This window comes from Apostichopus japonicus, chromosome 2 (genome assembly GCF_037975245.1).
Source record: "Apostichopus japonicus isolate 1M-3 chromosome 2, ASM3797524v1, whole genome shotgun sequence".
Taxonomy (NCBI): domain Eukaryota; kingdom Metazoa; phylum Echinodermata; class Holothuroidea; order Aspidochirotida; family Stichopodidae; genus Apostichopus; species Apostichopus japonicus.
The window spans coordinates 18569468-18713646 of NC_092562.1; the positions used below are offsets into that span (position 1 = coordinate 18569468).

At 37.5% G+C, this 144179-nt stretch overlaps 8 protein-coding genes and 2 long non-coding RNA genes across 16 annotated transcripts in view; 1 reads left to right on the forward strand and 9 right to left on the reverse strand.

Moving 5' to 3' along the window:
• Window positions 1-1530: 1530 nt before the first annotated feature.
• On the reverse strand, window positions 1531-8831 carry LOC139980904 (uncharacterized). Its single transcript, XR_011797728.1, has 7 exons — window positions 7938-8831; window positions 7373-7571; window positions 6880-6935; window positions 5105-5303; window positions 4612-4667; window positions 2837-3035; window positions 1531-2399 (listed from the first exon to the last, which is right to left on the reverse strand). It is a non-coding gene; the product is annotated as an uncharacterized lncRNA (long non-coding RNA).
• A 2108-nt stretch (window positions 8832-10939) lies between these two features.
• LOC139980920 (uncharacterized) lies at window positions 10940-16175 on the reverse strand. Its single transcript, XM_071992967.1, has 5 exons — window positions 16022-16175; window positions 14499-14666; window positions 13961-14080; window positions 13536-13676; window positions 10940-12128 (listed from the first exon to the last, which is right to left on the reverse strand). The coding sequence occupies exons 1-5, from the start codon at window positions 16085-16087 to the stop codon at window positions 11877-11879; spliced, it is 747 nt and encodes a 248-aa protein (XP_071849068.1). The 5' UTR covers window positions 16088-16175; the 3' UTR covers window positions 10940-11876.
• Window positions 16176-22240: 6065 nt separating this feature from the next.
• On the reverse strand, window positions 22241-30561 carry LOC139980928 (uncharacterized). The gene is made up of 5 exons (XM_071992979.1): window positions 30334-30561; window positions 27618-27785; window positions 26653-26772; window positions 26016-26153; window positions 22241-23276 (listed from the first exon to the last, which is right to left on the reverse strand). The coding sequence occupies exons 1-5, from the start codon at window positions 30394-30396 to the stop codon at window positions 23061-23063; spliced, it is 705 nt and encodes a 234-aa protein (XP_071849080.1). The 5' UTR covers window positions 30397-30561; the 3' UTR covers window positions 22241-23060.
• A 2703-nt stretch (window positions 30562-33264) lies between these two features.
• Window positions 33265-42732, forward strand: LOC139972976 (uncharacterized). 3 transcript variants are annotated; one of them, XM_071979292.1, is made up of 5 exons: window positions 33265-33562; window positions 36469-36629; window positions 36953-37242; window positions 40912-40994; window positions 42170-42732. In XM_071979292.1, exons 3-5 carry the CDS (start codon window positions 37078-37080, stop codon window positions 42294-42296), a joined length of 375 nt encoding a protein of 124 aa, XP_071835393.1. In that variant the 5' UTR covers window positions 33265-33562; window positions 36469-36629; window positions 36953-37077; the 3' UTR covers window positions 42297-42732. The 3 variants fall into 3 exon arrangements, 1 of the variants encoding a protein (XP_071835393.1); XR_011795103.1 differs by lacking the exons at window positions 33265-33562; window positions 36469-36629; window positions 36953-37242 and adding exons at window positions 37953-38017; window positions 38126-38330 and having other exon boundaries at window positions 42170-42730; XR_011795102.1 differs by lacking the exons at window positions 33265-33562; window positions 36469-36629; window positions 36953-37242; window positions 40912-40994 and adding exons at window positions 37953-38017; window positions 38126-38330 and having other exon boundaries at window positions 42170-42726.
• Window positions 42733-59628: 16896 nt separating this feature from the next.
• LOC139980914 (uncharacterized) lies at window positions 59629-63600 on the reverse strand. Its single transcript, XR_011797736.1, has 2 exons — window positions 63078-63600; window positions 59629-61995 (listed from the first exon to the last, which is right to left on the reverse strand). It is a non-coding gene; the product is annotated as an uncharacterized lncRNA (long non-coding RNA).
• Window positions 63601-70771: 7171 nt separating this feature from the next.
• On the reverse strand, window positions 70772-74797 carry LOC139980934 (uncharacterized). Its single transcript, XM_071992991.1, has 5 exons — window positions 74640-74797; window positions 73468-73632; window positions 72943-73062; window positions 72514-72654; window positions 70772-71250 (listed from the first exon to the last, which is right to left on the reverse strand). Exons 1-5 carry the CDS (start codon window positions 74703-74705, stop codon window positions 70999-71001), a joined length of 744 nt encoding a protein of 247 aa, XP_071849092.1. The 5' UTR covers window positions 74706-74797; the 3' UTR covers window positions 70772-70998.
• Window positions 74798-80987: 6190 nt separating this feature from the next.
• On the reverse strand, window positions 80988-86302 carry LOC139980941 (uncharacterized). Its single transcript, XM_071993002.1, has 5 exons — window positions 86145-86302; window positions 83826-83993; window positions 82885-83004; window positions 82281-82418; window positions 80988-82039 (listed from the first exon to the last, which is right to left on the reverse strand). Exons 1-5 carry the CDS (start codon window positions 86205-86207, stop codon window positions 81830-81832), a joined length of 699 nt encoding a protein of 232 aa, XP_071849103.1. The 5' UTR covers window positions 86208-86302; the 3' UTR covers window positions 80988-81829.
• An 18941-nt stretch (window positions 86303-105243) lies between these two features.
• LOC139980955 (uncharacterized) lies at window positions 105244-109464 on the reverse strand. The gene is made up of 5 exons (XM_071993027.1): window positions 109332-109464; window positions 108161-108325; window positions 107639-107758; window positions 107212-107352; window positions 105244-105916 (listed from the first exon to the last, which is right to left on the reverse strand). The coding sequence occupies exons 1-5, from the start codon at window positions 109395-109397 to the stop codon at window positions 105665-105667; spliced, it is 744 nt and encodes a 247-aa protein (XP_071849128.1). The 5' UTR covers window positions 109398-109464; the 3' UTR covers window positions 105244-105664.
• A 10331-nt stretch (window positions 109465-119795) lies between these two features.
• Window positions 119796-124543, reverse strand: LOC139980946 (uncharacterized). The gene is made up of 5 exons (XM_071993016.1): window positions 124383-124543; window positions 122997-123164; window positions 122472-122591; window positions 122044-122184; window positions 119796-120693 (listed from the first exon to the last, which is right to left on the reverse strand). The coding sequence occupies exons 1-5, from the start codon at window positions 124446-124448 to the stop codon at window positions 120436-120438; spliced, it is 753 nt and encodes a 250-aa protein (XP_071849117.1). The 5' UTR covers window positions 124449-124543; the 3' UTR covers window positions 119796-120435.
• Window positions 124544-131418: 6875 nt separating this feature from the next.
• Window positions 131419-144179, reverse strand: part of LOC139980964 (uncharacterized) — a 20595-nt gene continuing 7834 nt past the window's right edge. For 4 of the 5 annotated variants that reach the window (XM_071993049.1, XM_071993041.1, XM_071993069.1 and 1 more), the window contains 8 exons: window positions 143545-143687; window positions 140724-140866; window positions 138975-139143; window positions 138193-138278; window positions 137259-137391; window positions 135811-135918; window positions 135111-135253; window positions 131419-133336 (listed from right to left, as the gene is read on the reverse strand). In XM_071993049.1, the coding sequence (XP_071849150.1) occupies window positions 132698-133336; window positions 135111-135253; window positions 135811-135918; window positions 137259-137391; window positions 138193-138278; window positions 138975-139143; window positions 140724-140866; window positions 143545-143687 (1564 nt within the window). In that variant the 3' untranslated portion in view covers window positions 131419-132697. The remainder of the gene's footprint in view (window positions 133337-135110; window positions 135254-135810; window positions 135919-137258; window positions 137392-138192; window positions 138279-138974; window positions 139144-140723; window positions 140867-143544; window positions 143688-144179) is intronic. The other variant, XM_071993064.1, reaches the window with a different exon arrangement.

The following is a 144179-nucleotide window of genomic DNA, read 5'->3' on the forward strand; positions in this document are numbered from 1 at the left end:
GGGCAAAACAATGAATCCAGCCGAGCAATTAATGTCAGACGCCCTCCACTTTATCCAACTTCTGATTCCTACATACAACATCTGACAACAAAAACAAAGAGAAAGTCAAATGTGTCAGAATACGGTGAAGTTTAACATCACAGATTCAGAAAATGATAGCTCGCAGACAAGACGTTTTAAACTACGATATCTCCTCAAGGTAATAATATGATTTCTAACTTCTTGGGGATTTTTTGTTCACAGAGATCTCTGTCAATTCGGACAAATTTAATTATTCCAATTAAGTAATAAGTCTGCTCACCTTGTTTTAGCTTGTTTTCCCAATTTTTTTATATTGTGGAAGGGGAATTTGTGAGAGGGGGGAGGTTGCAGGTGTTTGTCCCTGCTCTACCGCTCCAACCCACCCCCCCCCCCCACTGATTACGTCTCTGGCGGATGGTGGATGATAATTGCGTTGTTTGAATTGCGTTATACACCCCCAAAAGATGGAGTAATTCTTATTTTTGACAACAACAGAGAAAACAACTTCATGCTTAATTAATACGAGGTAACAATAAATGTCCAAAGTAGGTGCATATTTACTGGTACTACAGTTAGTAATCTGAGAAAACACGCGCGAATTTGTTTCTTTACTAATAGAAAGAAGATCAAGAGGGAAATTATAATCCCTGTCACAGACCATATACGAAAGAAACTAAACAAAGAAACTGCAAATCGGGCGGAATTCTAAAAATAACCCTCCAAAGCATTCGAAAAAGCTATGATAGGTCACTGCTGTTTTTTGGTTTTTTTGTTGTTGTTTTTTGCAGTAGAGCGAGAACACGGATAGTCCTGGTCAAGACGTTTGTAATGTTCGTTTCTCTTGCGTATTTTGATCTCTCACGAAGCTTCCACGATACCGTTACATGTTAGCAAGATCGGAGGCGCTCCTCCGCTCCATCGTATCAGCTTATTTCCATACAGAGCTAAAGTCTCTATGCATTGTATGGTGTTTCTACACAGCTCTGGGTTTACGTATGTTGCGAGGGCGCTTGTCCACTAAATTAAACTTGCCCGAGGATCTGTCCGTAACACACCAGTATCGAAAAGACTCCGAGGAAAATTGGGAGCGCACTTAAAGCATACACCACATAGCCAACGTAAAGGTGCTTTCGGCCTATACTGAAGTAGTTGCTTATAGTATACTAGGGTATTAACAAGACTAGAACACGCAGTATACACAAGGACTTAACGATTATCAATTTTTTGTGTACCAACTTCACGTGTTTGTGTTTAAGAAGTAAAGTGGTCATCCATTGTGCTATACAAAATCTTTGATTAGGCCATACAGACCAGTCCGCTGGCGCCAACAGATTTTTCACTATACCGAGGAAGTACCGGTGCGTCACGAGAAGAGATGTGTGACACCTTATATTGTTTCATTGTTTGGGCCCGTAGAATTCTCCATGGAACAGAGCCTAATGCTGCTCGACGGGAATATAGCTATCACGTTAGGCTACATGCACGGTTATTGCTAGGTAACGGGTGTCGTCTGCTGCCTTAAGCACGCAAACACATTTAAGGTAGCATACGCCCATTAAAAGCCCCATTGACTTACACACTAAATCACAAAAGTAATGTGGTCTCTAAGTCTAGATAGAAGTTTTCACTAGCTTAACGCTACCCATCACCGGATAGCTGACGAGTTGGCCTTTCATGGCACCATCAATTTTCCGTACCATGACCGTGAAAATTTTTTGCTATCCGAGCCGGAAGTTTTCGTCACTTGTAAACAAACCTCTTCACTCAGTGGTAAACAAATTTCCTACGCTGCTCCTGGGAAGCCTAAAGGGGTCTAAAATTGCCTCAATTGACCCAATGTTTTCACCACATGTACTTCCATTCATGCTCTTCAACATGAAAGCCACAAAAAACTAGATTATGATTGATAACAGGTCACAAAAGATGTTCTCCTGCTGCTTTTTGGCACTTTTCCTGAAGGAGAACAATCGAGCGGATTGATATAGACTCTAATAGGAGTATGCCACCTTAAGTGAGAGTTGAATTTTTTTTTTTTTTCCAAAATGATACTTTTCATAGTCGTCACAATATAAACCACAACAGAATTATATGCAATTATCATTTTAGGTCCATAAAGATGTATTTTCAGAGATTTCAGTATGCACGGTGCAGTGTGTAAATACACATATGAGCAATACTGTGTAAGCAGTAACCAGGTCTATGTCTGCAACAACACTTCCAGTCACCAATTTTGATAAGCTTGACCAATTTGGGTGCATCTATGATTCTTGCAGGTATTATTGGTATCCCTGATCACAATCCACTTGGTCTGGCTTGCCCTACCTGCAGAAACATCATCCATAGAAGGGTTAGCGGTGAGGGCTTTTTCGTCTCTGGCTCTGAAAAGTGATGAAAACTACTTTTGTTTAGCTCAGCAGATTCCTCACAAACTGACCCACAGGACATACCCCAATGTATTCCTGAACTGTTTGGAACATGTTAAACTGATATTGTATGTCACTCCAGTGCAACTGTTAAGTTACTAAGAATAAAAGAAGAGAATTGAAGGTGTTCTTTGCCAAAACTGGATCATCGGGATTTGTAAACAACAGCCTCACTGTAACAGTATTACAGCAGTCAAAAGGAAAGCTTACTGGAATGCTATCTAGATACACTGTTCACCTCAATAGCATATCCAGTCCATTTAAAGGTTTGTGCATAGGTTGTTACAATGTATTAAAGACAGTTATAAGAGAAGAGAGGTGGATAGGGGGGCATATTTCATGATAAAACATTCAAATTTGTTGCTCGGCAGAGAACAACGACGTCAAATTACCTTATTCTCCATTGGTGGCAAGCACTGGTTCCTATAGTTACTACAGTAGATCTCCCATGGAAGCATCAGGATATCTCTTTCTGCTGTCAGAGTTGTTTGGGATTTGTTGTTACCTCATCTAACCAGTTGAGTCCATTGATACCACACCCATTCAAAGTATATCGCTGTGCATGCTGAGGACTTAGCACATCAACTTTCTCTGAAATTGACAAAACAACAGAAAACTAATGAGGAGTGAATAGGCTCAAAAACCCCATGATGCACATTGGCAGAAGCAGAATATGCATACCTTTGTGGATTATTTGCTAAATAAGACTCAAAACATTCTCTGTGCAAGGTATTAGCCCTCAGCAGCCACTCCACTTAGGATACAGACCTCATACAACATTGTGCTACAGCTGGTGTAGACTTGGTCTAGGATACTAACGTAGCGCCATTATGAACCTGAGGCCTAGGCCTAAGCTAACAACATTAGGGGTATTTCATGCATTGAAACTGAGTTTTTGTCCTTAGTTAAACACCAGGTGCTTCCAGCTTTAGCAAAAATAACCTAAAGTATGATTACCATGTAATTTAGGTGCCCACAGATGTCAAATTTCACTGAACTTAGTCGTTCACGTCACACACACTGCAGGCTTTTTGGTCTGATTCTGAAGGATTTTGAATTTCGTGCATTTGGCACCTACTTAGCAGATTCAAGGTAGGAATCATACTACGGAAGCTTTGGTAGGTCAAGGCTTAATGACCCAATAGTTTATTGGGGAGGAAAACTGGTTAGAAATGCTCAGAAGGCTGTTCTAGTCTAATGTATGGACACGCACATGCTCTTTGTGGTACTTTAAGGCTGTAATACTAATTTATGCGTAAAAATCACCCAAGCGTGAAATTTTCTGACGTTTGCTTGAAAACCATTTTTACACACCATAGCAACTACTTTGATCCAAAATTGGGACTTCTAGCACTTAAAATGAAAAATTTGGCATTTTTGCTTAAGGTAGCATACGCCCATTAAAAGCCCCATTGACTTACACACTAAATCACAAAAGTAATGTGGTCTCTAAGTCTAGATAGAAGTTTTCACTAGCTTAACGCTACCCATCACCGGATAGCTGACGAGTTGGCCTTTCATGGCACCATCAATTTTCCGTACCATGACCGTGAAAATTTTTTGCTATCCGAGCCGGAAGTTTTCGTCACTTGTAAACAAACCTCTTCACTCAGTGGTAAACAAATTTCCTACGCTGCTCCTGGGAAGCCTAAAGGGGTCTAAAATTGCCTCAATTGACCCAATGTTTTCACCACATGTACTTCCATTCATGCTCTTCAACATGAAAGCCACAAAAAACTAGATTATGATTGATAACAGGTCACAAAAGATGTTCTCCTGCTGCTTTTTGGCACTTTTCCTGAAGGAGAACAATCGAGCGGATTGATATAGACTCTAATAGGAGTATGCCACCTTAAGTGAGAGTTGAATTTTTTTTTTTTTTCCAAAATGATACTTTTCATAGTCGTCACAATATAAACCACAACAGAATTATATGCAATTATCATTTTAGGTCCATAAAGATGTATTTTCAGAGATTTCAGTATGCACGGTGCAGTGTGTAAATACACATATGAGCAATACTGTGTAAGCAGTAACCAGGTCTATGTCTGCAACAACACTTCCAGTCACCAATTTTGATAAGCTTGACCAATTTGGGTGCATCTATGATTCTTGCAGGTATTATTGGTATCCCTGATCACAATCCACTTGGTCTGGCTTGCCCTACCTGCAGAAACATCATCCATAGAAGGGTTAGCGGTGAGGGCTTTTTCGTCTCTGGCTCTGAAAAGTGATGAAAACTACTTTTGTTTAGCTCAGCAGATTCCTCACAAACTGACCCACAGGACATACCCCAATGTATTCCTGAACTGTTTGGAACATGTTAAACTGATATTGTATGTCACTCCAGTGCAACTGTTAAGTTACTAAGAATAAAAGAAGAGAATTGAAGGTGTTCTTTGCCAAAACTGGATCATCGGGATTTGTAAACAACAGCCTCACTGTAACAGTATTACAGCAGTCAAAAGGAAAGCTTACTGGAATGCTATCTAGATACACTGTTCACCTCAATAGCATATCCAGTCCATTTAAAGGTTTGTGCATAGGTTGTTACAATGTATTAAAGACAGTTATAAGAGAAGAGAGGTGGATAGGGGGGCATATTTCATGATAAAACATTCAAATTTGTTGCTCGGCAGAGAACAACGACGTCAAATTACCTTATTCTCCATTGGTGGCAAGCACTGGTTCCTATAGTTACTACAGTAGATCTCCCATGGAAGCATCAGGATATCTCTTTCTGCTGTCAGAGTTGTTTGGGATTTGTTGTTACCTCATCTAACCAGTTGAGTCCATTGATACCACACCCATTCAAAGTATATCGCTGTGCATGCTGAGGACTTAGCACATCAACTTTCTCTGAAATTGACAAAACAACAGAAAACTAATGAGGAGTGAATAGGCTCAAAAACCCCATGATGCACATTGGCAGAAGCAGAATATGCATACCTTTGTGGATTATTTGCTAAATAAGACTCAAAACATTCTCTGTGCAAGGTATTAGCCCTCAGCAGCCACTCCACTTAGGATACAGACCTCATACAACATTGTGCTACAGCTGGTGTAGACTTGGTCTAGGATACTAACGTAGCGCCATTATGAACCTGAGGCCTAGGCCTAAGCTAACAACATTAGGGGTATTTCATGCATTGAAACTGAGTTTTTGTCCTTAGTTAAACACCAGGTGCTTCCAGCTTTAGCAAAAATAACCTAAAGTATGATTACCATGTAATTTAGGTGCCCACAGATGTCAAATTTCACTGAACTTAGTCGTTCACGTCACACACACTGCAGGCTTTTTGGTCTGATTCTGAAGGATTTTGAATTTCGTGCATTTGGCACCTACTTAGCAGATTCAAGGTAGGAATCATACTACGGAAGCTTTGGTAGGTCAAGGCTTAATGACCCAATAGTTTATTGGGGAGGAAAACTGGTTAGAAATGCTCAGAAGGCTGTTCTAGTCTAATGTATGGACACGCACATGCTCTTTGTGGTACTTTAAGGCTGTAATACTAATTTATGCGTAAAAATCACCCAAGCGTGAAATTTTCTGACGTTTGCTTGAAAACCATTTTTACACACCATAGCAACTACTTTGATCCAAAATTGGGACTTCTAGCACTTAAAATGAAAAATTTGGCATTTTTGCTTAAGGTAGCATACGCCCATTAAAAGCCCCATTGACTTACACACTAAATCACAAAAGTAATGTGGTCTCTAAGTCTAGATAGAAGTTTTCACTAGCTTAACGCTACCCATCACCGGATAGCTGACGAGTTGGCCTTTCATGGCACCATCAATTTTCCGTACCATGACCGTGAAAATTTTTTGCTATCCGAGCCGGAAGTTTTCGTCACTTGTAAACAAACCTCTTCACTCAGTGGTAAACAAATTTCCTACGCTGCTCCTGGGAAGCCTAAAGGGGTCTAAAATTGCCTCAATTGACCCAATGTTTTCACCACATGTACTTCCATTCATGCTCTTCAACATGAAAGCCACAAAAAACTAGATTATGATTGATAACAGGTCACAAAAGATGTTCTCCTGCTGCTTTTTGGCACTTTTCCTGAAGGAGAACAATCGAGCGGATTGATATAGACTCTAATAGGAGTATGCCACCTTAAGTGAGAGTTGAATTTTTTTTTTTTTTCCAAAATGATACTTTTCATAGTCGTCACAATATAAACCACAACAGAATTATATGCAATTATCATTTTAGGTCCATAAAGATGTATTTTCAGAGATTTCAGTATGCACGGTGCAGTGTGTAAATACACATATGAGCAATACTGTGTAAGCAGTAACCAGGTCTATGTCTGCAACAACACTTCCAGTCACCAATTTTGATAAGCTTGACCAATTTGGGTGCATCTATGATTCTTGCAGGTATTATTGGTATCCCTGATCACAATCCACTTGGTCTGGCTTGCCCTACCTGCAGAAACATCATCCATAGAAGGGTTAGCGGTGAGGGCTTTTTCGTCTCTGGCTCTGAAAAGTGATGAAAACTACTTTTGTTTAGCTCAGCAGATTCCTCACAAACTGACCCACAGGACATACCCCAATGTATTCCTGAACTGTTTGGAACATGTTAAACTGATATTGTATGTCACTCCAGTGCAACTGTTAAGTTACTAAGAATAAAAGAAGAGAATTGAAGGTGTTCTTTGCCAAAACTGGATCATCGGGATTTGTAAACAACAGCCTCACTGTAACAGTATTACAGCAGTCAAAAGGAAAGCTTACTGGAATGCTATCTAGATACACTGTTCACCTCAATAGCATATCCAGTCCATTTAAAGGTTTGTGCATAGGTTGTTACAATGTATTAAAGACAGTTATAAGAGAAGAGAGGTGGATAGGGGGGCATATTTCATGATAAAACATTCAAATTTGTTGCTCGGCAGAGAACAACGACGTCAAATTACCTTATTCTCCATTGGTGGCAAGCACTGGTTCCTATAGTTACTACAGTAGATCTCCCATGGAAGCATCAGGATATCTCTTTCTGCTGTCAGAGTTGTTTGGGATTTGTTGTTACCTCATCTAACCAGTTGAGTCCATTGATACCACACCCATTCAAAGTATATCGCTGTGCATGCTGAGGACTTAGCACATCAACTTTCTCTGAAATTGACAAAACAACAGAAAACTAATGAGGAGTGAATAGGCTCAAAAACCCCATGATGCACATTGGCAGAAGCAGAATATGCATACCTTTGTGGATTATTTGCTAAATAAGACTCAAAACATTCTCTGTGCAAGGTATTAGCCCTCAGCAGCCACTCCACTTAGGATACAGACCTCATACAACATTGTGCTACAGCTGGTGTAGACTTGGTCTAGGATACTAACGTAGCGCCATTATGAACCTGAGGCCTAGGCCTAAGCTAACAACATTAGGGGTATTTCATGCATTGAAACTGAGTTTTTGTCCTTAGTTAAACACCAGGTGCTTCCAGCTTTAGCAAAAATAACCTAAAGTATGATTACCATGTAATTTAGGTGCCCACAGATGTCAAATTTCACTGAACTTAGTCGTTCACGTCACACACACTGCAGGCTTTTTGGTCTGATTCTGAAGGATTTTGAATTTCGTGCATTTGGCACCTACTTAGCAGATTCAAGGTAGGAATCATACTACGGAAGCTTTGGTAGGTCAAGGCTTAATGACCCAATAGTTTATTGGGGAGGAAAACTGGTTAGAAATGCTCAGAAGGCTGTTCTAGTCTAATGTATGGACACGCACATGCTCTTTGTGGTACTTTAAGGCTGTAATACTAATTTATGCGTAAAAATCACCCAAGCGTGAAATTTTCTGACGTTTGCTTGAAAACCATTTTTACACACCATAGCAACTACTTTGATCCAAAATTGGGACTTCTAGCACTTAAAATGAAAAATTTGGCATTTTTGCTTAAGGTAGCATACGCCCATTAAAAGCCCCATTGACTTACACACTAAATCACAAAAGTAATGTGGTCTCTAAGTCTAGATAGAAGTTTTCACTAGCTTAACGCTACCCATCACCGGATAGCTGACGAGTTGGCCTTTCATGGCACCATCAATTTTCCGTACCATGACCGTGAAAATTTTTTGCTATCCGAGCCGGAAGTTTTCGTCACTTGTAAACAAACCTCTTCACTCAGTGGTAAACAAATTTCCTACGCTGCTCCTGGGAAGCCTAAAGGGGTCTAAAATTGCCTCAATTGACCCAATGTTTTCACCACATGTACTTCCATTCATGCTCTTCAACATGAAAGCCACAAAAAACTAGATTATGATTGATAACAGGTCACAAAAGATGTTCTCCTGCTGCTTTTTGGCACTTTTCCTGAAGGAGAACAATCGAGCGGATTGATATAGACTCTAATAGGAGTATGCCACCTTACGTACTAGTTGGGTGAAATCATCATGCGTAATAGGGAGAGTAGTATATTAGTACCACCCTGGAACACATCACATGACCCTCCATACATGGTACGCGCGTACGCGCTTATTTACTGTGTGATAGTTTCTCCAGATTCATTTACCTCGTTGAAACTTGCATTAAAGAGGAGCACCAAATTTAGATGTTCACCCTTCGAACCGTAATCATACACTGAAGTCGAGAGCCGCTCATACTTTCTCACGTTAGACCGTAGTGTAGTGGAATGGCGAGGTAGAATCGCCAAATTGAACGAATCCCTAGGATGAAGTTTGATTAAGATTCTACCGAGACATTACACAAACGGAGGGATTACGTGCCCTCCCACTTATTATTAAGATTACTCACATTATCTTACAGCCCTCCCTGATATAATGTGTTCTATAGCATGACAGCCTTTAAAAACTGAAGTCGAGAGCCGCTCATACTTTCTCACGTAATCCCTCCGTTTGTGTAATGTCTCGGTAGAATCTTAATCAAACTTCATCCTAGGGATTCGTTCAATTTGGCGATTTTCTTTTATACAACACGGATAGGATGGTGGCATACTCCTATTAGAGTCTATGTCAATCCGCCCGGATGTTCTCCTTCAGGAAAAGTGCGAAAATGAAATAGGAGAACATTTCTTTTGACATGATATCAATCGGGATTTTTGGTGGCTTGCATGTTGAAGTGCATGAATGGAAGTACATGTGGGTCAGTTGAAGCAATTTTAGACCCACTTAAGGCCTCCCATGAGCAGCGTATGAAAACTGTTTACTACTGAGTGAAGAGGTTTGTTTACAAGTGACGAAAACTTCAGGCTCTGATAGCAAACAATCTTCACGGTCATGATACGGAATATTGATGGTGCCATGAAAGGCCAACTTGTCAGCTATCCAGTGATGGGAATAGCGTTTAGCTAGTGAGAACTTCTGTCTAGACTTAGAGATGTACATTTAGTGTGAAAATCAATGGGGCTTTAAATGGTCGTATGCTACCAGATACATAACTGCAAATAAATTGGGATAATATTTGTAATTGAATTGTGACTCCCCGGGGATCTGGGAGATCGTGGAGGTGGGAAGTTCCGCCTTAAAGAAAGGTATGTATGTATACAGGTAACATACAGACTAAAGCTGTGAAATTGTTACCATCCAGAATGTGCCGTATTCATCCTTCAACAAGACTTCATGTAAGACAGTGGTGTAAGAGGTTTTTTTTACAACAATTAAGCGCTAAAATATACTACCTGGTGTCTACCCTCCTAACGCGTAATCTCAACATGAATCACTTGTTAGGCTAGTATTATGACCATTTTTTTTCTCTCAAAAGGTAAGCGAGCTACAGGGCCACCTAAAAGCTAGCTTAACGTAGGGATGGGTCAGAGGGGGTCTTCAGCCACCACGAGGACCGGGGTCAAGTAGGGGGCCCGGGAAATAAGGAGGGCCCTGAGAAATATCAAATGAAGAATAAGGTATTCTGAAATTCAAAATGTAAGTGTGGTTCAGGTGACACAACTGCCCACGTGGCCAAGGGCGGCGGAACCGGGGGGGCACAGGGGGCACGTGCCCCCCCACTTTTCCTCAGGGTTAAAAATGTGCCCTTTTTCTACATAAAAATTGAGGTGTCTCAAGTTAGCAAGAGGCCAGGGAACCGGAATGAACACTCGGGAAGGGCCGTTTCTGGCCATCTGAGGGGTTTGTAAAACCAAAAATTTTCTTGTACGCTCCGCGCCAACCGATGGTGGCGCTCGGCTCAGATAGTCGTGCATACAACTTTGGATATTGCAGAGCTAGTATGCATATTTTCTATGAAAGGGGTGGGGGGGGGGCGTTGATGGAGTGATGTGTATACGCAAGAAAGATAATATAATAAGAGTTATAAAGGGTACTAAATATAAGGCTACATCAGTCCAATCGAATTTCTGCAAAGTGCCCTTTGATGTCTGTGCCCCCCCAGATTAAAAGTGCTTCCGCCGCCCTTGCACGTGGCTCGATCTGGCTCACAAGTCCTTTGCCTATAAGTGTTAATAATGTAGCGCTACTACTGCACAAGGGGAATGAAAATAAATGCGTACACATGTGAGTTGAAAAATCTAAGGAAAATATATTCATTCAAACGGTAGTAAAATATTCATTGTGCATTGGTACATGAAAGTAAGTATGCACATTTATAAATCGAGAAAAAACCCACAACCCGTTAGACTCCATTATTAATGGCGATAATGATATGTAAAATACACTGAATATTCACTATTTTCCCCATAATGATAACCCACTAGTTATTCTTCATAAAGACTACATCATAGCAAATAAGTGTCAAGAGAACAAGAAATTAATCTTCAAACATACATAAATACATACACGCATACATACACACTGAGAGATGAATGAATTCTTAAAAAATATTATGCTTCCGTTAAGTTTTCAGTCAGTTCGAACAATTTCGCTATGCACTATATTACGTACTCTCAAATTACGCTTCAGAGCACTTGTACTGACAGCATTAACAGGTCCTATAACCTTTATCTGCTAGAAACCGGATTCATACTTATCATACGTCGATACAAGTGCTTTGAAGCATGACAAGAAAACTCACTATATAACAATTGTCTATAATTTCCTCCCTCATTACTGTGAGGAAGTGAAAAGAATTCTGAGAAAAGTAAATGTTATCAAAAGTCCCATTAGGGTGGCAACGACTGTGGTACTTCGTGGCATCAACTTAAAAATAATTTAACAGTTACAAGGGCTGGCAATATTTGTTATATGGAGATGTAACAGGTCAACACAGCAATAAGAATTCTGACTTTTAGTAACGTCACTATTTTAGTTTACGTATAGTACAGAAAGGAGTTATAAACAACCTGTAACTAAACTTTATTGTAAGAAGCCCCAATACACACCGATTCCTGTTAGTTGTAAGACAACACTATTATAAATTTTAAAAAGGGATTACAATGGTATTGTTTTAAAATAATTTTACATATGATTTCAACGAGCTTTTATTGTTAACTCCTCCGATTAACAAACAGTAATAAAGTATGTTTCGCAATCTGTTACTATCACCCAAAGTTCACATGGTACTACTGGTTCTACATTCGCTTGTTGTCTTACTGCCGCTCGCACAATCCGTGTATCTTGGTTGTTCATTGGCTCAATCCAGAAGGATAAACTATCAATACATTGATCAGCTGCATTGATTAACTTGAGGAAACCAGCTGGTATCGGTTCTAATTGTTCTGCATACATCCTTGCATTGGAATGATTCAGTACCTACATCGAAAACAATAATTCACTTTAAAGTTATATCGATTAAAGGCAGTCGCCTGTTCAAAGGTTTAGAAACCTAAGAAATAAAAACATGTAAATACTGTCCAAATTAACATTCCTATCAGAAAACAAGATGAACAATGTATTAACTTGAAATGATACATAGTAAAATTATTGCCTATGCAAGTTTCTAAAGTACAATTGACAATGATGAAATATTTCTGCTTTTAAGTTGACATCAACATATTGCGGTCATCTCACAAAAGTTTTGTTTTTCCTTCAGGGAGAGGGGTATTTATTGAGATAATTCATTATCGGACTATCAAGGCATAAAGAGAAGAAAATTTAAACAATGAGTTAAATTAGCAATTATTACAATAAATACAAATATCTTAAAGTAATCTTACGTGTTCAAATATTAATACATGACTGTAATTTATACATATCAGTTATTTAAAGGTGTTTTATTTTCTCTACTAACTTGACATTCGGGACAGTTAAAATCTGGAGATATTCGGTACTGAGATAACCCCAATCAATCTCTCTACATGTATGGGGTCTGACGGAAGATCATTAAGACATACCGTCCTCGGGAATTTCCCTAGTGGGATGTTTCAATCCACATCACCTATATATATATATATATATATATATATATATATATATATATATATATATCACCTATCACCTATATCACCTATATATATATATATATATATATATATATATATATATATATATATATATATATATATATAGGGTCAGTCAATATACATTATAGGTGAGATATTTCATCTTAACGCGTTTTGATTGGTCTCAAAGTTATTGTTTCGACAAACAAAGAAGATGAGCTTTATTAAAAATAGTTCTTTGGGGTCGCTGCATATGATGACGAATTATGACGACCAGCCTAGATCATTCGCATGAGCGAAGAGAGACCTGTGTGATAACATATATGCATATACCTATTTAGGAAAATGATTTTTAAAATGTTTTCCATCCTCATAATAGCAATGATCATATCATTCGAACAACCGAAAGACGAAACCAGTTACCTTCCCCCCTCCCTCCCTCCCTCCCTCTCCAACCAGCTTGGTGAGGGGAAATGCAAACACCTCCTGATGATGTTGGTTTGATTAGTCTCTGACCCAGTCTCTTGTTTTCGTAACAAAGAAATGGTGGCATATTTCTAATTTATCACTTTTTCGCGTCAGCAACAACTGGTTTAGTTTTACAAACAAACGAAGGTCGTCATCATGAATATATCAACATCCCACCCTCTCTCACCCTAAACCTCTCTCTACCTCCACCTCTCTCTCCACCTATCTCTCTCTCGCACTCTCTCTGTCTCTCCACCCACCACGCCCTCCTCCCTGATCCCCTCCTTAACGAAAAGGATATCTTTCTTACCTTATCGGAAGATGAATCAGCCTCTCGAAAGAAGAAGGGGAGAATATTGTCTAAATTATCCACAGACATATCTCCAGGGTAGTCTTCGAGTGGAGTGAAGTAGCAATTGTTGTTTTTCAGATCTTTAATCATGATGATGTTCTAAATCAAAAAGAGAAAGACAAAAGTAGAAATAAAGAATTCATAAAAGCTCTTGCGTTTCAGTCCTTAAAAGTAGCTGGATACCATGGAAACTCTACGCTCCCTATCCCTTCCCATGAAAAAACGCGAAATATCTGTAATAAATGCTTCAAGCTGATATTGATGCTTCAGTAGGTCTTATGGTTTGTTAAATTGTGTGGTAAGTTTGAGTCTTTAAATTTGATAATTTTGATAAAATGTTGCTACATGAAAAATTCATAATAAAAAAAAGCTATAAGTATTACCTTGTCATGGTCAAATGTGGCAGTATATCCGTCGTTCAAATTCTCTATGATCAGAATATTTCCCTCGACCATCATTTTTTCGTTTCTTGGAACGCCATCGAACATTTCAAAAGCCACTTCCTGTAAACAGAATAAGACAACATTCTTGTCAGTTTTCATTCATTAATTTACACCGACGATTAATTTACGCCGAGGTAACAACTGCATACATCGACACTTAATACATGTGCAAACAATGCACCCATTCTCCCTCACCACATCCAGTCCCACCATGAATCGTTGCCCACTCTTTTTCATCCTTCGTGCACCCTTGCCCACCCATATTCATCCTTCTTCACCCCAAGCCCCACCCTGTCACCGTAATATTTTGATAGTAAAACTCATATCGGTTTATGGTAATAATCAATCTTTCAATCAAAATTGTAGTCTTTCATCTGTGTGAAGTTTATTTTAATATCCGAAGTATATGCATAGCTTTCCTTTACCTTTCATATTGTTTTGAACTTAATTCTCGTTAGGTTCCTTTACTTTTACTTACCCTGATTATAACTACTTGATCTCCATCTCCCGTCGTCAAGTTGTTCACAACCTTTGGATTCTGCGCAGAAAACACTAGGTAGAACACTCCAAACGATAGCACCAACAGAGTGACAATTGTCACTGTTACGGCGATAACATAGAGTTTCGTCTTACTCGGCTGCTGATACTATATACAGTAAAAGGACATTTAAATTATTTAATGCATTCAATTGACCTTTTATATGTATATTATACTTGCGAAATAGGCAAATCAAATCAAGCCAAATCAAAAACATCATTTATGGGAAACTAGTGGGGTCAGGATGGCGAGTGGGTAAGGTATATATACTGTATTTACAACGTGTCCCATTTCTTCATATACTATTGTTCATGAAATATCGGTCAAACAGAAGGTATTAACATCCGTGTGTCTGTACGGTCCTAACCATGACGACCCGCCAACTTTCAAGTTCCATTTTCCAATGTCTGTAAGACTCAACGGGATTCCCTTGTTGTGGGAAGGGATCTTGATTTTGTCTTTATCTTAAATCCTAAATTATAGATGGTCAGGACAAGTACTTCGAGTTAATGCCAAGTTCATACTTAGAAGATATTTGACGAGAATTGAACCCCCAAATAAGGAGTCAAATATTTCCCAATTCATTGTAGGCTGATTTTTCTTTTCTCGAAGTTTTCTCTCACAATTTTTGGTAGGATTACCCGCAGGGTCACACATTTCTTCAATTAAATCTGATTAAGGAAGGGTTCTGGGTTGTTGTTTTTTATTGGTAGTTTAATAACTCCCTCCTTTTATTTATACTTTTTCGATTAAAAACTTTTATTGCGTCGTAAACAATCATTTTCGGTAGGATTACCCTCAGGGTCACGCACTTGTAAAATTAAATCTGATTAAAGAAGAGGTCTGGGGTTTTTTGTGGTAGTTTAATAAATCCCTCTTTTTATTTATACTTCTTCGATTAAAACTTGTATTGCGGAGTAATCTAATAGTATCAAGGATTTGAACCTGCCGCTTTTAGTGGGAATTCATAAAGCTTTCGATTCGTAAGGTTAAGAGCATCACATATGGTTCAGAAAAAGGCAAGTGCTAGTCGTTTACACACATGCATGGTATTTTACATCCATATATGACGTCAGATATATCAGACATCCAAAATAATTTCAAACTGTATGTAAACTAGTTTTACTTTCAAACCTAAACAACTGTCTTAACTTAATGAGTTACAATCAAGCTGTTTGATAACGTTGTGCCAGCCAAATGGTAGACATAAATCTCATAAGTTTTTAGTTAATTAGATTGAGACTATATACAAGTTTTAAATAAAATAATGGAGTAAAATACCGAACTTCAAGCTCTTGATTTTACAATACGTAGTTTATATATAAACGACTTTAATTATACAAAACCCTCATATGTTACAGACTATTCATTAAGTAAAATTGTTGATGATAAGGAAGAGTAACGTTGATCTAATACCGAGCAGCAGAAATAACGAAAAAGCTATTTGTTAAGCATTAACTTACCGTATATGCAGGAGGTGGGCTCATGGCCACTGGAATATCACCTTTAACTTGCATTTCTTGAGCCATCTTGATGAAACTTGCGGTCGAATTCTTGCAGAAGAACTGTAACTTTGGTGAGATGGAACGTCAGATGTCGTTTTCGAAATTGTCTTGAAGAGTCCATTTCGTGGCCCTTTTTATGCAAGTTTTCCCGGTCTGAACACAGTACCCTAAACCTCAAAAATGCTGCTGACGTAGGTAACGCTATCAAAGGGCTGGATCTTTTTATTTCTTAATAATATAACGCATAGTAGAAAGGCTTATTAAGAGTTTGGTTACCTGGGAATTTAGACGATGGTTATTGACGTAAACTACGATAATTACGATAATTTGCTATAGAAGAAGGTCATTTTTTGTGTGTTTTTATTATATTTTTGGCCTTGGTTTGTTGTATTTGCTTCATCCTTGAACCGTAACGAAATTACGGTACTCAGGCAACGCGTTTATGACTGTACGGAAGTGTAGAAAGGCCATCATTGTGATTAGTGTCACTGTCGTTTTAATGAGACAAAGATTCTTCAAGTTCAATTTCTTCATAACATTTATTGTATGAATAATGTCATGTTGAAGTTTGACCATTTGACCTTCGCCCCCCACCCACCCCACACCCACGTCTTTGTCAGCCTACTGCCTAGAATATGCCCCTTGAACATCCCTGAACCCAGGCAACTTACAGTGGTGGCCCAGGATGTTTGTGTTTAAGTCTGTTAGCGTCACTGCAGTAAAGTAAATCAAACCCCTCAATGTCCTAAACTCTTTGAAACAACCCTTACAGCAGGATTTTATCTTTGATTTTTTTTAAAGAGTTTGTCTCTGATTTACATAGAGCTAAGACAGCCAAGTAGAACCACTCAATTCCCTGTATACTAAATAATTATCCAAACAACATTTTGTTTGATTTCACAGGTTTAAGACGGCCAATTCAAAAAATATTACTCAACTCCCATTATTAGTTCATCGCTGCTATATGGGGAGGATGCTATACTAGTTGGTCAGTTGAGCCTACAATGGCATGTTAATTCCGTTGCCATGACAAATGTGGTCATGGTAATATTTAATGTCCCCAAGTAGCTAGTTTCAGGGATGCATCGGTGATAGGGTGACCAAGAGTGGTAGGGGTAAAACGTGTCAATGTGTGTGTGTCTGTTACATCTGCCATCTAAACGACTTTCTTCAAACTTGGTAGGTAGTAACCAATGAAGGGAACTTGTTTCAAAGGTCAAAGGATAAAGGCCAAATTAATTGAAGAGGATTTTGCCCTATATTTCCAAGGGGGAACATTGATTTTACTTGCAACCTTCACAACTAGGTGAGTCAATGTAAACGGTATAACCATTGCAACAATGTCCTGCAGACGGCTTTACCTTTCTATATTATTGTTGATTTAACCTTGTAAGGTGATTCAGTTGAAATGCTTGCTTCGTTATCAATGTTTTCTTCAATATATGCTACATGTTTGTAAAATTTATTATTTTCCTCATGCAGTGGATCAATAAATTGCTCAGTCATATAACTGACAGCGTATTATGCATGTATATATATATTTTTTCACTGTTCTTGATTTTCCAACTCATTACGATTTTCATTTATATATATATATATTCATTTGCCTTTGTCGTTTACCTCCATTTCATTAACATAAAGTATGTTCAAAGTAACTCTTTCGAGACCCGGCTTTAGGAATCACAAATGATTTTCGAGTTGATTAGCATCATGTTTGATCTCTAGAGTAAGGCAAAATATGTCACAAAAAACAGAACTAGTATTGTTCGATACAGGTGACAAAGGCCTACAGTGGAATTACGACCTTCCTTACCGGTTTAGAACTTCTGGACATACAATCAGCGTACATGGCCTAGTTGGTTAGGGTGTCCACGTACAAAGCGGGAGGCCCGGGTTCGAATCCCGGCGGAGGCTGGAAGTTTTTTCACTGTTCTTGATTTTCCAACTCATTACGATTTTCATATTCATATATATATATATATATATAATTTGGAGAAATGCTTCAGAAAGCCAGATTTACTACTGTGAATAATATTATATGATTAAAAAAATAAAAACCTATATTGGACGACGAATCATCTTAACCGAAATATCCCATTAACGTTTACAGCTAAATAACCTTCATGCGCTAGTGAGAAAATATTTAATTTTTTTTTTTAAATAATCGATTGCAACAAATCTTATTTTTGGTACTAATTCAGACAACTGGCAAGCATCCATTTATCCCCTACCCGCCCCCCCCCCACACATACATAAGAAATGTATAACCTTGTCGCTGACGTAAGTAAATGACAAAAGAACGGATCTCTTTTACCGTTTATTTTCAAAATTTTACAGGGGTAGTTAAACTTTTCGTGACGCAAGGTCAGTACCTGGGACCTAAAACAAAAAGTTATCGTAAATCTAATAATAGCCGAGTTAGTATAAAAAAAGATTAAATTTAATGCCTTACTGCTTTTAAGCAATTTATAACCTTGTCACTGACGTAGGTTATTGACAAAAGAACGGATCTCTTTTACCGTTTATTTTTAATATTTTACAGGGGTAGTTTAACTTTTCGTGACGCAAAGTTAGTACCTGGGACCCAAAACAAAAAGTTATCGAAAATCTAATAATAGCCGAGATGGTATTAAAAAAAAAAGTTAAAACAATTTCCTATACCGTTCAATGCTACGTATTCCATGCTAGAATACGAACGAGTATGGACTCACAATAAACACACGTCTGTTTAAAACATATATATCTCATTTATCCACAGTGGTACGAAATAAGCATGTTTAATGACATATGCATGTTATTGAAGCCTTGTAATCAAAGTACGAGTAACCAGATGGTTGTAACTTCAAGTACGCGTAACCATAAGCCGCCGCACACAATATAAGACAGAGCCCGACGCAACTCAATTCGACCCGGTCGTAAAATATTTAGTCGTGATGACTTATAGTATAGAATATTGGTGCCATACCACAATTATAGTAGTGTACGTCCGCCTGAATATAGTCCTAAATTGACATACTGTAGTTACTTCTTAAATTGAGGGCACTTTCTGATTCATCATCATTGTTTTTAATGCTTGGATGTTGAAGAGGATGAACAAACTACTGATGGTCTTAAAATCTGGAGGATTGAAGGTGATGTATCGCATTTTAGGAAATCCTGGGTGATAGAAGCGAGAGCTGTCAGATGGGTTGGGGCAACTTTGCTAACCGTTGACCTCTTCTGGCTCAAGATCTGAACGGTCATCATGGTTGCAAAAATTGTATGTGTTGTAAAAGCCGAAGCTATCAGCTATCATATGGTGAGTTGAAAACTCTGATCTATGCTCTAGCGGCCTAGTCGGAAAGTGATGAATTTGCGTCGGTTTGTGATCAGTCGTATAGTGTACGGTGGGCCGTTTAAGATGATAACACAAGTACTGTGACTTGCATTGACAGCAATATATCACGTTGCACCTTGTACAAATTATGATGCCAAAATGCCATATTAAACTGATGTCATAATTCTAATTTTAACTTTCGTCTCGATTGACTGAACATTAAAAGCTACCTCGGTACCGCATTCGTATTTTTTTCACTAACTTTTAAGTCATTGTGTGGCTAATACCACGGCTTGAAGTTTTTTTTATAGCGTTATTAACGATGATAAGTTCAGGTTGCTTAATTGTACACAGGCAAGAATACCTGTGGGATTCTTGGTTGGCGATGATATTTAAGATGTTGTGTAAAGTACAACTTGGGTGGATTTTGTAACCTATCGTGACCCCACTGCATCAGAAAAACATGACCTAAGCTAAAATCAAATATTAATAGAATAAAATAAACTTCGATAGGCTACAAATGAAAAAAGTGTCCAGTGTGGCTTTGAAGGAAGACAAAGCTCTTAAAAGTGTGTTGCCACATATTTGCAGAGGTAACATATTTATAATGGGAGTTGGATATTTTTGATTGACGTGGCTACTTTAACTTTTACCACAATCAGACAAAAATCCTGCTTTATGTGTAATTCTTGTAGAGTAAGATATTGAGTGTTTTCACTTGGTTACTTAAACAAAAGCATAAATCCTGAATCAAACATAAATGTTATTGCAGGATTCATGCTTCAATTCTTATACGAGAAGTGTGATTGTTTGATTTGGCTGAATTAATCTCTAAGAAAATCAAACACCAAATCCCGGTTTTACTGTGTTATTCTTTAAGTAGGATATTGAGTGGTATGAAAAGGCTGCGTTAACTCTATCAGAGATACAAAACGACTGCGAAGCGACTATTGATATTGTGAGAGCAGAACGAATATATCCCAAAAGACACAATAGGTTTTCACAGCCGATTCACACAGAGATTACAGTAACTACTGAAAATCTTAAAGATTTGTACCACAGTAAATACTGGATCGTGCTGACAAATATGTGTAATCCCAATAAATTCCAACAACTGGATTTGTTGGAACGACACATTTCCTCAGTTCTAACTGCAATCCTTGAGCACATGCTACAGAATTATAGCACGATCCAGTTTTTACTGTGGTACAAAACTGTAAGATTTACAGTAGTAACTGTGTAATTCTCTATGTGTATCGTGTGGTGTTCAACTTTTCAGACAGGTCTTTGAGTTTGTACGATGAGTCCCTCCTCAGTAAAGGTGTGAAGGCTGGTTTAACGGTCAAAGAACCAAACATAAGTCCTACTGCAGGTTTCCATTTTCAGTTCTAGGAGCGGGAGAGTATGGAAATCAACAAGAAAAAATCCTGCTTCGTGCGTATACTAAGAGCAGGATATTGAGTGGTTTATACTTTTACCCTGTTATGGCCTGGGTGAATGGGTATGCCAAGGGGGAGTAGGTGAAGGGCTTGTGGGTTACTCATGTTTAAACTTCAACATTCATACAAAAGACATTATTCCTCACAAAATTGAATTTAATAGAAGACTCATCAAGTGTCCGAAGAATTACTTGAAAGGTCAGAAACATGCACAATCGGGACCAATATTGGTGACCCGTAAAATGTATACGTCCCATTGAGACTGCAGCTGTGTACGCTATTATAGTGTTGACCATTTCCGATAAGCGGTGAATATGATGTCCCTTCTACACTTCCCTAAATACATGAACACGTTGGTTCAGCATTCGTTTGTTTCATTAATGGGCAAAATATGAATAAAAAAGTTGAGGAGAAGTTTGCTGGGAGACGAGAACAGCAGGACCTAACACTTTGACTACTTCTGAATTTGATATTTTGGAATTTCTCACCTTGTTACAAACTACATCAAAGCTGATTATTCAAGAATATTTATAATAATTTAACATAGTCATGACCGAATTTCCAAAACGTCAACAGCTGAAGTTATATTCGATGCAGAAGAAATTTAAAGACTTAAATTTCTGAGTGGTTTTGTCGTTTTATATATTCTTTTTGTTTTCTTTTTTATGATTATTGTTGTTGTTTCTTTGTCCTTAGTTTGCCTGCAAAACCGACACTTGCCTTGAATAGGCTATCACTAACTGAACTCATGCAGGCTGCAGACGGAAGAAACTAACGTATGCAACACAGATCGGGAGCCTTTTCTACGTCAGTGGCCTCTGTATGGGATCTTGTTCTGTCCTTGTAAATCAACCAGAGGTGGTTGTGTGTATTGGGGGAAGGGGGTGTTACCTGCAACTGTAAATGGACAGGGGTGGGGCAATCAAAGATAGGATCTTGACCCGAGTGACAACATCTGAAGATTAGAACGATACATTGCGACGGAGGTGAGGTATACTGCCATTGACCAGGAGTGCAAGAGCCGACAAGGGGCAAGCCTCTCTTGAGGACCCTAGGGATATTTATTGTTCTCTCCTAGTGATTTCCAAGCACAATTATATACATATATATATATGTGTTAAAAGGAGGTATTACTCTGAAATGACTTTTGTTCACCAATCAGAGCTGTGGTCATTCCTCAGGCTCAGGATCTGCTTGGAATTCTTTGATGGGGGCTTCTTCACTATCACAACATTTAGGAAATTGTGAAATGTGAAAAAAAAGTGTGGCTTGAGTATACACGGGAATTTTTAGCATATTTTATTACAAAGGGTGAATGGAATCGTGCGCAATGTGAACAGATAAAACTGTAGCTTAGATGCAAACTCAAGAAAGACATGTATAACAACAAATTTCAATGAAAATGTTTTTTTGGGGGGGAGGGGGAATGTATTACTTTAAGTAAAACCCACCACCTCTTACTATTATCAATTTCATGTTAGACCTAAACCCGCTCAATATTATCACTGATTAGGTCTTAAAGTTTCAAAATTGGGACAAACTATTTAAAATCAAAATAAAAGCATTTCGAAATGCGTAACTTACCATAAAACTGTGGTTAAAGGGTACACGAGTGCAAGACTTTGTGAGTCTTTTGTGATATTTGTGATTGATTGATGATCTAAAGTTAACTTGAGCGAACATTAATTTTTTGAAAATCCAAAACGCAAGAACTACAATAACTCATTGTTGAAGAACGTATAGTTCACAATGTGCTCCTTCTGAATATAAGATGTGCACGGTCGAAAATTTTATGTAAGAGATGGTAAAACTAAAAGATTCCCTTTACCAATTTTTATTGAGGCTTTTCTTCTTTACATTTCACAGCCTAACATAATAGTTTTAAGACTTAAAACAACACCTCTTTCATTGCTATACACTGTATATGCTAGGCGTAATAGAGTCACTCTAGCAGAGGACATGTTCATATATGTCCTCATATGAAAATAAAAACAGAAAGAGAATGAAGTAAATGTATCATATTCCATCTTATTAGTTACCACCGTTTCAAGATGTATGAATTATCATATGTGTTAATCTTATGTGAGTCGAAATTCAAGTTTTAGAAATGTTGGCTGGTTAGGTGACAAGAAATACAAAATGTTCCTTTAAAGTAGCTAATGTGAGTAATTTATCTTAACCACTCTTAAATGCTGATATAACTTATTTAATCGAAATATATCTGGATGTTTTAGTCGCGAGACTAACGACCGAACGAAATGCTAATACAGATTTTGATCCGTATTCTAAAGTGCATTTTTCGTTTCACCAATCCGCTCTCTTGTGGTGTCAACCAATACGAATCGCCGTTGGAACACTGGCTTGACACAGCAGGGCTGTTAGTCAACTTGATGTAACCCGCAGGGATGAGATCTGATTGGCTAAAGACGATGACGTCAACGGTTTCATCAACTGGCACCTACAGGAGACATAGAGAACACGTTAAATGTCGTTGAGAATTAATCATCAGAAAAATACATAAAAATCGAAGTACATCCCTGGTGGAAATTCCAGTTGAACTGGGTTCAACTGGAATTTTCTATACGGAAATTGACCCAAATTTGAACTAGGTTGAAATGGGTGAACTGGGGTTCCCAACTGGTTCAACTATGTTTTACTGGGTCCAACTGGTTCAACTATGTTTTACTGGGTCCAACTGGTTCAACTATGTTTTACTGGGTCCAACAGGTTCAAATATGTTTACTGGGTCCAGCTGGTTCAACTATGTTTTACTGGGTCCAACTGGTTGAACTATGTTTTACTGGGTCAACTATGTTTTGCTGGGTCCAACTGGGTCAACAATCTACACAATATAACACCACATTATAAGAAGTTTTCATTCTTTTACAGTAGACCTACTGTATGTAAGGGTGTTAGCCACTGAAAATAAATGTTTGTTCTTGATCAGAGAACTCTGGGTTTGGTGTGATGACCAAACACAGAGCAAGACACATCAAAAAAATGGAGAATTCAACTGGATTGGATCAAAAGAAATTATAATTATGAATAACAAACAATGTACAGCTGATCTGGGCCCAGTCAAAGAATTAAATGAAACAACTTACAGTCGTGAGGTGCGCACCCAAAATATAAAGAAATACGCTTAATTTAAAGTCTGTTCTGGTGAGTTGGCCTGCTGGTGACATCAAGTATTCTACGACCTCAGATCTTCCACGACATCATATATACTACGACATCAGTATAGTTGAACCCAATAAATGGTATTATGAATGTCCGATCCCAACAAAATAGTATCCTTTAATTTATATGAAATATTGTTCCAGGGTATCCTTACAGTAAAATATTGTCAATATCCTTTGTAGTAAAATAATGTCCTTTATACTGTAAGTGATGGTGTCATGGAATATCCTTTATTGTAAAGTAATATCCTTTATAGTAAATAATATCCTTTATAATAAATAGTGGTCCAGACTGTCAGTTGAATATCACAACTTCCATAAAAAGTAAGGTCTACAGTAACTTGAACTATGTAAATTAAGGTTTAAAACAAACTGTTCTGCTTTTAAACTATCTTTCTCTTCTTTTACAACTGCCTTGCTCAGATACTCATAGCCAACTGCCTAACTCCCTATGTTCAGTGTAGGGCATCTTCACATTTGTAGCATATATGTGTATGCTGTACACTTCACTAATGACTTTTGCAAAGCAAAATATGTTGTAATGCCAATAGGACACCTCATGTTTGGAACAACAGTCAAGGCAATTGCGTAAATTTTGAAATTGCTATTATGTTTGCTAAAATCATGCGGCTAAATATAGGTGTTAACTTGAGTATAACTAGGTTAGGCCCCTATAAGCTAGGCAACTATAACGTTAGGATATGTCTAACGTTAGTAAATGTAGCATGTGGTATACCTAGTAGGGAACCGGTTTGTTAGGCCTAGCCTATACTATAGTCCTAGGCCACTATATGTAAAGTTTCTGTTCAATTCAAATATTTATGATAAAGAGCACGTTTACAATCAATTATAATGTTACAAGTATGTGTCAATAATATAAAGATACTGCAAGATCACAAAGGAGGGAACTTAGCCGCGGTAATAATTTGAAATTGTTGGAAAAATCGGTTACAAATGCGATTATTCTGCGAAGCTTCTGTTGGCGTATGTGGTTTGCGGATTCGGAATTTATAAATTTAGCGCTAACGCAAGACAAATGTCGAAGTTCAAATTTAGTCGGATCATACTATTTTGCACTAGGAAGGCATTTTGCCTACCAATTATTCATATCAACGAACAAAGTATAACATAATTTTTTTCAAATTTATTATATAGTAAATATTTCATATTTTTAATCATTGCGGTACAAAAATGTAATCGTTTAATCATAACTGTGATAAATATGACAAAGATTTATTTTACACCCCTCATAAGTTGGCTAATTTAGCATTTTCAATATATTACGATACGGTTACTGCTTACGACTTACATTATAATATTCTCGATAATTACGCCTAAAATAAAAGCAGTCAACATAGTCCAAACCCAGTTGGGCCAGTGTGAAACCTAGTTCAACCCCAACAGGGCAAGTTCACCAGTAAACATAGTTCAAACCCAGTTGGGCTTGTGCAAACCAGTGAATAAAACCTAGTTAAACCCCAGCTGGGTCAGTTCATCAGCCAATAGTCCAAACCCAGTTGGGCCAGTGCAAAACCAATGAAACCTAGTTCAACCCCAACAGGGCAAGTTCACCAGTCAACATAGTTCAAACCCAGTTGGGCTAGTGCAAAAACCAGTGAAACCTAGTTGAAGCCCAACTGGATCAGTTCAAACATAGTTCAAACTCAGTTGGGCCTGAACAAACCCAGTTGAACATTGTGTAAACCCTGTTGAAACTAGCTTATGTACAGCATAGCCCAGTTGTAACCCAGTAAGACCCAGTTAAACACAGTTATAAACAAGTTAAACATAGTAGGCCCTAGTAGAACCTAGTTGGTTTTTTTAATGGGTTCTACTGGAATTTCTACCAGGGATTGTTTAAACACATTCTTAGATATACGCGTCACACTTGGCCGAAAGGAATTGTTTTTTTCATTTTGATGCGATTGGTTGAAGATATAAGCGTATTTTGTCGCAAATTTCTGATAACGTTATGCTTCTGTTCTTTTCTCTCTGCTTTGCTACGTTGTTTCACTCACCAGGTCTGATCCGGGTTGTATTTCTTGGAAGTAGAAGGGAGGAACGTTATCCATATCTTCCATTCCCATGTCAGGAATTTCTTGCAATCGGGTAAAGTAGCAGGTCGAAGAAGTCTGGTTTTTAATCATCACAATTTCCTGAAATATAAAATAATTCATAAAATGTCATTTAAAGTATGAAGCAGATGGGTGACGAGTAAATACAATAAAATGCACTTTCAATTGGTGCTGAGTAAATAGTATGATAGCCTGTTATCGCCGTACAGAAAATGGAACTTTCTTATTATATATGGCTGGTTTACCAAAATTCAATAACCATCCGCTTAGAAGAGGTTTGAGCATGTGCATCCGGTACGAAGAGTACAAGATTCAACACACTAAGAAGTACAATCATTATTTCTGTCAGCGTCCTCCCTGCCCCCCCCCCCAAAAAAAAATCATCCCACCCTATATACCCCTAAATAACGAAATTAACCATGTTCTGCTGTCAAATAATTCGCCTCTTCTGTTATAATATGTTGAAGTATGGCTTGTCCATTTCTCCCCATCCGAGCTTCAGTTATTGCTTTGGGGAGGTTGGAAGGGTAGAGTGTTGTTTTAAGACCAAGGTAAACTTGCTCTTCATAAATGGGCTTACCCTTCCATGATCAAAGATGGCCACAAAACCATCGCCGATACTTTTAATGGTGAGAACGTCACCCTCGGCCGTCATGACTTCGTGATGTTGCACGCCATCACCAATCTCGTAGGATACACTCTACAAAGAATTAAATTCACCATTTGACAACTATCTGTATAATGTTGCGTTGAAGTAGTTTTTAGGAATCAAATGACTAAAATCGAATCATCATAACTACTGTGACATTTACAACTAACAAAATTAGTCTTCCAGGGTAGAAATATCCAAGTTTAAAAGTTCCTTAAGCCATGTTTGTCCATTACGTGAATAAACTTTGTTTGTATTTCTGCGATAAAAACGCGAAAATAGTTTTAAACATGTTCTCAGTCGTGTGGTATGCAAATGTATTGAAGGATTAACACTTTTGCTTCTTAGTACTTTTACATTAGATCTGTTAATTACTTTAGAACGACTTATTGCACAAAAAGCAATGATAGTAACCTGTTATAACTCATTTAATTTCAGGTTTTATTTATTGAGCAACGAATCCTTAAAGATTTCAGATCCATTATGATATAAGTAGCTGAATAACTTGCAGCTTACATGAAGCGGCCGAATTTTCCAGGTCCGCATAACAATTCAAATATCAATGGGAAACTATTAGACTTGTGATCTTAAGTAACAGACAAACTCGTCTCATCTAAACTGCACTCATCTAAACTGCATCATTATATCGCCTGGAAGGGTAATTATCTTACGTAGCTAAACAGCCTCTTGTTCATATGGGAAAAGCCGAATTGCTTACAACTCACACTTCACGTCGAATGGCTATCCAATTTAAAGTGTAAGCTCGCGTTGGGTTTGTTCTCTTACAATTTCTGGTGTGTTCCTGGTATGAACTGGAAATAATTATTCAGTGCCCACTAAAACTATAAGATAACATCAACTATATGACAACCATTATCGCTTCAGCTTGTACTTACCCGAGTAATGACGATCGGATCTTTCGCTTCGACTTCGCTTGATAAGTTGTTTACAATCGTTGCTTCTGGGGCTGACAACAACATGAAAAGTACACCAAAGAATCCTACCAGGATGGTCACAACAATGACTGATATGGCCACCACGTACAGCGTGGTCTTATCCTTACCCTATCGGATCAAGAAATATTAGATCAAATTAACAGTTCAGATGGGAAAAAGTTAGTATTTGACAAAGTGACTAACGGAGATATGAAATATTGACAAGCCCTGCAGAAGATTTCTTGAGTATTGCAATATTGTAGTGCGAGTCACAAGTCATAGAAAGTTGCATAATGTATGACGTAATATCAGTTTACCCGTTTCCAACCCGGCAAAATGCAGGGAAAGACATCAAAGAAACATATTTTAAAAGCACATATAAAACTGCTAACTTCATTTCGTTAGCAAACCCACCACGATTAATTTCTCCACTGGCGTTTGCAACGTTTAAAATATAACATCTCCCAAATAAAGTACAGTTTTTTATAGCTGTTGGCGTCGTTGCTCAAGAATTATGGATCGCCAAAAGGGTAAATGCTGTCGAAGATGACAGCTATCTTGATTAAGATGACCACTTTCTTGATGATAGAGAGAACTATTTCGTGTGTGACGGCTATTACTCTCACGACTATGTCCATTTATTTGATGATGACGACAACCTTTTGGAAAATGTTGGCCACAGTGTCATCACTTAGATAATTGTTAACTTGAACTCAAATTTCCAGATAATAGTATGCAATTCGAATACTGTGCAAATGTAAGGTACATTCACGTTTGAAAATTTGGAAACTGAGTCTAATGTATTTTCGAATGAATATGAATTGATATAAATTAATAGTATCGATGTTAATTTACTTTCAAATCGCAGAATGCGAGTTGTGAAATATTGAGGCAATATCACTTGTATGCTTTAGGTATAAGGTTACGAGTAACTATATTCAATAATGTCTCAAAATCGAACGAAGAATTGAAGATGTTTCAATGAATGAAATATTGTTGGTAATAAACAATGTAATATTTCTGTCTGGTTAGAATTATGTTATATTTCATAAACAGACCGTTAAAAGTAAAAAGGTATCAATTGATCATGTTAATCATACGAATTTCAATTAATTCATGCATTTGTCCATTCACTGGGGTGCAGAACGTAGGACAAATAAAAAAGGATACATCTTCACAATTGATTAAATATAACACTAAGAGCACATGGCCACGATGCAGGATACACGATCATTTAAGACAAGTTCCGTCAAAATACTGGTTACTGAGCCGATGAATACCTTTGCACCAGAGAGTTTCGAGTTTGTATACACATGGTCGTAAAGATCAGTTTCAGAGCAGGGCGATGCGGGGGAAAGGGTCGGCAACGGTTATATAACATTCATGAATTAATTTCGGATATGTTACTGCTGATGAATTTCTTTAGAGGTGTTTTTGCAATGAAACAGTGCCGTGGATTGTTTTCATACATAGAATAGGATAGCAGTATTAATTAACTAAATTTTGAAGTGTTTTTCAACTTCTTCATTTACTTAGCAACCGGCTCTCCTTGCCTTCGCTATCCACTCTCCTCAACCTATTCGACCCCCTCCATGCCACCCAAGAAAAACTTCATAAAACACGACATGAAGAAAATGACATGATATTACGAAGAATACATTTGCGATTATATTATAGCTTTGTAATATATTTTTCGATGGGCAACAAAATATGAGAACTCAACATTCTATTTGTTATATATCCTATGTTGGCAACTTGCGGTAAAAGAGACAATATTGGGTACGATATACTGAAGTCAAAATTTTGAAACCTTTAGAGCGCGTTGTTTCAAAACACACTTTGTTCAATTTCGTAAAGACGCAAGAACGTGGAAGAATTATGGTATATCACCCATATTGTTGTTCTGTTTATTTAATAAGTTTGGTTTGGGTAACATTACTCTAAGATCTGTTTGTTGTATAATAAAGTACCCTATATTTATATATTTATTGATAAGAAAAAGTGCTGTTATTATCAACAGAACATGACTAAATGAAGGGGGAAATCGGTATCAGTTTAGGACCTGCAGCTCTGATGAACCGCATGCCTCTCAAATAACTAACGATGTTTTCAGATTACTACTCAATTAATTGCTTTAATCTAGTCTCCTGAAAAGACACAATCAGATGATATAATCTGATCTACTAATGACAACACAATGAGGTACAATTATGCAAAAGCAAAGTACTAACACTTTGTCTTAACGAATATTAATCATTCAAACGGCATAGCAAATACCGACTTTAGGTTGCCGTGAGTTTAAAAACATTTCCATGACGGGAATGAAGGATTAGACAAACTGACCTGACATGGAAATCCCTAATAATTGCAATTCATTAACTTACTTGTCAAGTTTTATGTAACATATCGAGTAAACTTGTAAATATTCCACATTTGACTTTGCAAGTGTTGATTATGACACTGATAAAATGTCTGGACGACGAAAACGTTTCTTAATCGAAAAAGTATACATTCATTACTCGTTATATTTAACGATCATCCAAGTGGTGAAAGAAACCTACAAAAGGCTGTGAGTTGGCTTGATCAATTGAAATAAAATTTCGAATGAGCTTTAAAATAGTTATTTGCAATTGAAACAACAACGAAAATAAGAGGAAAGCTTAAGTGATTTCCTTACCTGATACGCAGGAGGTAAATCCATCACCATGGAAAGATCTTTTCCTCGCATCTCTTGAGCCATAGCGATGAAATAACTTGCAGCGGTGTTTGGCACAACTGTTTATCAGGCAAAGAAATTGTAAGTGTAGCTGGAGCTTATTGGGTTCTAGTCACCATCCTGGCTCCTTTTATCCTTTCTGGGAAGCTTACTTTTCTCTTAAAATCCTAGTTACATGTGTCACTGACGTAAGTGATTAACAGATGACCGGATCCATGATACAATTAGTTTTCAAGATTTTAAAGGTTTTATTAAAGAATTGATGACGCTGGCTGGGTACCTGAGACCTATAAAAACACATAATATAATAAAGTAAATAATATAAATATAGCCAAATCGACCCTGGTATCTTCACACCATTTACTTCAGGGAAATCCCCAAAATCAACCAATGGTCACCGGTACCATAGAAATACCAAACATGTTGTTACTAAATACAGCTGCTATCCGCTACACCAATGGGGGCGTCAACTACTTTAAACCGCGTGACCTTTTGTCGATATGACACCATCAATGAGATATATAAGAGACATAAATATACTATTTATTAATAGCGATTGTGCAAAGGGTTGTTCGTAAGTAAACGGTAAGAAATTGTAAACGTAGGTGGCTTTTATTATGTGCGAGTCACCATCCCAGCTCCTTTCATCCTTTCCATTGGACGTCTAAACATTCATTTTTTTTCTCTTTCTAAAGACACCAAACATTCCCATTCCCTTTTCTTCAAGTGAAGGTCTGCTTAAACGACCCCAAGGCAACATCGCCTTATTCATCAAACCAGGGTCTGTCTCTTTGCACGTTACTGTAATGTCTTCCCTTTAACCTACTGTAATGTATTCCTGTTAACCTTCTATTGTACTATTGCTAAAATCAGTGACCTTACTCTAAAACCATTGAAACTTTACCGTGGTTTGAATATAATGATTTTGACTATAATTATTTTTCATTTAATAAAACCAGGATTTAAAAAGGGGTTTGTGTGGCTAAATCATGTGTCGATTACATGTTTTCGAAGTCGACAGATGACTTTTTACACACATAAGGAAGGGTATTCCAGTTAAAATGGTTTCCAATGTCATTCATCTCGACATTTTTAAAATATGGAGTTTACTCTTTCAAGGAACCTAAACATAGCTCACTACTCGCATAAATTTGCATACAAGACAACTGTGTTGGAACAAGCGCAATTATCTACCGCAATTATCTAAAAACATCAGTGAAAGCGGCTGAAAAACAAGTGTATAGCAACTATTAACAAAGTTACACAGAAACTCAAACAAGCCCACCCAAGTTTATTCAGGGTTCTTTTTTCGAAAAGGAAAAAGAAAAACTAATAATTGTTTCCGAATACAGAATAATCTAATTTCAAATGTTAAACTTTGGCACTGCGCCGATGATAAAAGAAATTAAAGAAGAAGCACACCCAGCTATTATCACTAACTTTGAGTAAGGAACCGATTGTGATGAACACCTGAACAAATGGAAACATCACTGATCTAAATGTTAATTCATATGCAGAACTTAAGAGGTTACAACTTGAGCCACATTAAGCTGAAGTTTGGAATGTTTTTTTTTTCTTTTTATTAAACTTGCTTTGTTCATATTTCTGATGAAGCTTTACTATTAGAAGGGACACTTACTCAAAACGCTGTTTCTTTTCCATATTACAAGGTGGAATGTTAACAGATTTGACCCTGAAAACAATGCCAGCATAAGGTAATATCAACTAAGTCAATATGTTAGATTCTACATTTGCAAAACCCATAACTTTAAAAACGTGTAATCGACGCGGGATTTAGCCACAAAACCCCCTTTCAAATCCGGATTGGTGCCAGCATAAGGTTATATCAACTAGCTCCAATAATTTAGATTCTACATTTGCAAAACCCATTACTTTAAAAACGTGTAATCGACGCGGGATTTAGCCACAAAACCCCCTTTCAAATCCGGATTGGTGCCAGTGTGGCAGTAATGAGTGTCCGGGCGTCCGTAGGACACATATTACTAGGAAATAGTGTCTCATTTGCGTGAATAGTGTCTCAGGGACACTTTCCCTTGCTTTCTACGCCACCGTGAAAAGTGTCCGGGTTCTCTTAAAATAGCTTTAACGTGGTTCTGTTGAGTGACAAAAGTTTCTGGCCCTATCTACGTTCCCTTATGACCTTTAAGGAGGAGGTAATTTACCAGCAAAGACCAAGTTGACAATGTTATATCGGTCAGCATGCACCCTCAAAACTCGGTTAAAGCATAACTAATACTCCGAGTGTCGACAGTTGTGGGAAGGAGGCGGCAAATGTTATTATTCTCGTGGAGACTACACCCAGAGGGGCGCTGTCCGCTATATTTCGATTGTCGACTGTCAGTGTCAGAAGGCTGCATAATGTTAAATTTATCTTCTGAACTAATTATAGTCATGTCTGTCTGACTCTGCTGCTTATCAATCGTTACTACCATTAGGGTAGTTGTTTTGAAGGTCGGAATTTCTAAACGTTGGAGAGAGATCACCATGTAGGTTGAAGCATGGAGGTAAAATCTGTTTTTACCTCCATGGTTGAAGGTTAATGTATTTCAACCGGTACGCGGCGGCGGAAAGTTCCCCGCCATCCGGAGCATGGAGGTCAAATCCGGGGTCAGAGCAGGAAGTTGTTATGGAAAAACTCCCTGGTCAGAGTCAATATATTTTATTCAGTACGCGGGAAATGTGGAAATCTCCCGCTCTACGTTCTAGGTGTGACAAATTTTTTATTTCACGAATGCGTATTTGCATTCTACTGTAAAATGTATAGGCTACTGCTGTTTACTCAGTGAAGAAAGCCGAATGTGCCGTCTACGTCGTGAACGTTACATGTCGCAGGCCCAAAATTTCTAAGTAGTTGCATATTTGCACGCACAGTAATTGCATTAAGAGTTGAGACCGTTAACTTACTAAGTTACTTAGCCCGATCTGATATTACAAGATGACTTCTCCTAAGCTGGATACCGATGACGAGTACATTATCATTGGAAAATATCTTTCGTCAGGACTGTACCCTGAAAAGTCTACGTTAAATCTAGAAAGATCGATAAGGGGAAGATCGAAGATTTTTAGACTGACGGGAGATGCCGATCTAGTTTACGTCGGCCCACATGGCAACGAAGATAGGCCCTTGGCCAAAGCCCACAAAATTAAAGCTTACGAGAAGGGTTTGGCGGTAAGTGTTTTATTTGTTTATTTGTATAAAACTTTTAGGAATTATTCCCACTGAAGAAAATGATTCCATAGATATGCATATAACTTGAACTAAGTGCATTGGCCATTTGGGCCTTGCAGATTATAGGTATATTTTATTATTTGTAAACACCTAAGAGTAGAACTGAAAAGTCTAAACTTTATTAGTGTAAGAGAATATCGTGATGCATAATTAGTCGGCAAGACACGAATAGTATTAGGCTACTATAGGCTAGCCTTACTGCAGCATAGGAGTAAGACTTCGAGAGTTAACCCTTTTTGCAAATAATTTGCTTTATTCAAATTTAAGCCACTCCGATTGGCAATCTCTGAAATAAAGCCTACTTGGTATAATTTATGTTACTGTGGTAGCTGCCAAAACTTCCAGATCGGCTGTCAGTTACATATCAGCTGTGTAGTGTGTACCCATGCTACCATGAGTATACAAGCTTTTAATTTCAATAATGATTATGTGTTTGAAATTGCTAGGTTACAAACAAAAAGAAATCATCAGGATAGGACTTTTCAGATTTTCTGAAAGATATGTCCTGGCCTCCTGGGATTAGTCCCCTTACTAGTTAAAACACAAGGTAGCAAGGGAGAGGGGGGGGGGTCCCTGTATTGTCCATATTGGAGGATCAATTAAATTAATGAGTGTTACTTTATTATCTCTTTCTTTTAGAGGTTTTCCCATATTTTTTTAAAATATTGGTGCCGGGATGTGCACAGACACTGCAGCAGGTCGAATATATGCTATAGGTAATCAGTTGGCCACCTGCCCATCACTTCATTGTCAGGAGGTTAGCTGTGTTGGCTAATAATGTACGGTTTAATGGTCCTTTTTGCTGGTGATATTTTAATTATGCAAACATGTACATGGTTATGGTATGAATATTCATTAAACATTCTTCCACAGTAATTAAGGTTGTTAATATATGCACAAAACAATGTTGCAATTAAATAAGTGCAGGTTAAACCATGGAGCTATAAACCTGGGATTATAGCTCCATGGTTAAACCAAGTTTATATCATTTATATTAAATTTGCAATGTATTATCACATGTAGACACTGCTTGGTGATATACTGTAGTATTGCTAGAATGGTGACCAGAATGGACCTAAAAACTAATATAGTGTAATCTCTTTGACAAATTTGAGGGTGGGTGAATACATTTCTATTCAGGAGGATAGCTGCAGGTGTTGAGAGAAACAATTGAAAAAAGAGCAAATAAAAATGCACAACAATTTGCTTTTGTTTTATCCCACATGTTATCATGAACTTATTTGACCAAATGATAGGAGTATTTGGTATAAGACCCTAATTTGAAAGAAAGGGATCCGAGAAGGTGGCTTAATCAATAGAAATATCAGGTTCATTTCAATTTCTGTAAGAGTCCTTGTAGGACACGAGTGGTGACAATTTTATCACCTAAGTATTTTTTTCATCGGCATTTCAGCAGGAGGCACTGATTATGATGGAATCTGCAATGGAAGTTGTGTAACATGTTTTTTAGATCCTAGCTCATAGGCCTTACATGTTAATGGAATACATATGGACCATCTTATGCGTTGAGCTTATAAATGCTAGGCCTGGGTCGAAAATACTGTTCACAAGCAGCACAGTTATCACTAAATCATTTTGTTTTTGTCATCTAAAAGCAATATTTGTTTGCATGATTGTAACTGCAAAGTCATTCACCATATGCATATCAAGTTATCAACCGATGCTTAAAGTTTGCATCCCTTTGTTGGCCAGTGCAAGAGTATAAGGAGTATGTGTGGAGATTGCCCAGAGAATGAAAGATCTAGCTCATTCATTTGTTCTCAAATTTATAATTTACTAAGCATATATTAAAGATGATCATGATGGTGGTACATTCAGTAGACTTAATGACTCGCAGTACTGTCAGGAATTTTCATGTACTGCAGCCATAAACACAAATTCCGCTAAGAACACATCTTGGTATTTTTTTTTAGCTGCGTATAATTAAAGCAACAGGAAAACCTTTACATAGGATTATCTGATATGAATTTCAAAATGAAAAGAAAACTGAATTGTGATATGAAGCAAGAATGACACATGAACATAACAGAGTTCAGTAGTTGAATTGTTGTCATAAAGAAGTATCCGAGAAAATGTCCTAGGTACGTACATTCATATGCAGTTCATAACTAAAGTACAAACAAAGCCATAGCCTTTTGTCCAAAATTCATCACCAATGAACCCATATGCTTATTTCAACATCTGTTTAAGTAAAATTTGCTACTTGGTTAATAACCAAGAAGTCTTTCCTTCCATATACTGTAACTCTACAGTGTGAATTTCTGTCATTAATATAAAAAAATTCTGCAAATTCCCTTCAAAGATTAATTTGTAACATTTCTAAATGGATTACAATATGGATACCAAAGTATAGGTTGTACCAATGTATGCTTCCTACATCAGTTAGGTGTAACCCTGTCATCTCACTGACAGATTCCAAGGCAATTTTCGGACTAACTATCAATCACTCATCCAGTTACTTATACATCTGTCCCCCCCCCACCCCACATTCAAAGGTGATGAAAATGGTTACCCAGGCCTATGATAGTCCCTAGTGACAATTACCATCTAGATTGTCAGCTAGATGGATCACTGCATGTGACTTGCATCTCACTTCAGAGATTTCCCATTGCATATAACAGTTGGGTTTGACAAGTCAGTAAGTATATAATAGGTTTGGTAATGAAGAAAAAACTTGGTAACAGAGTCTTCCAGTGTGAGTTACAATAAAAAAAAAACAATTGAATGTTTAGCATTTTACAAAACTCAGATAAAAATCACTTGAACATCAGTTCGTATGATAAGATTGTGTATGGTTCTGAATGCTATTTTACTTCTCTTTTTAGATGGGTGTGGATATGATTGGACCCCTTCCAGAGACCATCAATGGAAATAAGTACATCATATAAACCCTATGTGACTATTTTTCAAAATGGCCAGAGGCTGTTGCTGTAAGAAACAAAACAGCAAAAACTGTTGCAAACTTTCTGTTTGAAACCATGGCCAGGTAAATATCCATCTACTTTTGTTGCTACTTTACATAGCATACATATGAAATTAATTACGTAGACCTACAATTTGCACTGTTTTAACTGTAACCCAGAAAGCGGCCAAATGGTTACAGGAATTTATAGAAGTTGATTGTTCAGTTAATGTCAATAAAATGTTAGTGGGATATGGTCAGTGCTTTTAACTTACTTTTTTTTTAAATCAGTGCTGAAATGATTTCCTGATTAAACCATGCAGCCATTCTGCAGATGCCAGTAGTTCATTACATTACTCGTAATCAATACTTTAACAATAGTTATTTGAATGTTTCCATTTATTTAGATTTGGGTGCATGAAAATTGTCATCTCGGACCAGAAAGGAGAATTTGTTAATGCTCTGAACAAGTCCCTGTTTATCATGATAGGGGTAGACCACAGAGAATCCTCTAGCTACCACCCACAGACCAATGGGCTTGATGAAAGATTCAACCAAACTCTGCAAAGGTCACTCATCAATGTTGTCAATGAAGACCAACATGACTGAGATGAAATGCTGTCTTCAATTCTCATGGGGTACCATACAGCAAACATGGTTCAATAGGTCTTTCACCTTTTGCTGTGATGTTTGGAAGGTTTGTAATAATTTAAACCTACCATTGCTGAATAGATATTTACATTTGCTAAGGCCATATACAGAGAAAAAGCAATCAGGGATAAGAGAGTTTGGACAAATCTTGCATAGCTACACCAGTCCTCTGTACGATAAAATCTAATTTGACACATCCCAGGTCCTGGGAAAAACCGCTAAATAGAGGACCATCAATAACCTAATTTAAGTTACAATATCTAAACAAATAAATATTAACCCTGTATATGGTACACTCTGCAGCAAGTACAAAATATGAACATTAATTAAACTGTAAATGCATGCCCATTAATTTAAAAGATACATGCAATTAATGCCACTGACATTGGTTTTGTTTTGCATATACTATACTATATTTATCATAATTGACTGGTATGCAAGTTGGACCTATAACAGCACATAAGGGTGTTATATTTGTGCTGGTTTGAGTATGTGATGTGACTCAAATTTCTGGTCAAATGGTCTTAATAGTAAAAATAAAATATATAAAAATTTGTTTATTCTTCAGTCAATGAAGTGTTGTGAATAATTGAATGTTAATTTATCTTCATATATCCAGAGAGCCATTGCGACCAGTCGACATGGAAGACTCCATTGTCCAACAAGAAGCTCCTACTACAGACTGCAGCGATGCACAGCGGGAGAGGGTTGTTCAACTCATGTCACAGTCGTGGGACATAATCAAAAAGTGTTGTAAAAGACAATATTGGCAAAGCCCAAGAACGGCAAAAAAAGAATTTGGATAATAGGCACCAAAAAAGGTAATTATATAATGCCATGTTGTACATTGAAGTTGTAGTTAAATGAATGGCAACATGTGCATTGTATTATGATGTTTACGTATATCTGCTGGATTTTATTTTATTCAGAGCTTCGAAGTTGGTTCCAGTGTTCTCGTACAGAATGCTAGAAAGGATGCCCGAATAGGAGGGAAGCTTGAAAACTCTTGGCTAATTGGGCCGTATGAAGTGAAGGCTGTGAATGAGAAAGGACTGTACACACTTATTAACAGTACCACAGGCCTTCCTCAGAAGAAGAAATTCAATTCAAATTTACTTAAAGAATTTTGCACAAGTAAGATTTCTTTGCAGTATTTTTTTTTGGAGGGGGGGGGGGGTGGGGGGGGAGGATTGGCATGATTCCTTCAGAATTTCCTTAAAAATAATCAGCAACTTAATCAGTTCTGAGTATTTGATGGCTTATGTGAGGGTAAAGGACTGTAGTGGTCTTTACACAATAAATCAGTTTCGACTTAATGGCCTAACAAATTAACCATTATTGCCAACAATAATAAAGACAGGAATAAGTTAATTAGAAGAAAACTTCAGTTTCCTGACAATTGTTTTCAGAAATTAAATTTCATTTGTTTTCGTTTCGAGAAGATAATTTTATTTGATGTCAGTTTGAAACTCTGCAATTTAATGTTCAACTTCTGAAGAGCAGCTTTCCTGGCTTTGATAATAATCATAACCTATTCATTGATGCTGGCGTGTGTGTGCGTGTCTTTGTACCGCCCACATTGTAAACACTATATCTCAAGAATCGAAGCTTAGACTGATCCCATAGTTTGTGCAAAAGAGTACATTGTTGAGTACAAGAAGCGTATTGTATTGTTTGAGGTCAAAGGTCAAATTGTGAAACCTTGTAAACATGGTATCTCAATATTGGAAGCTTGGGCAGATCTCGTACTTGGTAAGATAGTGCATAACATTGACTAAAAGAAACTGTTTGATTTTGTCGGAGGTCATAAAGGTCATTTGAAGTCAAAAAATGCCAAACAGTTACCTCACTCCCCTCTAACCTGTCCCTACACTAACGCACCTTCCTAAACATAATATCTCAGAAGCTTGGAACGATCGCATATATGATATGTAATTGTACCACATTGAGTACAGAAGCCTAATGTTGTGGGCCAAGGTCATAGGTGTACGGGACCATTTTAGCTTGGGGGGCAGAAAGTTTTTTGCCCGAAAGTTCCTGTGACACTATCTAAGCGGAGCGCCACCATCGGTTAGTGCGTAGCGTACAAGAAAATTTCTGGCAAAAAAAGCCTCTCAGATTGCCGGAAACGGCACGTCTGAGGCCTTGCAAGTTGCATTTAAACATTCTTTATTTTACAATCTCACATTTTAGAAATTGACACTTCCCCAAAAATTTGGCAAATTAGAAGAAGAAAAAATGGTTACATCACTTTGAAGAGGAAAAATCGGACAGTATATTTGTTAAGCTCATATTTAGTTACCGTATTTATTATTTTAACACAGTACTCAGCTACCTCCAGAAAAACATATATTGTTCAACGACACGTAGGCGGGATAATGTCGCTGTGTCGGGTGTGACTGCAATTTGTCTCACAAAACGAAACAAAAAGTATAAAATGTAACAAAGAATATGATAAACCTGTACTATTAGGCTTGTAGGCACTCCCCCCCCCCCCCCCCCCACCTTCCATTCCATCAAAAAGAAAATGTTTCTTATATACACTCATGTCGGAGATGTCCAGGTATACAGTTGACTAGTTAGAAAAAAAATGATCATGCAAAAAGCGTGGTAGCCCAGGTGAGCTGCGCTTACGGTGGTGTTACACGGAAATATTCGGGCATCATGATGCAAAATAAAGAAAATCAATGAATTTGGGCAAACAAAGATTTGGGCAGCTACTGCATATTTATATATATATATATATATATATATATATATATATATATATATATATATATATATATATATATATATATATATATATATATTTATATATATATATATATATATATATATATAGTTTCTCCTCTTAGGCTGCCCGAATTTTTCAGGACTTTTGCCCGAATTTCTTGTCCTCTGGAAATTTGTTTTTTAAGACTGCCCCGCCTCGTACGCCTATGGCCGAGGTCAATGGATCGTTTGAGGGTTCAAATTGTGAAAACCATGTTTTACACAATATTTCAAAAGGACAGATGTCATATTTAGTATGTTGATGTATCACATTTAGTAAATGAAACCTGTTGTTGAGGTCATCATCATTTCAGGATAGCCTGTGATATTGCAAATTTATTGTTTGTCACATCACACTGCTTTACTAAGATCGAATATGTTCTACACCCTAACTATAAATTATGTCAGATTCATGAAAAAAAACTGCTCATGTTACATCATTGAATTAATGCTATTTGAAAGAAGTACATGGCATTGCTCACAATATTGCTAGTAATATTGGAGTGTTAGCTTGGAGTGTTAGCTCAGTGGTTAACGCCGGTGCCTTTCAATCATAAGGTCCCCGGTTCGAGTCACTCCCAGATTAATGTATGTCGTCCAGTTACAGAGTTGTTGACAATTAACAATTCATAATTATGGACGTTAAATATGAATGTAAGAGACTGACTTCGGTCAGCTTGCAGCTTTGATAAGCCTATGAGGCTTCTTCGCGAGTTCCTGCTTGCAGAGGATCTAATATACATACATACACACACACACACAATATTATTATAATATTCCCATGGAATTTTCTGTGCTATGATAGCTGAAGGAGAGAGGGAATCCCTTACACTGGCCAAGTGGCGAGTTTTTCACAAAAAAAATCGTAAGGCCTATTTTTACAATTCATGGTTAAGTAAGTTTCCAGTGTGCTATTATTGTGTTATTTGCTTTGATTCAACAGAGATCTGTGTGCAACAGTTTTTCTTCAAGTTCTACGAAGCAGTTGTATGACCAATTGAAGAAACTCAAAAAGTTTGAAGTACAGTAAGTGTTAAATATTTCATTAAAGTGGGATTATATGCACTCCATAATCATGCAGTTACTGATACCAACCTCAGTGGTATACATTAGCAGTTACAAGCAAAATTTTGTAGTGCTTAAGCAACTCTCAAAATTCAAGCAGAAGCAAATATTGATTAATATTAATGATAAAGGTGCTCTACCTGTTACCTATCATCATCGCTCGGCCAAACGCTTTTAGATGTTTCGCTACTTGTTGCAAACTTTTGTTGTGCTATATAGTAATGATATGTATACTTTCAATGGTTAAGCACTGCATTTAAAGAAAAAATTATTGAAAAATGGGATCCAGTCCTTCTGGTCATATCATTGTTTGTAAGTTTATCGCCCTAAGCCTTGCCTTGTCATGAATTTTACTTTCTGTGATTGAGTGCTTGAACTGTTGGCCCGTCCTGCCAGAAAATTTGAATCTAACACTGACTTACGTCGAGACGTGACCTTAGTGCCGCACATAGGTCACACTTGATCAGATCTCACTCTAAGCTTGGACTTGATACAATACACAGGAATGCGTACAGACTTCAATAGGCTATCAACTTGCCATACTGTATATCTGAATACTCGCATGCTCAAGGAGGATCAGATCCCACACTTGGGGATTCAAGTTGCTATACTCTGAATAATCGCATGCTTAAGGAGGATCAAGCAGACCCCACAAATGAGGTGATCAACTTGCTAGTCTGAATCTCACATGCTCAAGTAGGACGAGACCTACAAGGGCGATCAACTTGCCAAAGTTTGCATTCTCGCATGCTCAAGGATGATCAGACCCTACAATTTGGGTGATCAACTTCCTATAGTATAAATTATTGCATGGTTAAGGAGGATCAGACCCACAAGGGCGAACAACATGCTAGTCTGAATATACTCCATACATGCTCATGTTGGATCAGACCCACAATTGGGGGATCAATTTGCTACAGTCTGAATGCTGGCATGCTCATGGAGGATCAGATCTGCATTTGTGGCAATAAACAATATTGCTAGTCTAAATGCTTCACCTTGTTATTACCGAATGCTGCAACATACATTAATTTGAAGTACCCATTTTGTAATGATTTTCACAGTAATATTTACTTTGTATTTAATTTCTGTAACTTTGAAGCAATGCTTACTATTCATGCGTCCTTTTTTTGCAGGCTGAGTTACCTCAATGACGTTCTTGTCTCTCATGCTGTGGACCATCTCTACCACCTTGTCACAGGTTGCACCGAAACAGAAGCTGAAGCAGCCTGTAGTCAACTTCGCAAAAGCTTACCAAAGTAATGATCCTGATGCACAATTATCTTTTCAATATGATATGTGGTGTAAACATGCATTTTTTAGCTTGAATGTGGTTACTTATTAACTTCTCTATTTAGTCAATAATTTTAAACTTTTATGTATAGGTATAGGTTGGTGCCAAGGGTCAGAGCATTTCACCAGGATATGAAGGGAGGCTATCCAAGCTGAATATGATGAGGTTGGAGATGATCAGGTGTTTGAGTATAACAACCAGTGGTTAAGACAAGAACTTGATAATTTATGATAAAAAGGTTTCTTTCTTTCATGCATATCGTTATTGTTTGTCCCCAGCCCCACTGATAGACAATTCCAGAAAAAAATCCTGCTTAAAGTGTAAGTATGTTTATATGTGCAAGATAGATTAAAAACAGCAAGCAACAAGAAAAACAAAGCATAAATGCCGTCAGATAGCACTTTTTGGAACCGACAAGTGTCCTTATATTAAACAATATTTAATTCACACATTCCCTCTGCTCAAACCACACTAGATTGGTTTCAATTCAATTCATAACCCCCCCCCCCCCCTCCCTCACACACTTCCTCCCCCTCCATATATATCAATGGGTCTGTTTTTCTCCCCCTGGCAAGGAGAAAATGTGCACACAATTAGTATACTAAATAGAATTAGTAATTCTATTATCTTATAATGCATAAATAATGTCATTGTAAGGTTGAATCAAGAGCAATGTTCCCAGAGAACTCCAGTCAGAATGATAGGTATAAGTAAATCCTGGGATTGTTTTTGTTGATTGTGAAGTTCAAAGGACTCTAAGGTGACAAAATTCTAACAAAAGTCTCACATAACAAGCATATATTTTACCACACGTTGAAATTAAGTTGTTGTATTGGTAGTTGTAATCTATAAACTCGTGTGTCACATCCAGGACAGTAAATGGCAGTTAGTTCGTCTTTCTTCAGGTAAATGGAATTTTTACATTCACCATCTAATTTGTTAAATTCTGTTCTGCTATGCTTTGCTTTGGTCACACGAGTAGGTACTAATTAACAGAAAACTGGCTAAAACAAGCAGAACAATTATCTTTCCAAGATGAGGGAAGCAAGCTCACTTGATATAGCATACATTCATTGTTAGTTCTAAGCATAACCTTAGAGTCGTGACGGTATGGGTTAGAAAAATATGATTTGTCATATTGCGTCATCTCAATATCAATGCTTAATTTGTTTGCTGATTTAATAAACCTATGCGTTAATACTTGTGTGTGCGGTATGACACCTGGCTTCAAACACGCTATCTCAAGAAGGGAAGCTTGGAAAATGTAAGATGTATGTGAATCATATTGATTATATCCTATATTTTTGGGGTGGATGTCAAAGGGTAAACAGGGTTCAAGTTGTGAAAACCTTGTAAAAATTATAAGTTCAAGAAAGGAACCTGAACAGATATCATATTTAGTCTGTAAGTATACCACATGGCTAAAAGGGGCCTTTGTTATTGTGGAGATTAACAGTGGTCAAATTTTGTAAACCTTTAAAACTTGATATCTCAAGATGAGGAAGCTGCAGGAAATCTCATATTTACTGTAGTATGTATCACATTGAGTGAGTACAAGCAGGCTATCAGTGGTCATTTGTGTCAGCATCTGTCATTGTGAATGTACTGTTTGTCACTTCTTGCTGTATTACTAAGATCAAGTGTGTCAGTATGTCCCATTCATATGAAATGATACTCATGTTGGATCATAGAAACCACAGTCTGGTTTATGCATACATGCTACTTGACAGCTGTCCTCATATGCCATTCAAGTATATCAAGGCAAGTAACAACTGGGATATAGTTTCTTTATCTGTGATGCATTATGCAGTTGTTGCAACTGAATAAGCGTTTTCGTAGAAAAGGTCTTGTATCATGTAAGTTAACTAAAAACTCAATTAAAGATGCAGAAGTAGAACGCACTCATCATACAGTATATCTAGGTGTTTGTATTGATGACAAACTCAGTTTCACTGGTCATATAAGCAGAATACTTAAACGGGTGTACTTCATAGTCTCAACTCTATCGTATATAGTTCCATATTTTCATGTTGATGTAAGGAAAAGAGTTTTTACTGCCAATATCTTACCACACCTAATATATGCTGTTTCTGCTTGGTATCACGTTTTACTGATTAAAGATAATAAGAGATTTTTTTTTTTAAAGTATTGTACTAGAATTTTTAATATAGATTTTAACTTTCTTAAGAGTACTGTAAACAATGCTGCTAAAAATGAGTTCATTAGAAGTGTAAATTGCATACAGAGAAATGACAGACATTCTTTGCATACCGAACTTAACTCTCTACTTCGAGAAACTACTAAGTATAATCTGAGAAACAAAGCAATAACACCAAAATTCAGAATTAATGTGTATAAAAATAGTTTTATTTATCGTGCTGCTATTTATTTACAAAATGGTAATCTGGATAATTTATTGTAGACAGCTGCACTTGTACGTTTTGTATATCTATATATGTATATGTGTATATGTATGTGTATATGTATGTGTTAGGAAAAGGTGGGCCAAATATGTAGACAAAAGCAAGAGAAATGTTAACTGATACCAAGTTGTCTGAATTGTGTACAAATATGATTTCACTGGCTTCAGCTTGCATTTCCCAATTAGCCCTAATTCATTTTTTTCTTTTCCAACATTTGAACAATAGTCATTGAGATACTTTGACTAACACTAAACAATCTGAGTGTAGTAGAGCTGGTTTTCACACAGCCTCCTTTCCCAGTATTTATGTTAAGCCTGATACTTAGTGTGACCAGCAGCATGTCATTTGAAGGTAGTCTGTATAGGCCACAAAGTTGTATTGTGACATCAAGAAGTACTTTCCTTGAAGTCTTTATAATCTCCAAATTTTTCTCAGACATTTTAAAAGAACATGCAAAAGGACAGAATGTCCCAGTGAGGTAAATTTCCTACAGGTGGTACAAAAGCAGTTTAATAATTTTGACCATAGGTGACCATATTTTAGTATCTGGCATATTTGAAGCCAATGCAACATAACTTTCAGCTGATTTTTGTTGAAAATAAATGATATAGCTTAGAGGCCTTTATGCCCATTAACAATACATCGTAGCAACGTTTTTGGTGTTTATCAATACCAGTTGTGCATGGTGAGATATTCGTTTGGAAATACCTTCCATAATGAATAATGCACTGCCTGACTGTGCAGGCAATATATCATGATTCGATCGTTGACATGTCATGAACACACGAAAACACCCTACAAAAACCCTCTGCTCCTATACCATATGATTTTATATTGCTTCCCAAGTACCATTTCCAACCAGCTAGGCATTGCCCAATCTTAAAATATATCACATGAAAAGGAATTCCCAAGTATTTTTCACCATGGTTCATATTCATAGCCTGTCGATAATTGGATTAACAGTAGTCTACCTTTAATTGATTGCCTGACCAACAATCATTGCTAGGCTACAACTGTGGACGCCAAAGCATGGTTTACTTTGATTTATGTAACCTTTTTTTTCCATGTGAATGTCATTTTGTCTTGAGATCCCCAAGATTTCAAAAGTTACTAGATGTGAGGCTATCTGTTATTGTCAATGGTTTTCAAGCATTAGTATTTAAAGTAGAAGGGAAATTGGATGATTTTCTATAAAACAAAGTATTTGAAACAGCTTGTACTAAAAATAAAGAAACAGATACAGTTGTTCTATGTCACAATAGACGTAGGATGTTGCACGAGTCTTGCAGCACTTTTGTCATTTTATAGAAATGTATTTATCTAATGCAGCAGAGAACATGAAGGAGAATTAAATTTGCAATAAATTTTAAATTAAATTGATATTTCCATTCATTTGTGTCTGTCCAAATAGTATCATGCAAGAAATCATTAATGACCATATATTTCAGCCGTTCATCATGTAGTGAAATTGGTCTAAGTTCCCCTATAAATCTTATAAATTTGAAAGGGCATACTCCAAAGAGGCCTTGCTGTCCTGATGTTTTTGCACTACGTTTCCATGCAGAAGAGCTTGTAGGACACATTTATCCGTACTATTCTCTCATCCTGTCCGCGCGGACAGAAAATCACCACACACGGACGTTTTTTCCTAGTTAATAGTGTCCGTCCGGACAGATAATACTGTCCGCCGGACACAATTCCCCCCGAGAAAGTTGTCCTACGGACACAATTCCCGTGGAATAGTGTCCGTGAGACGCCCGGACACTATTCCCTGTCACAGCATAAGGTTATATCAACAAGCTCCAATATTTTAGATTCTACATTTACAAAACCCATTACATTAAAAACGTGTAATCGACGCGGGATTTAGCATCAAGACCCCCATTTAATTCCGGATTTGATGCCAGCATAAGGTCATATCAACTAGCTTCAATATTTTAGATTCTACATTTGCAAAACCCATTACTTTACAAAGTGAACGTGTAATCGACACGGGATTTAGCTACAAAACCCCCATTTAATTTAAAGAAAAGAAAAAACTCATTGTCATAATCATTGAATTCAATCCACGTAACAGTTTCTTTATATATATAAAGATATAGATATAGATAAAGATATATATATATATATATATATGTGTATATATATGTATATATATATATAAATCCTTGTTGAATAATTGAAGTCAACAATGCAAAAACAACTCCAGAGATCAAAATGATCCAATGAAAAATGAAAATTAACATTAGGTCATTTCATTACAATAAATCAATACAATTCAATATAATATAATAATTCAAATTTTAGAATGAAGACAGCTTTACTGGTGATAATTAGCTTCAGTGACAAGAGTCTCAACATAACATATGCAGACACTTTTGATTAACAAACAAGAGCCAAAATAAGTGTCTTACAATAGGGTATCGATTATTATTGGTTTTATCGAATTGACAGATTTGGTTTCTCGCCGTTAGTACAGCAAATTCCAATGAAATTTGTTTCAAACTGTTGTGACTTAAATGATAAACACAGCAGGAGCCTTTACTGCTTTCTATTGTATAAACTTGTAAGTATCTTGTTGAATGTTGTGACTTATAACAGTGACTGTTATTCAACAACTTGCTAAACTTTTTTTTTTCTTGTTTACTTCTTTTTAAAGTCTCTTTTCTTATATTCCAATGTGGCATATTCATTCCACTATTAAGAAGGGAAAATAAACAAAACTCTCTAAGAAAAATATGTTGTGTGAATATTGTGTGTTGAAAACTAAGTCTATTTTAATAAATAATTTGGAAAACTGGCAATGAACAGTCACATAACAACAAGAGAACAGCTAGAGTAAAAAGGATTTATTCTCTGAAAGAAGGAAGATTGTCCTGATGATCAGATATACACATTTTAATGAATCACCCATGGTACAATGTTTGCAATGTGCATCGTGTAACAACAATGTATCATGATGATATATTGATCTAAAACTAAGCTGATTAGTAAAGCCTGTGAATTTGACTTTAACTATTATTTGAGTTTCATCCAAATGAGCATCACATTAAAAGTAGACTGTCAATTTTGCTTTATTAAACATAAAAGTTTGTACTGATAAGAAATTAAATTTCACATTAAAGAATCAATGGAGGTAAAGTGATAGAAATGAACAGTGTATCCAAGGTATGCTCTAGTGGCCCCAAATATGCAATATATTCAAATATGGTCACTTTAGGTCAGAATTCTCAATGGAAATTGTTCTTGATTTATTTTTGTCGAGAAAGCTGAGATCCAGCCAAGGTCTTTGAACAGAATGGGCACTGTGACAATCTCTGAGGACCTCCTTGTCTTTGCTGAAGCGGTTTATGAGCTGTAAATTAGAAGTAAAAGAAATTTCGAATTGCACTTAAATCAGGGTTACAAATGCATTGGTAACACACACGGTCACCACAAACTGCCAAATTACATTCACTGTACACAGAGCCAATCATTACTGATATAGACATTGATGTCTTCTTTAATTAAAAAGAAATATATATTTCAATAAATTCAGACGAAGACACTTTCACACCTTTCACGAAGTGTTCCCAGAACATTCTTCTTTCATCAGATTCTGGAGTAAATTTTCCTGTGGTGTATATGATAACAGCTTAAATTACTTATGAACTCTGGTTGGATTATTCATCAACATTAGCCATATTGTGGTCCAGAATGATTTAAGGGACAAGGAGTTTTACAGTGTAGTTAGTCCAGGCTTGTCCATTGTGTGTGTTTCATCACTTGATTTCACATTGCAAGTAAACCAATATGACATGTGAGTGACAGATTAGCAATGTTGTGTAGCAACGGTAAGTAACGATAAAGTGTATGAATAATACAGGCTTCTACATTTTAAAGGAAAAACAAAATACTTAATTTCTGTTTTACTACACTAAGCTTTTTCAAACTTTTATTCTTGCTGACCCCAAAAAAAACTCGAATGGCAATTAAAGGGTGTGAAGACTCGCGCAAAAAGAAACGTATAATGCCGGTAATCTGACATAGTTTCGAATGGGGTGTAACAGAAGTGTTAGACACCACCATCGATGCCAGAATATACACACACAGCTTGCTACCGTCGGTAATAAGACGCTAGTGTACACTCAGTGTATACAGCTGCGGTCAATACCCACGGCATAGTGTATAGACGATACAGCGATTGACATCTCAGGTCCAGCTAAAGATAACAAGGTATCACATTTGCAAAACCCATTACTTTATTAACGTGTAGTCGACGCGGGATTTGGCCACAAAACCCCCCTTTTAAATCCGGATTTGACCCTGAAGCCAATGCCAGCATAAAGTCATATCAACTAGCTTCAATATTTTAGATTCTACATTTGCAAAACCCATTACATTAAAAACATGTTCGACGCGGGATTTAGCAACAAAACCCCCTTTAAAATCCGGATTTGATGCCAGCATAAGGTCATATCAACTAGCTTCAATATTTTAGATTCTACATTTGCAAAACCCATTACTTGACAAAGTGAACGTGTAATCGACGCGGGATTTAGCCACAAAACCCCCATTTAAATCCGTGTTTAAAGACAAGAAAATACTCATTGTCTTTATCATTGAATTCAATCCACGTAGATATAGATATAGATATAGAAATAGATATCGATATAGATATAGATATAGATATAGATATAGATAAAGATAAAGATATAGATATAGACATCAGGCGCGTATCCAAGGGGGTGTTGGGGGCGCACGCCCCCCGGATAAGAAAAGAGGAGAGGAAAAAAAGAGAAGAAAAAGGGGGAAAGAGGGGGGGGGGGAAAGAGGAGGAGGAGAGGAAGGAAGGAAAAGAAAAAAAAAAGAAAGAGAGAAAACGGAGAAAAGGAGGGAGTAAACTAAAAACTGCCAAGACACCGGGAAGAGAAAGAGGAACAGTGACATCATTACAGCGCTGATCCCTATTATATACACATGGCCGGGTAGCCAGTGAAGGATCGAGGACTTCGGAAGGGGCGTGGGCCTCACCCTACCCCTTACACTGACAACTCCATTTTTGACGTTTCTATTTTTCCTCTCTCACTAATGTATCTATATAAATACTATATATGGTCTATCATAACGCGTGTGTGTGTATGGACGCCTTAAACAATTGTGCTATGAAACCAACTGTGGGTGGTCTCGAACTCGACCGAGCCGTCGGGGAACATGACGCATTTCGGGAAGGGGCGACAGCCCCCCCCCCCCCCCGAGCATATTTTTTTTATGATATCGCTAGTAATTTCAAAATAGAAAATGCTTTGATGCAATTTACAAGGCATGGGAAGTGTCATTTCCAGCGATCTGGGAGGTATTTTCGGCCAAAACTTTCTTGTACGCTTCGCGCCAACTCGTGGTGGCGCTACGCTTAGATAGTTTGCCTACAGACTTCGCCCCTCCCTTGACAAATTATTCGCTGCGCACATGTTCGAATTTGTAAAGCAAACAGCAGATATCACATCATTTCAGTCGGCATGAAAATGGCGGTTCCAGGATGAACAGCCTAAAAACTGTCGATGTGTGTAGTCATAGGAACCCGATTTGATTTGGGGGGCTGTGATGACTTGCCCGATAAATATAACCTAAAATTTTCGCGCGCGTTCAACAACTTAATATCAATTATCATGCAAGCATCGGTTATTACATCGCATACCATCGTGTACCGTACGGTCCGTGGAAATTGCGCAGTATACCGCGGGATGTTAATGCAAACAACGAAATGTCTTATGTAGATGGAGAAAAAGCATGCAGGTCCAATTATGTCAAATTCTCTTTTACATTAGTAATGGCGAATTAGTCGACCAAGCTTAGAACTTTATTTTAATTATCAAGGAGATATTTTTTTTCATTTCCTTTAGCTATGCATAATTGCAATTTATTTTTCTTTCAGGAGGAACCCCCCCCCCCCCGCCTCCTACGCCTATGTGTGTAGTGTTCGGTTTCGGCAATGTCTGGTATTATTTCATTTCCTTCAATTAAGTTTAAAAATAATTGTTATAAGAGGGTTTAATATTTCTACACCAATAAATTAACTGTGTCTGAGTTTTCGAAAATTTCCTTACCAACATTCTTCATCATATTTCCCTCTACTCGTGTAATTTTGACCGGTCTGTTAGGGGTTCAAGGAGGTTTTTCTATATTGGTTGTCCATAGATGACATATTTTTCAACATTATGGGTATGTTTTGAAGTGAATTTTCAAATTCTGAACGAATAATGGGCTGAAAAACCTTGAAAAGTGGGGCTGTCGGGTATTGTGGGTCGCGACGTAGAATCACCTACAAAAGCAATGATCCACAGGAATATGCGATGAGTTCGAACATGATTTGTGACTGAAGAAAATCTTTAAAAAGTTTATGGATGGAAAAAAAAACTATTGGAAAATACTTGGTTCTCAGGCAAAAGTGTACATCTGGTTGGTCATTTTCAAGCCCAAGAAGTGCCATTTCCGGTGATCTGTGGGGTATAAAAACCAGATTTTTCCTTGTACGCTGCGCGCCAACCAATGGTGGCGCTCCGCTTAGATAGTAATTCGCGCCCCCCGGATAGAAAATCCTGCATACGCCCCTGGATATAGATAGATATAGATATATAGATGAGGTTCGAAACCGGTAAGGAAGGTCGTAATTCCACTTTAAGCGTATGTCACCTGTATCGAACAATAATAGTTCTGTTTTTTTGTGACATATTTTGCCTTACTCTAGAGATCAAACATGATGCTAACCAACTCGAAAATCATTGTGATTCCTAAAGCCGGATCTCGAAAGAGATACTTTGAACAGACTTTATGTTAATGCAATGGAGGTAAACGACAAAGGCAAATGAAACTATATAAATGAAAATCGTAATGAGTTGGAAAATCAAGAACAGTGAATAAACTTTCAGCCTCCACCGGGATTCCAACCACGGGCCTCCCGCTCTGTACGCGGACACCCTAACCACTAGGCTATGGACGCTGATTGTATGTCCAGAGGTTCAAAACCGGTAAGGAAGGTCGTATTTCCACTGTAGGCGTTTGTCACCTGTATCGAACAATACTAGTTCTGTTTTTGGTAACATATTTTGCCTTACTCTAGAGATCAAACATGATGCTAACCAACTCGAAATCATTTGTGATTCCTAAAGCAGTCAGTTCAAAGTATCTCTTTATAAGTATATATATATATATATATATATATATATATATATATATATATATATATATATATATATATATATATATATATATATATATATATATCACATAATATACTTAACTAAACTATCATCATACTGCTACTCGGAGTTTCACGTGTGCGGCTCGCGCACCGATCATCAGGCAACTGAACAACATAGGCTATCTCGGCTTCAGGCGTGTGTGTTTACGGTTGCCATGGCGACAGTGCGATAACAGCTCGGTTCTTTTGTTGATGCATCTGTCATTCGATTGTATTATGGCCAGCTTCTCTTCCATGCATAGCTTGCATGATCCTGATTCGCGTTGGTGTGTGTCGGATTTCTTCAATATGTTCCATTCAATAGTGTAGTCTCTCCCCTTGCTTTTCAGTGCCCAGATATGCTTTGATAGTTCTGTCTCCTTTTCATATTTTTTGTTGCGAAACGACTTCGTGTGGTTGCGGTACCTAGATTTGAAGTCACTCCCGGTGAGCCCAACGTATGACCGCGAGTCGGAACCGGAAGTGACGGTAGCTTCGTTCACAATTGAGTTGGCTAAGCACTCTCCACGCAGGGGGCAGGCTCCTTTATCTCTACAGTTGCAGGATTTGGTGGCGTTTGTTGTTGTGTTGTTTTGCCGCATTATTCTGGCGTTGTGGGACTTGATGATGGAATCCATGTTTTTCATGCAACTGTAGCTCACTTTCATGGTGTTTCTGTTGAAGATCTTCCTCAGCTTACTCCCACGTGGAAAGTGCCTATCTATGAGCTTGAGCAACTGTGACCCCACGTTGGTTTCCACGTTCCTACTAAATGGTGGGTTGAACCATGTGATTTTCCTCTGGCGGTTCTTTCTTTTTTTTTCTTGAGTATTGTTGGTGCGCCCCCGTCGTCGTATGTAATGGTACGTTCGTATCCGCTTTTCTTTAGCGCTGCGTTGTAAGGCGGTGCTGCCATGCTGAATACTCTCTCATTCGGCGAGAGTTCCCTGATCCTCTTTTCAATGGCTGTAGGAATGTGTTTGGTGATGGTGGGTGGGTGGTTAGATTTGACATGTATGTATAGCGGTTCATCGTTGGGCTTCCTGTATGGTTTGTGGGTTCCAGATTCTAGGTCCATGGTTGTGTCAAGGAAGTTAGTCGACTTTAGGTTCGTCTGGGCCGTGATGCTGAGACCATGTGCCTGGAAAATCTTGACTAGCTCTTTGCGGGTGCGGTCTGCCTGTCTGCCGGAGTAACCTCGCATGACGGCAAGGCCGTCATCTCTGTAAAGACCGACGCTGGCCACCTCTAACTTCGCTTCTAGTTGGTGTAGTATGTGGAGGCCTACCAACTCACATATTTCTGCGCCGTCGTAAGCCCCCATCGTTACGTCAAATTCCTTTGTGGTGTCTCTCTTCACCCAGGGTTTGCCATCATGGTCGTACAGTACTGATCTTCTCGCATGGATTATCGTTTCGCGGTCATACGTTGGGCTCACCGGGGGTGACTTCAAATCTAGGTACCGCAACCACACGAAGTCGTTTCGCAACAAAAACTATGAAAAAGGAGACAGAACTATCCAAGCATATCTGGGCACTGAAAAGCAAGGGGAGAGACTACACTATTGAATGGAACATATTGAAGAAATCCGACACACACCAACGCGAATCAGGATCATGCAATCTATGCATGGAAGAGAAGCTGGCCATAATACAATCGAATGACAGATGCATCAACAAAAGAACCGAGCTGTTATCGCACTGTCGCCATGGCAACCGTAAACACACACGCCTGAAGCCGAGATAGCCTATGTTGTTCAGTTGCCTGATGATCGGTGCGCGAGCCGCACACGTGAAACTCCGAGTAGCAGTATGATGATAGTTTAGTTAAGTATATTATGTGATATTCTAGCTCTGCCTTGGCATAGAGCACTCTTTGTGAATATTGACCAACATTCTATGTGATATATATGTATATATATATATATATATATATATATAAATCCTTGTTGAATAATTGAAGTCAGCAATGCAAAAACAACTCCAGAGATCAAAATGATCCAATGAAAAATGAAGATTGACATTAGGTCATATCATTACAATAAATCAATACAATTCAATATAATATAATAATTCATATTTAAGAATGAAGACAACTATACTGGGGATAATTAGCTTCAGTGAAAAGAGACTCAACATAACACATGCAGACACTTATGATTAACAAACAAAAGCCAAAATAAGTGTACAATAGGGTATCGATTATTATTGGTTTTATCGAGTTGACAGATTTGGTTTCTCGCCGTTAATAGAGCAAATTCCAATGAAATCTGTTTCAACCTGTTGTGACTTAAATGATAAACACAGCAGGAGCCTTTTCTGCTTTCTATTGTATAAACTTGTTAGTATCTTGTTGAATGTTGTGACTTATAACAGTCAATTGTGTTGACTGTTATTCAACAACTTGCTAAACCTTTTTTTCTTGTTTACTTCTTTTTAAAGTCTATTTTCTTATATTCCAATGTGGCATATTCATTCCACTATTAAGAAGGGAAATAAACAAAACTCTCCAAGAAAAATATGTTGTGTGAATATTGTGTGTTGAAAAATAAGTCAATTTTAATAAATAATTTGAAAAATTTCAATGAACAGTCACATAGCAACAAGAGAACAGCTAGAGTAAAAAGGATTTATTCGCTGAAAGAAGGAAGATTGTCCTGATGATCAGATATACACATTTTAATGAATCACCCATGGTACAATGTTTGCAATGTGCATCGTATAACAACAATGTATCATGATGATATATTGATCTAAAACTAAGCTGATTAGTAAAGCCTGTGAATTTGACTTTAACTATTATTTGAGTTTCATCCAAATGAGCATCACATTAAAAGTAGACTGTCAATTTTGCTTTTATTAAACATGAAAGTTTGTACTGATAAGAAATTAAATTTCACATTAATGAATCAATGGAGGTAAAGTGATAGAAATGAACAGTGTATCCAAGGTATGCTCTAGTGGCCCCAAATATGCAATATATTCAAATATGGTCACCTTTGGTCAAAATTTTTAATGGAAATTGTTCTTGATTTATTTTTGTCGAGAAAGCTGAGATCCAGCCAAGGTCTTTGAACAGAATGGGCACTGTGACAATCTCTGTGGACCTCCTTGTCTTTGCTGAAGCGGTTTATGAGCTGTAAACTAGAAGTAAAAGAAATTTCGAATTGCACTTAAACCAGGGTTGCAAATGTATTGGTTATACCCACGGTCACCACAAACTGCCAAATTACATTCACTGTACACAGAGCCAATCATTACTTTATAGACATCGATGTCATATATATTTCAATAAATTCAGACGAAGACACTTTCACAACTTTCACGAAGTGTTCCCAGAACATTCTTCTTTCATCAGATTCTGGAGTAAATTTTCCTGTGGTGTAGATGAGAACAGCTTAAATTACTTATGAACTCTGGTTGGATTATTCATCAACATTAGCCATATTGTGGTTCAGAATGATTTAAGGGACAAGAAGTTTCACAGTGTAGTTAGTCCAAGCTTTTCCATTGTGTGTTTCATCACTTGATTTCACATTGCAAGTAAACCAATATGACATGTGAGTGACAGATTAGCAATGTTGTGTAGCAACGGTAAGTAACGATAAAGTGTATGAATAATTCAGGCTTCTACATTTTAAAGGAAAAACAAAATACTTAATTTCTGTTTTACTACACTAAGCTTTTTTAAACTTTTATTCTTGCTGACCCAAAACAAACTCGAATGGCAATTAAAGGGTGTGAAGACTCGCGCAAAAAGAAACGTATAATGCTGGTAATCTGACCTAGTTTCGAATGGGGTGTAACAGAAGTGTTAGACACCACCATCGATGCCAGAAAATGCACAGACACAGACAGCTTGCTACCGTCGGTAATAAGACGCTAGTGTACACTCAGTATATACAGCTGCGGTCAATACCCAAGGCACAGTGTATAAACGATACAGCGATGGACATCTCAGGTCCAGCTAAAGATAACAAGGTATCACGTTTCATTACTGTCGGCATTTTGCAGCGACACGAAAAAAACTTCACTTGCAAGCAACAGAAAGTAATTTTTTCAGATGGCCGCACGTGGTTTGGGCGAGTCTTCAATGCCTTTAATCTGAAGTAACATAGACATATAAACGATGGGCTCTGAGCTTCCTGGTTGACTATGGCTTTACTTCTTGACATTTCCAAAAGCAAAGCAAGCTTTTTACAGTCAATATGGTGCATGAACACATAAATGAGTTTAATCGAACTTCGATTCTTGTATGAGACATAGCTTGGAAGTTAAAGAGGGGATAAAATTGTGGATTTTCATGTCTTAAAAATATTTATCTACATTACTTCAACACCACCCACTCACTACTTTCCGTAAATGCAGCTGCCAAAACCAGAAATTCGCTGTCGAAGTATTCCCTTGAGAACTCCCGAGCAGACACTCGTGAAAAAAAACCTGCAGTTCATATGACGTCAGTAAAGAGACCATTTCAGCCAAAGCCGACTCCCCGATATTTACTGTTACGGCGTCATTCAGTTTACTACGTACAGGTAACTACAACACACTCTACTCATCAACTGAAAAAGTCATCTCCCGAATCTTTCGATTCCGAGGAAATGGGCCTTTACCTCTCAGAACATTCAAAAGCTTTGACAACAATTATTTTCTTGAGGAAGAAGAGGAGGAAATAGTTTTCGAGGGTGATGAAGATATCGGTGTTTTATCCTATCACATGAGCCCCTTGCAGAAGACTTGTAATACGTTCCCGATGGCCGAGACGCGTTGCTGCCGATGGAAGTCCCCGAGCAGAACGGTTGGTCTATCCTGAACCGAAATTGGACGGTTGAGCATAAACAAAACCACCATTATTAAGACCATAATATGAGTTAAATTTACTCGAATGACGATGATCCTGCTACTTAACATCAGCAATTCTTCTAGAAATTGTGTAACTTACAGTGCAAGTGCAACCCTATAGTACTAGTAGTAGTAACATTGGGTCTAGACCTAACTAATAGACGTTGTATAACAGGCTAGCCTGTGTAAGTTGTATCATCCAAGTGAAACGTTAAAATCATAACACAACGTCAGTTTTTACCACAAAAGAAGAATTGCAGATCTAATATTGACTGTTCTAAATCCAACTGGCCTTAAGTTTTGTGCGAAATACCAGGTAACCAATAAACAAAATTGTCATTTGCTACATTAAGGAGGCCTAGTCTGTGGTCATAACAAGTAATTTGGCAGTAGTTTATGCCCAATGGCACTCGTAGCATTGTCTATGTCTAGTGTTTTGATCGCATCATGTCCAATTTCTTCGGTTTCCGTCATCTTTTGGAAAAGCGTTAAGGTGAAATCCGTCTTTACTTGTTTCGGAGCAGCCTGCAACCACACATCGGCTCGGGCATTATTAACAGTTACGAGATAAATTTACGTAAAAACAAAACTCCAAACACCTAATCTCCAAACACCTAATCACTCGGCGGAGTGTATAGCCTAGTGGTTAACGCCGGCGTCTCCCAGTCATGAGATCCCCGGTTCGATTCCCGCCGACAGCAATGTGTGTCGTCTGGCAAGGGTGTTGTTCAATAACAACTTCCCGACATGGACGTTAAATGGATGTGTGCCGAGAGATTGGCTTCGGTCAGCTTGCGAGTCTATAAGCCTCCATGGCTTCTTTCGCGAGTTCCTGCTTGCGGGAAGATCACATATACATACATACATACAATTACTATAGAGCACTGCAACAGTGTAATGTTGGGTGTACTCAGTACTCATTTAAAAATGTAAAAATAGTGTCCCGGAAGTGCGCTGGGTTCATCGACTGACGTCATGCGGTAAGTAAGTATATAGGAATACCACCTTTGACATTAATTTATCAGGAAGGGGAAGGGTAGGGGGCAGAGGCAGAACATCCCCAGGTGTAGTTGGAGGCAACATCAGGACCACCAGCAAAACTACCCTTAGCTTCCAGATGGAAGCCAGCAGGTTTGTTTAACATTCCAGCCCACTCCCCAATGATTCACAAGGGACCAGTCCAAATAGGATAAAATGGGGTCAATGCAACCTCTACACATTGACTTTCATCAGATCTAACAAAATGAGGCACTCCATGAGGCAGATGTCAATGAAAGTCTGCATTGGTTCTTTGATAGGGGTGGAGGAGGGGTCAGGGTAGAGATGTTCTGAACAGAAAGGAGAAGTTTGGAAGGGGGCTACAAAAACAACATGAAATATGTACCCAGGACTACTACCTAATTGGAAAAGTCATTTGATTGTACAAGTCAGGCAGAGAAAATGGTAGGTTGTGGCAAACCCTTTAGCTTAGCCAGAGGGGTAGGTAAATGCAGAATGTCCCTTCCCCCCCCCCCCCAACCCAAAAGACAACAACGTGGTAATAAAAGCAGGACCGCTAAGAAGTCATCCCCTAGCTTCCAGATGGAAGCCCCCAATGATTCCCTGAATTGCAAATATGGATAAGAGGGGTCAATGTCAACCCCTACACATCGAGTATATCAGTATCAAGACTAGAGAATCAATACAGGATGCACCTCCCAATTTTATTTTGCACTGTTTCACAGTTTATCAGGGCTGGAGGAGTGGTAAGGGTATAGATTGAAGAAAAAAACGTGGCAAAGATATTATGTAGTGGGGTAACCTTATTAGATAAAATGTATAAGAGAAGTATCTAGAATACAACAATGAAATTCATCAGGTAGAACTAAAGTAGTTTTTCACTGTTCTTGATTTTGCAACTCATTACGATTTCCATTTATATATATATATATATATATATATATATATATATATATATATATATATATATATATATATATATATATATATATATATATATATATATATATATATATATTTATATATATATATATATATATATATTTATATATATATATATATATTTATATATATATATATATATATATATATATATATATATATATATATATATATAAATGAAAATCGTAATGAGTTGGAAAATCAAGAACAGTGAAAAACTTTCAGCCTCCACCCGGATTCCAACCACGGGCCTCCCGCTCTGTACGCGGACACCCTAACCACTAGGCTATGGACGCTGATTGTACTCTCTTAAAATGAGAGACTGAAATTTCAGTCTAAACGACTGAAATTTCAGTCTAATGATGGATGGGATAAGGGATCAGACTACTTAGACTGAATTCCAGTCTGAAATGTAAAGACTGAAGGTCAGTCTTAATTAGACTAAATACTCTTCAGTCTAATAGACTGAAAATCAAACCACTTTAGACTGAACAGTCAGCAGTTTAGACTGATTTATTGCAGCACCAGTCTTAATAAGATTGAATACTTTCAGTCTATAAGACTGATATCAGACTGAACAGTCGGTCCTTTAGACTGAATTATTACACATCACAGCTATACTGTCAATTTTATAAATTGCAAATTCTGGATTGAACAAGCTTTTCTATAGATCCTCCGTGTTGGCTAAGTGCTGGAATTCTTCAATAAAGATGCAGTTAAGGTCATCAAGACAACATTCAATGATCTGTTAATGCAGGGGAATTTACTGAAAGGTGCTACTTCATGGAGTGACTTCACCTTCACATCCAATCATGTTAGGCTATAAAGACCAGAAAATCATTGTGACAGTCACACACAAAGTACATTAAAAATGGTATTCCATCAAGAAATATAATTGTCAATATCCACCGAACAGTAATTTTATTCCCACTAACCCACTTATATATTCTTATATAATTTTTAATATATTAAAAAAAAACAGAAATCAAAACTACAATATTCTGAGGGATGTTCAACAAAACATGTTATCTTTGCAACAAACGTTCAAATTATAAAGATACTTTACATAACAGTGACATATTTTCAGTTCAATATTAATCTGTCAAATTTCTGCTTGAATTGGGCCTGGATCTAAAATGTTCTTTAATTTTTTTGGAAAGGATTAGGTGAGCTGAGAACAGATCAGTGGTGTCGCCAATGGGTGGCCTGGGGAACCCCTCCCCCGAGAAGGAATTCACAAATAGACATATCACCAACCAAGATTCAAATGTCTGGCAACACCACTGTAACAGAAAGCACTTTAAATTTCTTTGTATGTCACCACCAGGTGGTAATACCCTGGAATTCATTGACAACACAGCTGTAAATTGAGTGGTTATATACCCAGCTGATCCCATCTCCCGATCTCACTGAACTTTAAATTTTCCACTGTAAAGGATATAGTAACTATACGATCCTGCCTTTACAAAAGGGATATGATGGAAACACGACCATAGTACAATGGATCTGGTACATTGCCTTTTTTCCAGTTGTGAATCATTAATGTATAGTAGCAACAATTTTCTTAGAATGATTTCAAAATGGGGAAAACATATGACAAATTTTCAGCAGGTTATTTATAAAATATTAGGAATGGTCAAACTATATATCAGTGCGGTGAACATTTAATACTTTGTGTTTCAATGATATAGATTGGCGATTGCTGAAAGTCATTATCCAGCACACACAAAACAACATATTACAAGCAGTTAACAGAATGGCACAAACTTCATAATGGCTATTAGATAAACATGAACTATTATATACTGCATTCACGATTTCATGATATGGCATTCATATAAAGCAAATTTGTATGCAAAAACAGTACATGTGACTATTATACCACCCTCAATTATTTCTTAACTTTCTGATAGTAATCATATATAGTGATTTTGATTGGGATTTCAATCAAATTTTAAAGTTTTATAAATTATCTCACGTGAATCCTTTAATGTCGGCCTCTAGCTGAAAAAGAAATGTCACTCGAGAGTCGACTAAAAAATTGAAAACAGTTTTGACTCATTACATCACTAAAATTTTAAAAAAATGGGGGGGGGAATAATGAGGAAAGGATATTCTCAAATGGAATTTTCTACAGTTACTGACTTTATAATAATCAGGTTACTTGCTTTTCATGGAACAAATTATGGAATATTGTGCACAATAAATAATATTAGCTTAATTAATTGCTTAATTAAATAAACCTTCAACATAGTGAGTGCAGTGAAATGTAGGAACATTAAAGTAAACATTAAAATAACATGCTCGAAAAATCATACAACAAAGTTTTTTTGGCAACTAGGTGTTTGTTTAATTACATTCATAATTAGATCAGTATCATTAAAAAACATTTTTAAAAACCAAAAATCAATTAAATATTTATTTCTGGAGCCCTCCCTATTCATATAAAACTGTTTGTAAACTCCGGGTAATCAATTTAACGTTTTAGGGTATGTGTTAGTTACTCCTTAAAGGCATTGAAGATTTGTCCCAAACAGCATGCAGCCATCTGAAAAAGTTAACTTTCTGTTGCTTGCAAGTGATGTTTGTTCGTGTCGCTAAAAAAAGACAGACAGTAATGAAACGTGATACCTTGATATCTTTAGCTGGACCTGAGATGTTCATCGCTGTATCGTTCATACACTGTAATGTGGGTATTGACCGTAGCTGTATGTACTGACTGTACACTAGTGTCTAATTACCGACGGTAGCAAGCTGTGTTTGTATTTTCTGGGATCGATGGCAGTGTCTAACACTTCTGTTACACCTCATTCGAAACTAGGTCAGATTACCGGCATTAGACGTTCTTTTTGGGCGAGTCTTCACACCCTTTTAAAGCTACTCCATGCTGACACACGTGGTTCCGGACTACAGAGCAATAAAAAAGTAACATTCACTCCTTGAAGTAACTCCATGCTGGCTGCCCTTATAGATGTGGCATGGATACGGACGAGAGACTTCACTTCTGTTGGTTGCAAAATTCCATACACCATGGAAGCATGGAACTCACAAAACTAGTGTTGTAGAGGGGGAGCATAGTCTATGTTAAATGTATGTTCTACGCCTCTGTCCCAGCTGGAATGGCCAGTTTATCTGCCACAATGAAGAATTGTTTGGGGTTCAATTCTGGTCCGAGAGATAGGATGAAAGGCTGTCAATATTGTCCTTGTCTGCCCTGTGCTGCACTCTCAATATCTGTGCCCTCCTGTTTGGTGAAGATAAAAATAAATGTGATAAAGGACAAGCAATATGGTATAAATCAAAACATTCTTAAAAAAAGATATGTTGAGAGGTAGAGAGACTAGACTAGAATAATATTTAGGAGAGAATGGAGAAACAAGAACATGACTGGCATTGTACAAAGGAGATATATCAATTCACGATAGGCAGCAATATGTCATCCATGGCGGGTGAGATGTGTTATGTGAAGGTGGATTCAAATTCAACCTAACATTTATGGGTTATCATGTTGATTTTGGCAGGTACATGGTTACCAAGCAAGGTTTGTTGTTAGTTGTTTTCAGAAATTTCTCTTTTTAAGGATAAATTGTTCATGACATCTCCTGATTCCATTACATCAGCATAGAAAACCAGTGAACAAGGAATATGATTTACATTTTAGCCTACTGATTTCACTAATATGTCTATCTGCTTGTAAAAGAAACTGATTTCATAACATTAGTGAATGGTAATATTACTGTAAAATCTTATAATAAAGACTGATGGCCCACTATATGTTTAATAAAATAACAAAAGCATACCAATTTTTTTCCAGTTTCCACATGATTTAAATACAATGGTAATGGTTTAACAGAATCGTGTTAGCTTCATGCTGTAATGGCTGTAGAAGTCACTACATTTTTTCAAATAATTAAGGGTGCTTACAATCTATGCATAATAGTACTGTGTTTTGCAATTTCTTGAGCATTATTATGTTCAAGTATTTGTTATGAGGTTAACCTAGCCTAGATTCATTTGGGACGATCGAGTACATATTGCAGTCCTGACAAGCGTGCTTATTCGCCCGACGATTGGGTTCATATGCAGGACAGGCGGGCTGATTTGCCCGACGATCGGGTACATATGCAGGACCGGCGTGCTTATTCGCCCGACGATCGTGTTAATAGGCCCCACCAATTATAACAACAGCCTAGGCCTAGGCCCTATTTGCTATAGTACAGCCTAGCTAGGCCTACCTCGCGCACAAGCCTAGAATAACTAACGTTACGAACTGCCAAGCTTTTATTCTGTATTAATTGGAAAACAACAAAAAACATACATACATACCCTCGAACACTGTTATCACTTCTTCGTGGAAACCTTTATTTGTAAGAAAAGTTCTTAAAGACTCAGCCATTGCTAATTTATAACCTTTACTCTAGCTTAGACATACGGTCGTCTGTCTCGTTCATGCCTAGCTGTGTGTACGGCGTGCGTACGTACAGTACAGCGAGTACCTGGCTAAGCGAAGAATATAGTAGTATATATGTACACAAGTTGTAGCGCTCGTTGTCACACTTATTTTTGTGCAGCGTATTTGCAAGTTTTCGGATGACGTAGGCGCATTTCTGTTCTCTGATTGGATACATTTTTCAGTGGAATACAGAGACTGAAAATGGTAAGATGACATGCCACATGTGATTAGCTGATTGGTTAATAAAGTCAGTCCAAAACAGCGACTGAACGGTGTAACTGATAATACAGTCTAAGTAGAGTGTTTCTCAGTCTAAACTCAGTGTATAACACTGAAAAAAATTTCAGTCTCAAAGAAGACTGAATTCTTCAGTCTAACATTTTAAGAGAGTATGTCCAGAGGTTCGAAACCGGTAAGGAAGGTCGTAATTCCACTGTAGGCGTTTGTCACCTGTATCGAACAATACTAGTTCTGTTTTTGGTGTCTTACTCTAGAGATCAAACATGATGCTAACCAACTCGAAAATCATCATATATATATAAATATATATATATATATATATATATATATATATAATTAAAAATAAAAACGACTTGTGGGAGTTTAATAAAACGAGGAGGTGGAGATCCCTGTTCTCGTTGCTCCACCGTACCAGGACTCTGCTAAACACTAATAACAAAGTCTCTAATAGCCGGCATGTTGAGGATCGATTTTTCGTCTACGTTTATTTACCTTGTCATAGTCTATGTTGGCGGTGTATCCGTCATCCACATTCTCTAAGGTCGGAATATTTCCCTCAGCCATCAGTTTCTCTTTTCGTGGTATACCAGCCAAATCCTGTAAAGGATAGCATTTTTATATATACTTATTTAATACACGTTGGATTGCTATCTACATGTTTTGGCACGAAATAACCCATGCCTTGTACCGTACATTCCCACATCCCTACAACCGAATTGAATTCTTCGATCGATTTTGTAAAGGCAACTGTTGTATAAATTTTCACACAGCAAATGTACAAAGGCCTCCATTGCGTTTTGACTTTGTTATTTGTTTTCATCGAATTTGCCAAAGCTACCGTTTATGGAGCATATTTAAGTATATATAATGAAGAAGATGTATGATTTTATACTTTCCAGTGGCGATAAGAGACATCATTTTGGACGAACGCACAACACAACGTACTTAAGGCTCAAATTATGGATACTAAAACTTGATCGTGCTTCCTAACCACCCAACAGTCCATTATATTTCTAATCTGTCGAAACTTCCTTCATGGATCTCAGCAGTGCTATATTTTCACACTCTGTAGAATTGCTCTGCTGTACCACAGGCTAGTTAATCGGACTTATATTATTGTTTCTAAATATACTCCTTGCACTGTAATAGTAGTCTTCTTATTGAGCTGCTTCTCCATATCAGGGATGTCACAACATAGTTGATATCTCTCAACAATTTGCAGTCAGTAAGAATGCTAAGTCAAGATTTATCATCACACGGAATAAGACCCTACAAAATAATAAGACTCTAAATAGAGGCCCCAGTGACTAACAGTTGTTCATGTTACCCCATTTTAATCGCGATGTTTATGACATTTCATACCAGCATTCATTCTCATACGAATTTGAACAACATTTTCGTGGGATCATTAGACCTATCAATGAATGTGTATAGTATACTTTACCCTGCTGCTCGCTCCTTGTTTGGTGTATGTCATTGTGGTGATGTATTGCTATATTCAATATCATGAAATTCTCGTCAATGTATTGTTCGTGCATTGCACCTATGCAGTTTCCAGTACAGTATGCATATGTTCAACTGTTTTACATAATATATGACATACTATTGTTGGTCTTTTTGCTTGTATTCTCCATTCATTTACATTTAAAGATACCGCCATCACCAGTATACGCTTATTGTATTGTATACGTTTAACCGTATTTACCTGAATCCACGTGTCATGATAACTGATGTCTCTTTTCAATCGACCCTTAATTCAGTTTAGTCCAGTTTATTTGTTGGTGTTGCATTTTCACATAATACATAACAAACACAGCTTAGGAAAGACAAAGAAAGTATGAAATTAATGACAAGAAACACAACCGCATCCTAGAACAGTTAGATCATTATTATATATTTATAATATTTATTGCGTGTTTCGTTACTTTTATGGCTACATATCGAAACAGCTAAGCAGAGACGAGATCCTTCCCCAAAATCACCCTAATATGTTGTTTTTATTCACGTTTTTATGAGGAAACCCTGTGTTACCCAGAAGATAGCCATCGTTTTGACGAGGGATTATTCGATTGCTTAACCGACTAAACAATTTCAATTCGTTACCATGGTTTGTTTTAATGTAAACGGCTCTATACTTGAACAGAACAGTGCGGGATGATTCATAGCTAAATTACTAGGTTTACCTAAAGTTTGACAAAACATAGCGTTAACCAAGACTTCCCAAGCTGCAAAAAAAGCAATAGAAGGCGGACTCACAGTATAAAGGAGCTCTAACCGCTAACACAAAAGCCGTTGCGGCCAAATTGGGAGCAGTTTGCGATTTACACATTGAGCGCGTATGTGTGTGCCAGCTGTATGACCTAAGCTAGCTTAAACAAAGTTTGTGGGTATTACTTACCACGTTTTTCCATGTAAAAGCCAAAATAAGTAGGAGAAATGATTCCGAGCCTTCATAAATTAAAAATTATCTTCATATCACCAAATACGTGCAAATTTCCTCATGAATTTCATTCGGTATGGAAATGGTGACAGGTACGTTAAATTTATTTTAAATAAATTGCCTAACATCTTGCCGGATAATCTACTTTTGCAAGAAATTGATTCTCATAGAAATTATCAGGGATAATTAATTACATGCTACAGTTAAGATCTTCCATTTTCTTAAAAAAAATCATCCATATGAAAATAGCGACTTTTTCTTGCTCCATAAAACAGACTATAACTCCGCGACTGGTTTATTCACATTTCGCGAAATGATATTCCACATGAAATTATTAGTCGTGTACTTTTCACAATCAAAATCTCTTATTTTCTGGACAATTTTGATAAGTATGAAGATATGATGATACTTTCCTTTAGATTATGATCCTTAATAAAATGCAACACGGATAATCCACAAGTTCAATGACACAATTGGTTGTGTACTTTCACCGTCAAGATCAATTTCATTCTTTTGAAAGAGTTTAATTCGTTTCACCAATAGTGCAAATTAAATCTATGTTATTCACTTCAGGGGCTTAGTCAGCTGTTGGGCTCGAGGTGAGGGGCAGCCAACTTTTCATCCCCATTTTACGGCCCACACTAAAAGCCACCGCCGATCGGGCAACATATTTTCCCTTATTTCGGAGGAGGGAGGGGGCAGAAAACGTTTATTATTCACCCTTACTAGAACTGACGTTAGGATAGGCCTAGCCTATAGGCCCTAGGCATTGACCCAAACAATTTCTTTGTTTTTTGTTTTTGTTTTAACGAGACTTTGCATATGACAACATCTTAAGATCCTTCAATACCATTTCCTTTCTTTCTCCGGTTGATGCAACCGAATGCGAGGCAGGATGTTTTCATGTTTCTGCACACGACATTACGACAGTTTGGTAAGTTGGTGTTAATATTACTGTGTTGAACGTAAACAGTGAGCAGACGACGGTCATATCTTTCGCCATTTGCCCGATTTGGTAATGGCGCCCAAATCTTAATGCTGGCAAAGCTATTTTGGGGCAGTCCGCCCTCTTGTTCTTATATCCTGTTCTATGAATACGAACGACTCCGTGACATTACTATTTGATGGCGTCCTCCTTTTTAATCCGTAGACCCTGCATACTCCGAACGGTGTGGGTTGGACAGTCAACCGAGGTTTAAATAGAGGGCGGGTTGGTAGATATTTGAGATCATGAGTATATACTGAAAACAGATACCCGCGGTCTTGAACAAGATGTACCGAACACGGTTGACATTCATAATGGGAAAAAAAATTACCCCCTCGCTCAGTCGTTATAAATACGTATACAAGAGCACACGTACCATGCTATTCAGCGGCAGGTGATATGTTTTGCCTTTGTGCTGGAAGAGGGAGACATACAATTATTGACAATATTTATAAGCCTTTTTATTGATATTTGGTTGGCAAGGTATCCTTAGTAAGTGGAAGTATACCTGAAGCAGTATGGTGATGCTATTCCATAAATGCATAAATGAAGTCTCCAATTACACCAGGAAGTTTACAACTCCCGTTTTGTATTTATACATATATGTTTTGATCAGTGATTAATGCCTAACGCAGCCATCAGTGTTATTGTCTGTCACAATCACTTGGTGATATCACGTTATATAGTAGTTAAAGTGTTCAAAGGAGATAGAAACCCAACTGTAGTTATTGGACCATGTCATGGGCAATTCCACACACAACTAGGAAAAAAATATTATTCCATTTGGGAGATATAAAAGAATGAAATGATCCTGCACATTCCAGGTCGAAGACTTGATCAAGTCTAAATATAACAATATAACGCCCTCTATTTTATCCAACTTCTGATTCCTACATACAACATTTGACTACAAAAACAAAGAGAAAGCCAAATGTGTCAGATTACGGTGAAGTTTGACATCACAGATTCAGATAATGATAGCCCGCAGACACGATGTTTGAAACTACGATATCTCCTCAAGGTAATAATATGATTTCTAGCTTCTTGGGGGATTTTTCTTCGCAAAAATCTATGTCAATTAAGACAAAGTTAATTATTCCAATTAAGTAATAAGTCTGCTGACTTTGTTTTGGCATGTTTTCCTAATTCTTCTATATTGTAGATGGGAGATGTGAGGGGGAAAATTGTTGGTCTTTGTCCCTGCTCTACCACTCCAAGCCAGCCTCCCCCCGCCCCCACTGATTACGTCTCTGGCGGATGGTGGGATAATAATTGCGTTGTTTGAATTGCGTTATACACCCCTATAGATGGAGTCATTCTTATTTTTGACAACAACAGCAAAAACAACTTCGTGCTTGCAATAAATATCCAAAGTGGTAGCATATTCACTGGAACTACAGTTAGTAATCTGAGAAAACATGCGTGATGTTTTACTTTACCAATATTTAACAGTGGCATTGCAAAAGACGTTGAAACATCTGGTTTAGTTTAGTGGAAACAAGATCAGGAGGAACATTATAATGCCTATTACGGACCCTACGAAAGAAACTAAACAAAGAAACAGCAAATCCTAATGGAATTCTAAAAAGTAACCCTCCAAAGCATTCTAAAATACCGTTAAAACGGTACTGCGTCTTCTTCCTACGATAGGTCACTGCTGTTTTGAGCAACAGAGCGAGAACACCGATAGTCCTGGTCAAGACGTTTGTAATGTTCGTTTTTCTTGCGTATTTTTACCTCTCACGAAGCTTCTTCAATACCGTTACATGTTAGCACGATCGGGGCGCTCGTCTGCTCCATCGCAGCAGCTTATTTCCATACACAGCTGTAGTCTCTATGCATTGTATGGTTTATCTACACAGCTCTGGGTTAACGTATGTTGCGAGGGCGCTTGTCCACTAAATTAAACTTGCCCGAGGATCTGTCCGTAACACACTAGTATCGAAAAGAAAACGAGCAAACTTGGGGGCGCACTATCAGCATACACCACAGAGCCAACAAAACGGTGCTTTCGGTCTATACTGAAGTAGTTGCTTAAAGTATACTAGGGTATTGACAAGGCTAGAACACGCAGTACACAAGGACTTAACGATTATCAATTTTGTTGTGTACCAACTTCACGTTAAAAAGTATACGGGTCATTCATCAGCACTACACTATGTCAATCCACCCGGATGTTCTCCTTCAGGAAAATGGCCAAAATGAAATAGGAGAACATTTTTTTGACACGATATCAATCGGGATTTTTGGTGGTTGCATGTTGAAGTGCATGAATGGAAGTACCTGTGGGTTAGTTGAAGCAATTTTAGACCCACTTTAGGCCTCCCACGGGCAGCGTATGAAAACTGTTTACTACTGAGTGAAGAGGTTTGTTTACAAAGTGACGAAAACTTCCGGCTCTGATAGCAAACAATCTTCACGGTCATGATACGGAATATTGATGGTGCCCTGAAAGGCCAACTTGTCAGCTATCCAGTGATGGGTATAGCGTTTAGCTAGTGAGAACTTCTATCTAGACTTAGAGATGCACATTTAGTTTGAAAATCAATGGGGCTGTAAATGGGCGTATGCTACCAGATACATAACTGCAAATAAATTGGGATAATATTTGTAATTGAATTGTGACTCCCCTGGGATCTGGGAGATCGTGGAGGTGGGAAGTTCCGCCTTAAAGAAAGGTATGTATGTATACAGGTAACATACAGACTGAAGCTGTGAAATTGTTACCATCCAGAATGTGCCGTATTCATCCTTCAACAAGATTTCATGTAAGACAGTGGTGTAAGAGGTTTTTTTTACAACAATTAAGCGCTAAAATGTACTACCTGGTGTCTACCCTCCTAACGCGTAATCTCAACATGAATCACTTGTTAGGCTAGTATTATGACCATTTCTTTCCCCTCAAAAGGTAAGCGAGCTACAGGGCCACCTAAAAGCTAGCTTAACGTAGGGATGGGTCAGAGGGGGTCTTCAGCCACCACGAGGACCGGGGTCAAGTAGGGGGCCCGGGAAATAAGGAGGGCCCTGAGGAATATCAAATGAAGAATAAGGTATTCTGAAATTCAAAATGTAAGTGTGGTTCAGGTGACACAACTGCCCACGTGGCTCGATCTGGCTCACAAGTCCTTTGCCTATAAGTGTTAATAATGTAGCGCTACTACTGCACAAGGGGAATGAAAATAAATGCGTACACATGTGAGTTGAAAAATCTAAGGAAAATATATTCATTCAAACGGTAGTAAAATATTCATTGTGCATTGGTACATGAAAGTAAGTATGCACATGATCGAGAAAAAACCCACAACCCGTTAGACTCCATTATTAATGGCGATAATGATATGTAAAATACACTGAATATTCACTATTTTCCCCATAATGATAACCCACTAGTTATTCTTCATGAAAACTACATCTTAGCAAATAAGTTTAAGAGATCAGAAATTAATCATCAAACATACATACTTACATACACACAGAGAGATGGATGAGTTTTAAGAATATAGGTTAGAAAATATTATGCTTCCGTTAAGTTTTCAGTTAGTTCGAACAATTTCGCTATGCACTATGATATGTACTCTCAAAATACGCTTCAGGGCACTTGTAATGACAGCATTAACAGGTCCTATAACCTTTATCTGCTAGAAACCGGATTCATACTTATCATACGTCGATACAATTGCTTTGAAGCATGACATGTAAACTCACTATATAATAATTGTCTACAATTTCCTCCCTCATTACTGTGAGGAAGTGAAAAGAATTCTGAGAAAAGTAAATGTTATCAAAAGTCCATTAGGGTGGCAACGACTGTGGTACTTCGTGGCATCAACTTAAAAATAATTTAACAGTTACAAGGGCTGGCAATATTTGTTATATGGAGATGTAACAGGTCAACACAGCAATAAGAATTCTGACTTTTAGTAACGTCACTATTTTAGTTTACGTATAGTACAGAAAGGAGTTATAAACAACCTGTAACTAAACTTTATTGTAAGAAGCCCCAATACACACCGATTCCTGTTAGTTGTAAGACAACACTATTATAAATTTTAAACAGGGATTACAATGGTATTGTTTTAAAATAATTTTACATATGATTTCAACGAGCTTTTATTGTTAACTCCTCCGATTAACAAACAGTAATAAAGTATGTTTCGCAATCTGTTACTACCACCCAAAGTTCACATGGTACTACTGGTTCTACATTCGCTTGTTGTCTTACTGCCGCTCGCACAATCCGTGTATCTTGGTTGTTCATTGGCTCAATCCAGAAGGATAAACTATCAATACATTGATCAGCTGCATTGATTAACTTGAGGAAACCAGCTGGTATCGGTTCTAATTGTTCTGCATACATCCTTGCATTGGAATGATTCAGTACCTACATCGAAAACAAAAATTCATATCAAAGTTATATCGATTAAAGGCAGTCGCCTGTTCAAAGGTTTAGAAACCTAAGAAATAAAAACATGTAAATACTGTCCAAATTAACATTCCTATCAGAAAACAAGATGAACAATGTATTAACTTGAAATGATACATAGTAAAATTATTGCCTATGCAAGTTTCTAAAGTACAATTGACAATGATGAAATATTTCTGCTTTTAAGTTGACATCAACATATTGAGATCATCTCACAACAGTTTTGCTTTTCCTGCAGGGAGAGGGGTATTTATTGAGATACTTGATTATCAGACGATCAAGGCATAAAGAGTAGAAAATTTAAATAATGAGATAAGTTAGCATATATTACAATAAACGCCAATATTTTAAAATAATCTTACGTGTTCAAATAGTAATACAAGACTGTAATTTATACATATCAGTTAGTAAAAGGTGTTTGGTTTTCTCTTCTAACTTGACATTCGGGACAGTTAAAATATGAAGATATTCGTGTTTCAATCCACATCATCTATTTATATATAGGGTCAGTCAATATAGACTATAGATGAGATGTTTCATCTTTTCGCATTTAGATTGGCCTCAAAGTTATAGTTTTGACAAACAAAGAAGGTGAGCTTTATAACAGATAGTTCTTTAGAGTCACTGCATATGATGACGAATCACAATGACCAGCCTAGATAATTCGCATGAGTGCAAGAGAGGAGTGATATCGGACTGTCCGTAGCTTTAATACGTTTGTGGCATATGGAGCGATAGACTGGGACCATATGAGTAAACTGTATGATAACATATATGCAGTTACCTATTTAGGAAAAGGATTTTTAAAATGTTTTCCATCCTCATAATAGCAATGATCATATCATTCGAACAATGGAAAGACGAAACCAGTTACTTTTGTTCTTCACCACCCCCACCCTCCCTCTCCAACCAGCTTGGTGAGGGGAAATGCAAACACTTCATGATGATGGTGGTTTGATTAGTCTCAGTCTCTTGTTTTCGTAACAAAGAAATGGTGGCATATTTCTAATTTATCATTTTTTAAGCGTCAGCAACAACTGGTTTAGTTTTACAAACAAACGAAGGTCCTTATCATAAATTAAATATATATCAACATCCCACCCTCTCTCACCCTCACCATCTCTCCCCCTCCACCTCTCTCCACCTCGCACGCTCTCTGTCTCTCCACCCACCACGCCCTCCTCCCGATCCCCTCCTTAACGAAAAGGATATCTTTCTTACCTTATCGGATGATGAATCAGCCTCTCGAAAGAAGAAGGGGAGAATATTGTCTAAATTACCCACAGACATATCTCCAGGGTAGTCTTCGAGTGGAGTGAAGTAGCAATTGTTGTTTTTCAGATCTTTAATCATGATGATGTTCTAAATCAAAACGTGAAAGACAAAAGTAGAAAGAAAGAATTCATAAAAGCTCTTGCGTTTCAGTCCTTAAAAGTAGCTGGATACCATGGAAACTCTACGCTCCCTATTCCCTCCCCATGAAAAAACGCGAAATATCTGTGATAAATGCTTCAAGCTGATATTGATGCTTTAGTATGTCTTATGGTTTGTTAAATTGTGTGGTAAGTTTGAGTCTTTAAATTTGATAATTTTGATAAAATGTTGCTACATGAAAAAAGAAACCATAATAAAAAAAGTTTTAAGTATTACCTTGTCATGGTCAAATGTGGCAGTATATCCGTCGTTCAAATTCTCTATGATCAGAATATTTCCCTCGACCATCATTTTTTCGTTTCTTGGAACGCCATCGAACATTTCAAAAGCCACTTCCTGTAAACAGAATAAGACAACATTCTTGTCAGTTTTCATTCATTAATTTACACCGAGGTAACAACTGCATACATCGACACTTAATAAATGTGCAAACAATGCATCCATTCTCCCTCACCACATCCAGTCCCACGATGTATCGCTGCCTACTCTTTTTCATCCTTCGTGCACCCTTGCCCACCCATATTCATCCTTCTTCACCCCAAGCCCCACCCTAACTCTGTCATCGTAATATTTTGATAGTAAAACTCATATCGGTTTATGGTAATAATCAATCTTTCAATCGAAATTGTAGTCTTTCATCTGTGTGAAGTTTATTTTAATATCCGAAGTATGCATGGATTTCCTTTACCTTTCATATTGTTTTGAACTTAATTGTCGATAGGTTACTTTAGTTTTACTTACCCTGATTATAACTACTTGATCTCCATCTCCCGTCGTCAAGTTGTTCACAACCTTTGGATTCCCAGAAAACACGAGGTAGAACACACCAAACGATAACACCAACAGTGTGACAATTGTCACTGTTACGGCGATAACATAGAGTTTCGTCTTACTCGGCTGCTGAGACTATATACAGTGAAAAGACATGAAAATCATTCAATACATGCAATTGACCGTTTATGTGTATTTTCGCAATATGCTTGACTTTGTGACTTTCGCTTGACTTTGTGACAATATGCTTGTGATTGTGACTTTCGCAATATGCAATTCAATTTCTCGAAGTTTTCTCTCACAATTTTTGGTAGGATTACCCGCAGGGTCACACATTTCTTAAATTAAATCTGATTAAGGAAGGGTTCTGGGTTTGTTTGTTTTTTTGGTAGTTTAATAACTCCCTCATTTTATTTATACTTTTTCGATTAAAAACTTTTATTGCGTCGTAAACAATCATTTTCGGTTGGATTACCCTCAGGGTCACGCACTAGTAAAATTAAATCTGATTTAAGAAGCGGTCTGGGGGTTTTTTGTGGTAGTTTAATAAATCCCTCTTTTTATTTATACTTCTTCGATTAAAACTTGTATTGCGAAGTAATCTAACAGTATCAAGGATTTGAACCTGCCACTTTTAGTGGGAATTCATAAAGCTTTCGATTCGAAGGTTTATAGCCTCACATACAGTAAAGAAAATGGCAAGTGCTAGTCATTTACACACATGCCATGGTATTCTACATCCATATATGACGTCAGCTATATCAGACATCCAAAATAATTTCAAACTATATGTAAACTGGTTTACTTTCAAACCTAAGCAACCGTCTGTACTTAATGAGTTGCAATGAAGCTGTTTGATAACGTTATGCCAGCCTAATGGTAGACTGAAATCACATAAGATTGTAGTTAATTAGATTGAGACTATATACAAGTTTTAAATAAAATAATGGGGTAAAATGCCGAACATCAAGCTCTTGATTTTACAATACGTAGTTTATATGTTAACGACTTTAACTATACAACACCCTCATAGGTTACAGACTATAAATTTAGTAAAATTTTTGATGATAAGGAAGAGTAACTTTGATCTAATACCGAGCAGCAGAAATAACGAAAAAGCTATTTGTTAAGCATTAACTTACCGTATATGCAGGAGGTGGGCTCATGGCCACTGGAATATCACCTTTAACTTGCATTTCTTGAGCCATCTTGATGAAACTTGCGGTCGAATTCTTGCAGAAGAACTGTAACTTTGGTGAGATAGAACGTCAGATGTCGTTTTCGAAATTGTCTTGAAGAGTCCGTTTCGTGGCCCTTTTTATGCAATTTTTTCCGGTCTGAACACAGTACCCTAAACCTCAAAAATGCTGCTGACGTAGTTAACGCTATCAAAGGGCTGGATCTTTTTATTTCTTAATAATATAACGGATAGTAGAAAGGCTTATTAAGAGTTTGGTTACCTGGGAATTTAAAACAATGGTCATTGACGTAAACTACGATAATTACGATAATTTGCTATAGAAAAAGGTCATTTTTTGTGTGTTTTTATTATATTTTTGGCCTTGGTTTGTTGTATTTGCTTCATCCTTGAACCGTAACGAAATTACGGTACTCAGGCAACGCGTTTATGACTGTACGGAAGTGTAGAAAGGCCATCATTGTGATTAGTGTCACTGTCGTTTTAATGAGACACAAAAGATTCTTCAAGTTCAATTTCTTCATAACATTTATTGTATGAATAATGTCATGTTGAAGTTTGACCATTTGACCTTCGCCCCCCCCCCCCCCACACCCACGTCTTTGTCAGCCTACTGCCTAGAATATGCCCCTTGAACATCCCTGAACCCAGGCAACTTACAGTGGTGGCCCAGGATGTTTGTGTTTAAGTCTGTTAGCGTCACTGCAGTAAAGTAAATCACACCCCTCAATGTCCTAAACTCTTTGAAACAACCCTTACTGCAGGATTTTATCTTTGATTTTTTTTAAAGAGTTTGTCTCTGATTTACATAGAGCTAAGACAGCCAAGTAGAACCACTCAATTCCCTGTATACTGAATAATCATCCAAACAACATTTTGTTTGATTTCACAGGTTTAAGACGGCCAATTCAACCAACTCCCATTATTAGTTCATCGCTGCTATATGGGGAGGATGCTATACTAGTTGGCAAGGGCGTAGGAACCGGGGGGCTGGGGGGGGGCGCCAGCCCCCACAGTGAAAAATGTGGAGGGGCGGAAGTATCATTCCGCCCCCCCGCTCCGCAAGTCAGAAAACCCCTTTTTCATTTCCAAATGAGAAAAAAAAATCTCATTTGGAGCACCAAATTGCATCTAAGGCCAGGTGAAAATACAAAATTAAGTTTACAAAAAGGAGTGGGTGTTGAAGTGTGCTATATTGCACCAAATTGCATCTGAGGCCACCTGGAAATGCAAAAAATTCCAAAGGGGAGGGGGACACCCCTCCCCTTAGACCCCTCCCCCAGGCCGGCCATCAGTCTTCAGCCCCCCACTCAAAAGTACCTTCCTACGCCACTGCTAGTTGGTCAGTTGAGCCTACAATGGCATGTTAATTCCGTTGCCATGGCAAATGTGATCATGGTAATATTTAACGACCCCAAGTAGCTAGTTTCAGGGATGCATCGGCGATAGGGTGACCAAGAGTGGTAGGGGTAAAACGTGTCAATGTGTGTGTGTGTGTGTCTGTTACATCTGCCATCTAAACGACTTTCTTCAAACTTGGTAGGAAGTAACCAATGAAGGGAACTTGTTTCAAATGTCAAAGGATAAAGGCCAAATTAATTGAAGAGGATTTTGCCCTATATTTCCAAGGGGGAACATTGAATTTACTTGCAACCTTCACATCTAGGTGAGTCAATATAAACGGTAAACCATTGCAACAATGTCCTGCAGACGGCTTTACATTTCTATATAATTGTTGATTCAACCTTGTAAGGTGATTCAGTTGAAATGCTTGCTTCGTTATCAATGTTTTCTTTAATATATGCTACATGTTTGTAAAATTTATTATTTTCCTCATGCAGTGGATCAATAAATTGCTCAGTCATATAACTGACAGCGTATTATGCATGTATATATATATTTTTTCACTGTTCTTGATTTTCCAACTCATTACGATTTTCATTTATATATATATTCATTTGCCTTTGTCGTTTACCTCCATTTCATTAACATAAAGTATGTTCAAAGTAACTCTTTCGAGATCCGGCTTTAGGAATCACAAATGATTTTCGAGTTGGTTAGCATCATGTTTGATCTCTAGAGTAAGGCAAAATATGTCACAAAAAACAGAACTAGTATTGTTCGATACAGGTGACAAAGGCCTACAGTGGAATTACGACCTTCCTTACCGGTTTAGAACTTCTGGACATACAATCAGCGTACATGGCCTAGTTGGTTAGGGTGTCCACGTACAAAGCGGGAGGCCCGGGTTCAAATCCCGGCGGAGGCTGGAAGTTTTTTCACTGTTCTTGATTTTCCAACTCATTACGATTTTCATATTCATATATATATATATAATTTGGAGAAAAGCTCCAGAAAGCCAGATTTACTACTGTGAATAATATTATATGATTAAAAAAAAATAAAAACCTATATTGGACGACGAATCATCTTAACCGAAATATCCCATTAACGTTTACAGCTAAATAACCTTCATGCGCTAGTGAGAAAATATTTAAGTTTTTTTTTTAAATTATCGATTGCAACAAATCTTATTTTTGGTACTAAATTCAGACAACTGGCAAGCATCCATTTATCCCCTACCCCCCCCCCCCCACACACATACATAAGAAATGTATAACCTTGTCGCTGACGTAAGTAAATGACAAAAGAACGGATCTCTTTTACCGTTTATTTTCAATATTTTACAGGGGTAGTTGAACTTTTCGTGACGCAAGGTTAGTGCCTGGGACCTAAACCAAAAAGTTATCGTAAATCTAATAATAGCCGAGTTAGTATAATAAAAGAGTGAAATGTAATGCCTTACTGCTTTTTAGCAATTTATAACCTTGTCACTGGCGTAGGTTATTGACAAAAGAACAAATCTCTTTTACCGTTTATTTTCAATATTTTACAGGGTTAGTTAAAATTTTCGTGAGTCAAGGTTAGTACCTGGGACCTAAAACAAAACGTTATCGTAAATTTAATATTAGCCGAGCTGGTATTTAAAAAAAAGGAACATAATTTCCTATACCGTTCAATGCTACGTATTCCATGCTAGAATACGAACGAGTATGGACTCACAATTAACACACGTCTGTTTAAAACATATATATCTCATTTATCCACAGTGGTACGAAATAAACATGTTTAATGACATACGCATGTTGTTGAAGCCTTGTAATCAAAGTACGAGTAACCAGATGGTTGTTACTTCAAGTACGAGTAACCATAAGCCGCCGCACACAATATAAGACAGAGCCCGACGCGACTCAATTCGACCCTGTCGTAAAATATTTAGTCGTGATGATTTATAGTATAGAACATTGGTACCATACCACAATTATAGTAGTGTACATCCGCCGGAATAAATATAGTCCTAAATTGACATACTGTAGTTACTTCTTAAATTGAGGGCACTTTCTGATTCATCATCATTCTTTTTAATGCTTGGATGTTGAAGAGGATGAATAAACTACTGATGGTCTTAAAATCTGGAGGATTGAAGGTGATGTATCGCATTTTAGGAAATCCTGGGTGATAGAAGCGAGAGCTGTCAGATGGGTTGGGGTAACTTTGCTAACCGTTGACCTCTTCTGGCTCAAGATCTGAACGGTCATCATGGTGGCAAAAAAATGAATGTGTTGTAAAAGCCGAAGCTATAGGCTTTCATATGGTGAGTTGAAGACTTCTATCTATGCTCTAGCGGCCTAGTCGGAAAGTGACGAATTTGCGTCGGTTTGTGATCAGTCGTATAGTGTACGGTGGGCTGTTTAAAATGATAACACAAATTGTATGGTAATGAGACCAAGTACTGTGACTTGCAGTGACAGCAATATATTACGTTGCACCTTGTACAAATAATGATGCCACAATGCCATCTTGAACTGATGTCATAATTCTAATTTTAACTTTCGTCTCGATTGACTGAACATTAAAAGCTACCACGGAACCGCATACGTATTTTTTACACTAAATTTTAAGTCATTGTGTGGCTAATACCACGGCTTGAAGTTTTTTATAGCGTAATTAACAATGATAAGTTCCATTGACGTAAGAGGTTGCTCAATTGTACACAGGCAAGAATACCTGTGAGATTCTTGGAAGTTGGCGATGATATTTAAGATGTGGTGTAAAGTACAACTTGGGTGGACTTTGTAACCTATCGTGACCCCACTGCTTCAGAAAAATATCACCTAAGCTAAAATCGAATATTACTACAATAAAGTAAACAGCGATAGGCTACAAATGAAAAAAAAAGTGTCCAATGTGTGTTTGAAGGAAGTCAAAGCTCTTAAAAGTGAGTCCTTTCCACATATTTGCAGAAGTAACATATTTATAATGGGAATTGGATATTGTTGATTGACGTGGCTGCTTTAACTCTTACTACAATCAGACAAATATTCTGCTTTATGTGTAATTCATGTAGAGTAGGATATTAAGTGCTTTCCCTTGGCTACTTTAACAAAAGCATAAATCTTGGTTCAAACATTAATCTTATTGCAGGTTTCCTTCTTCAATCCAAATACGAAAAGGGTGTGATTGTTTGAATTAATCTCTACGAAAATCAAACACCAAATCCCGGTTTTACTGTGTTATTCTTGAAGTAGGATATTGAGTGGTATGACATGGCTGCGTTAACTCTATCAGAGATACAAAACGACTGCGAAGCGACTATTGATTTTGCGAGTGCAAAACGAATATAACCAAAAGGACACAGTAGGTTTCCATCTTTTCAGACAGGTCTTTGAGATTGTACGATGAGTCCCTCCTCAGTAATGGCATGACGGCTGGTTTAACGCTCAAAGAACCAACATATGTCCTACTACAGGTTTCCATTTTCAGTTCTTGGAGCTGGAGGTTATGGAAATCAACAAGAAAAATCCTGCTTTGTGCGTGTTATACTAAGAGCAGGATATTGAGTGCTTTGTACTTTTACCTTGTTATGGCCTGGGTGAATGGGTATGCCAATATGGGGGAGAAGGTGAAGGGCTTGAAGGTTACTCATGATTAAAACTTCAACATTCATACAAAAGACATTATTCCTCACAAAGTTACTTATAATTGTATAATTGAAGACTTATCAAGTGTCCGGAGGAATACTTGATCAGAACATGGTCAGAAACATGCACAAGGCAAATGATTTTGTTTTGTTTATGTCCCATTGAGACGGAACCTTTGTACGTTATTATTTTTAAGCGGTGAATATGATGTCCATTCTTCACTTCCCTAAATACATGAACACGTTGGTTCAGCATTCGTGTGTTTCATTAATGGGCAAAATATAAATTAAACAAGTTGTTGAGAAGTTTGCTGGGAGACGAGAACAGCAGGGCCTTAAACTTTGACCACTTCTGAATTTGATATTCTTGGAATTTTTCACCTTGATGCAAATTACATCAAAGTTGATTATCAAGAAAATTTATAATAATTTAACATAGTCATGACCGAATTTCCAAAACTTCAGCAGCTTAAGTTATATTCGATGCAGAAGAAATGTAAAGACTCAAATTTTCTGAGTCGTTTTGTTGTTTTATATCTTCTTCTTTTTTTTCTTTTTCTTTTTTTTTTTAATTGTTGTTGTTTATATATCCTTCTTTTGCCTGCGAAACCGACACTTGCCTTGAATTGGCTTTCACTAACTGAACACATACAGACTGCAGATGGAAGAAACTAACGTATGCAACACAGATCGGGAGCCTTTTCTACGTCATTGGCCTCTTTATGGGATCTTGTTCTGTCCTTGTAAATCAACCAGAGGTGGTGGTGGTACGTATGGGGGGAAGGGGGTGTTACCTGTAACTGTAATGGACAGGGGTGGGGCAATCAAAGATAGGATCCTGACCCGAGTGACAACATCTGACGATAAGGACGATACATTGTGACGGAGGTGAGGTATACTGACATTGACCAGGAGTGCAAGAGCCGACAAGGGGCAAGCCTCTCTTGATCTAGGACCCAAGGGATATTTATTGTTCTCTCCTAGTGATTTCCAAGTACAAATATATATATGTTACTAGGAGGAATTACTCTGAAATGACTTTTGTTCGCCAATCTAAGAGCCGTGGTCATTCCTCAGGCTCAGGACCTGCATGGAATTCTCTGATGGGGGCTTCTTCGCTGTCACAACATTTAGAATTGTGAAGTGTGAAAAAAGTCTGGCTTGTGTATACACGGGAATTGTTAGCATAGTTTACTACAAAGGGTGAATGGAATCGTGCGCAATGTGAACAGATTTTGCCGCTGTAATGTCTCTTAAAATAAAACTTTAGCTTGGATGCAAACTCAAGAAAGACATATATAACAACAGATATCAATGAAAATGTTTTTTGGGGAATGTATTATTTTAAGTAGACTCCACCACCTCTTACTATTATCAATTTGATGTTAGACCTAAACCCGCTCATAATTATCACTGATTAGATCTTACAAATTTCAAAATTGGGACAAACTTTTCTAAATTAAAGCATATCGAAATTCGTAACTTACCATAAAATTGTGGTTAAAGTTGACACGAGTGCAAGAATTTGTGTGTCTTTTGTGATATTTGTGATTGATTGATGATCTAAAGTTAACTTGAGCGAACATTAATTTTCTGAAAATCCAAACACGCAAAAAGTACAATAACTCATTGTTGATGAACGTATAGTACACAATATGCTCCTTCTGAATATAAGATGTGCACGATCGAAAATTTGATGTTAGAGATGGTAAAACTAAAATACTCTTTTTACCATTTTCTTTGAGACTTTTGTTCTTTATATTTCACAGCCTAAGATAATAGTTTTAAAGACTTAAAACAACAGCTCTTTCATTTAGCAGAGTACATGTTCCCATATGTCCACATATGAAAATAAAAGCAGAAAACTTAAGTAAATGTATCATATTCCATCTTATTAGTTACCACCGTTTTAAGATGTATGAATTTATCATATGTGTTAATCTTATATGAGTCGAAATTCAAGTTTTAGAAATGTTGGCTGGTTAGGTGACAAGAAATATAAATGTTCCTTCAAAATAGCTAATGTGACTAATAAATCTTAACCACTAATAAATGCTGATATAACTACAAATTAACTAGATATTAACCAAAATTTTAATATAATCGAAAGATATGTGGATGTTTTAGGTGCGCTATTACATTCACACTCATCACTAAAATGTTATTTTAATATGAATACAGACAGTTATCTTTGGCCACCATCCTCGTTTCGCCAATCCGCTCTCTTGTGGTGTCAGCCAATAGGAATCGCCGTTGGAACACTGGCTTGACACAGCAGGGCTGTTAGTCAACTTGATGTAATCCGCAGGGATGAGATCTGATTGGCTAAAGTCGATGAGGTCAACGGTTTCATCAACTGGCACCTACGGGAGACATAGAGAACGCGTTAAATGTCGTTGTGAATTAATCATCAGAAAAATACATAAAGAATCGAAGTACATTGTTTAAAAACATTCTTAAATATACGCGTCACACTTGGCCGAATGGAAATTTTATTACATTTTGATGCGATTGGTTGAAGATGTAAGCGTATTTTGTCTCAAATTTCTGATAACGTTTTGCTTCTGTTCTTTTCTTTCTACTTTGCTACGTTGTTTTACTCACCAGGTCTGATCCGGGTTGTATTTCTTGGAAGTAGAAGGGATGAACGTTATCCATATCTTCCATTCCCATGTCAGGAATTTCTTGCAATCGGGTGAAGTAGCAGGTCGAAGAAGTCTGGTTTTTAATCATCACAATTTCCTGAAATATAAAATAATTCATAAAATGTCATTTAAAGTATGAAGCAGATGTGTGACGCATAAATACAATAAAACACATTTTTCCATTGTTGCTTAGTAAATAATATGATAGCCTTTAATCGCCATACAGAGAAATGGAACTTTCTTATTATATATGGCTGGTTTACCGGAAAAGAACAAAAAGGACGGACATCATATAAATCCGATGACATTAACTGAACGAGTCTCTTAATTCAGGGTCGAGGAGGGGGTAAGGGCAGTCGCTGGCATAGAGACCTTGCTAACAAATAATTAAATAACGAAATAAATCATGTTTTGCTGTCAAATATTTCGCCTCTTCTGTTATAATATGTTGAAGTATGGCGTGGCCAATTCTCTTCATTCTTCAGTAATTGCTTTGGGAAGGTTGGAAGGGAAGTGTGTTATTATAAGACCAAGGTAAAATTGCTCTTCATAATTGGGCTTACCCTTCCATGATCAAAGATGGCCACAAAACCATCGCCGATACTCTTAATGGTGAGAACGTCACCCTTGGCCGTCATGACTTCGTGATGTTGCACGCCATCACCCATTTCGAAGGATACACTCTACAAAGAATAAAATACACCATTTGACAACTATCTGCAGAATGTTGCGTTGAATTATATTTTGGGAATCAAATGACTAAAATAGAATCCTCATAATTACTGTGACATTTACAACTAACAAGATTCGTCTTCAAGTGTGGAAATATCAAAGTTTAAAAGTTCCTTAATCCATTTTTGTTCATTACGTGAATAAACTTTGTTTGTATTTCTGCGATAAAAACATTTTCTCAGTCGTGTGGTATGAAAAGGCATTGAAGGAATAACACTTTTGCTTCTTAGTACTTTACATTAGATATGTTACTTAAGAACGACTTAATGCACACAAAAAACAATTATAGTAGCATGTTATAACTCATTGTCCTTATAGATTTCAGATCCATTATGATATAAATAGCTGAATAACTTGCAGCTTACATGAAGCGGCCGAATTTTCCAGGTCCGCATAATAATTCAAATAATCAATGGGAAACTATCAGTCTTGTGATCTCAAGTAACAGACAAACTCGTCACATCCAAAATGATGCTGGATTTGGTAGGCTTCTGTACCCTATTATAATATCGCGTCGAAGGGTAATTATCTTACGACGCTAAACAGCCACATGTTCATATTGAAGAAACTGAATGGCTTATTACTCATACTTCACGTCTGATAGCTATCCAGTTCAAAGTGTAAGCTCGCTGTGCTCTCTTACAAGTTAGAAGACATTTTCAGATGGCAAAAACTGTTTCTGGTACGAGCCGGAAATAATTATGCAGTGCCCACTAAACTATTAAATAATATCAACTATATGACAACCATTATCGCTTCAGCTTGTACTTACCCGAGTAATGACGATCGGATCTTCTGCTTCGACTTCGTTTGATAAGTTGTTTACAATCGTTGGTTCTGGTGCTGACAACAACATAAAAAAGACACCAAAGAATCCCACCAGGATGGTCACAACAATGACTGATATGGCCACCACGTACAGCTTGGTCCTATCCTTACCCTATCGGATCAAGAAATTTTAAAGCAAATTAACAGCTAAAATAAAAAAAAATGAGTATTTGACAAAGTGACCAACGGAGGTATGAACTATTGACAAGCCCTGCTGAAGATTTCTTGATTATTGCAGTATTGTAGTGCGAGTCACAAGTCATAGAAAGTTGCATAATGTATGACGTCATATCAGGATACCCGTTTCCAACTCGGCAAAATGCAGAGAAGGAAATCGAAGAAACATATTTTAAAAGCATATATAAAACTGTTGACTTCGTTTCGTTAGTATAACCAACACGATTAATATCTCCACTGGCGTTTACAATATAAATTCGTCACTTTCAGAGCTTGCCATTATAGAAATTATTCAACTATGGATGCTACCCACCATAACATAGCTGAGGACTTGCACTATCATTTGATACTTGCTAATTGCCATACCATGACCGTTAAAATGTTGACCTAGAAGAAGAAACGGTTTAGAATGGTCTGTTCATTCAACCATATGTCTAAGCAGTCCTCTCCCACGAGTACGAGTAAAATTCCCCTTGATATCAGTATAGGCAGGTTGAGATACGAGTACCTAATCTCGACTAGATTCCGAGTACGAGTAAAAAATCCACACGAATACAGGTCTCTATGCTAAATTACGAGTACACCATCTCTGCAAAATAGACAACACTTTTGATCTCGTTTGCATTTCTGTATTTCGTCCCCGCTCCCCAATATTATACATGAATAGCAGCATATTGTCATGGATTCAGTACATTCGATGTTTTTACCTGTTCTGCGAGTAGCTTTAGACAGGAGCGTAATGCTATTTCTCTACTGGATCGGTGTAACAGTGTAGGTGCATTTACTTAGAGCTATTAAAATGAGGAAACAGTTGTTGTAAGTCAGGTTATGTTGGCCGTGCATGGATATATCTATCATTAGTCTACCTCCAGTCTCCATTTTAAAATATGTAGAAATGTTTTCAAATATAACATCTCCCTAATAAAATACAGTTTCTCATAGCTGCTGGCGGCGTTTCTCAAGCTTTATGTAACGCCAAAAGGGCAAATGTTGTCGAAGATGACAACTATCTTGATGAAAATGACCACTTTCTTGATGATGGACACAAATATTTCGATGATGACTGCTATTATTTTGACACGGATAGCCACTATCTTGATGATGACGACAACCATAACTAAGATCGATGTTAACTTGAAGTCGAATTTCTAAATGACAGTATGCAATTCGAATACCGTGCAAATGGAAGGCACATACATATTTGAAAATTTGGAAACTGAGTTTAATGTATTTTCGAAATTGTAATTCGTACGGACGCCAGAACGGGGAAGAATTATGGTATATCAATACAGTATCATCCATACCATTGTTCTGTTTATTTCCTAAGTTTCGTCAAATTGGGTAACATTACTCTAAGACCTTTTTGGTCTATTGTAAAATACCCTTTCTACATTAATTTATTAGTAAGAAAATGTGTTGTTGTTATCAACAGAACAAAACGAAATGAAGGGGAAAATGTCGCTATCAGTTTAGGACCTGCAGCTCGGATGAACCGCATGCCTCTCAACTAACTAACGATGTTTCTCAGATTACTACTCAATTATTTGCTTTAATCTAGTCGCCTGAAAAGACACAATCAGATGATATAATATGATCCCCTAATGACAAGAACAATGAGATACATTTAGGCATAAGCAAAGTACTAACACTTTGTCATAACATAATATTAATCATTCAAGCTGTATAGCAAATACCGACTTTCTGTGGCTGTGAGTTTAATAGCATTTCCATGACGGGAATGAAGGATTCGACAAACTGACCTGACAAGGAAATACCTAAATAATGCAATTCATTAACTTTACTTGTCAAGTTGTATGTTAAATATTGAGTAAACTTGTAACTATTCCAGATTTGAATTTGCATGTGTTGAATATGACACGGATGTCTGAACGACGAAACGTTTCTTAATCGAAAAACATTTATTACTCGTTATATTTAACGTTCATCCGAGTGGTGGACAAAACAATCTAGAACAGGCTGTGAGTTGGCTTGATCGATTGAATCAAATTTTGAATGAGCGTTGAAATAGTTATTTGCAATTGAAAACAACAAGAAAATAAGACAAAAGCTTAAGTGATTTCCTTACCTGATACGCAGGAGGTGAATCCATCACCATGGAAAGATCTTTTCCTCGCATCTCTTGAGCCATAGCGATGAAATAACTTGCAGCGGTGTTTGGCACAACTGTATCTCAGTCGAAGAACTGAGTAAGTGTAGCTGGCGCTTATTGGGTTCTAGTCACCATCCCAGCTCCTTTTATCCTTTCTGGGAAGCTTACTTTTCTCTTAAAATCCTAGTTACATGTGTCACTGACGTAAGTGATTAACAAAGGACCGGATCCGTGTTACAATTAGTTTTCAAGATTTTGAAGGTTTTAGTAAGGTTTGATGACGCTGGCCGGGTACCAATATAAACACATTCTATAATAAAATAAATAATATCAAAATAGCCAGTCTTGTATGTTTGTATCCGACCCTGGTATCTTTATACCATATACTTCTCGGGATGCCCCTGGAAAATTTTCAGGCAAAAGATCAACCAAAGGTCACCGGTACTATAGACATACAAAACATCTTGTTACTAAATACAGCTGTTATCCGCTACACAAATGGGGGCGTAAACTAGTTTAAACCGCTTGTCCTTTTGTCGATATGACACCATAAATGAGATATATATAAGAGACATAAATATATTATTATTGATAGCGATTGTGCAAAGGGTTATCGTTAGAATACGGTAAGAAATTGTAAGCGTAGGTGGCATTTATTATGTCCGAGTCACCATCCCAGCTTCTTTTATACTTTCCATTGGAAATTTATTTTTTCCCTTTCTAAAGACCCCAAACATTCCCTTTCCCCTTTCTTCAAGTGAAGGTCTGTTTAATCGACCCCAAGGCCACATCGCCTTATTCATCAAACCAGGGTCTGCCTCTTTGCACCGTACTGTAATGTATTCCTGCTAACCTTCTATTGTTCTATTGCCAACATCAGTGACCTCACTCTAGAACCTATAGAAACTTTAACGTGGAAGCTTTTATCTTACATCACGAGTCAATTACACGTGTTAAAGCTCGACTGACGATATGCATACATTAGGAAGGATATATTAGCTACAAAGGCTATCAATGCCATTCATAGTGCAAATATGAATCTTATATGAACCAGGAAACCTGAACTCAGTTCAAAATCAGAGCACTTTATTTAAACATACTGAAGACGGAAGTATTTTTCATCTATCAGGGGAGCTGTATCTCATACCGCATAATACATATTTTAATGATTCTTCACACGCAAGCCTGAAGATTTGATCAAGTCTAAATATGACATCATCGAGCCACATGTGTTTCAATTTGTTAATCTATTCTTACTTTTTGCAATGTTTATTTTTTATAATGTAGATGGGTTTTGCAAATTCTGAATCTAAAATATTGAAGCTAGGTTGGTTCACTCAAAACAACCCACGAACAAGCACAACTACCTTTTACCAATCAGTTGCCATCCACGTCACTGTACCAGAAATAGTTCGTACAGTCAAGCGTTGCGCATTCGACGCATTTGCTCCTCTGAAGTCGATTTTGATTCCCGCACCAAAGAACTGTCACAACACCTCATAAACAGACAGTATTTTCGGGGTACTATTGAAAATGCCATCAAGAAGGCTAAAAGCAAACCCCGTACCGAAACATTGACTTACAAAACTCGTTAAACCAGTTCCAAAAGGGTACCATTGGTTACTGAATCCCACCCTGGTCTCCCACCACTGTGGCTAATATCATTCAGAAGAATTTTTACCTACTTCAAAGCACCGAACGCCTGAAATCAGTTTTCTCAGAACTACCTGTCATCGCATTTCGGGCATCCTTTCAGGATGACACCCCATTAGGGGAAAACAAAACAGAAACTACAGGATCATCGCCCTGTACACAAAATTGCAAAACGTGCTTATTGTCGATTCGACTGGGGCCTTTCGGAGCAACCAAACCAAACGCACGTTCCAAATTCGGCATACAATAAACTGCCTATCCAAAAATGTCATTTACCTCATCTACTGCATCTACTCATCTACTTTTGACAAAATGTGCGACTATGATATTAACTGTAATCTGACGAAGTGGGTGTTGGACTTTCTAACAAACAGGATCCAGTGTCTGTAGATTTTCAAGTGACATTGTTACAAACACTGGCGCCCCGCAAGTTTGTGTTATATCACCTGTTCTATTCAACCTTTATACTTCTAGCTGTCGTAGCACACAACCTAACACGCATATTGTTAAATTTGCCGACGACACATGCATCTTAGGTCTTATTGGTAAGAATGGTGACGAGGCCGGGTATAGGCAAGAAATATCCACCTTCAAAAACTGGTGTGATGAAAACAGATTACAACTGTATGTGTCTAAAACAAAGGAGCTCGTCATTGGTTTTCGACGTAGTAGGCACCGACTTGAGGGAATGGAGATTGGAAATGAATCAGTAGAACAAGTGCAATCTTATAAATACCTGGGAGTAACCATCACTGATAAATTGGAGTGGGATGAACATGTAAAAACTGTTCTAGCAAAAACCTAATCAGCGTATGTTCCTATTAAGGAAGCTTAATTCATTCAGACTAGTCACGACTCTCATTTCTCTGTTCTATAAAGCGGCAATCGAGACCATCATTACATTCTGTTTAGCCGCCTGGGGTGGAAAATACTACTGCTAGAGACATGACCGAGTTAAATAGACTAGTTTCTAAAGCAAGGAATGTTTGTCGGTCACAGCACCGCAGTTCAATAGATGAGTTGCTTGTCACAGTATCACAGAGAAATATGAAGTCAATCATGTCATCCCAACATCCTCTGGGGCATCGGGTAGATTACAGCAATCGAACGGGCAGACCCATTGTCATGAGATGCCGAACTGAGAGATACAGGCGTTCGTTCTTGCCAAGGGCTATTCTCAATCTTGCCAATGAATTCTGTAGGAAATAGGCCAATTTTATGTGTCAGTACATGGACGTAGAAGTCTTAATTTTCCTTTTTAGGAATCAGATTTGTATGTATTTTCGATGTATTTATGATTGTTTTATTGTCTATTTTTACTGAGATGTTTTACTTTTATGGTCAATGAAGATTCTTATATCTCTTTATATTGTATCTTATATATATATATATATATATATATATATATATATATATATATATATATAGCTTTGTAGCTTATATATATATATATATATATATATATATATAAGCTACAAAGGCTTCCAATACCATTGATGGTGGAAATATGAACCTTATTTGAACCAGGAAACCTGAACTCAGTTCACTGAAAATAAACAACTTGTGAGTGTTTAACCAAACGAGAGGGGGTCTCAAGTAGTAAAGAAGTTTAACCCCTGATCGACCTCGCGAGAGGTCATGCGGGGGATAATAGATTTGTTATCAAAGAAAAGACACCTTTTTTTTTTGATAGTCAGTTGTCTTCGTTGAGCCAGGGAATGTTTGATAAGTGAAGTACTGTTACAATAGCATTGAATAGAAAGCCATGGGTGTATGAAGGAAAGAACCCGAAGTAAAGGAACAAAGGAGACAAAGAGCCAGTGAGGGAGAGATTTCTATTGAATGGGGTTTCAGTTCTTAAAGGGTGTGAAGACTCCACAAAAGAAACGTCTAATCTGACCTAGTTTCGATTGAGTTGTAACAGATTTGTTAGACACCACCATCGATCCCAGAAAATATTCACTCAGCTTGCTGCCTTCGGTAATTAAACACTAATGTACAGTCGGTACATACAGCTGCGGTCAATACCCACAGCACAGTGTACAAACGTTACAGCGATGGACATCTCAGGTCCAGCTAAAGATAACAGGGTATCACGTTTCATTACTGTCTGCATTTTGTAGCGACAAGTAGAAATCTTTACTTGGAAGCAACGGAAAGTTAACTTTTTCAGAGCGCGGCACGCGGTTTGGGGCAAGGCTTCAATGCCTTTAAAGAGATCATGACACGGGCATATGTCACTCATTGAAATGAAATATTTGGACAATTTGATAGACAAATATAAAACTTTTTTTGTTAAAAAAACTTATTTTCGTGTAGAAAATATCAAATGAAAAAAAAACGTCCCACCGTTGCTCGAAAAATAAGCAGTTTAACCTTCAGACTCAATGACGTCATTGCATGAACGATGTTTAGTATGACATACACTGTCTGTACATATGGCAAGCCGTTTTAACATTTACCTCGCAATTAGACTTAAGTCGAATACATTTCACTTAAGTGGAATACATTCTACTTAAGTGAGATGGAATTCCACTTAAGTAAAATATATTCCACCTAAGTGGAATTCAATTTCACTTAAGTGGAAATGGACATTTCTATTTCACTTAAGTGGAAATGAATTCCACTTAAGTGGAATTGTATTCCACTTAAGTGGAAATGCATTCCACTTAAGTGGAATTGTATTTCACTTAAGTGGAATGCATTTCCACTTAAGTGGAATACAATTCCACTTAAGCTAAATAGCCCATCTATTTCACTTAAGTGGAATACAATTCCACTTAAGTGAAATGCATTTCCACTTAAGTGAAATACAATTCCACTTAAGTGGAATGCATTTCCACTTAAGTGGAATTGTATTCCACTTAAGTGGAATACAATTTCACTTAAGTGGAATCATATCTTTTGGGCGTCAATTTCACTTAAGTGGAATTCTATTCTGCTTAAGTAAAGTACAATTCCACTTAAGTGGAATTGTTGATATGTGGCTTATATATAAATATAATTTAGGGTAATGTTCGTCGTAACGCATTCAATTGCTCATCACATATGATGATGTAGTCGATCCTCGTTGCACGTGTATATCATGACTATGGCTAATCATTCACATCTAACATTGCTGTAATGCGATCAAAAAATTGTTGTTGTTAGAGACACAATTCGAAGTGATGTTTCCTCACTTGCACAGGGGATTAATCAGTATGATGCACAACAGAGGCGACTTACATCTTAAGTAACATAGGCAGAATTCGTAACTTTTTAGAGAGTGAAACTTTTGATAAATAAAAGATTCCATCCAAAACCCCAAATCCACAAAAAGTTAAACGTTCTCTTGCCCTTGTCAATGCGTTTTCGGCTGTAGCTCCAACCACTTATTATGTATTGGCTTTATTTTGGTAATGGTATTCGTCAGGTACCAGGTCAGGTACGTAGGTACACACCTTGCACGGATGTTTAGTGCTAGCTGGATCCCGATGGACAGCCGATATTCATTGTGCACATATCGACACCACGTACGTACTTACACGTATCGCGGCAAGTTGTTTATAATGGCGCGCAAAGGCATGGGCAAAGTTTGGCGGTGAATGCACTAGCCAATCACATTCCACTTAAGTGGAATAGACAAGCCAATCACATTCCACTTAAGTGAAATAGATTATCCAATCACATTTCACTTAAGTGGAATGCATTACCACTTAAGTGGAATTGTATTCCACTTAAGTAAAATAGACAGGACATTCCACTTAAGTGGAATTGTATTCCACTTAAGTAGAATACAATTCCACTTAAGTGAAATGCATTTCCACTTAAGTGGAATACAATTCCACTTAAGTGGAATGCAATTCCACTTAAGTGAAATAGAATTTAGCTTAAGTGAAATGCAGTGACAAGTTGATGAATTCAGCTTAAGTAAAATACAATTAAGCTTAAGTGGAATGGTATTCCACTTAAGTGAAATAGAATTCCACTTAAGTTAAATAGTATTCTGCTTAAGTGAAATTGAATTCCACTTAAGTGAAATGTATTCGACTTAAGTCGAATTGCGAGGTAAATGTTAAAACGGCTTGCCATATGTACACGGCGTCGGGACGTATGGCAAGCCGTTTTAACATTTACCTCGCAATTAGACTTGAAGTCGAATACATTTCACTTAAGTGGAAATGGACATTTCTATTTCACTTAAGTGGAAATGCATTCCACTTAAGTGGAATTGTATTTCACTTAAGTGGAATAGCATTTAAATTAAGTGGAATAACATTTCACTTAAGCTAAATAGCCCATCTATTTCACTTAAGTGAAATACAATTCCACTTAAGTGAAATGCATTTCCACTTAAGTGAAATATAATTCCACTTAAGTGGAATGCATTCCAATTAAGTGAAATTGTATTCCACTTAAGTAAAATACAATTCCACTTAAGTGGAATAATATCTTTTGGGCGTCAATTTCACTTAAGTGGAATTCTATTCTGCTAAAGTAAAATACAATTCCACTTAAATGGAAATGTTTATTTGTGGCTTATATATAAATACAATTTAGGGTAATGTTCGTCGTACCGCATTCAATTGCTCATCACATATGATGATGTAGTCGATCCTCGTTGCACGTATGGCAAGCCGTTTTAACATTTACCTCGCAATTCGACTTAAGTCGAAGTCGAATACATTTCACTTAAGTGGAATTCAATTTCACTTAAGCAGAATACTATTTAACTTAAGTGGAATTCTATTTCACTTAAGTGGAATACCATTCCACTTAAGCTTAATTGTATTTTACTTAAGCTGAATTCATCAACTTGTCACTGCATTTTACTTAAGCTAAATTCTATTTCACTTAAGTGGAATTGCATTCCACTTAAGTGGAATTGTATTCCACTTAAGTGGAAATGCATTTCACTTAAGTGGAATTGTATTCTACTTAAGTGGAATACAATTCCACTTAAGTGGAATGTCCTGTCTATTTCACTTAAGTGGAATGCAATTCCACTTAAGTGGAAATGCATTCCACTTAAATGAAATGTGATTGGATAGTCTATTTCACTTAAGTGGAATGTGATTGGCTAGTGCATTCCACTTAAGTGGAATGTGATTGGCTAGTACATTCAACGCCAAACTTTGCCCATGCCTTTGCGCGCCATTATAAACAACTTGCCGCGATACGTGTACGTACGTACGTGGTGTCGATATGTGCACAATGAATATCGGCTGTCCATCGGGATCCAGCTAGCACTTAAAGCAGCATTTTGCGTTGGGTCGCTTTTTTCCACCTTTTTAACATGTGCATCGATTTTTTTACATGTATCAATCATAAAACAGCAAACTAAGATACCATCCAATTTTCATCCTGCCAAGAGCGTTAATTAGCGAGTAATTAACGATTAATATATATCGATAACGAGTAAAAGTGTCCTCGACAAAGTTTTCATATCTCCAAATCCACTAGTTTGAATTCCACCAATCAGTGAATAGTATGTTTATTCATGAGCATTTTGCGTTTGGTCGCCGTTTTCTACTTTTTTGACATGTCCATCGAGTTTTTTACATACATCAAATCACAAAACAGCAAATTAAGATATTAGCCAAGTTTTTCCCTGCCAAAAACGTTAATTAGCGAGTATTCCACATACAAAATTAAATCGCATTCAGTTCCCAAACCTACTAGTTTGAATTCAACCAATCAGAGATGCAGGTTTAGTTATGAGCCGTTGCTAAAAATAGATTCAAGACTTTGCGTTGGTACAACTCCCTGGTACAACTGCCGTATAGACTGTACACAAATCAAGCGTGGTGTTATATTACGTATCTGTCAATGACGTTCGTAGTGTTTAAATATTCATATTATGGGCGAGGTTTATTGGGTTCCCAACGGAAAATATCTTGGAGAACAACACAGTTGAAAGTTGCAATTTTTTCGACTTTTATGCCACCATTTGAAGTAAAATATAAATAGATAAGCTAGTTATGTATGTCGTTATGGCATAGTGGAGTCAGTGAGGTTGAGAAATACCATAGTCGAGGACGCAAAATGCTGCTTTAACATCCGTGCAAGGTGTGTACGTATGTACCTGACCTGGTACCTGACGAATACCATTACCAAAATAAAGCCATGGCAAATACATTACAAGTGGTTGGAGCTACAGCCGAAAACGCATTGACAAGGGCAAAAGAACGTATTACTTTTTTGGATTTTGGGTTTTGGATGGAATCTTTTATTTCGTCAAAAGTTTCACTCTCTAAAAAGTTACGAATTCTGCCTATGTTACTTAAACAAGATGTAAGTCGCCTCTGTTGTGCATCATACTGATTGTTGCCCTGTGCAAGTGAGGAAACAACACTTTGAATTGTGTCTCTAACAACAACAATTATTTGATCGCATTCCAGCAATGTTAGATGTAAATGATTAGCCATAGCAATGGTGTACACGTGCAACGAGGATCGACTACATCATCATATGTGATGAGCAATTGAATGCGTTACGACGAACATTACCCTAAATTGTATTTATATATAAGCCACATATCAACATTTCCACTTAAGTGGAATTGTATTTTACTTAAGCAGAATAGGATTCCACTTAAGTGAAATTGACGCCCAAAAGATATTATTCCACTTAAGTGAAATTGTATTCCACTTAAGTGGAATACAATTCCATTTAAGTGGAAATGCATTCCACTAAAGTGGAATTGTATTTCACTTAAGTGGAAATGCATTTCACTTAAGTGGAATTGTATTCCACTTAAGTGAAATAGATGGGCTATTAAGCTTAAGTGAAATGTTATTCCACTTAAGTGGAAATGTATTCCACTTAAGTGAAATACAGTTCCACTTAAGTGGAATGCATTTCCCCTTAAGTGAAATAGAAATGTCCATTTCCACTTAAGTGAAATGGAATTCTACTTAAGTGAAATTGAATTCCACTTAAGTGGAATACATTTTACTTAAGCGGAATAACATTTCACTTAAGTAGAATGTATTCCACTTAAGTGAAATGTATTCGACTTAAGTCTAATTGCGAGGTAAATATTAAAACGGCTTGCCATATGCACGTGTGGCTATGGCTAATCATTCACATCTAAAATTGCTGAAATGCGATCAAGTAAATGTTGTTGTTAGAGACACAATTCGAAGTGTTGTTTCCTCACTTGCACAGGGGAACAATCAGTATGATGCACAACGTACGTAACTTGCACGGATGTTAAGTGCTAGCTGGATCCCGATGGACAGCCGATATTCATTGTGCACATATCGACACCACGTACGTACGTACACGTATCGCAGCAAGTTGTTTATAATGGCGCGCAAAGGCATGGGCAAAGCTTGGCGTTGAATGTACTAGCCATCACTTAAGTGGAATAGACTATTCAATCACATTCCACTTAAGTGAAATAGACTATCCAATCACATTTCACTGAAGTGAAATAGAATTCTACTTAAGTGAAATACAATTTCACTTAAGTGAAATAGGCAGGACATTCCACTTAAGTGGAATTGTATTCCACTTAAGTAGAATGCAATTCAACTTAAGTGAAATTGAATTTAGCTTAAGTAAAATACAATTCCACTTAAGTAGAATGCAATTCCACTTAAGTGAAAAAGAATTTAGCTTAAGTAAAATGCAGTGACATGTTAATGAATTCAGCTTAAGTAAAATACAATTAAGCTTAAGTGGAATGGTATTCCACTTAAGTGAAATAGAATTCCACTTAAGTTAAATAGTATTCTGCTTAAGTGAAATTGAATTCCACTTTAGTGAAATGTATTCGACTTAAGTCGAATTGCGAGGTAAATGTTAAAACGGCTTGCCATAGGGACGCGGTACATAAGCCTAAGGAATGAGAAGACAGATTGGTTTGTTTATTGGGAAGTGTGTGGTTACGACTTGGTCTTTCAGGAGGAGATCTTTAATTAATGGGTCTTTCTCGAGGTTCTTTTTGAATAGGTTAAATTAATGTTAAATTTTTCAAGAAGTTTAAAAATAGGGCTTGTGTTGCCCGCATGAAGAACATGCGAGGTTCCGATTATAAGAAGGGATTTTGAGTGCAAAGCGCTGGGCTGTTGTATGGATTCTGTTTAAAACTTGTTTGTTGGAATTAGAGATGGTAAGCAGGGGGGTGGGTGGGTGGAGTCCCCTGTTACCCTTGCTCCACCGTACCAGGACTCTGCTTAACTATGATAACAAATTCACTAATCGCCGGCATGTTCTGAGGATCGATTTTCCGTCAACGTTTATTTACCTTGTCATAGTCTATGTTGGCGGTGTGTCCGTCATTCACATTCTCTATGGTCAGTATATTTCCCTCAGCCATCATTTTCACTTTTCGTGCCAGATAACAATTTCTTATATATATTTTTTATTCACATTGGCTTGTTATTTACATGTTTTTGCACGAAATAACCCATGCCTTGTATCGTACATTCCCACATCCCTTCAACCGAATTGTATTCATCGATCAATATTGTTAAGGCAACTGTTTACTAAATTTTCACACAGCAAATGTACAAAGGCCTCCATTGCGTTTGTCTTTGTAATTTGTTTTCAACGAATTTGCCAAAGCTACCGTTTCTGGAGCATATTTTAGTATATATAATGACGAAGATGTATGATTTTACCTTCCAGTGGCGATATAAGACATCATATTGGACGAACGCACAATACAACGTATACTAATGGCTCAAATTGTGGATACTAATCAGGCGCGTATCCAGGGGGGCGTTGGGGGCGCGCGCCCCCCGGGTAAGAAAAAAGAGGAGAGAAAAAAAGAGAGAAGAAAAAAAGGGAAAAAGGAGAGGGGAAGAAAAGAGGAGGAAGGAGAGGAAGGAAGGAAGGGAAAAGAAAAAGAAGAAAGAGAGAAAAAGGAGAAAAGGAGGGAGGAGAAGAACAACGCCAAGACACCGGGAAGAGAAAGAGGAGCATTGACATAATTACAGCGCTGATCCCTATAATATACACAGGGTAGCCAGTGACGGATCGAGGATTTCGGAAGGGGCGTGCGCCTTACCCTACCCCTTACACCGAAAACTCCATTTTTGAGGTTTCCATTTTTCCTCTCTCACTAATGTATCTATATGGTCTATCATGACGCGTGTGTGTGTATGGACGCCTTAAACAATTGCACAATTGTGATATGAAACCAACTGTGGCTGACCGAATCGTCGGGGAACATGACGCATTTCGGTGATAGACCAGGATCTAAATGCGAACTGTACTACATCTGTGTCCTTCGATGCAACACTTCCATCCAGAGATAAAATGTTATAAACTCCGACCTGAATGCTAATTGATACCCCAAACCTAGTACCGCAACTCGTACAATGAATCTAAAATAAATTCCGCATGCGATTGTTTAATTGAGCACATCTGCAGTGAATATCATGTAGTGGATCCAAGGGCGTATATCATGGGCAGGGGGAGGGGCGGATGCACCAATCACTTCTCTAGATTGTTCCCATCTGCATGAAAACGCGCGCCCCACAACCCTACGCCACACCCCTCTAATCGCTTCCTGATGAGTTACGAAACTTAATTAATGACCTTCGCCCGTAGTACCAAGACCTTGACAAAATCCGGCAACACACCACTTCATCGATAACAAGTGATCGGGTTGTGTATTAGTGACGTCTAGAGGTCGTGCACTGACCTACATGGAGTGTGACCACTCCCGATTTTTTGCAATTTCCCAAGATCAGGCGCCGAAAAATCCCAAGAAATCTCACAGACACTGTACTGTATGGATATCTAGCAATATCTAGCGATATCTATAGGAATGAAAATCCAAAGATCTCCCCTAAACTGAAGGCAAATATAGAATCGAAGCCTACAGTGTGTAATGATCTTAAAACTGTGCGTCTTTCGAAATGAAAAGAATTTGGGGCATTGCCAATAAACAGATAAAAGTTATTTATTTCAGTCTCATTCCAATTATTCGAATTTGTAAAGCATACAGCAGATACCACATCATATCAGTGAGCATGAAAATGGCGTTCCATGATGAACAGCCTCCAAACTGTCTATGTGTGTAGTGTTCGGTTTTGGAAATATCTGGTATATTTTCATTTCCTTCAACGAAGTTTTAGTAGCCGTTATAAGAGGTTTTAATATTTGTACACAATACATGGGCGCAGATCCTGGCGGGGACAGCGGGACGCGTCCCCACCAACTTTTTCAGTGGTGGGGACATGATATACCGTGTCCCCACCAATTTGCCTTGATCAAACGTTGCATTTCAAATTCCCCTGTATTGAATTTGGCGCAGTTTGATCCAGCATTGTGCAAATGACATGCTATAAAAGACGAGAATTATTAACAACTTACACTGTGTGTTGCCAATTTGAGCTAGCTTCACGTCCAGTTCTCATTTTATTATATTTATCCACAGTTGTTAAATATAGGACGGAAATCGCATTTGCGGCAGTCTATAATTGTTTTCTGGGAGAGGACTCCAGACCCATCGTATACAAAAGTCTTCTTGGATTCATGATTATCCCCTGACTTTTTTTGGCAGACGCCAATGTATTTCCCCAAACTTAATTTCTAAGCCATGAGATCTAAAACTTAAGGAGGTTTTGGAGCATCATTGGGTCTGGGAAGTGTTATTTCCGGCGATCTGGGAGGTATATTTGCCAAAAGTTTCTTGACAGCTACGCGCGAACCCATAGTCGCGCTCCGCTTAGATAGTATCACAGAACAGACACGTGTCCCCACCATTATCCAAGACAGATCTGCACCAATAAATTAACTGTGTCTGATTTTTCGAATATTCCCCCAACATTCTTAAACGTACTTCCCCTCTATTCGTGCAATTTTGACCGGTCTGTTAGGGGTTGAAGGAGGTTTATCTGTATTTGTTGTCCATAGATGAAATTTTGAGCAACATTATGGGTATGTTTTGAAGTGAATTTATTTCACGAGAAATGTGAATTCTGAATAAATAATGGGCTTAAAACCTTGAAAAGTGGGGCTGACGGGTATTGTGGGCCGCGACGTAGAATCACCTACAAAAACAATGATCCACAGGACATGCGATGAGGCTGAACATGATGTGTGACTGGTGACAAACTTCAAACAGGTTATGGATGGAAAAAAAGTATTGGGAAATACTTGGTTCTCAGGCAAAAAGTGTACATCTGGTTGGTCATTTCAAGCCCAAGATGTGCCATTTCCGGTGATCTGGGAATATCAAAACCAGATATTTTCTTGTACGCTGCACGCCAACTGATGGTGGCGCTCCGCTTTGTTAGTAATTCGCGCCCCCCCCCCGGGTTAGAAAATCCTGGATATGCCACAGCTAATACCCTTCCATAACCAACCAACAGACCAAGTTATTTCATATCTGTCCAAACTTCCTTCACGGATCTCAGCAGTGCAATATTTTCACACTCTATTGAATTGCTCTGCTGTCCCACAGGCTAGTTCATCGGACTTATATTATTGTTTCTAAATATACTCCTTGTACTGTAATAGGGTAAGGGATAGAACATATAAAGGGAGTCTTCTTATTGAGCTGCTTCTCCATATCAGGGATGTCACAACATATAGTTGATATCTCTCAACAATTTGCAGTCAATAAGGATGCTATACCAAGATTTATCATCACACGGAATAAGACTGAAATTACCCTAAAAGAGGCCCAAGTGACTAACAGTTGTTCATGTTACCCCGCGATAATCGCGATGTACATGATATTTCATACCAGTATGCATTCTCATACGAATTTGAACTACATTTTCGTGAGATCATAAGCCATATCAATGAATTTGTAGTATACTTAATCCTGCTGCTCGCTCCTTGTTTGGTGTATGTCATTGTGGTGATATATTGCTATATTTAATATCGATGAAATTCTCGTCATTGGAGTGTTCGTACATGCAGTTTTCAGTTTTCAGTACAGTATGCATATGTTCAACTGTTTTTCATAATATATGATATAATATTATTGGTCTTTTTGCTTTATTCTCCAGTCATTTATATTTAAATTTACCGCCATCACCAGTATATGCTTATTATATTGTATACGTTTAACCGTATTTTCCTGGGTATCCGTGTAATGAGAGCTGATGCCTCTTTCAATCGACTCTTAATTCAGTTTAGTCCAGGGACCAGTTTATTAGTTGGTGTTGCATATTCACATAATACATAACAAACACAGCTTAGGAAAGACAAAGAAAGCAAACAAAGTATTAAATTAAAGATAGAATCCCAACCCCATACTTGAACAGTCAGAGAATTTATTGCCTGATACATGTTTCGTGACGTTTAAAGCTACATATCAAAACAGCTAAGCTGAGACGAGATCCTTCCCCAAAATCACCCTAATATGTTTTGTTTTTTTCACGTTTGCATATAAGGAAACCCTGTGTTTCCCAGAAAATTGCCATCGTTTTGACGAGGGATTATTCGATTGCTTAACCGACCAGCGTAATGTTGGAAGCCATAGAAACAATTTCAATTTGTTACCATGGATTGTTTTAATCTAAACGGCTCTATACTTGAACAGAACAGTGCGTGATGATTCATAGCTAAATTAGTAGGTATACGTAACTTTAAAGTTTGACCGAACATAGCGTCAATCAAGACTTCCCAAGCTGCATAAAACGGCCATAGAGTGCGGACTCATAGTATAAAGGAGCTCTAACCGCTAACACAAAGCCGCGTACTTAAGTGTGTGCCAGCTGTTTGACCTATAAGCTAACTTAAACAAAACTTTTGGGGGTTACTTATCACGTTTTTCCCCTGTAAAAGCCAAAATAAGTAAGCGAAATGATTCCAAGCCTTCATAAATTTAACCAATGACATTTATCTTATCTTCATATCACCAATTCCATGCAAATTTTCCTCAAGAAGTTCATTCGGTATGGAAATGGTGACAGGTACGTTAAATTTATTTTAAACAAATTCCTAACATATTGCCGGATAATCCACTTTTGCAAGAAAATGATCCCCATAGAAATTATCAGGGATAATTAATTACATGCTACAGTCAAGATTTTCTTTTCATTTTCTTAAAAAAAAGTCATCCATATGAAAATAGCGACTTTTCCTTGCTCCATAAAACAGACTATAACTCCGCGACTGGTTTATTCACATATCGCGAAATGTTATTCCACATGAAGTTATTAGTCGTGTACTTTTCACAATAAAAATCTTTTATTTGACAATTAAAATAAATATGAAGATATGATGATACTTTCGTTTAGATTTTGATCCATCATAAAATACAACACAGATAATCCCCAAGTTCAATGACACAATTAGTTGTGTACTTTCACCATCAAGATCATTCATTCTTCTGAAAGACTTTAATCCGTTTCACCCATAGCGCAATTATATCTATGTTATTCACTTCAGGGGCTTAGCCAGCTGTTGGGCTCGAGGTGAGGAGCAGCCAACTTTTCATCCTCATTTTACGGCCCACATTAAGAGCCACCGCGGATCGGGCAAAATATTTCGTCTTATTTCGAAGGAGGGAGGGGGCAGAAACGTTTATTATTCACCCTTACTAGAACTGACGTTGGGATAGGCCTAGTCTATAGGCCCTAGGCATTGACCCAAACTTATTGAAAACAATTTCTTTGTTTTTTGTTTTTGTTTTAACTAGACTTTGCATATGACAACATCCTAAGATCCTTCAATACCATTTCCTTTCTTTCTCCGGTTGATGCAACCGAAAGCCAGGCAGGATGTTTCCATGTTTCTGCACACGACATTACGACAGTTTGGTAAGTTGGTATTAACATTACTGTCTTTAACATAAACATTGAGCAGACGACGGTCATGTCTTCCGCCATTTGCCCGGTTTGGTAATGGCGCCCAAATCTTAATGCTGGCAAAGCTATTTTGGGGCAGTCCGCCCTCTTGTTCTTATATCCTGCTCTATGAATACGAACGACTCCGTGACATTACTATTTGATGGCGTCCTCCTTTTAATCCCTAGACCCTGCATACTCCGAACGGTGTGGGTTGGACAGTCAACCGAGGTTTAAATAGAGGGCGGGTTGGTAGATATTTGAGATCATGAGTATATACTGAAAACAGATACCCGCGGTCTTGAACAAGATGTACCGAACACGGTTGACATTCATAATGGGAAAAAAAATTACCCCCTCGCTCAGTCGTTATAAATACGTATACAAGAGCACACGTACCATGCTATTCAGCGGCAGGTGATATGCTTTGCCTTTGTGCTGGAAGAGGGAGACATACAATTATTGACAATATTTATAAGCCTTTCTATTGATATTTGGTTGGCAAGGTATCCTTAGTAAGTGGAAGTATACCTGAAGCAGTATGGTGATGCTATTCCATAAATGCATAAATGAATTCTCCAATTACACCAGGAAGTTTACAACTCCCGTTTTGTATTTATACATATTTGTTTTGATCAGTGATTAATGCCTAACGCCGCCATCAGTGTTATTGTCTGTCACAATCACTTGGTGATATCACGTTATATAGTAGTTAAAGTGTTCAAAGGAGATAGAAACCCAACTGTAGTTATTGGACTATGTCATGGGCAATTCCACACACAACTAGGAAAAAAATATTATTCCATTTGGGAGTTATAAAAGAATGAAATGATCCTGCACATTCCAGGTCGAAGACTTGATCAAGTCTAAATATAACAATATAATGCCCTCTATTTTATCCAACTTCTGATTCCTACATACAACATTTGACTACAAAAACAAAGAGAAAGCCAAATGTGTCAGATTACGGTGAAGTTTGACATCACAGATTCAGAAAATGATAGCTCGCAGACACGATGTTTGAAACTACGATATCTCCTCAAGGTAATAATATGATTTCTAGCTTCTTGGGGGATTTTTCTTCGCAAAAATCTATGTCAATTAAGACAAAGTTAATTATTCCAATTAAGTAATAAGTCTGCTGACTTTGTTTTGGCATGTTTTCCTAATTCTTCTATATTGTAGATGGGAGATGTGAGGGGGGAAATTGTTGGTCCTTGTCCCTGCTCTACCACTCCAAGCCAGCCTCCCCCCGCCCCACTGATTACGTCTCTGGCGGATGGTGGGATAATAATTGCGTTGTTTGAATTGCGTTATACACCCCTATAGATGGAGTAATTCTTATTTTTGACAACAACAGCAAAAACAACTTCGTGCTTGCAGTAAATATCCAAAGTGGTAGCATATTCACTGAAACTACAGTTAGTAATCTGAGAAAACATGCGTGATGTTTTACTTTACCAATATTTAACAGTGGCATTGCAAAAGACGTTGAACCATCTGGTTTAGTTTAGTGGAAACAAGATCAGGAGGAACATTATAATGCCTATTACGGACCCTACGAAAGAAACTAAACAAAGAAACAGCAAATCCTAATGGAATTCTAAAAAATAACCCTCCAAAGCATTCTAAAATACCGTTAAAACGGTACTGTGTCTTCTCCCTACGATAGGTCTCTGCTGTTTTGAGCAACAGAGCGAGGACACCGATAGTCCTGGTCAAGACGTTTGTAATGTTCGTTTTTCTTGCGTATTTTTATCTCTCACGAAGCTTCTTCAATACCGTTACATGTTAGCACGATCGGGGCGCTCGTCTGCTCCATCGCAACAGCTTATTTCCATACACAGCTGTAGTCTCTATGCATTGTATGGTTTATCTACACAGCTCTGGGTTAACGTATGTTACGAGGGCGCTTGTCCACAATTAAACTTGCCCGAGGATCTGTCCGTAACACACTAGTATCGAAAAGAAAACGAGTAAAATTGGGGGCGCACTATCAGCATACACCACGGAGCCAACAAAACGGTGCTTTCGGTCTATACTGAAGTAGTTGCTTAAAGTATACTAGGGTACTGACAAGGCTAGAACACGCAGTACACAAGGACTTAACGATTATCAATTTTGTTGTGTACCAACTTCACGTTAAAAAGTATACGGGTCATTCATCAGCACTACACTATGTCAATCCGCCCGGATGTTCTCCTTCAGGAAAAGTGCCAAAATGAAATAGGAGAACATTTTTTTGACACGATATCAATCGGGATTTTTGGTGGTTGCATGTTGAAGTGCATGAATGGAAGTACCTGTGGGTCAGTTGAAGCAATTTTAGACCCACTTTAGGCCTCCCACGGGCAGCGTATGAAAACTGTTTACTACTGAGTGAAGAGGTTTGTTTACAAAGTGACGAAAACTTCAGGCTCTGATAGCAAACAATCTTCACGGTCATGATACGGAATATTGATGGTGCCCTGAAAGGCCAACTTGTCAGCTATCCAGTGATGGGTATAGCGTTTAGCTGGTGAGAACTATCTAGACTTAGAGATGCACATTTAGTTTGAAAATCAATGGGGCTGTAAATGGGCGTATGCTACCAGATACATAACTGCAAATAAATTGGGATAATATTTGTAATTGAATTGTGACTCCCCTGGACTCTGGGAGATCGTGGAGGTGGGAAGTTCCGCCTTAAAGAAAGATGAGTATGTCTACAGGTAACATACAGACTGAAACTGTGAAATTGTTATCATCCAGAATGTCCCGTATTCCTCCTTCAACAAGATTTCATGTAAGACAGTGGTGTAAGAGGTTTTTTTACAACTCTAAAATGTACTACCTGGTGTCTACCCTCCTAACGCGTAATCTCAACATGAATCACTTGTTAGGCTAGTATTATGACCATTTTTCCCCTCAAAAAGTAAGCGAGCTAAAGGGCCACCTAAAAGCTAGCTGGACGTAGGGATGGGTCAGAGGGGGTCTTCAGCCACCACGAGGACCGGGGTCAAGTAGGGGGCCCAGGGAAATACAGAGGGCACTGGGGAATATCAATGAAGAATAAGGTATTCTGACATTCACAATGTAAGAGAGGGTCAGGTGACATAACTGCCCACCTATAAGTGTTAATAATGTAGAGCTACTACTGCACAAGCAGAATGAAGATAAATGCGTACACATCTGAGTTGAAAATATATTCATTCAAACGGCAGTAAAGTATTCATTGTGCATTGGTACATGAAAGTAAGTACGCACATTTATAAATCGAGAAAAACCCCACAACCCGTTAGACTCCATTATTAATGGCGATAGTGATATGTAAAATACACTGAATATTCATTATTTTCCCCATAATGATAACCCACTAGTTATTCTTCATGAAAACTACATCTTAGCAAATAAGTGTTAAGAGATCAAGAAATTAATAATCAAACATACATACATACACACACACACACCCACATAGAGAGATGGATGAATTCTAAGAATATAGGTTAGAAACTATTATGCTTCCGTTAAGTCTTCAATCAGTTCGAACAATTTCGCTACGCACTAAAGTATGTCCTCTCATATTACGCTTCAAAGCACTTGTACTGACAGCATTAGCAGGTCCTATAACTTTTATTTACTAGAAACCGAATTCATACTTATCATACGTCGATACAATTGCTTTGAAGCATGACATGAAAACTCACTAATTTCCTCCCTCATTACTGTGAGGAAGAGAAAAGAATTATGAGAAAAGTAAATGTTATCAAAAGTCCATTAGGGTGGCAATGACTATGGTACTTAAAAATTACTAAAAAGTTACAAGGGATGGCAATATTTGTTATATGTAGATGTAACAGGTCAACGCAGTAATTAACTAAACAAAAATTAAGAATTCTGACTTAGCAACGTCACTATTTTAGTATACGTACAATACAGAAAGGAGTTATAAACAACCTGTAACTTAACTTTATAGCAAGACTGCAAGAGGCCTTAATACACACCGATTCCTGCGATTTGGAAGACAACACTATTGTACATTTTAAAAGGGGATTACAATGGTATTGTTTTAAAATAATTCTACATATGATTTCAAAGAGTTTTTATTGTTAACTCCTCCGATTAACAAAGAGTAAGAAAATATGTTTCGCAATCTGTTACTACCACCCAAAGTTCACATGGTACTACTGGTTCTACATTCGCTTGTTGTCTTACTGCCGCTCGCACAATCCGTGTATCTTGGTTGTTCATTGGCTCAATCCAGAAGGATAAACTATCAATACATTGATCAGCTGCATTGATTAACTTGAGGAAACCAGCTGGTATCGGTTGTAATTGTTCTGCATACATCCTTGCATTGGAATGATTCAGTACCTACATCGAAAACAAAAATTCATATCAAAGTTATATCGATTAAAGGCAGTCGCCTGTTCAAAGGTTTAGAAACCTAAGAAATAAAAACATGTAAATACTGTCCAAATTAACATTCCTATCAGAAAACAAGATGACCAATGTATTAACTTGAAATGATACATAGTAAAATTATTACCTATGCAAGTTTCTAAAGTACAATTGACAATGATGAAATATTTCTGATTTTAAGTTGACATCAACATATTGAGGTCATCTCACAAAAGTTTTGCTTTTCCTTCAGGGAGAGGGGTATTTATTGAGATAATTCATCATCGGACTATCAAGGCATAAAGAGAAGAAAATTTAAACAATGAGTTAAATTAGCAATTATTACAATAAATACAAATATCTTAAAGTAATCTTACGTGTTCAAATATTAATACATGACTGTAATTTATACATATCAGTTATTTAAAGGTGTTTTATTTTCTCTACTAACTTGACATTCGGGACAGTTGAAATCTGGAGATATTCGATACTGGGATAACTCCAATTAGTCTCTCTACATGTATGGGGTCTGACACAAGATCATTAAGACACACCGTCCTCGGGAATTTCCCTAGTGGGATGTTTCAATCCACATCACCTATATATATAGGGTCAGTCAATATACATTATAGGTGAGATATTTCATCTTAACGCGTTTTGATTGGTCTCAAAGTTATTGTTTCGACAAACAAAGAAGATGAGCTTTATTAAAAATAGTTCTTTGGGGTCGCTGCATATGATGACGAATTATGATGACCAGCCTAGATAATTCGCATGAGCGAAGAGAGACCTGTGTGATAACATATATGCATATACCTATTTAGGAAAATGATTTTTAAAATGTTTTCCATCCTCATAATAGCAATGATCATATCATTCGAACAACCGAAAGACGAAACCAGTTACCTTCCCCCCCCCTCCCTCCCTCCCTCCCTCCCTCTCCAACCAGCTTGGTGAGGGGAAATGCAAACACCTCCTGATGATGTTGGTTTGATTAGTCTCTGACCCAGTCTCTTGTTTTCGTAACAAAGAAATGGTGGCATATTTCTAATTTATCACTTTTTCGCGTCAGCAACAACTGGTTTAGTTTTACGAACAAACGAAGGTCGTCATCATGAATATATCAACATCCCACCCTCTCTCACTCTAAACCTCTCTCTACCTACACCTCTCTCTCCATCTATCTCTCTATCGCACGCTCTCTGTCTCTCCACCCACCACGCCCTCCTCCCTGATCCCCTCCTTAACGAAAAGGATATCTTTCTTACCTTATCGGAAGATGAATCAGCCTCTCGAAAGAAGAAGGGGAGAATATTGTCTAAATTATCCACAGTCATATCTCCAGGGTAGTCTTCAAGTGGAGTGAAGTAGCAATTGTTGTTTTTCAGATCTTTAATCATGATGATGTTCTAAATCAAAAAGAGAAAGACAAAAGTAGAAAGAAAGAATTCATAAAAGCTCTTGCGTTAAAGTCCTTAAAAGTAGCTGGATACCATGGAAACTCTACGCCCCCTATCCCTTCCCATGACAAAAAGCGAGACATCTGCAATAAATGCTTCAAGCTGATATTGATGCTTTAGTATGTCTTATGGTTTGCACAATTGTAATGTAAGTTTGAGTCTTTAAATTTGATAATTTTGATAAAATGTTGCTACATGAAAAAAGAAACCATAATAAAAAAGTTTTAAGTATTACCTTGTCATGGTCAAATGTGGCAGTATATCCGTCGTTCAAATTCTCTATGATCAGAATATTTCCCTCGACCATCATTTTTTCGTTTCTTGGAACGCCATCGAACATTTCAAAAGCCACTTCCTGTAAACAGAATAAGACAACATTCTTGTCAGTTTTCATTCATTAATTTACACCGAGGTAACAACTGCATACATCGACACTTAATAAATGTGCAAACAATGCATTCATTCTCCCTCACCACATCCAGTCCCACCATGGCTCATTGCCCACTCTTTTTTATCCTTCGCACACTTGCCCACCCATATTCATCCTTCATCACCCAAGCCCCACCCTAACTCTGCCATCGTAATATTTTGATAGTAAAACTCATATCGGTTTATGGTAATAATCAATCTTTCAATCAAAATTGTAGTCTTTCATCTGTGTGAAGTTTATTTTAATATCCGAAGTATGCATGGATTTCCTTTACCTTTCATATTGTTTTGAACTTAATTGTCGATAGGTTACTTTAGTTTTACTTACCCTGATTATAACTACTTGATCTCCATCTCCCGTCGTCAAGTTGTTCACAACCTTTGGATTCCCAGAAAACACGAGGTAGAACACACCAAACGATAACACCAACAGTGTGACAATTGTCACTGTTACGGCGATAACATAGAGTTTCGTCTTACTCGGCTGCTGAGACTATATACAGTGAAAAGACATGAAAATCATTCAATACATGCAATTGACCGTTTATGTGTATTTTCGCAATATGCTTGACTTTGTGACTTTCGCTTGACTTTGTGACAATATGCTTGTGATTGTGACTTTCGCAATATGCAATTCAATTTCTCGAAGTTTTCTCTCACAATTTTTGGTAGGATTACCCGCAGGGTCACACATTTCTTAAATTAAATCTGATTAAGGAAGGGTTCTGGGTTTGTTTGTTTTTTTGGTAGTTTAATAACTCCCTCATTTTATTTATACTTTTTCGATTAAAAACTTTTATTGCGTCGTAAACAATCATTTTCGGTTGGATTACCCTCAGGGTCACGCACTAGTAAAATTAAATCTGATTTAAGAAGCGGTCTGGGGGTTTTTTGTGGTAGTTTAATAAATCCCTCTTTTTATTTATACTTCTTCGATTAAAACTTGTATTGCGAAGTAATCTAACAGTATCAAGGATTTGAACCTGCCACTTTTAGTGGGAATTCATAAAGCTTTCGATTCGAAGGTTTATAGCCTCACATACAGTAAAGAAAATGGCAAGTGCTAGTCATTTACACACATGCATGGTATTCTACATCCATATATGACGTCAGCTATATCAGACATCCAAAATAATTTCAAACTATATGTAAACTGGTTTACTTTCAAACCTAAGCAACCGTCTGTACTTAATGAGTTGCAATGAAGCTGTTTGATAACGTTATGCCAGCCTAATGGTAGACTGAAATCACATAAGATTGTAGTTAATTAGATTGAGACTATATACAAGTTTTAAATAAAATAATGGGGTAAAATACAGAACTTCAAGCTCTTGATTTTACAATACGTAGTTTATATATTAACGATTTTAATTTTACAAAACCCTCATAGGTTACAGACTATAAATTTAGTAAAAGTTTTGATGATAAGGAAGAGTAACGCTGATCTAATACCGAGCAGCAGAAATAACGAAAAAGCTATTTGTTAAGCATTAACTTACCGTATATGCAGGAGGTGGGCTCATGGCCACTGGAATATCACCTTTAACTTGCATTTCTTGAGCCATCTTGATGCAACTTGCGGTCGAGTTCTTGCAGAAGAACTGTAACTTTGGTGAGATGGAACGTCAGATGTCGTTTTCGAAATTGTCTTGAAGAGTCCATTTCGTGGCCCTTTTTATGCAATTTTTCCCGGTCTGAACACAGTACCCTAAACCTCAAAAATGCTGCTGACGTAGGTAACGCTATCAAAGGGCTGGATCTTTTTATTTCTTAATAATATAACGGATAGTAGAAAGGCTTATTAAGAGTTTGGTTACCTGGGAATTTAGAACAATGGTTATTGACGTAAACTACGATAATTACGATAATTTGCTATAGGAAAAGGTCATTTTTTGTGTGTTTTTATTATATCTTTGGTCTTGGTTTGTTGTATTTGCTCTATCCTTGAACCGTAACGGAATTACGGTACTCAGGCAACGCGTTTATGACTGTACGGAAGTGTAGAAAGGCCATCATTGTGATCAGTATCACTGTCGTTTTAATGAGACACAAAAGGTTCTTAAAGTTCAATTTCTTCATAACATTTATTGTATGAATAATGTCATGTTGAAGTTTGACCATTTGAACTTCGCCCCGCCCCCCCCCCCCGGCCGGCCGGCCCACCCACGCCTTTGTCAGCCTACTCCCTAGAATATGCTCCTTGAACATCCCTGATCCCAGACAACTTACAGTGGTGGCCCAGGATGTTTGTGTTTAAGTCTGTTAGCGTCACTGCAGTCAATTAAGTCAAACCCCTCAATGTCCTATACTCTTTGAAACAACCCTTACAGCAGGATATTATCTTTGATTTTTGTTTCAAAGAGTTTGTCTCTGATTTACATAGAGCTAAGACAGCCAAGTAGAACCACTCAATTCCCTGTATTCTGAATAATTATCCAAACAACATTTTGTTTGATTTCACAGGTTTAAGACGGCCAATTCAACCAACTCCCATTATTAGTTCATCGCTGCTATATGGGGAGGATGCTATACTAGTTGGTCAGTTGAGCCTACTATGGCATGTTAATTCCGTTGTCATGGCAAATGTGATCATGGTAATATTTAATGTCCCCAAGTAGCTAGTTTCAGGGATGCATCGGTGATAGGGTGACCAAGAGTGGTACATCTGCCATCTAAACGACTTTCTTTTACTTGGTAGGAAGTAACCAATGAAGGGAACTTGTTTCAAAGGTCAAAGGATAAAGGCCAAATTAATTGAAGAGGATTTTGCCCTATATTTCCAAGGGGGAACATTGAATTTGCTTGCAACCTTCACAGCTAGGTGAGTCAATGTAAACGGTATAACCATTGCAACAATGTCCTGCAGACGGATTTACATTTCTATATTATTGTTGATTTAACCTTGTAAGGTGATTCAGTTGAAATGCTTGCTTCGTTATCAATGTTTTCTTCAATATATGCTACATGTTTGTAAAATTTATTATTTTCCTCATGCAGTGGATCAATAAATTGCTCAGTCATATAACCGACAGCGTATTATGCATGTATATATATATTTTTTCACTGTTCTTGATTTTCCAACTCATTACGATTTTCATTTATATATATATATATTCATTTGCCTTTGTCGTTTACCTCCATTTCATTAACATAAAGTATGTTCAAAGTAACTCTTTCGAGACCCGGCTTTAGGAATCACAAATGATTTTCGAGTTGGTTAGCATCATGTTTGATCTCTAGAGTAAGGCAAAATATGTCACAAAAAACAGAACTAGTATTGTTCGATACAGGTGACAAAGGCCTACAGTGGAATTACGACCTTCCTTACCGGTTTAGAACTTCTGGACATACAATCAGCGTACATGGCCTAGTTGGTTAGGGTGTCCACGTACAAAGCGGGAGGCCCGGGTTCGAATCCCGGCGGAGGCTGGAAGTTTTTTCACTGTTCTTGATTTTCCAACTCATTACGATTGTCATTTATATATATATATATTCATTTGCCTTTGTCGTTTACCTCCATTTCATTAACATAATATATATATATATATATAATTATATAATTAAAAATCAAAATTATATAATATATATATATATAATGTATATATATATATATATATATATATAATTTGGAGAAAAGCTTCAGAAAGCCAGATTTACTACTGTGAATAATATTATATGATTAAAAAAATAAAAACCTATATTGGACGACGAATCATCTTAACCGAAATATCCCATTAACGTTTACAGCTAAATAACCTTCATGCGCTAGTGAGAAAATATTTAATTTTTTTTTTTAAATAATCGATTGCAACAAATCTTATTTTTGGTACTAATTCAGACAACTGGCAAGCATCCATTTATCCCCTACCCGCCCCCCCCCCCACACATACATAAGAAATGTATAACCTTGTCGCTGACGTAAGTAAATGACAAAAGAACGGATCTCTTTTACCGTTTATTTTCAATATTTTACAGGGGTAGTTAAACTTTTCGTGACGCAAGGTCAGTACCTGGGACCTAAAACAAAAAGTTATCGTAAATCTAATAATAGCCGAGTTAGTATAAAAAAAAAGATTAAATTTAATGCCATACTGCTTTTAAGCAATTTATAACCTTGTCACTGACGTAGGTTATTGACAAAAGAACGGATCTCTTTTACCGTTTATTTTCAATATTTTACAGGGGTAGTTTAACTTTTCGTGACGCAAAGTTAGTACCTGGGACCCAAAACAAAAAGTTATCGAAAATCTAATAATAGCCGAGCTGGTATTAAAAAAAAAGTTAAAACAATTTCCTATACCGTTGTATTCAATGCTAGAATACGAACGAGTACGGACTCACATTAACACACGTCTTTTAAAAACATATCTAACTCATTTATCCACAGTGGTACGAAATAGGCATGTTTAATGAAATGCACATGTTGTTGAAGCATTGTAATCAAAGTACGAGTATAACCAGATGGATAACTTCAAGTACGAATAACCATAAGCCCGCCGCACACAATATACTACAGAGCCCGACGCGACTCAATTCGACCCGGCCGTAAAATACTTAGTCGTGATGACTAATAGTCCAACGACTAGCCCCCCCCCCGACCCCCGCACAATGATCGACTGAACAGCGCACACAACGAATTTTGGTACCATACCACAATTATAGTAGTGTACGTCCGCCGGAATATTAGTCCTTAATTGACCTACTGTAGTTACTTCTTAATTGGGGGCACTTTCTGATTCATCATCATTCTTTTTAATGCTTGGATGTTGAAGAGGATGAATAAACTACTGATGGTCTTAAAATCTGGAGGATTGAAGGTGATGTATCGCATTTTAGGAAATCCTGGGTGAAAGAAGCGAGAGCTGTCAGATGGGTTGGGGCAACTTTGCTAACCGTTTATGGCAAGCCATGTGGGACAAACACCGCATAATATATCCGCGTATTAATTCGAATATATACGCGTATTAATTCAAATATACATGTGTTGTACATGTATAAAGTTTCGCTTTTTGAAGCGAGCCCGCCGAAACATTTATCCTTGGTAAATGTATACAGCAAGAGCGGAAATGTTTTTTTCGTGTATATTCTAATTAATCCGTGCATATATTGGATTTAATCCCCATGTATTTTATTTAATACGTGTATATATTCGAATTAATACGTGTATATATTCGAATTAATACGTGTATATATTCGAATTAATACGCGGATATATTTAAGCCATATGATTGGCTCATAATATATACGCGTATATATTCCAATTAATACGCGTATAAATTCCAATTAATACCCGGATATATTATGCAGTGTTTGTCCCACATGGCTTGCCATAACCGTTGACCTCTTCTGGCTCAAGATCTGAATCATGGTGGCAAAAATTGAATGTGTTGTAAAAGCCGAAGCTATCAGCTATCATATGGTGAGTTGAAAACTCTGATCTATGCTCTAGCGGCCTTGGAAAGTGACGAATTTGCGTCGGTTTGTGATCAGTCGTATAGTGTACGGTTGCATTGACAGCAATATATCACGTTGCACCTTGTACAAATTATTATGCCAAAATGCCATATTAAACTGATGTCATAATTCTAATTTTAACTTTCGTCTCGATTGACTGAACATTAAAAGCTACCACGGTACCGCATTCGTATTTTTTCACTAACTTTTAAGTCATTGTGTGGCTAATACCACGGCTTGAAGCTTTTTATAGCGTAATTAACAATGATAACTTCCATTGACGTAAGAGGTTGCTCAATTGTACACAGGCAAGAATACCTGTGGGATTCTTGGTTGACGATGATATTTAAGATGTGGTGTAAAGTACAACTTGGGTGGATTTTGTAACCTATCGTGACCCCACTGCTTCAGAAAAATATCACCTAAGCTAAAATCGAATATTACTACAATAAAGTATACAGCGATAGGCTACAAATGAAAAAAAAGTGTCCAATGTGTGTTTGAAGGAAGTCAAAGCTCTTAAAAGTGAGTCCTTTCCACATATTTGCAGAAGTAACATATTTATAATGGGAATTGGATATTGTTGATTGACGTGGCTGCTTTAACTCTTACTAAAATCAGACAAAAATCCTGCTTTATGTGTAATTCTTGTAGAGTAAGATATTGAGTGCTTTCACTTGGCTATTTTAACAAAAGCATAAATCCTGAATCAAACATAAATGTTATTGCAGGATTCATGCTTCAGTTCTTGTACGAGAAGTGTGATTATTTGATTTGGCTGAATTAATCTCTACGAAAATCAAGCACCAAATCCCGGTTTTACTGTGTTATTCTTTAAGTAGGATACTGAGTGGTATGACATGGCTGCGTTAACTCTATCAGAGATACAAAACGACTGCGAAGCGACTATTGATTTTGCGAGTGCAGAACGAATATAACCCAAAGGACACAATAGGTTTTCAACTTTTCAGACAGGTCTTTGAGTTTGTACGATGAGTCCCTCCTCAGTAAAGGCATGAAGGCTGGTTTAACGGTCAAAGAACCAAACATAATTCCTACTGCAGGTTTCCATTTTCAGTTCTTGGAGCGGGAGGTTATGGAAATCAACAAGAAAAATCCTGCTTTGTGCGTACTATAATAAGAGCAGGATATTGAGTGGTTTATACTTTTACCTTGATATGGCCTGGGTGAATGGGTATGCCAAGGGGGTGGGGGGGGGCTTGGAGGTTACTCATGGTTAAACTTCAACATTCATAGAAAAGATATTATTCCTCACAAAGTTACTTATAATTGTCAAATTGAACACTTATCAAGTGTCCGAGGAATTATTAATGTCCTGTTGAGACGCGGGCAGCTTTGTACGCTATTATAGTGTTGACTATTTCCGATAAGCGGTGAATATGATGCCCCTTCTACACTTCCCTAAATACATGAACACGTTGGCTCGCCATTCGTGTGGTTCATTATTGGGCAAAATTATAATTAAACAAGTTGTTGAGAAGTTGGTTGGGAGACAAGAACAGCGGGCCCACAACATTTTGACCACTTCTGAATTTGATATTTTTGGAATTTCTCACCTTGGTGCAAATTACATCAAAGCTGATTATTCAAGAACATTTATAATAATTTAACATTACCATGACTGAATTTCCAAAACGTCAGTAAATGAAATTATATTCAATTCAAAAGAACTTTAAAGACTCAAATTTCAGAGTCGTTTTGTCGTTTAATTTTCTTCTTTTGTTTTCTTTTTCTTATTATTGTAGTTGTTTATAAATCACTTGCCTTGAATAAGCTACCACTGCTTGAACACAAACAGTCTGCAGACAGAAGAGACTAAAGTATGCAACACATATCGGTAGCCTTTTCTACGTCGTTGGCCTCTGTATGGGATCTTGTTCTGTCCTTGTAAATCAACCAGAGGTGGGGCAATTAAAGATGGGATCTTGACCCGAGTGACGACATCTGAAGATTAGAACGCTACATTCTGACGGCGGTGAGGTATACTGCCATTGACCAGGAGTGCAAAAGCCGACAAGAAGCAAGCCTCTCTTGAGGACCCAGGGGATATTGTTCTCTCGTAGTGGTTTCCAAGCACAAATATGTTACAAGGAGGAATTACTCTGAAATGACTTTTGTTCGCCAATCTCAGAGCCGTGGTCATTCCTCGGGCTCAGGACCTGCATGGGATTCTCTGGTGGGGGCTTCTTCACTGTCACAACATTTAGAATTGTGAAGTGTGAAAAAAGTCTGGCTTGTGTATACACGGGAATTGTTAGCATAGTTTACTACAAAGGGTGAATGGAATCGTGCGCAATATGCACAGATTTCGCCGCTGTTATGTCTCTTAAGATAAAACTTTAGCTTGGATACAAACTCAAGAAAGACATGTATAACAACAAATATCAATGAAGAATGTATTATTTTAAGTAGACTCCACCACCTCTTACTATTATCAATTTCATGTCAGACCTAAACCCGCTCAATATTATCTACAAATTTCAGCATTGGGATAAACGTTTTTAAATTAAAGCATATCAAAATTCGTAACTTACCATAAAATTGACATTAAAGTTTACACGAGTGCAAGAATTTGTTAGTCTTTTGTGATATTTGTGATTGATTGATGATCTAAAGTTAACTTGATCGAACATTCATTTCTGCAAATCCCAAAACGCAAGAACTACAAGAACCCATTGTTGATGAACGTATAGTACACAATGTGCTCCTTCTGAATATAAGATGTGCACGATCGAAATTTTACGTTAGAGATGCTATTTATTAGGAGATTCTTTTAAACATTTTCTTTGAGGCTTTTGTTCTTTATATTTCACAGCCTAAGTTTTTAAGACTTAAAACAATTCCTCTTTCATTGTCTTCATTATACACTGTTTACTGGGCGTCATAGAGCCACTTTAGCAGAGGACATGTTTCTATATGTCCTCATATGAAAATAACAACAGAAAAGAAAATGAAGTAAATGTAAAACAGTTCTTCAATCAATCACAAACATTAGTTACCACCGTTTTAAGATATATGAATTATCATATGTGTTAATGTTATTTGAGTCGAAATTCAAGTTTTTGGAAATGTTGGCTGGATAGGTGACAAGAAATATAAATGTTTCTTTGAAATAGCTAATGTGACTAATTAATCTTAACCACTCTTAAATGCTGATAAAACTAAATATAACCAGATATTAACCAACTTTTTTAGATAATCAAAAGATATGTGGTTGTCTTATGTACGCTATCCTATAAAACTCACCACGTAAATGTTACTTTAACAAGAATCAAAAATATTTTGAAATTTATATCAAAAGATCCTCGTCTCGCCAATCCGCTCTCTTGTGATGTCGACCAGTACGAATCGCCATTGGAACACTGATTTGACACAGCAGGGCTGTTAGTCAACTTGATGTAATCAGCAGGGATGGGATATGATTGGCTAAAGACGATGACGTCAACGGTTTCATCAACTGGCACCTACAGGAGACACAGGGCGAAAGTTAAATGTCGTTGTGAATTAATCTTCAGAAAAATGTAAAAGATGAACAGCAATAATATATTCCTTGTCATGAATAAGGACAAAGAATTTAAGTACATTGTTTAAGCACTTTCTTATACAGTATATCCACGTCGTGCTTGGCAGAATGGAAATTTTATGTTGACCATGAGGTAAAGGAAAGGCTCTTTAGGTGCTGCGGATGGCTGGAGATGGTAGGGTGTTTTTTTCTAAAACTCTGATAACGTTTTGCTCCTGTTTTTTCTATCTGCTTTGCTACAATTTCCTGAAATGTAATATAATTCCTAAAAAGTCATTTATGGCATCAACCAGATGTGTGACGAATAAATACAATAAAATACACTTTTCCATTGGTTCTTGAGTAAATAATATGATATCCTTTAATCTACGTAAAAATACAATTGAAGTTTCTTTTTATATAAGGCTGGTTTACCAAAATTCAATTACATTCGCTTAGGAGAGGTTTAAGCATGCGCATGCTGTACGAATAATCGCAAGTACAAGATTCAACACACTTAGAAGTAAAATCATTAAGTCACTCAGCGTCCTCCCTCCACCCCCCCCCCACATCCCACCCTTTATACCCCTCACCACTCTCCCATATTCTCGTTATACATATGCAGGTTTGGTAGTAAAGACATGAAACCAATATCAGAGATGGCTTAAACGTATAAGTGCAATACATCGTAAATAAAATGTTGGAAATTAAGGTGGTTAAGGACACTCCGGAAAAGAACAAAAAGGACGGGACATCATATAAATCAGATGACATTAACTGAAACCAGTCTCTTAATTTAGGGTCGGCAGGGGTTAAGGGCAGTCGCCAGCCTAGAGACCTTGCTAACAAGTAATTAAATAACGAAATCAACCATGTTCTGCTGTCACATTATTCTCACCCTTCTGTAAAAATACGTTTAAACGGCTTGGCCAATTCTCTCCATTCGAACTTGTCTGGTGGCGTGTTATTTTCAGACCAAGGTAAAATTGCTCTTAATAATTGGGCTTACTCTTCCATGGTAAAAGAAGGCCACAAACACTCAACAAAGAATAAAATTCACCATTTGACATGGTTATGTACTTTCATTCTCACAAAGAGTTTATTCCTGTATGAAGATGGTGACCGCTTTCCTTCACCCATAGCGAAACTATGTCTATATTATTCACTTCAGGGGCTTAGCCAGCTGTTTGGCTGAGGAGAGGGGAAGCCAAATTTTCATCCACATTTTAAGGCCCGAACTAAAAGCCACCGCCGATCGGGCAAAATATGCCCTTTAAGACATTAAATTAACACCAATTATAACCGAAAAAAAGTATTTTCCCTTATTTTTTTAGGGGGTGGGAAAGGGGAGAAAACGTTTATATTTCACCCTAACTAGCACTGACGTTAGGATAGGCCTAGCCTTTACGCCCTAGGCATTGGCCTGAACTTATTGAGAAAAAAATGTGTTTTTTGTTTGTTTGAACGAGTCTTTGCATATGACAATATCCTAAGAACCTTAATTAAGAAAGGAAATACCATTTTCTTTCTTTCTCCGGTTGATGCAACCGAATGCAAGGCAGGATTTTTTCAAATTTCTGTAAATGACACTACGACAGTTTGATAAGTTGGTATTAACATCACTGTGTTGAACGTAAACAGAGAGCAGACGACGTTCATATCTTGCCCAATTTGCCCGGTTTGGAAATGACGCCGAAATCTAAATGCTGGCACAGCTATTTTCAGCAGTCCGCCCTCCAGTTCTTATAACCTGCTCTATGAATACGAACGACTCCGTCACATTACTGTTTGATGGCGTCCTTCTTTTTTATTCCGTATACACCCTGCATGCTCCGAAAAGTGAGGGTTGGACAGCCAACTGAGGTTTAAATAGAGGGCGGGTTGGTAGATATTCGATATCATGAGTATATACTGAAAATAGATACCCGCGGTCTTGAACAAGACTAGACCGAACACGGTTGACATTCATAATGGGAAAAGAAACACCCCATCGCGCAGTCGTTATTAATACGCACAAGAACACACGTATCATGCTTTGCCTTTGTCCTAGAAGAGGGAGACATACACTTATTGCCAATATTTATAAGCCTTTTTATTGATATTTGGTTGGCAAGGTATAGTAAGTGGAATAAAGCCTGAAGCAGTATGGTGATGCTATTCCATAAATGCATAAATGAATTCTCCAATTGTACCAGGAAGTTTACAACTCCCGTTTTGTATTTATACATATATGTTTTGATCAGTGATTAATGCCTAACGCCGCCATCAGTGTTATTGTCTGTCACAATCACTTGGTGATATCACGTTATATAGTGGTTAAGGTGTTTAAAGGAGATAGAAACCCAACTGCAGTTATTGGTCTATGTCATTGACACTTCCACACACAGTTAGGAAAAAATCTTATTCCATTTGGGAGATTTAAAAGAATTTAATGATACTGCACAATTCAGTTTGAAGACTTGATCAAGTATAAATTTTTTGTTTTGTTTTATTAAGCCAGCATAGGCTTTTCAGAAGACCATTCACATTGTAATATTTATGTGAAAAAACAAATAAATGAATGAATGAAATGAAATATAACATTATCGGTCCACACGTGTTTCAAATCTTCTACGTTTTTTTATAGTTATTTACAGGGGAGGACTTTGCAAATGCTGAATCCAAGATATTGAAACTCTTCACATGGCATAATTATGTCATTGGTCCCAGTCTCATCACTATTACAGCTCTATCTTAAACACTTGATTACATAAACGACTACGGACACCACGAGGACCGGGGTCAAGAAGGGGGCCCGTGAAAATCAGCAGGGCCCTGGGTAATATCAAATGAAGAATAAGGTATTCTGACATTCACAATGTAAGAGTGGGTCAGGTGACCTAACTGTCCTCGTGGCTCGATCTCACAGTTCCTTTGCCTATAAGTTTCAATAATGTAGAGATACTACCGCATAAGGAGAATGAAAATAAATGTGTACACATGTGAGTTGAAAAATCTAAGGAAAATATATTCATTCAAACAGCAGTACAATATTCATCGTGCATTGGTATATGAAAGTATGTACGCACATTTTTGATCGAGAACAACCCCGTAACCCGTTAGACTCCATTATTAATGACGGAAATGAAGTATATAATACACTGAATATTCATGATTTCCCCATAACGATAACCCACTAGTTATTCTTCATAAAAACTACATCTTAGCAAATAAGTGTTAAGAGAACAAGAAATTAATCATCACGCACACCCCCAGAGAGATTGATGAAGTCTTAGATTAAAGGTTAAAAAGTACTATGCTTCTGTTTAGTTTTCAGTCAGCTCAAACAATTTCGCTATGCACTAAATTATGTCCTCTCATATAACGCTTCAGAGCACTTGTAATGACAGCATTAGCAGGTCCTATAACCTTCATCTGCTAGAAACCGGATTCATACTTATCATACGTCGATACAAGTGCTTTGAATCATGACATGAAAACTCACTGTATAACAATTGTTTCCAGTTTCCTGCTTCATTACTGTGAGGAAGTGAACAGAATTGTTTGTTATTAAAAGTCCATCTGGGTGACAATGACTGTGGTACTTCGTGGCATCATCTTAAAATTATGAAAAAGTTGCAACCGAATCACCAACAGTACGTATGGATGATTATTTCGCAATCTGTAAATATGAACCAGGTATAACATGGTAGTGATACTGGTGCACTCATCGCTTGCTGTCTTACTTGCGCTCGCACAATCCGTGTATCTTGGTTGTTCATTGGCTCAATCCAGAAAGATAAACTATCAATACATTGATCAGCTTGGTTGATCAACTTGAGGAAACCAGCTGGTATCGGCTGTAATTGTTCCGAAAACATCCTTGCATTGGAATGATTCAGCATCTACATAGGAAACAAAAATGTATTTTAAAGTTAGATCGATTAAAGTCAGTCGCCTGTTCCAAGTTTTAGAAACCTAAGTTATAACAAAATGTAAATACTGTCCACACTAACATATCTATAAGAAAACAAGATTAAGGTACTAACTTGAAATGATACATATTAGAATTATTACCTATTAAAGTTTCTAAAGTACAATTGACAATGATGAAATATTTCAACATATTGAGATCCTGTCACTTTAGTTTTGGTTTTCTTGAGGGGGAGGGGTAGTTATTGAGATACCTGATTATCGAGGCATGAAGAAGAAATATGAAATAATGAGATAATTTAGTAATTATAACAATAATGCTAATGATTTAAAATATTCTTACGTGTTCAAACATTAGATACAAGACTGTAATTTATACATTTCAGTTATTAAAAAGTGTTTAACTTTCTCTACTAACTTGACATTCGGGACGGTTAAAATCTGAAGATATTCGATACTGAGATAACTCCAATCAATCTCTCTACATGTATGGGATCTGACGCGAGACCATTAAGACACCATCCTCGGGAATATCCCAAGTGGGGTGTTTCAGTCCACATCATCTATATATATATATATAGGGTCAGTCAATATACACTATAGATGAGATGTTTCATCTTTTCGCATTTTGATTTGCTTCAATATTAAAGTTCGACAAACAAAGAAGAAGAGCTTTATCACGAATAGTTTATAAGAGTCGCTGCATATGATGATGAATTATGATGACCAGCCTAGATAATTCGCATGAGTGCAAGAGAGGACTGATATCGGACTGTCCGTAGCCTTACTAGGTTTTGTGGCATATGGCGAGATAGACTGGGACCATATGAGTAAACTGTATGATAACATATATGCATTTACCTAGTTAGGAAAAGGATTTTCATAACGTTTTCCAGCATTGATCATATCATTCGAACAATCGGAAGACGAAACAAGTTCCCTTTGTTCTTCACCGACCACCCCCCCCCCTCTCCCACCAGCTTGGTGAGGGGAAATGCACACACCTCCTGATGATGTTGGTTTGATTAGACCATGGAGCTCGTTTATAGCTCCATGATTAGACTCTGACCCAGTCTCTTGTTTTCATAACAAAGAAATGGTGACATATTTCTAATTGACCATTTTGTCGCGTCAGCAACAACTGTTTTAGTTTTACAAACAAACGAAGGTCTTCTTCATGAATATATCGACATACCACCCTCTCTCCACCTCTACCACTCTCCACCTCTCTCTTGCGTGCTCCCCCCCCCCCTTCCCCCCTCCCTAGCCCACCATGCCTTCCTCCCCGATCCCCTCCTTAACGATAAGGATATCTTTCTTACCTTATCGGAAGATGAATCAGCCTCTCGAAAGAAGAAGGGGAGAATATTGTCTAAATTATCCACAGTCATGTCTCCAGGGAAGTCTTCGAGTGGAGTGAAGTAGCAATTGTTGTTTTTCAGATCTTTAATCATGATGATGTTCTAAATCAAAAAGAGAAAGACAAAAGTAGAAAGAAAGAATTCATAAAAGCTCTTGCGTTAAAGTCCTTAAAAGTAGCTGGATACCATGGAAACTCTACGCCCCCTATCCCTTCCCATGACAAAAAGCGAGACATCTCCAATAAATGCTTCAAGCTGATATTGATGCTTTAGTAGGTCTTATGGTTTGCACAATTGTAATGTAAGTTTGATTCTTTAAATTTGATAATTTTGATAAAATGTTGCTACATAAAAGAAAATAATAATAAAAAAAATGCTTTAAGTATTACCTTGTCATGGTCAAATGTGGCATTATATCCGTCGTTCACATTCTCTATGATCAGAATATTTCCCTCGACCATCATTTTTTCGTTTCTTGGAACGCCATCAAACATTTCAAAAGCCACTTCCTGTAAACAGAATAAGACAACATTCTTGTCAGTTTTCATTAATTAATTTACACCGAGGTAACAACTTATTACATCGACACTAAATACATTTGGAAACAATGCATCCATTCTCCCTCATCACATCCAGTCCCACGATGTATCGCTGCCCACTCTTCTTTATCCTTCCTGCACCCTTGCCAACCCATATTCATCCTTCTTCACCCCAAGCCCCACCCTTACTCTGCAATCGTAATATTTTGATAGTAAAACTCATATCGGTTTATGGTAATAATCGATCTTTCAATCAAAATTGTAGTCTTTCATCTGTATGAAGTTTATTTTAATATCCGAAGTATGCATGGATTTCCTTTACCTTTCATATTGTTTTGAACTTAATTGTCGTTAGATTCCTTTAATTTTACTAACCCTTATTATAACTACTTGATCTCCGTCTCCCGTCGTCAAGTTGTTCACAACCTTTGGATTCTGCGCAGAAAACACTAGGTAGAACACACCAAACGATAACACCAACAGTGTGACAATTGTCACTGTTACGGCGATAACATAGAGTTTCGTCTTACTCGGCTGCTGATACTATATACAGTGAAAAGACATGAACATCATTTAATACATGCAATTGACCTTTTATATGTATATTATACTGACTTGCGAAATATGCAAATTAAAAAAAAAACATAAACATCATTAATGGGAAATTAGTGGGGTCAGGATGGCGAGTGGGTAAGGTATATATGTTATTTACAACGTGTCCCTTTTCTTCATATACTATTGTTAATGAAATATTGGTCAAGCAGAAGGAATTAACACCCGTGTGTCTGTACGGTCCTGACCATGACGATCCGCCAACTTTCAAGTTCCATTTTCCAATGTCTCAATGGGATTTCCTTCTTGAAGGAAGGGATCTTGATTTTGTCTTTATCTTAAATCCTAAATTATAGATGGTCAGGACAAGTACTTCGAGTTAATGCCAAGTTCATATAACTTTGTAGATACTTGACGAGAATGGAACCCCCAAATAAGGAGTCAAATATTACCCATGAAATTCATTGTAGGCTGTCATTTTTTTTCGATTTTTTTTTTCTCACTCGTGTTGTTAGACGTAAGCAATACTTTTCGGTAGGATTACCCTCAGGGTTACGCACTTGTAAAATTAAATCTGATTAAGGAAGGGGTCTGGGGTTTTTTGTGGTAGTTTAATTAATTCCTCTTTTTATTTATACTTCTTCGATTAAAATTTGTATTGCGGAGTAATCTAATAGTATTAAGGATTTGAACCTGCCGCTTTTAGTGGAATTCATAAAGTGTTCGATTCGTAAGGTAAATTGCATCACATATAGTGAAGAAAAGGGCAAGTGCTAGTCATTTTCACACATGCATGGTACTTTACATCCATATATGACGTCAGCTATATCAGACATCCAAAATAATTTCAAACTAATGTAAACTGGATTTACTTTCAAACCTAAACAACCGTCTTAACTTAATGAGTTACAATGAAGCTGTTTGATAACGTTATGCCAGCCTAATGGTAGACTGAAATCACATAAGATTGTAGTTAATTAGATTGAGACTATATACAAGTTTTAAATAAAATAATGGGGTAAAATACCGAACTTCAAGCTCTTGATTTTACAATATGTACTTTATATATAAACGACTTGAACTATACAAAACCCTCATAAAATACAGACTATCCATTTAGTAAAATTGTTGATGATAAGGAAGAGTAACTTTGATCTAATACCGAGCAGCAGAAATAACGAAAAAGCTATTTGTTAAGCATTAACTTACCGTATATGCAGGAGGTGGGCTCATGGCCACTGGAATATCACCTTTAACTTGCATTTCCTGAGCCATCTTGATGAAACTTGCGGTCGAATTCTTGCAGAAGAACTGTAACTTTGGTGAGATGGAACGTCAGATGTCGCTTTCGAAATTGTACTGAAGTGTCTATTTCGTGGCCCTTTTATGCATTTTTCGTTCAAGTCTGACCACGGTACCCTAAACCTCAAAAATGTTGCTGACGTAGGTTACGCTATCAAAGGGCTGGTTTTATTTCTTAATAATATAAGGGATAAATTGAGGCTTCGTGAGAGTTTGGTTACCTGGGAAATTAAAAACAATGGTCATTGACGTAAACGATCAGTTGCTATAGAAATGGGTCTTTTTTGTGTGTGATTTTTGTTATATTTTTGGCCTTTGTTTGCTGTATTTGCTCCATTCATGAACCGTAACGTAATAAGGGTGCTCAGACAATGTGTTTATGCCTGTACGGAAGTGTAGAAGGGCCATTATCGTGATTAGTATCACTGTCGTTTTAATGAGACACAAAAGAATCTTAAAGTTCAATTTCTTTATTACATTTATTGTATGAATAATGTTATGATGAAGTTTGACCATTTGACCTTCGTACCCCCCCCCCTCCTCTCCTTTGGTCACCCTAATCACGAGAATATGCTCCTTTAACATCCCTGAACCCAAGCAACTTACAGTGGTGGCCCAGGATTTTGTGTTTAAATCTGTTAACGTCACTGCAGTCAATTAAGTCAAACCCCTCAATGTCCTATACTCATAGAAACAACCCGTATAGCTGGATTTTATCTTTGATTTTTTTATAGAGTTTGTGTCTGATTTACATAGAGCTAAGGCAGCCAAATGGAACCACTCAATTCCCTGTATACTGAATAATTATCCAAACAACATTTCGTTTGATTTAAGACGGCCAATTTAAAGAATATTACTCATCTCCCATTGGTTCATCGCTGCTATATGGGGAGGATGATATACTAGTTGGTCAGTTGAGCCTGCTATGGCCTGTGATCTCCGTTGCCATTGCAAATGTGATCATGGTAATATTTAATGTCCCCAAGTAGCTACTTCCAGGGATGCATCCATGATAGGGTGACCAAGGGTGACCGTAAGTCCATATCTGGGTAGGGGTAAAAAGAAAACTGGCAAGCATCCAATTATCCCCCCGCACACACACAAACACGATGTAATGCCTTACTGCAATTTATAACCGTGTCACTGACGTAAGTAATTGACAAAAGAACGGATCTCTTTTACCGTTTATTTTCAATATTTTACAGGAGTAGTTGAACTTTTCGTGACGCAAGGTTAGTACCTGGGACCTTAAACAAAAAGTTTTCGTAAATTTAATAATAGGCGAGTTAGTATAAAAAAAAGGAATATGATTTAATGCCTTACTGCTTTTATGCAGTTTATAACCTTATCACTGACGTAAGTAATTGATAAAAGAACGGATCTCTTTTACCGTTTATTTTCAATATTTTACAGGGATAGTTGAACTTTTCGTGACGCAAGGTTAGTACCTGGGACCTAAAACAAAAAGTTATCGAAAATCTAATAATAGCCGAGTCAGTATAATAAAAGAGTAAAATGTAATGCCTTACTGCTTTTAAGCAATTTATAACCTAGTCACTGACGTAGGTTATTGACAAAAGAACGGATCTCTTCTAAAAATAAGGGGAGGTTGCCCCAGACCTGGCAAATCCATCCTGCCGGGATGTACCCTAACGCTAAGAAAAAGAAAAATAGTTCCCGGTCCTCTGGGGTTTGACTCACAAGCCCTCTAGCCACCGGGTTCCTAAACAAGGGGCCCCTCCCTCTGCCAGGGCTGAAGCCTCTTTCCATTTTAAAAATCTCATTGTTTGGCATTAATGGACTTTTATTTATTTATCGGATGTTTCGCGTGAGCGAAACCCTCTTAGTTCCCTCTTTACGTGGCGCTCTAACATCACTACTGGTATCAATTGTATACTCATTTTTTCTGTTTCAAATTGTTACTTCTCCCCTAATATCCAATCAGCCGGCGGACCACAATGTGTTAAATATCGAATTCAATGTTTGTTTGTTTGTTATTTAGAAGAGGGACCCTGGTTGTTGGAAGTTCAATAATTCCCTTTTAAGTGACCCTGCGAACAATGATGTATTTCGAACATTGTTTTGAGTATCAATGCTGAGGAGCGTGCTTGTCCGGCATGTAAATGGGAGTACATTAAGTATCAGATCCGGTATGGTATACCATTCATTATTCCAAAAAGTTAGCAAAGTCAAGACGTAAACATGAAAGAGACCTTCTGGATAACATTTCATGCCTTGACTGCTTATACTTCGAGACTTGTTCACAAGATGTTCTTGATAGACTAAACGATCGAACAGGAATATATTGAATCCTCTGTTTGACTTTAAGCTTCAGGGAAAGATAATTAACCAGATCTAGGGTTCGTTGGGTATCAAACAGTGAAAAAAAGGACCACATATTTTTTTAACCTCGACGAACGATCAAAAGGACAAGTGTTATTCGTAAGATTAAGAAAGATTATGGGAATTTACTTGAGGGACGACAAGAATATTCTGAAAGAACTTCGTTAGTTCTACACGAACCTTTATAAGGCAGAGAATGGTGATTCTGGTGAAGGTCGTCTTTGTCACGAAGAATGTAAATTTGCCATATTTTCTTTCCTAACTGCAAATCTCCTGGTAGCGATGGATGCACAGCAAAGGTTTATAAGCACCTTTTGGCCGCTATATTTGGATTCACTAAACCATGGCTATCATTTTACTAAATTGAACAGACATTAAAGGCGGCAGAATCACAATTGCTAAGACGTCAGAGGTTTCTCAATTGGTCGTTTCCCTTTTCAGGTACTTCCTAACTTGTTTTGTTTTGTGAGATACAAAGAAATGTATTACACAATAACCAAAGACGTAAGTTAATGCAAAACAAAGGGCTGATTGTCTTCATATTGGGAGGCCTTAAAAGGTTACTTGTCGCAGGCTGCGTGTCTGGGGCACTCGAGACAATGTCACTAACGTCATAATGAAAGCCCATTAAAATTACTTCAACACGACTATTTAAATATTATTCACTGTATGGAGAGAAAAATAACTTTACTTGAAAATAGCTATACAACCGTTATAATTCTATTCTTTTGCTTCCCCTCTTCTTCTTTTTTTTGTCTGCAATCAATACAATTCAATGCAATTGAATAAATGAAACGAACTTGAACTAACCTTAATCGATGTTTGCATGGAAGCAGAGAAGGGACATCAAATAAACAACTTTATCGATATGTAGAGCTTAAATACTGAAACAACCTATTCGTAAGAAAAAAAATAAAACTTGTCGAGATGACCAGAAACTGTAATTGAGCTTTTTGGCGAGGCAAAATACCATGGTAGAATATGACATTTTTAAAACATGACCGCAGTAGCAAGTAATCAAAGTCGATGTTAAATATTGGACATGATGATAATATGTAAGTTCTTACTTGATGAAAGTATAGGTAAATAGCTCATAGCTTTTGAAGGAACTATTTGAAGGGCACCTGGACACATATTCAGGGTATATTGATCAGACAGAGTTTGAATATTTTGCTGTTAAAGTCTCATTGTGCCAGAATGCATATAGTCTTTCTGTATTTGCTGCAGTACCTAGATCGACGTTCCGCACAATTATTGTGTGCAACCGAATGGGGAAGTGAAAAAGTTTTCGGTGGGTCGCAGGATTGTTCCAGACGTTGGGAAATTTATCTTCCGCTTCGGAGCTTGCCTACAGAGATCGATTAGGTTATTTTCTTAACATCAAATTCATAGTCCAAGAGTTTGGGATCTGATGGAACGTGACGACGCAGTCTTTAACGAAGATCTGAGGTCAAAGTTGGCAGACCGCTGACCTAGATAACACAGTTGGAAAAAGCCCCCCACCCCTCCCCCCCCCCTTCTCTCTCCACCTCTCTCTCCACCTCTCTCTCTCTCTCTCTTATCTTCAATTAAGCAGTTTAACCAAACTCTTTCTGCTGTCCGTGGGAAAGGTTTCAAACCCCTAGCAATGAGGCCGGTGATTGTTACCCACAGAATGTTAAGACGTGAAATTTTTATGTTGGATTGGCGACAAAGGTTCACTGCGTCCCACCAAAACAATTTCGTCCCACACCTTGTGTAAATCTGTATCTTTGTCAGTTCAAAGTTTGTTCGGTGATCCGAACAGCTTTGCTGAAGTAAATTGGTAATTTGCTACATTGCTCTCGAGATGTATAAAGTGGTATGAAATCGTCACAATTAATCATATTTTCAAATCATATAATTATCCAATTAAGTCCAATACGATCTTCCATACGTGGCGAAAAAAGATAATATCTGAGAGTCACTAAACAGATCAACCAATCAGTGTGCAGAATCTTGCTTACCTAGCACTATTAGCCAATATACAATGGTGAACTTAGACAAATGACGCTATATATATATATATATATATATATATATATATATATATATATATATATATATATATATATATATATATATATATATATATATATATATATATATGTTTATAGCGATTGTTCCATATAGCGATTGTTATCTGGTTACAGCAAAGTAGCTGGAAACCGAAATGAATGCAAATGCGGTGGGTCACAGAAAATATGATGGGGTTAGAAGGTAATGAATTAAAAATTCATCAAACACGCACACTCAATGGTTCATACAAATATTTATAGTGTTCAATCAGTCGTGGAGATATAATTCAAATGAACGTTTTACCAGTCAGTACCAAGCACTTTGCATGACGAAGCACCCAAACAAACAAACACAACAAAAACAAAAACAAACAAAACACATGGGCAAACACACTTGAACAAATTCCATATGTTATGAAAGATATATTTTAGTGGTTGATATTGTATTACTAGTCAAGTGAACATATTGTTCTCTCTCCAGTTTTTCACCATCTCGGCCCCCACCCTCACCCCCTACCCCATTTTAGTCCACAGGAGCTATTTAATGGTACAGGAAACATGCGTACTGACTGTGTTAGTATTACACAGCGTCTCGACTATCTTACACCTTTGACGCCGCGTCAGTGTAACTTGAAAAGTTTACACATACCGTGTTTTTAACGCATGGTCAAGCTAACTGCAGTACGTACTGTATATCTCTGCAATCTGATTCTGTTCAACACATTGTTAGCTTTTATAGCCATTTTTATTTTAGTTCAATGTAACACATCATCTTCTCTGTCTAGCGTCACCTAGTCTCATCTTTAGACGGGCAGGGGAAGGAAGGTTTCGTATACCCAGTATTAGACTAACCTTTTCATCTACCGAAAGGACTATAAATTCGCCCAATTAAAGTCTCAGTACGTGTTTGCCGAATTTAAAGTACGACCTTTCCAGCTTACTGCACTAAAAGCTCAGTAAAAATAACACCGTTCTATGCAATTTATTATATCAATGTTCATAATTTTTTATTGAGTTTATCTGTCGTTAAAACTTTTGAGTTGAATAAATTCGCTAGATTTTTTAAAGAGTCCGTAGATTCTACAAACTTCACTCAAGATTTGTGCTAGGCCCACCTAACAGATCGTGCGGCAAACAAATCTCTATGTTTTGTTTACGACCGTTAGGCCTAGGACCACTTTCACTTTCGTGGCTAGCCTTTCGTAGGTCCCAAGTTTCTATTTAATAGTATGTTTCTCTCGGTCTTAATGATGTAGCTTGCGAGATTGTGTCATTTCCTTCCATTGAAAGGAATAAACAGGTGTTTTCGGAAGTTTCCTCCGTGGAATTGTAAAAAGTGGACGATACGCACATAGGACTACATTTAAATCTTGATCGGGCCGCATGTGTATACTATTTTGTTTACATTTGTGTAAAGAACATGCTGACATGGGCGGTCGCAGTGATTTTACGGTATATCGCTCGCGCCATGAGGGCAACAGAAACTAAATTTCTTTCTTACGATTTCGACGGCTTTTCTCCATTAAACCCATCTGGTCACAGTGCATTAAGAATGATAAACATCGAATAAATTCATCAACGAACAGGTATTGAGACTTCAACAATGAAATAAGGCGTTACACATGTCACTTATTCACCAGTGTACTCCAGCCCAAACCATCTGTTCATTAATCATACGCCTATATTGTCTGTAAAGTACAAAACAAGGTAATTACAATTTTATTAAGAAAATTACAATTTTGGAAGGAAATGGTTTGTGAGAGAACGGTAGCTAACAGGGAAATTTACATTCTAACATATTTACACTCCTCGTCGGATATCAAAAATCATACTTTTGGACATATCCTGATGTGTCACTGGATTAGTTTTACGTAATAAACAAAATGCAGTCACCCGACACTGAAGTGGCCGATTTTCCCGCCATAATGGATCATGTCTCCTAATTGACATAATCGGTCCAGATTTATATACACGCCATGATGGTAATTATGCATATATGCAGGGACGTAGCTAAGGCCTGATGATTGGGGGGGGGGGGTGTAGTGGCTGAAATTCCAACTGGATGGGTTTTGGAGTCAGAAAATTCCGACTGCTGCCTTGTACCCCCGCCCCCCGCACTCATCGTCAACGATACGGTCAGTCTCAGTCAGACACCCCATCTTTCGCGACTGCACTTTTGTTCCGAACTTTTTTCAATACATTTGTACCTTATGGGGCAAAGTTTTTGCTTATGTTGATGGCACTTTTAAACTTCCGTAGATTAGCATTGAGTGTTTTAATTGTATACCATAGAGACAATGTATATCCCAACGTCGTAGCCAGGAATTTGAAAGGGGAAGCACTTTTTGCGATTGATATGGGGGAGGGGTCTAAGAGGAGGGGGTGTCCCCCTCCCCTTTGAGATTTTTTTGAACAATTGAAGGTCCTTATATGCGATCTGGTGCAATTTGTTGCCAGTTTCATCATTATCATATGATATCATATTATCAGCAGATTTTGTTTCCTGTTTGAATTCTTTTACATGTTCTCTTACATAATATATCAGAAAGACAAACATAGTGCTCTTTTACAATTTTTCCAGAAGGATGATTCTTGTTTATTGTCCAATGTCTGGACTTAAATACATTTGACGAACTTAATTGATGGACAATATAAACTTTCATATTTTGTAAGACAGCCAGATTTGCAGTGGCCTAAAAAAATATCGTTATCTCCGTGTATTAACAGTGTAATAATTATTTATAGGAAGTGCGTATCACGTACGATTGCTAGCTTAGCTTCGTAACATGCTGTTCATGCAACAACTTAGGACGAATCATAGAACGGATGAGAACGAACTTGTCGTCGTCGTTGTGCATACGGTTCGTGACATTCCATCGAGTGAGGTTAGGTAGGCAATATGTATTTTATTACGCAGTGGCCAACTGTAGGTTTGAAATAGGCTATAGGCTAAATTTATCTAATTGCATCTGCCAAACTAAGTATGTAGTTGAATCAGTAGGCCTGCATGTTATTACGATTATAATCGAGTTAACGGAGTTGACGAGTATTCAAGATCAAAAGAGCACTGACAAAATACCATGCTAAAAAAACAACAGTTTTTAAACATTTTTTTCGACACTCAAAGGGGGGGGGGGAGCAGTCGCTCCCCTGCTCCCCCTGGCTACGTCCCTGGTATATCCTGAACTTACTTTAAGCTAGCGAACAGGGTCGACCCACCCAATAGCAAAATTAATACAAAATTTTCCGAATTGAAGCTGGCGAACGTTGTATTTTTTTTTTTAGAGTATTCAAAATCATACGAAGTTTTGTATGGTGGAGTATAAGGATCGCGAGATACAATTTCTCAATGTGACGAGGAAAACGTGGTAAATATGACTGATTAAAGGTCAATTTTGATCGAAAATTTTATGTCACTCACAAATTACAAGAACATATGAAAATAAGAGTGCGACAGTCAGAAAAATTAGAGCGCGACAGTCGGAAATTCCGAATTGAAGCTGGCGACAGTCGGAAATTCCGACAGTCGGAAATTCCGACTGTCGCACTCAAATTTTCCAACTATCGTCATTTTTACCAAGATTGGGGGGGTGAGACACCCCCCACACCCCCCCTCTAGCGACGTCCCTGCATATATGCATGATGATAAATCCGTCTTGACTTCCGCTTTTGTTGTTGTATTTTCTCATGGGAAGCAAATGAACAACTCAAACACAACTATAAAATTTGTTAATTTCAGTATCAAAATTATGCAACAGAATCAAGCAATTCAGAGAATCAGGATGGTTAACATATTTCGGATACTTCTTCATAGTTCCGCCATCTTTTTTTATTACGTCACGATCAGGCTACTTGTTCATGTTCATTTCCAGATTTCGCGTAACTACTCATGCACGTGTAGCTTTGTAATCCTTCTGAGGATTCAGTATCCACACGACTTTCAGACATACTGCTCCCTTCAATGCTCAGGGTCCTGTCGTGTCTTGCCATTGGGACATATCCCTCTTTGTGGTCGATTAATCGCGATGAAATTGGTCTCGCATACCTGTGACTATTAACTGCGGAGTCATTCAAGCGATTCTCGAGGCATTCTCCCTCATTACGAGCATCTTCGAAAGATGGAGCGACATTGCCAATTAGAAATGCGTTCGTCCCAGATTCTTGTAGACAGTTTGGTAATTGCATCTCGGCATCTTCGTAAGGTAAACCGGTGTACGTACAAGTGACTTCCTCTTGTTTCTTACCCGATGTTTCAAAGACGAAGCCGTTTTGATGCGATGGGAAATCGAACCCACTTTGACACGGGCTAGAAGGTAAACCGGAATCTTCACTGGTCCTACTGCGTCGTTCCTTTCCTGGTATGCAATTCTCCAGTTTATTTAATACGCTTGGATCCTGGCGGTCAAACTCGGGCTGGTCTGAAACCAATTTCAAAGTGTCAAAGATTTCTTTCGGAGGTGGTTTGGTACGGTAAGTTGGAATCTGTCAGCAAAAGAAAGATATAACATTATTAATGTAAATTTTGGTCGTCACACAAAAGAACACAGACAAAAGGAGATTTCTTGAAGTATGACATCATTCACATCGCGGGAGGTGCCATAGTTGGTTCCACACGCCGATTCACAGATTGCGCCCACGGTTAGATAACTCTGCCATAGCAAACAAATGCCCCCAGTCCACCTTGACCGTCCCTACTGTGACACGTGCACTAGGGAGCCTTAGATGCCGTGAATAAGTGAAAAGCACTCCGGAACCATAGTCGCACAGCTTGCTACTTTCAGATGAGGTTCAGTTTGCTACAAATAAGAGAAGTTTGATTTGTCTGGATCTTTTATCCATTTCCGCAAAAACTTAACGTGCAAGTAACATATTTGTAACATATTTTTCTCTTCGTATATGAGAATTCATTAAACACCAAACGAAGTTTCCGTGCTTGTATCTTGCCAGATATATAACAAACCTTTTGGTTATTTGGGTATATTAGAAAATACTAATCTAAGCCATGCGAAGTGTGTATATCGGAAGAATGTATGATAGTTGAAAGTTGTCGCTGTTTCTGTTTTCATGTTCAATAGACATCGCTATTCACAATGTGATTATGGGTGGCGCCATTGCAGTATTGCTTCTGTACATGCGCAATGCAAATTACGGTAGGTAAATACTCAGGGGTGGGGGTATCAGGAGAGCTACAGCCTCAGGGCTTTGTAATTTAGGGGCCTGGAAAATATAGAGGGGTAGGGCAGGAAAATATTGAATGAAAAAAAGCCTATTAGCCTTCCCGTAATATAGCGTACCGTAATTTAGGAAAAACTAAGAGTAAAACAACCAGAATGCAAAAATGCATTGTAGTTTCGATGATGTACATGAGCAGTTTTCTTCATGAATCTGACGTAATGTATAGTGAGGGTGTACTTGTTTACATGGGTTTCACAATTTGACCTCTGATGACCTTAAATGACCTTTGACCTCCACCAAAACAATAGGATTCTTTAAGTCAATGTGGTACTTCTACACTAAATTAGAGGTCGGCCCAAGCTTCCAGTATTGAGATATCGTGTTTACAAGGTTTTCACAATTTGACCCCTGGTGACCCCAGATGACCTTTGACATCCGCCTAAAGCAACAGAATTTTTGTACTCAATGTGGTACTTCTACACACTAACTATGAAGTTGGTCCGACCTTCCCTTGTTGAGATATCGTGTTTACAAGGTTTTCACAATTTCACCCCTGGTGACCTCAAATGACCTTTGACCTCCACCAAAAACAATAGAATTTTGTACTCAATGTGGTACTTCTACACGCACACCCACCCATACACACATACGACATCATGAATGCATAGGTTACGATTATCATCGAAACCAAATATGGGCCCTGTGATATAGTTGCACATTGGCCAAATATTACGCCCCTGCTCCGAGGTACGAGAATTGTTAAGAATCTTCACGGATCTTCAGTCTTAATGGGGTTTTTTCACCAAATATCTCCTAGTTATTTATGGCATAATAACAATGATATTATATACATATCTTGGAAGTCTGTTATATCTTTAAGTTCTGCAAGTAATGAGAAAAAAAGTACCAAGACCATCCATGGATCTTCATCAAAGACTAATATCAATAGCCTACTTTCTAATTGATGATATCAAATAATATTATACTACAAGTAAATAATAACATAAATAACTAGTAAAAGATTTAAGATCGGAATCTATGTCAACTTTTTTCTGCTTCTACTTTGTATTAAATATCTCACCTTAGACGGATTAATAACGTGTGGTTCAGGAAGATGGTTGGCTAGAACTTTTCGTCGAACAATCAGAATCACAGCGATGATGATAAGCAAACCCACAAAGGAAGCAGTGGTGAAGAAAACCAACGGGAGATACTCAAATGCTACTAAAAGAAGAAATTTAACAGAGAGTTAATAGCCTATATGGATGTTAAATATGCCAACGATGCCGTAACCTTGGAGACTATGATTACATATAAAACGTGACGTCACCAAAACTATGACGTAATGTCGGAGGTAGCAACGATGAGGAGAATGACGATAAAGGAATGACGACTGCGATGACATCAAGGAAATGAAGATGATGGTGTTATCATGATAGCACAAACCAATTGTGATAGTGATGATGGTAGCCATGGCAACAACAATAAGGATGAGAATGATGTCGACGAAGATATTGATAAACCGTTAAAGACGATTATGAAATCGATGATGTTTTAACGATAATGTCGATATGGCGACGATGGTAAGAAGGATGACGTCATGACGTTGATGACGATGGTCATAAAGATGACGTCATACAATGCCGAAGAAGACGATATGGCGTCATGACGTCGGTAATGACGCAAATATGTCGATGTCTTTGACGCCAGAATAGACAATGGCGAACGGAAACCTTTCATTGTATCATATCAATAATTCAAAACGATTGGCCCTTACTCACCTTTTGATTTTTGAGGTTCAGCAAACACTGTGCGGTTACTTTCCGGAGAGGCGCCCCCTACAGTCCAAGCTATGAGTCTGACAATCAATTTCGAATAGGATGGAACATCTGTAAATGTAAATGTAAAAAGTAAATGGTAACATCAAAATATGAGAGTGCACCCAGTTGGGACAATTCTTGTATACTACATTGTACTTTCATTATACACGTTGTTACGTCGTGAGAGTATGAAAAGAAATTAATATCGTGTTTTTACTAGATGAATTATTCATACTACCCATACAAGTACTTTGAAACGTGATATGAAAGGTCATTTTCAATTTGCATTTTCCGTACATTGCATAATATTACAATGTTTAATTTATTTCACCCGATCATCTGAGAAGAACGGGCGAGGGGTCGAGGGTCACTGCAGTACCTCTTTGGTTATGGTTGCTTTCACATAACTCCTCAGCAATTGTAACATTTTGCACGTACATGACATCAAAACTCAATGTCACTCTAAAAGAGGGGGTACGACCCATTTCTGCCATGTACTCGAGAAATAAATTTTTAATAATACTTAAATTGTGAAATCCAAGAACACAATTCCAATATAGCAATTCACAGTATGGAGAGGGGGGAAAGGAGGGAGAGGGGGTGAAAAGGAGGCTTGGGCTTTAATTTGATACAAGAAAAGTGTTTACAAAGAAATATCTCGTTTCAGACTAGGTGGTTATCGAATATAGTTTTGAGTCCCAATGAATTGACTGTCATCTTTTTTGGGTTCTTTTTATCTCACTTAGGAGAACGGCACGAGATACCGAAAGTATACAGGCACTTATCAATTCCCTTCCCAATCGGGTTAACTCGTTAAATTGCATTATAAGAGACAAATACCCTACAATCATCATGTGTCTATGTGATAGAGGTAAATGTCATGAACAACTTTTTCAATCACTTAAAAAAAAAAAAAAACTTGAATGACTATTACAGCTATCTGATTGTTAACCCCTTCACTTAAATAAAGTATCCTTCAAAAGGATATATTGTATCCCTTTTGTCAATACATTGTATACGCTGTTTACTTACTTTTGCACTCATTTTGAAGACATAAAATCAATTTTTTTTTTTGAATTCATATCTTCATTTTGGCATTAAAGAACCGAATTGAACATCAACGTCATTGGTATATAGATTAAGTATTTATGTTTTCTAAATACACCAAAGAGTTGTAATCATTGAAACCCACACTTCCAAAACAAAACAACATTCTTCTTTGCAGTCACATGATCTGGATTACTGTTCCAACAATCCTACCTAGAAATCTCCAAAATTTGAGGGCGTTATCGATGTCAGTGAAAAAAGTACAACAACCACGACTATCAAATTTGGAAAAGCGTTAGTATCGTCATATATAATACCAGTATAATGCAATAGTATGTTCCTTGAATATTACGTAACCCAACCTCGAAATTCATATTCGTTCACGCTGCTATTGACGTAAGTCCATGCGACGATATCCGATCCTGTGTTGTTTTCGGGTACAATAGTTACCGAATAGTTTACAATGATTCCATTCCGAAATTCTTCTTCAGGAGGCTGTGTGTTCATTAAAAAAGAGACAGACAAATTAGTACTTTGGATGGACGGATGGACGAATGGACGGGCGGACGGACTTACTGGTGCTCTGAATCTGACAATGCACACAGAGCTAACACTTTTTTATGGGCAAGCCAAGCCGTAATTATGAAATGAATATGTAGCAAGTGGTATGACAGATATATAGTAAATTAATGTGTAAAAGTAAGTTGGCCTGACGTTTCGATCCTAGCAGGATCTTCTTCAGATGCTAAATGACAAGTTACAGTAACAGAAGGGACAAAAACACGCACAGAATACAGACAGGTTAATGAGCATGGTGAACACAAAGAGATAGATGTAAGGAGATTAGTAGACAAGGGATGGAGAGAAGAAAGAAAGAAACCAACAGGGGAAGAGGAGAGGTAGAAGAAGATCATGCTAGGATCGAAACGTCAGGCCAACTTTCTTTTACACATTCAATTTAGTGGATAAGCAGTTTGCTAACAGTTTTATTTTATTTTGATATATTAAATTAATGAGATAAACACACCAGGAAAATCGCCCTATGAGTCCCAAAAGGACGAAATCGATCGTAAAGGTGATTTTTTTTTTGTCTGCTGTATTTATCATGCATAGATGTTCCACGTATGCTGCATAATTTATACAAATGAACACTGTATACAACACACTGCAGATGATTTAATATGAGCCAACAATTGTGAATAACAAATAGCGTATAATTCAGACACGCCTTCTTCTACGCAAAAAGTGAAGTGTATATATATATATTTTAATATGAACTATATTATGAATACGTACCTCCCAAGAAACTCTAATCGACCTGAATTCATGATTTTCTCCCACTTGCTGTGATAGTTTCGATATTCTCGGTCCTTTGGAGGGCGCTGTAAAGGAATATTCACAAAGTATTCAGATTTTTTCATTGATAATATTGTCAATGTAAGAGTTACCCCCCCCCCTTTAAATATGTAATGGAACATGTTTTTTCTTACACAGAATATTGTAATAGTTTCATGAAACCTATGACAAATTTTGTAAAGAGATGTAATCAAAATGAACCCAGCAGGAACGGAATCCAAAACACGTTGTCTCAAAATTGAACGTTTTTAATAACATATAAATAACTAAAGGCATTTCGATCACAATTAGCCTGTTTTTGTTTCAAAAATAAATATTGATAACAAATACAATCAACTTGAAGTAACACTTTGTTACTCGTTTTAAGAAATCCATTCCATCTTCACCTTCCCCTCTCACCCTTCCCATTTCCTATTTCACATTTTCTTTTCCGTTCCCACACCTCCCCCCCCCCTCCCCCACCCCCACCCCATTTCTTTGTTGTTAACCTTAGACATCTAACAGCTTTTCTATCACTAACATACTAAGCGCAAGAATGCAATTACAAAAAAACTTGAAAAAATACACATTGAATTGAAGCTTTATGTGCGAAGCGTTTATCTTTGCACATCCCGTACATTAGCATGATAATGGTTCGCGTGATATTGGATGTTTGAGACATCCATCATAATATATAGTCAATCAGCCCACAGATATACTCACTCCAGAAGTACATCACTTACCTATTGATTGTGTATGCCGACATGTTCTGTTTGAGTAAGCGCTCCAGTTGTTAGTGTCGTAGCCATATTTTAGCTTAATTCGGACGCACACCAGAGAAAATGGTTTCTTATGAACTGACAAATCGAATACAGTTATGTTACCTTTCCTATCAGTGCGACCAGAAGAACTCTGAATACAAAGATGGAGTGAAAGAAAGAAAGAAACTATCACAAACCGCAATATTCTGATATAAAAACAACAAAGGTTAGCTCGTTGCATGTGCTATAGACCGCATACATCACTATATCTTTTCATTGACATTATTCAGATCATATCATATGTAAAGAATACAAGAAAATATTGCCAAATAAATTCTTTTCTAATCCTTACCGCGCTTGCTTAAACGAAGGAATGTATTTGTTAAAAGAATAGTCCAGGTCAAAATTCTGGTGAAATTTGCATTGAATTCCTACCGTTTTTGAGATATTGACAGTTGAAATTATCTGATATTCTACTAAAGGTGAACTTGAAGCGAATAGGTGTGATGTCATAGTTGCACACTGACAAATAATGTTTTGTATTTTCTTTATTTTTCAGTCTATTGATTTGACCTTGGATTGGATAGGGTTACTAGTTTTTGTAAAGGGGATGTGAAGTTTATAAAATACCAATACCTATGGTAAATTCACAAAACGGCTGCATCCAATTGTGGAGTATAAAATTAGACGTAATTTTTTTAAGGAAAGCAAAACATTATTTATCAGTGCCCAACAATGACGTCACACCTGTTTGCTCCAAGTTCACTTTTCGTACAAAATGTGGCAACTTCAACTGTCTATATCTTAGACTCGGTACATAGAAATTGAATGCAAATTTCACCAGAATCCTCAGATTATTAGCCTATTTTCCCTTTAACGTATCAAAAAGGAAATTTTGACCGGGAATATTCCTCTCTTGTGGTCAGGCAAGTGAGTATCAGAGGTATACCTGCGCTTTGGAGTAAAGATTGCGCCATAATAGGTATCATTATTAGCGAAGATACTCGCTCGATAAATTGTCATCAAAAACTATGGCCATGGCCAGACATAAAGAAGTGAATTAATTTATTTGACAATGGGTTAAAATTGGCCAATCTAAAGTCTCAATTGAATGGCTATTGAACTACTAACCGGGATACCCTGTAATAACATTGTATCGTAATGAGGCTTACGATATTAATATCCTCAGATTGAAAGAATGGGTGACTGAAACTTAAATACTCGGGATAACATACACTAACCTCGTGAAAAAAAATTAAATTAAAAAAAAAGTTAAATAAGTAATTTGTTCAAACGTTATACTCACGGTGCAAAAATATTTTTTGTAGAAACCCTGTAATCTTAGTTCGTCGTCATTGATGGTGGTCAGTATATGCCTTACTTAAAGTATATGAGCCCACCCCGCCCCCCCCCCCAAAAAAAAAAAAAAAACCGCGAGCGTGCAAACGTGAAACCTGTCAATCACCTTGTCTGCGTACCAGTTCCCGGGCTTGTAAGCGCGTTCACACGATCTTGTTACTTCGACTCAGAGATTAGCAACAGTTCAGATATCACGCAAATTAAGACATTGGCGACAGCACCATGTGTTAACACATCGCTAAAGCTTAGTTAAAGAGTATGTGACATCATCCTTCTGCTAGGATTACCTTAACAGTCGAACTATACACATGTAATGCTAATTTGTATCAACAAGAGTTCATTGCTGCAAATTAAAGGTAGACATATACTCACATCATGTATACCCTCTTGTGTATAGTTGGCTTGGTATTTCAACACGGTTGAAAAGTCCCAAAATTCAGGCACTCTAAAGGAAAGATCGAAACTACCGATGCCTGTAGTGACCATATATACAATAACAGGTGGATTGGGAACCACTGGAAAGAAGAACAACAAAAACTACAGTAGGAAATGTTGCGCGGAAAATAATAAGGGCGGTATTGAGGAAATTAACATGTAAAGACTCCCGGATTTGTTTGATTACAACTTTGCTGTATGCTGCCGTGTTGGTCGAAATTAAAGGGTGGGAAGACTCGCGTACAAAGAAACGTCTCATGCCGGTAATCTGACCTAGTTTCGAATGGGGTATAACAGAAGTGTTAGACACCACCATCGATCCCAGAAATTACACATACACAGCTTGCTACCGTCGGTAATTAGACACTAGTGTACAGTCAATACATACAGCTACGGTCAATACCCACAACACAGTGTACATAGCAGCGTGGACATCTCCCGTCTCAAATTGATGTCCGGTCTAGATCAAAGATAACAAGGTATCACGTTTCATTACTGTCTGCATTTTGTAGCGACAAGAAGAAAACGTCATTTGCAAGCAAAGGAAAGTTAACTTTTTCATAGCGCGGCGCGGTTTGGGGCGAGTCTTCAATGCCTTCAATGGTAATATACGGTAGTGATTACCGACTTTGCGATCCGCGTTATAGTCATAACCGATTTTGCAATCCGCGGTCCGCCTCACAATGTTGCAAGGTCGGCAAGAGTGACTCGATACAATTATTGTAGTATGGCTATCATATATATTCAGCATATTATACATCCAAAATGCCATGGATTTGTTTGTAATTTGTTTTTAAGCAAGTGCCCATTAACCTTGCGATTCGTAGCGGATCTCATTCTTTTGCAGAGAATGACGTCATGTATTAGCGACGGATCCAGGATCCCTCCTAAGGGGGGGGGGGGGAGACCCAGTAGACAAATATATGTGGATACCGAAATTACTACCGATAAAGCAACGCATATAGTAAAACATGATCTGTAAGAAAAAGTAAGAAATGCCTACGAATTAGGAAGCGTGCTACTATTTTTCGTCTAATTATATGCCTAATTGCTTTAAGCTTTTCTCAGCTAATGTTTAGTAACAAATATGAATTATATGGAGGCGGGTGTGGTTGGCTCTATACCTCCTTGCAACTGTAGGCTTGAAAGAGAAATTCATTGTGGAAAGTGATTCTTCAGTCGGAGTAAATTATTTTACCTTCATTTGAAATAAAGTCATCAAGTAATTGGCACTACAAATGTTCCAGGAAATCAACTAAGTTATAAGATTTGAGTCGTCATAAATTAGTTACGTAATATAACACCCTCAATACTAAGGCACTACTTCTGAAAACGGGAAAAAATATTTAGAAACATGAAATTGAGTAGTTCACCTCCGGATAAATGATATAACATATCATAACATATCATGTATACATTTCGACCTCTCTCTTGATTCTAGACAGCGGCGTAACGCATATGGGCTCGGACGGGGCAAACCCAGGGGCCCCCGACCAAAGGGGGCCCCCGCTGCACTGATGTACAGAACTTAGAAGAGGGGTACCCTTTTTTTTCTTCTTTTTTGAAACGGCACGTTTTCGTTGGAAAAGAAGCTATAAACGAGACAATAGACATATTTTTCTGTGCGTGAATACGTTCGTCTAGGCTCAGTAAATTCAAGCTCTAGCCTTTCCAAGTTCTCGGGAACTTGGATACCATTTGTCCACAGGAGTTACGCCACGGGTGGAAATATACATGTTTATGTTAATTGGACATTGGTCATTTGGTCTTATTGTCCTTTCAATCTCTTAATGTATTCTAGCTTTGCAACACATTTTTTCATGTTCCCAGTATGACAGACAAGGCGGACCAAAAATGTGTCTATGAACGCAGATTTTCCCCAAAATCTCAGTCGATAAAATCACCACGAAATGTTCCATATACGGCTTAGATTGCACCAGAGAGCTTGTAGAACCCCAGAGCTTCCAGGGCCCTAAGGCGGGCCCTGGACCCACGCCTTTGGGACTTCGCGCTCCGCGCTCGTGATGTGCGCTGCGCGTACATCGGTTGATTCTCCGCAGCAGCCAGGGGGCCCATCCTTCCCTGGACCCAGGGGCCCCCAGACTCATCGTTACGCCGCTGATTCTAGACAATTATTAATAACCTTAAAACCCATCGACTTAATATAGTTATAATAAAACCTAGACGCTCGTTCATTGAGCGAGATCCTCTTTTATCATCGCATCATAGAATGGGGTAAATAAGTAATCATTTTCAAATCGCATTTCTAGCATTCACACTTGTAAGCAGAGGCGTCGACAGCTAGAAAACTTCGTCCCCTGGGTCTCCATTTGCACTTTTCTCTTTTCTTTTTCTTAATGAAAATGAGAATAATTCTTTACTTCATGCTTTCCCAGGGCCCCCTCCATATTTTCCTGCTCTCCGATTGACAACGAGTCCAGGAGCCGTATCCCCTCTACCCCCCAACCCCATCCCTTCCCCTTCCCCTCTCCCTCCCCCTTCCCCTCCCCTTCCCAATGTTTGCTGCTTTTTGTACTTGGTACAAAACATACTGAAACGTTTGCGAAGAGAAACTGTCACATGAATCTTATTCCCAACTTGGAGATATTTCAATTTAAAAGTTCCGTCATGTACGAGGTACACGACTTGAATTAATATTTTCCATTCAACCCTGCAAACCGACGCCCCCACCCCCCCCCCCCCCCCACCTCGCTTCCATGCTCGTCATCCGACCACAATATCTTTCCTCTTTTCGTACCTTTCATGCTTAGGTCCAGCTGTGGACAGGTCTTGTTCGCACCAGTGGAATTTGCACACAAGTCATATATGTAGTTCGCTAAGGTGACTTGGACAAGTAGAGACACATATCCTGTCCCACATTCTGTTTGACTGTTAGCTCCGCTAAAGAGAGTAAAGATACAATCAAACAATTTTGATATATATATATATATATATATATATATATATATATATATATATATATATATATATATATATATATATATATAAATATATATATATATATATAAATATATATATATATATATATATATATATATATATATATATATATATATATATATATATATAACGGGAGAACTGTAAAACAACTATTCTGCATTTCGAGAAAGGCTAGATCTCGAGTGAGATACAATAAATAAATTAGGTAAGTGATTGGAAGTAAAACAACCAATGTTTGGTTTTTGCAGAGCTTTCGAGCAAAACTAGCTCTTCTTCAGTGCATGATCACCGAAAGTGACAAGGAGTAGCAGGAATTGAAACTATTTTATAGAGAAGAGTGTCGGCAAGTGGTTAAGTCAAAGCGACTTACTGATTTCTGCTGAAATATATATATATATATATATATATATATATATAACGGAATAACGGGAG

Coding starts and splice junctions, on each gene's coding strand:
- LOC139980920 (XM_071992967.1), bottom strand. CDS start 16,087: ATGGCTCAAGAAATGCAAGTTAAAGGTGATATTCCAGTGGCCATGAGC. Junction 14,081..14,498: donor ATCAAGTAGTTATAATCAGG/GTAAGTAAAAGT, acceptor TTCTGTTTACAG/GAAGTGGCTTTTGAAATGTT. Junction 13,677..13,960: donor CCACATTTGACCATGACAAG/GTAATACTTATA, acceptor TTTTTGATTTAG/AACATCATCATGATTAAAGA.
- LOC139972976 (XM_071979292.1), top strand. CDS start 37,078: ATGGGCTTGATGAAAGATTCAACCAAACTCTGCAAAGGTCACTCATCA. Junction 37,243..40,911: donor TTTGCTGTGATGTTTGGAAG/GTTTGTAATAAT, acceptor TTGATTCAACAG/AGATCTGTGTGCAACAGTTT. Junction 40,995..42,169: donor CTCAAAAAGTTTGAAGTACA/GTAAGTGTTAAA, acceptor CTTTTTTTGCAG/GCTGAGTTACCTCAATGACG.
- LOC139980934 (XM_071992991.1), bottom strand. CDS start 74,705: ATGGCTCAAGAAATGCAAGTTAAAGGTGATATTCCAGTGGCCATGAGC. Junction 72,655..72,942: donor CCACATTTGACCATGACAAG/GTAATACTTAAA, acceptor GTTTTGATTTAG/AACATCATCATGATTAAAGA. Junction 71,251..72,513: donor CTGATTCATCATCCGATAAG/GTAAGAAAGATA, acceptor TTTTCGATGTAG/GTACTGAATCATTCCAATGC.
- LOC139980928 (XM_071992979.1), bottom strand. CDS start 30,396: ATGGCTCAAGAGATGCGAGGAAAAGATCTTTCCATGGTGATGGATTTA. Junction 26,773..27,617: donor ATCCGATCGTCATTACTCGG/GTAAGTACAAGC, acceptor AATTCTTTGTAG/AGTGTATCCTACGAGATTGG. Junction 26,154..26,652: donor CCATCTTTGATCATGGAAGG/GTAAGCCCATTT, acceptor TTTATATTTCAG/GAAATTGTGATGATTAAAAA.
- LOC139980946 (XM_071993016.1), bottom strand. CDS start 124,448: ATGGCTCAGGAAATGCAAGTTAAAGGTGATATTCCAGTGGCCATGAGC. Junction 122,185..122,471: donor CCACATTTGACCATGACAAG/GTAATACTTAAA, acceptor TTTTTGATTTAG/AACATCATCATGATTAAAGA. Junction 120,694..122,043: donor CTGATTCATCTTCCGATAAG/GTAAGAAAGATA, acceptor TTTCCTATGTAG/ATGCTGAATCATTCCAATGC.
- LOC139980955 (XM_071993027.1), bottom strand. CDS start 109,397: ATGGCTCAAGAAATGCAAGTTAAAGGTGATATTCCAGTGGCCATGAGC. Junction 107,353..107,638: donor CCACATTTGACCATGACAAG/GTAATACTTAAA, acceptor TTTTTGATTTAG/AACATCATCATGATTAAAGA. Junction 105,917..107,211: donor CTGATTCATCTTCCGATAAG/GTAAGAAAGATA, acceptor TTTTCGATGTAG/GTACTGAATCATTCCAATGC.
- LOC139980941 (XM_071993002.1), bottom strand. CDS start 86,207: ATGGCTCAAGAGATGCGAGGAAAAGATCTTTCCATGGTGATGGATTCA. Junction 83,005..83,825: donor ATCCGATCGTCATTACTCGG/GTAAGTACAAGC, acceptor TATTCTTTGTAG/AGTGTATCCTTCGAAATGGG. Junction 82,040..82,280: donor TACAACCCGGATCAGACCTG/GTGAGTAAAACA, acceptor TGTCTCCCGTAG/GTGCCAGTTGATGAAACCGT.